Source organism: Mustela lutreola, chromosome 5 (assembly GCF_030435805.1).
Source record: "Mustela lutreola isolate mMusLut2 chromosome 5, mMusLut2.pri, whole genome shotgun sequence".
Classification (NCBI taxonomy): Eukaryota; Metazoa; Chordata; class Mammalia; order Carnivora; family Mustelidae; genus Mustela; species Mustela lutreola.
Window position 1 is genome coordinate 148,564,080 of NC_081294.1, and position 143,671 is coordinate 148,707,750.

The 143,671-nt window shown below is 42.1% G+C and overlaps 2 protein-coding genes and 1 long non-coding RNA gene across 7 annotated transcripts; all 3 read left to right on the plus strand.

Annotated features, from left to right (window-relative positions):
* Positions 1 to 4,622: 4,622 nt before the first annotated feature.
* LOC131831437 (uncharacterized) lies at positions 4,623 to 6,123 on the plus strand. 2 transcript variants are annotated; one of them, XR_009353654.1, is made up of 3 exons: positions 4,623 to 4,733; positions 5,431 to 5,541; positions 5,937 to 6,123. It is a non-coding gene; the product is annotated as an uncharacterized LOC131831437 (long non-coding RNA). The 2 variants fall into 2 exon arrangements; XR_009353653.1 differs by lacking the exon at positions 5,937 to 6,123 and having other exon boundaries at positions 5,431 to 5,721.
* A 28,444-nt stretch (positions 6,124 to 34,567) lies between these two features.
* Positions 34,568 to 63,043, plus strand: CCDC112 (coiled-coil domain containing 112). 3 transcript variants are annotated; one of them, XM_059175830.1, is made up of 10 exons: positions 34,569 to 34,842; positions 44,600 to 44,721; positions 48,250 to 48,371; positions 51,440 to 51,529; positions 53,940 to 54,009; positions 54,407 to 54,797; positions 58,717 to 59,130; positions 61,004 to 61,099; positions 61,859 to 61,977; positions 62,320 to 63,043. In XM_059175830.1, the coding sequence occupies exons 1-10, from the start codon at positions 34,726 to 34,728 to the stop codon at positions 62,360 to 62,362; spliced, it is 1,584 nt and encodes a 527-aa protein (XP_059031813.1). In that variant the 5' UTR covers positions 34,569 to 34,725; the 3' UTR covers positions 62,363 to 63,043. The 3 variants fall into 3 exon arrangements, with proteins under 3 accessions (XP_059031814.1, XP_059031813.1, XP_059031812.1); XM_059175829.1 differs by having other exon boundaries at positions 34,570 to 34,842; positions 53,940 to 54,015; XM_059175831.1 differs by lacking the exon at positions 61,004 to 61,099 and having other exon boundaries at positions 34,568 to 34,842; positions 53,940 to 54,015.
* Positions 63,044 to 65,799: 2,756 nt separating this feature from the next.
* Positions 65,800 to 118,818, plus strand: PGGT1B (protein geranylgeranyltransferase type I subunit beta). 2 transcript variants are annotated; one of them, XM_059175833.1, is made up of 9 exons: positions 65,964 to 66,133; positions 76,623 to 76,741; positions 86,462 to 86,529; positions 91,101 to 91,252; positions 92,602 to 92,734; positions 98,499 to 98,544; positions 107,159 to 107,343; positions 112,707 to 112,815; positions 117,048 to 118,818. In XM_059175833.1, the coding sequence occupies exons 1-9, from the start codon at positions 65,994 to 65,996 to the stop codon at positions 117,227 to 117,229; spliced, it is 1,134 nt and encodes a 377-aa protein (XP_059031816.1). In that variant the 5' UTR covers positions 65,964 to 65,993; the 3' UTR covers positions 117,230 to 118,818. The 2 variants fall into 2 exon arrangements, with proteins under 2 accessions (XP_059031815.1, XP_059031816.1); XM_059175832.1 differs by lacking the exon at positions 76,623 to 76,741 and having other exon boundaries at positions 65,800 to 66,133.
* The last annotated feature ends 24,853 nt before the right edge of the window (positions 118,819 to 143,671 follow it).

Consider the following 143,671-nt stretch of genomic DNA (forward strand, 5'->3'; position numbering starts at 1 on the left):
AAGCAGAAGGCTGTCAGCCAGGCATTTTCAATCTAAAACAACCTTGACTTTGCTTACATACTATTTTGCCCTCGTCCTTCCTTAGATCCAGCTGTCCAGCTGTCTGTCCATCTCCTCCCCGCCCTGCAACCCCCCCACCCGCTCAGCCTTGCTCTTCCGAGATCTCGCTCCCGGCCCTTTCCCCATGGTCACTAACAGATCTAGCTTCCTGTCCCCTCTGTCCAAACTTATCAAAGGAGAGTGATGAAGGTCAGGGAGCTTGTGGGCTTGTGGGCACCTACGACTCTATGTGTGTTTGTGAAATGCAGTGGTGTTGGGAAATGGAGCAATTATCACCAGCTGATAAGTTAGGAATGCTCGTCCTGTGCCCAGCCTTGTCTTAATGTATATTTAATCCATGCATCTGGCCTGTGTTTCTTTTTTTTTTTTTAAGTAAAGATTATTTATTTATTTATTTATTTGTCAGAGAGAGAGAGAGAGCCTGCGTGTGCAGAAGCACAGGGGTAGGGACAGAGGCAAAGGGAAAAGCAGGCTCCCCACTGAGCAGAGTATAATATAATATAATATTATATTATATTATATATTTATGTATAATTTATATTTATATAAATATATTTATATATATTTATATATATTTATTATTTATATATAACATATATAAAATACATAAACATATATATGATATATAGATATATATATATATATATTTTTTTTTAAATCCCAGGACCCTGGGCATTCAACGTGGGACTCGATCCCAGGACCCTGGGATCATGACCTGAGCCCAAGGTAGATGCTCAGCAGAGGAAGCCACTCAGGTGCCCCCAAATAGAGAACACTTTAAAAGGACTAAGTGGACTTCTCTTTCTAGGAAGCTGGAACAGACATGCTTTTCCCTATCCTTCCCAGTAAATACAACTAAAAACTCTAGACATTGTATATAAAAAAATAAAAGACTCTGAAGGACGGCAAGAGGAGGCTGGTGGTCTCTGAGCAGTAGGGATCTCCAGAACAACTTGGCATTTGATTTCCTGGGTTTTCTTTCTGCCCTCCTGTATCCCCGCCTTGGCGCTGAAGATGCCATCTGGCCAGGAAAAGCCAGCAGGGACAGACACACAGAGGTCCAGGCAAAGCCTACACTCTGTAGCCAAAGGACGGGGAAAAGGGCAGCCTAGTAAGGCAGAGAATTTTGACATAACTTTGCCATTCTATCCCAGCCACACACCATGGAGAAAACTGGGGTCCCAGCCCAGCGAAGGTCGAGTGGGGTGTCTGCCCTCCCCGTGCTATAAGAGGGTGGTGGAGACTCCCCTCCATGGTGTTTGTAAGCATAGTGCTTCCAGAAATTTCCAAACGGAAATGGTGAGTTTTATTTCTTTTTTATGGCTGAGAAATATTCCATTGCAGATCTGTACTGTCTCCTCTTTACCCATTCATCAGTCAGTGGACACGAGGGCTGCTTCCATTATTTGGCTATTGTACATAATCCTGCAATAAGCATGGGGGAGTGGTGACATGTGTCCCTTTGAATCAGTGTTCTTGTATTTTGGGGACAAATACCAAGTAGTGCAGTTACTGGATTGTTGGGTAGTTCCATTTTTAACTTTCTGAGGAAACTCTATATTATTAAAAACTTTAATTTAAAAAAAAGTGTGAAAAAAAAGTGTGCACAATACACGAGTGAATTCTAATCTGTTTTAAAAGTTCAAACTCTAGGAGCACCTGCTTCCTCCTCTCTTTCTGCCTGCCTCTCTGCCTACTTGTGATCTGCCTGTCAAATAAATAAATAAAATCTTTAAAAAAATTTTCAAACTCTATAAATATCTGGAGAAGAAGGCAGTCGTGGCCAACACCTCTTAGTTTGATGTACACCCTTCCAGACAACTTCATGTCCATTTATATACATACATACATATTTACAGATCTACATTTAGAAATCTAGTCATTGAAATTTTTAAAAATGTAAGTGGCATAGTTCTAGTACCTTTTTAAAAAAAAAAAGGTTTTGTTTATTTATTTATTTGAGAGAGAGGGCACACAACCAGGCAGAGGGGCAGAGGAAGAGGGAGAAACAGGCTCCCCACTGAGCAGAGAGCCTGCTCTCTGTGGGGCTCGATCCCAGGACCCTGAGATCATGACCTGAGCTGAAGGCAGAGGCTTAATCCACTAAGCCACCCAGGTGCCCCTTAAAGTCTTTTAAAAAAGACATTATCATGATACCACATGCTCATACATGATATTTACAGTCAGTACAGGTTTTCCCCCCCCCCCACTGTTACAGACATAGCACACAATTATTCATAAACCAATCACTCTCTTAGGGGACATATTGTTCATACTCTTTATACACGTGTACATGTATTTTTCTGGGGTCAACAAATTATAATCGGAATTTCCTAACTGAAAATCATGCACATGTAAAGTGTCGATCCTGGGGGGACCTGGGTGGCTCAGTCGGTTAAGTGTCTGCCCCACATCTGGAACCTACCATCTCCGAGCTGAGAGCCTCGGGCAGAACAGCTCCCCATCTATGCGGCAACCTTCTCCAGCAGTGTCTTCTATCAATCCAATCCTGTCTTCTTTCTGCCTCCCGGGGAGTCTGCAACACATCCTCCATGCAATGGCAGCTCTTGTCTTCTAGCGTTGCTGTGGTACTTTTTTTTTTCTTTTTAAAAATATTTTATTTTTTAGAGAGAGAGAGAGAGAGCGTGAGGGGGTGGTGCAGAGGGAGAAGCAGACTCCCAGCTGAGCGGGGAGCCCGATGCGGGACTCGATGCCGGGACTCCAGGATCATGACCTGAGCCCAAAGGCAGCTGCTCAACCAACTGAGCCACCCAGGTGCCCCAAGCATTACTTATTTTTAAAAATATATATCCTGTTAATTGAAAGGATTTGGGGAGGTGGACCTCTGGGCTCAGGCTGACATCACGTTCTCAGAACCGTCAAAAGAGAAACACTGGCTCCGAATCTTTACATAGAAACTCTCTAGGAAATTTTCCTCTTTTGGAAATCTCTGACCCTGAAACCCGCCCATGGGCTCTGTGAAACATCTTGTGTACTGTTAGTTTTTCCGGTGAATGTCTCTAGCTGTGGGTCATGGAGCAGAGGATGGACATTTTTATATCACCCTAATGATGAATGGCTCGAAATCAAATCCTGGCAGAGTATCAAAGACTCACATCCCAATGCAAGGGTAAAAGTTCTCTCTTTTGAAAAGGTAGAACGTTGAGCTTGTGTTGTTGTTGTTTTTTTTTTTAATGGTGAGTATATTTATCATAGACTTTTAATCTAAGAGGCTGAAAGAAAACCCATGGTGCCAGAGAAAGAAAGCCTCCAAAGAATAAAGAATAATTTTTTGGAAGCAATAGAATCTCCTTTAAAAGCTTTGCTTGTTTTCAAGAGCAGCAAAATGACCTCGTGTCCCATACGAAACTCTTAAATCTGGACCCAGGCATTTTGTTTTCTGTTTCAAGTCCTGTACAAGAGTCCAAGCAAACGTTTTGTCCCACTAGTGCCCTACCTTGAGCTACCGCAGAATTTCACCTGCTCAGATCAGCAGAAAGGGTTCTGGCCACAAAGCCCGGCCTCAAGGCTGGATCTCAGCAATGCCGCAAAGCAGAGTTGTTGTGGTTTTTTTGTTTGTTTTTTGTTTTGGGGTTTTGTTTTGGGGGTTTTTTCTGGCCTTTTTAAAAAAATATTTTATTTATTTGACAGAGAGAAATCACAAGTAGGCAGAGAGGCAGGCAGAGAGAGAGGAGGAAGCAGGCTCCCCGTGGAGCAGAGAGCCCAATGTGGGGCTTGATCCCAGGACCTCGGATCCCAGGACCTCAGGTCATGACCTGAGCCGAAGGCAGAGGCTTTAACCCACTGAGCCACCCAGGCACCCCTTTTTTGGTCTTTTTAAAGCACCCTGGTTCCCCATTTTGGGCAGTCTTTTTCTTCTTGTGTTTTCTTCTGTCTCCCAGCCCTTAATAATGTTCAGATTCTTTATTAAATTTAGGAGCAAATGAATGGCTTTAGCTTCAGCTTTCTACTGCTTGGAAAATGCCTGCTTGTTAACATATGTGCTGGAATTACGGAAGCCTGGGGTGAGTGGGCAGGTGTGGAGCAGGTGCAAGGGACCATGTGGGCGCCCGGACATTCCAGCATGTAAGGTGGTTAAAAAGTACCCCTGTCAGCTGCACACCTGGGTGCCACTTCCAGTGTCTCCCTGGGGCTTTCATCCAGTTGTGGCCAAAACAGGGTGTTGCTTTTGTTCAGAGATGAGGTGGATAGGAGTCAGCCAGGCCGTGGGCAGTTAACCGCTCAGAGATGAGCCTCTCAGAAGCCTCCAGGGGAGGAAAGTTGTGAGAATGGGTGGGACCTGGGGCCCCACTGCACCTTCCTTTTTAAAAAATTTTATTTATTTATCTGAGAGAGAGAGAGAGCACGAGCAGGAGAAGGAGAGGAGGGAGAGGGAGAAGCAGAGAGCCCGATGCGGAACTCGATCCCAGGACCCTGATCAGGATCATGACCTGAGCCGAAGGCAGAGGATTAACCAGCTGAGTCACCCCAAGCGCCCCCTTCCTCTACCTTCTTCTTCAACCAAAACAATCCCTTGTTTGTCCCCCCCCCTTTTTTTCCCCAGTGTAACGTGTTGAAAAAGGGAGTTCTGTGTCCCAATAAAGATGGAAAGTGAAGGTGATCATGTTTTCTGGAATGGAAAAGGGCTCTGCTTCCTTCTTCTCCGAGCTCAGGTGAGTTCAGTATGCAGACGCTACGATGAAATAAGTCTGGGTCAAAGAAGGCTTTGGCCAAAAGTCACATCAGGTCAAGGGCAATTGTGGTGGAACTACATGAGGGGGCATGTACCTTCTACTCTTGGCACAGGACAGGTAACGTAGATGAGAGACATTTTCAGTGACCATGGAAAATCAGGCTGTGGCAAAGGACATGTTGTATTTTAACCAACTCTCCAAACCTCAGTGTCCTCATCTGTCAAATGGGAATGATGGCAGGTGCTCCACAGGGCAGTGGGGACAACTGAACAAGTAATATATGCTAAGCTCTCTGTCCAGCATTTGGCCCGTGGTCAACACACATGTGGGCCATTGTCACTAAGCATATGCTGGCCTGAGTCCCTCTCCTGTCCCTCATGGGGGAACCACATGGCACCCAGCTGGACAAGAGGTGCTGGATACCATTGTTCTTCTCAGCCCGTGTCCTGTGCCCTCCCATCTCTCCCCCCGGCACCGTGTCGGGCGTACAGTGAGTTCTGAACGGGTTCTTGTCCGTTGCCTCCTAAGTTCTGCAGCTAAGCTCAGACACCCCCTTTTCTCCTGCAGCCCCCGAGATCCTGTGGCTCTACCTGCCCTTGTTTCTGTTTGCTCTTTTATAGAGAATGACACCTGTGTCTAAGCACATTCTGACTTCTTTTTTTTATTATTTTTTTAGAAAAAGAAATTTCTATAGTTTGATCTTTTGGTCTACCTACATGAGATCAAGGAAAAGAAAGAAGAAAAAAATCAAGTTTTTTTTTAAAAGTGTACCTTTTGAGTCAACCTAGTAAGAACTTGTTTTTTTCTGCTCTTAAACTATAGGATATTGGGAGAAAAAAAAATGTGGTTTCACTTTGCTTTATATTCTCCACTTGGAAAAAGAGGAGAAAAATGGGTTTTTGAATGCAGTGGTGATTGTTGTGTTTTTATAAGATGATATCAATAAAGAGACATCCCATAAAGTGTATTCAATAGTAGGGACGTGAAGAGGATTGCATTTTTCTCCACCACTGAGTGAATTTTAAGTTAAAAGTAGATTTGATATATGATGAATTTTGTACTTTATCAGATAGCCAAAGAAATCAGTGAGTTAAATCTTCAAATATGCATGATAGGTATTATAGTTAATGTTGAACTCACAAAGGAGTTTTTATGTTTAGCATATACTTTTTTTTTTTTTAGATTTATTTATTTATTTGAGCTGGGACCAGCAGAGGGAAAGGGAGAGAAAGAAGCTTAAACAAACTCCCCTTTGTGCGTGGAGCCCGACATGGGGCTCGGTCTCACGACCCTGAGATCATGACCTGAGCTGAAACCAACAGTTGGATGCTTAACTGACTGAGCCACCCAGGAGCCCCAGTTTAACTTTAAAGGCAAATAAAAATGAAATAGTCCAGTCACTTGGGAATACACTGTGTCCGTTTCCTAAAAATGAAACATGTACTTGGTATCATCCAGCAGCTGTACTTATGGGTGTTTATTCTAGAAAAAATGAAAATTTACATTGACACAAAAACTTGCCCATGTGTACTCATTGTAGCTTTATTTACAATATATTGTCCCATACTGGAAATGACCCCAGTGTCCTTCCCTGGGCATGGTTGAACAAATCATGCTATGTCCATACTGTGGACCACTAGTCAGCCATAAAAAGGATGAATTCCAGATATATGCAGCAGGAATTCTGTGAAGGAAAGAAGCCAGTCTCAAAAAGTTATATACCCTCTGGCTGTATTTATGTAACTCTCTTGAAGTGTAACAAAATTACAGAGATGGAGAACAAATCACTGGCTGAAAAAACTGTGAAGGAGAGAGGTCTTAGCTATAAAAGGGTAGCACAAGGGAAGAAGCTTGGATTGATGAAGCCATTCTGCATTCTGATTCTGGTGATAAAATTGCATAGAAGTGTACACACACACACACACACACACACACCAGCATATAACACTGGTGATGCCTGGTGAAGCTCTGGGTCCTCTGCCAATATCAGTGTCCTGGTTTTGATGTAGAACTCCAGCTCTGCAAGGTGGTACCATTGGAGCAAGCTGGGAGAAAGGCATGTGGGACCTCCCTGCATAGATATTTTGCAACTGCTGGTAATTCTCTAATTCTTCTCAAGATAAAAACTTAAAGCAAAAATACGAAAAAGAAATACAGGAGTCCTGTGCAAGATCAATTTCCACTGCAGACGTTAGCTTTTCCTCGATAGACCTATCTAGAAAGGGAGCCTTATGGTATTAGAAATGATATACAGAACATGACCCTTGGGGGTGCCTGGGTGGCTCAGTCAGGTAAGCTTCTGACTTTTGATTTTGGCTCAGGTCATGATCTCAGGGTCGTGAGATGGAGCCTCAGGGCCGGCTCTACACTCAGCACAGAGTCTGCTCGACAGTTTCTCTCTCGCCCTCTGCCCCTCCCCCAACTCATGTGCTCACTCTCTCTCACAAATAAATAAATACAAAATTTAAAAAAAAAAAAAGAAGGTAAGCTTTGGGGCTCAAAAATGTAACCGAACAAACTTTCTCTTTGACTTGTCTTTCTCTCCATCTGCATTTAGTACTTAACACAGATGGAGTTGATTTGACCATAAAAACTTTGCTCTCCAGAGGGGAACCCTCCTACACTGTTGGTGGGAATGCAAGCTGGTGCAGCCACTCTGGAAAACAGTGTGGAGGCTCCTCAAAAAACTGAAAATAGAGCTACCCTATGACCCAGCAATTGCGCTACTAGGTATAGCTAAAGATACAAACGTGGTGCTCCGAAGGGGCACGTGCACCCAAATGTTTATAGCAGCAATGGCCACAATAGCCAAACTATGGAAAGAACCTAGATGTCCATCAACAGATGAATGGATAAAGAAGATGTGGTATATATACACAATGGAATACTATGCAGCCATCAAAAAGAAATGAAATCTTGCCATTTGCGATGACGTGGTTGGAACTAGAGGGTATTATGCTTAGCGAAATAAGTCAATCAGAGAAAAACAACTATCATATGATCTTCCTGATATGAGGAAGCGGAGATGCAATGTGGGGGGTTGAGGGAGTAAGAAAAGAAAAAATGAAAGAAGATGGGATTGGGAGGGAGACAAACCATTAAAGACTCAATCTCAAAAAACAGACTGAGGGTTGCTGGGGGGAGGGGGGACGGGAGTGGGTGGTGGGGATATGGACACTGGGGAGGGTATGTGCTATGATGAGTGCTGTGAAATGTGTAAACCTGGCAATTCACACACCTTTAGCCCTGGGGATAAAAATACATTATATGTTTATTTAAAAAATTAAAAATTAAATAAAAAAATTAAAAACAAAACAAAACAAACAAAAAAACTTTGTTCTCCAAAATAACGATTACATTTGAACTCCCAAGGATTTTGATTAATCTCTTAAAATCCAAGAGAGGGGCACCTGGGTGGCTCAGTGTGTTAAGCCCTGCCTTCAGCTTAGGTCATGATCTTAGGGTCCTGGGATCAAGCCCCGAATTGGGCTTTCTGCTCAGCAGGGAGCCTGCTTCCTCCTCTCTCTCTCTCTCTCTCTCTCTCTCTGCCTACTTGTGATCTCTCTCTGTCAAATAAATAAATAAAATCTTAAAAAAAAAAAAATCCAAAAGAGCTCTCAGCATAGCTGTTAGAGAACACACACACTTGTTCCTATTTTCAGAGAAAGAAAATGAAGCGTCAAGTTTCTCCCTGCATGCCTGCTGCATACTACAGATTTAAAATTCCTTATTCTCCACAGTTGTCTGTATTTCTTTCTCTTCTGTTTGATCCTTTTAATAATTGCATGAGGTGGGTAGAGGAAAGAACAGAAGCAGAAAAATCCCAGGCTGCTAATTTGACCATTCTTTGATGAACTGCCAAGACGAACACGCGTAGCCAGACACAGGTGTCCCCAGGAATTCAGAGACCGCCCCCCTTCCCCCCCCGTTATTGCTCACATATTACACTAAAAGAACACAAAAATGTGAAATGACTTGACAGCTCCCCCAAAGCACTATGCCGATATAAACATTGTACTGTTTGGTCCATTCCATTCTGCAGCATTTCATTCTGCTCGTTATCCTGTGAGGTAGGCATCTTATAGATAAAGAAAGCACATCACTCATAAATTTGCAAAGGAAGCCTAGAGGTGACTGAGTCTGGGGCTCGTCCTGGCCCAGCCACACTCATGGTGACTCGGCTGTCAGCTTCTGGAGCCATGCTGTGTGGTGTGAATCTCAGCTCCACCACCTGTGAGCTGTGCCTTTCGGGCTGGTTACATGACTTCTCTGTGCCACAGGCCCCTCATCTGTAAATTAAGGGCAGTAGTAACAACCAGCAGATTCTGAGGATCAAAGAACTTCAGGGATATAAACCCCTTAGTCAGGAGCCACGATTAAGCAACAGCCCACTGCCTGTTTTGGGAAATTAAGTTTTATTGGAACAGACCAACACTTGCTCTGTACGTGTTATCTGTAGCTCCTTTCTCACTCTAACAACGACATTGAGCAGGTGCAACCGAGATCATGGCCCACAGAGCCCCGAACATTTGCCAGTTGGTCCTTTCAGAAAAGTTTGCCATCACCTGATTTGGCTCAGTACGTGGCGGAAGCTAAGTGCCATTGACCCTGTTGCTGTTAATGTTCACACCGAAGGCTTGGAGAACAGACTCCCCCATCACTGAGGGTCCAACACCATTTGTACCTCAAGTGTTCCGATCATAATTCACTTAAAAATCCCGTACACTCGGCCATGCCTTAGGCCTGTGTTGGGGGGAATCCTCCTGGTCGAACAGGTCTCTCCTTACTGAGAAAACTGCAGAGTCACTTTAGGTTAATCTTTGGGGGGTATTTTTTGTCAAAAATCTTGGTTTGGGGCAAAGTTGCAGCATGACTTTCCTGGGACACATCAACCAATGCATTTGCAAGAGAGCGTGAGACAGTGGACTGCTTCTCCCCCACCAACCTTCTGGCCACCTGCTGGGTCCCCATGGTCATGTTCTCTGCAGAAGGGAAGCATCATTACCTAAAAGGCTCTGCTCTTTCCAGGGGACAGGTCTAAAGCTGAGGAAGAACAAGGGAGAGAGATCACAAACTCATCTGGATTTGCAACAGGTAGGAAATGAAATTCAGAATCCTGTCACTGGCCCAGGAAGATCTGGCTGAGTTTGTGTTAGCCTCATTCACAAGGCCGAAACAGATCTACTGCCTACTACCCACGGCCTGCAGGGTGAGCTATGAAACCACAGGTCAGATTATTTTCCTCCCTCGAGTAAACCTCTAGAGTCACCCACCAACTTCTCATTTTAGCACGCCATCCAAATTCCTTGACCCTGCTCCATCTTTTCTGACCTTAGTCTGCCCTGCCTCTCTCCCCCTCGCTCCTCTGAGCTGACCGTGGAGGCCTTCTTTGGTTGCCAACCCTTGTCCCTGGTTCCTGCTCACGTTTTCGGTCTCAGCCCCAGCCTACTTTCTCTGGAGACCACCCCCTCACATCTTCCAGCCCTCCTTCCATTTGAGGTCATTCATCACCCTCATCACCAGCTGAAAGGATCTTGTTGATTTGCTCACTGACTCGGTGACAGTCTGTCTTCCTGCGCTAACTAGCACGTAAGCTCTGGGAGAGCCTGGAATTTCTCTTACAAAATCGGTACTTGATAAATAGTTGTTCCGTGAATGAATGAGCTGGCGAGGTTTTTAACCCCACAACTTAAAAAAAAAAAAAAAAAAGAAAAAAGAAAAGAAAAGAAAAGAAAGAAAAAGAAAAGAAAAAGAAAAAGAAACAAAACGAAACAAAAAAACTGGCCGAGGTAGAAGATAAGAATGCTTCAGGGAACATTCATTTAGTTGAAGGAGCAGTATGTGGTTGGAGTGCAGTCAATGGACAGAAGAATGTGTCTGCAGAACTATTTGGAATGTGCTTTCAAAATGCCTTCTTCTGATACATGCATCCTCTCTCCTGCCAGTTAGGCAAAGGACTGGGAAGGTCTGTGGAAATGTGTTTTAACCAGCAATGATACTCCTCCTTGTTAATCTTCCTCAGACTGCTGGGAAACCGAGCAAACGGTTGTAATTGCCCTGAGCACTGAGTTCCCCTTAATTCTGCCTTTCACTTGTGAAGTTCATCTAGAGCTTTCCATATGTATGGACCTGTGGATTTTTTGTTTTACGTTAATTGAAATATTTTCAATGTGATATCTGTGTACAGTTGTCCAGTGCACAGGACATGCTTGGTCCTCAGAGTGGATCTGGAAAGGCCCCATGCTTATTTTCACTGCAGCCTTCTTTTGCCATCCTCTTCTGTGTCTCTGGGATCACTCATGCTCCACAAGTCAAGCCCCCCCTTCAGAAGAAAGCGCAAATGACGCAGGAACATTCTTTCAGCTTTTTGTCTATGGCTCCATATCCTGTATTTAAAATATATATATATGTAAAGTTGGGGCACTTGGGTGGCTCAGTTGGTTGAGCGTCTGCCTTTAGCACAGGTCCTAATCCCAGGGTCCTGGGATCGAGTCCCGCATCAGGCTCTGTGCTCAGCGGGGAGTCTGCTTCTTCCTCTCCCTCTGCCCCTGCTTGTGTGCTATCTACCTCTCTCCCTCTCTCTCTTGCTGTCAAGTAAATAAATAAGTAAAATCTTTTAAAAATATATGTAAAGTTATTAACATAGAGAAAAGACCATTAAGGAAAATACCCTTGCACCTGACAGTAGTTCTTCAATATTTTCGCAAAAACTAAAAGTAGAATTATTGTAGGGAAGAAATGATGTCCTTAGCCCTTGGACAGCCCCTCTAAGAGAGTTCTGCTTCTTTTTTAAGTTTTATTTAAGTTCTCTGTACACCCAGTGTGGGACTTGAACTCACAGTCGAGACCCTGAAATCAAGAGTAGCAGACAGAGCCAGCCAGGTGCCCCCAGAGTTCTTTTTCAGTAGTACTAAAATTAAATAAACAGGGGCGCCTAGGTGGCTCAGTGGATTAAAGCCTCTGCCTTCGGCTCAGGTCATGATCCCAGGGTCCTGGGACCAAGCCCCGCATCGGGCTCTCTGCTCAGTGGGGAGCCTGCTTCCCTCTCTCTCTCTCTGCCTGCCTCTCCATCTACTTGTGATCTCTCTCTGTCAAATAAGTAAATAAAATCTTTTTTAAAAAATTAAATAAACATTCCACACAGAATGAGAGATGGAAACAGCCCCTTCAATTACCTACACCAGGGCAAAGGAAGGCTGCGGTGAAAACAAGCATGGGGCCCTTCCGGATCCCCTCTGAGGACCAAGCATGTCCAGTTCACTGGACAACTGTACACAGATATCACGTTGAAAATATTTAAATTAATGTACAACATAAAATGCACAGGTCCATACATGTGGAAAGCTCTAGATGAACTTCACAAGTGAAAGGCAGAATTTAAGGGAATTCATTGAAAGAAAAAATGCATTTTGATGTAACAAGCTCCTAAGTAGAGCCCTTCCTTTCTACTTCATACATTGTTTTTTTTCGGTTGTGCAGTAAAAGCCTTGCTGCTTTATTCACTTGTTCATTCACTCATTTGTTCAACAATGACTTTTTTTAAAAGATTTTATTTATTTGAGAGAGAAAGAGTAGCAGAGGGAGAGGGAGAGGCAAGCACAATCCCTCGGTGTGGGGGTTGACCCCAGGACCCTGGGATCATGGCCCAAGAGAAAGAAGACACCTAACTGACTGAGCCACCCAGGCACCCTTAACAGTGACTTCTTAACTACCGATTACATCCCAGGTGAAATTCTAGGCTCTCACAGAACTTACATACTGGTGAAGTGAGACAGGCAGTTATCAAATAGGAAAAAAAAAATTAATTCCAGATTTTATAATGGAAGTTCTGAATGTCAAGCAAAATATCCAAAAGAATTATAGTCTTGACTAATCTTCAATATTCTTCAGGTGAATTATTTAACATCTGTCTGAAACAGACCTAGAGAATATTAAATATGGCGAGAATTCTGAATTTCACACAGACGCAGACTTGAGGGAGAATTTCAAAGTGGAGGATCACATTTTTACTGCACCGAAAGGATTGGGCTCGGATTTTTATGGAAGCAAAATAAGGGCATTTGTCCTCATCGCGGAGCAAAACGTATTTTCCAAATGGCTTTTATACCATAAAATGGCTTTTTATGTATTCGGTGCATTAGAAAGATTCCTGTTCCGTGGAGTGGCACATTTTGCATTCTCCACAGGGCACACACTGAAGGAGAGCCCACCTGTACCCTAGAAAACGTGGGGCCTTGTTTGCAGGTTGCTTGGTCTCTGCTAGGTGTGGGGACCTTATGTACACCCTGACCTCACTCAAACCATGGATATGGGAATCAAGGGGCTGGTTACCCCATGGAGAGGGCTTGGGGAGCAGGCAGAATAAGGGAAAGGGATGATGAGGTTCAAACCTTCCAGTTATATAATAAACAAGGCTTGGGAATGAAAAGTACAGCCTAGGGAGTATAGTCAATAATATTGTAATAACTCTGTAAGGTGACAGGTGGTGACCACACTTATCAGAGGGATCGTGTTGTAATGTGTGAAAATATTGAATCACTGTGGTGGACACCTGAAACTAATAGGATATTGTACGTTGATTATACTTCAATTTTAAAAATTTGTTTACGTATTTTTAAAAAATTAACATCTAATGTATTTTTTGCTTCAGGAGTACAGGTCTTACACACTTCACAGCACTCATCGTAGCACATACCCTCCCCAATGTCCATAACACAACCACCCTACCCCTCCTATCCACCCCCCAGCAACCCTCAGTTTGTTTCATGAGATTGAGAGTCTCTTATGGTTTATCTCCCTTCCCGGTCTCATCTGGTTTCATTTTTCCCCTCCCAGCCCCCTACAACCTCCCACCCTGCCTCTCAAATTTCTCATATCAGGGAGATCATATGATAATTGTATTTCTCTGATTGATTTACTTTGCTCAGCGTAATATCCTCTAGTTCCATCCACGTCATTGCAAATGGCAAGATTTCATTTCTTTTGATGGCTGCATAGTATTCCTTTGTATGTATATACCACATCTTTATCCATTCATCTGTTGATGGACATCTAAGTTCTTTCCATAGTTTGGCTATTGTGGACATTGCTGCTATAAACATTCGGGTGCATGTGCCCCTTCAGATCACTACATTTGTATCTTTAGGGTAAATACCCAGTAGTGCAATTGCTGGGTCATAGGGTAGCTCCATTTTCAACATTTTAAGGAACCTCCACACTGTTTTCCAGAGTGGCTGCACCAGCTTGCATTCCCACCAACAGTGTAGGAGGGTTCCCCTTTCTCCGCATCCTCTCCAACACCTGTCATTTCCTGACTTATTAATTTTAGCCATTCTGACTGGTGTGAGGTGGTATATCACTTTGGTTTTGATTTGTATTTCCCTGATGCCGAGTGATGTGGAGCACTTTTTCATGTGTCTGTTGGTCATCTGGATGTCTTCTTTGCAGAAATGTCTGTTCAAGTCCTCTGCCCATTTCTTGATTGGATTATTTGTTCTTTGGGTGTTGAGTTTGCTAAGTTCTTTACAGATTTTTGGACACTAGCCCTTTATCTGATACGTCATTTGCAAATATCTTCTCCCATTCTGTCAGTTGTCTTTTGGTTTTGTTAACTGTTTCCTTTGCTGTGCAGAAGCATTTCATTTGATGAACTCCCAACATTTCATTTTTGCCCTTGCTTCCCTTGCCTTTGGCAATGTTTCTAGGAAGAAGTTGTTGTGGGTGAAGTTGAAGAGGTTACTGAATTTTTTAGAAGATTTATTTATTTGAAAGAGAGTGCAGACATACACAAAAGGGGAAGGGACAGAGGGAGAGGGAGAGAGAATGTCGAGCAGACTCCCCGCTGAGCGCGTGCAGGGCTTCATCCTATGACCCTGGAATCGTGACCTGAGTTGAAATCAAGAGTCAGATGCTTAAGTGATTGAGACGTCCAGGCGCCCCAATAAAAAATTTTTTTAATACGTAAATAAACCTGACACACAATCTGATGAGGCAGATAGGGAAACAAAAGGCAACAGAGGTAAGCAATTTTCCCACTATTGTCACAGCTAGTAGGTCAGCAAGTTTATGGAGCCCACTCTGGGGACCATAAGCAGTCAGCCACTTTCCTGGGGTCTCTCTCTTAGCTGAGAAATGTCCGTTAAACTTGAATCTGAATCAAGACAATGTTATGGGTCATTTGGCTGTTTCTCAAAAGTGAAGTGGTCAGACCTACTAGATGAAACTCTAGAGCCTTTGAAGGGCTCTTTTTTGCAATGCCAGCAAAGGGGTTTGGTCTTCTTTGTGCCTTAGTCCCTCATTGTGGGTCATCACGCAAATGAAGCATTGTCGTTGAAGAATGCTCGGCATCAGAGGAGGGCTTCTGGGCAGAGGTATGAGGCATTGACACTAAGCATTCTTCTTTTTTTAAAAGATTTTATTCCCTTACTAGAGAGAGTGAGAGAGCACAAGTGGGGGTGTGGTACAGAGAGAGAGGGAAAAGCAGGCTCCCCGCTGAGTAGGGAGCCCAATGTGGGACTCAATCCCAGGACCCTGAAATCATGACCTGAGCCGAAGGCAGATGCTTAACCAACTGAGCCACCCAGGTGCCCCCACACGAAGGGTTCTTCTAACTTAAAATTTAATTATGAAACATTTCAAATACACAGACGACTCTAGAAAATAATCTAACAGATGCCTGTGTAACCACCTCTGGGATTTTAAGGAGATGCTAAGTGCTGGGGAGAAAGTGGGTGCATTCTTCTGCCATCCTAAGATCTCCTTCTCTGTGAAGGATGCCGAGTGACTGACACAGTCCTGGTCTCTTTGTCATGGGAGGTAGAGTGTCTGCCTTCCCTGGCAGGTGTACGAACCAGAATTACTCATGGCGACGGTTGTCCAGTGCTCCCTCCTTCCTCTTGAGAGCATGTTTGCTACCCGAGACCGTAATCTCTCCATGGCTTTGTGCCACGTAACAAGCCAAATTTCAAAGATGCCCATGTAGGGGTCCCTTTGGGGACACAGCCCTGTTGGTGACTGGATCAGCACTTCTGTTGGGGGGGGGGGGGAGCTCAGTATTTAGAATTCCAGAATTCCACATTTCCATCATCTGTTTAACTTAGTCGTAAATATGATGTTTTGTTGTTGAACATTCCGACTCTTCACCTTTCTTTTATTTGATTCAGAACTTCTGCAGGAAGAAGGGGGCTGTTTTGAGGGACCCCTCAAACCTCAGCATTATAATCTAACCATGCTAAGGACCCATCTTCTTAAAATGAGTAACAGTTACAGGGGCACCTGGGTGGCTCCGTTGGTTGAGCGTCCGACCCGTGATGTCGGCTCGGGTCTTGGTCTCAGGGTCCTGGGATGGAGCCCGGCGTCGGGCTCTGCACTCAGTGGGGAGCCTGCTGGAGAGTCTCTTTCTCCCTCTGCCCCTACCGTGCCCCCCATAAATAAGTAAATCTTTAAAAAAAAAAAAAAAGAATAACAATTACAGTTACAGCTAAAGCTCCCCGCCCACCCCATTTGCCTTTCCCTATGCTGACCCCAACCCAAATGCTCCCTTTCCATACGTGTTTTTGGTATTTTTACTTTATCGGCATATGAGTGTGAACAATATTATGTTGCTTCATTGGCTTAACAATTTTGTCAGATGGTATCATCCTCTGCACACTCCTTTGTAGCTTGCCTCTTCCGATCATTATTGGTTTTGAGATCTTTTCCCCTCTCAGTGGACCTGGATACTCTTCTTTCTGACCCCTCTGCCGTGTTTCATCGTATGAGCCAACTGGAGTTGTGTTTCCCCACTTATTTCCCTCTGAGCGAGCAGTGCTACAGTTTGTTTTAATTTGTAGATCTAATTGGCTGTATTGATCGATTCAGGAGTCAGGCAGCGGCAGGGAGCCCCCCGAACGGTGCTGTCATTGATACTCACATTATCTGTTCCCAAGCGCAAGAGTTTTTCTAAGGCCGGTAGCTCTGTGAGTTACTACATGCTGGATAATATAATAGACACACCCTGAAATCTCAGTGATGCAACATCAGGGGAGTTTATTTCTTGCTTATGTGAAGTCCCGCGTACAAGGGGGGGTGAGGGAAGGAGGAGACTCTGTTCCAACAGAACCATCCCAAGACCAGGCCGAAGGACATTCCAGCTCAGTTGGAGATCAGCCCGTTTGTCGGCATCCAGCCAGAAGATGGAGAAAGGGAAAGAGTGGGGGAAGGTACATAGCTCTTCGGCTGCTTTGGTCCAGAGAGTACACACCTGGCGTCTACGTACCACCGTCTGCTGGTGAGAGCCAGTGCCCCTGCCTGTGAGCTAGCCAGAAAATACTCACCCCTGCCTACCGAGCATAGTGTTTCAGATGATGAATTAGAATCTCACGCACACAAACTTAGTAATTGCCACTTGAAATCAAGGGAAAAGGGAGGACACCTATGACAAGACCTAGCCTCTATTTTTCCTAAGTTAATTCTGCTCAGTCTGGTTTTGGCCCAACACACGGAGGGTAGGATCCACGCCAGTGAAGAACAGCCAGTCCTCCTGAAAGTGGTTCTCAGTGGGGATACACATCCCTCAGGGCCAGGACAAGTAACCTCCAACTTGTTCAAGGGGCCCCGGGGAAAGAGGAACGGAGCGGCAGAATACTCCCAGAAATGCGATCACAGAACGGTTTCCTTTAGAGAAGCACGTCTTTATGAATATATTAGACATACTTCTGCAAGAATGATTCACTTGTATCCCTCCTGTACCAGTTTAGTTTATTTTTTAAAAAAATATGTCTATGTGAGGGGCGCCTGGGTGGCTCAGTGGGTTAAAGCCTCTGCCTTTGACTCAGGTCATGATCTCGGGGTCCTGGGATCGAGCCCCACATCGGGCTCTCTGCTCAGCAGGGAGCCTGCTTCTCCCTCTCCCTTTTCCTCTCTGCCTACTTGTCATCTCTGTCTCTGTCAAATAAATAAATAATCTTTTAAAAATATGTCTGTGTGTTCTGTATGTGTTCTCTGGCATAGGACCGTCTGACCAGCTAATGCATTTAAATGTTTCTGGGCAGGGGCACCTGGGTGGCTCAGTCAGGTGAGCACTGGACTCTTTGTTTACACCCCCCACCCCAGGTTGTTGTTTTTTTTTTTTTTTGTGGGTCGTTTTTGTTTTTTGTGTTTTTGTTTTGTTTTGTTTTAGTTTGGTTTGGTTTGGTTTTTTGCTTCAAACACTGAAAAAGTCTTCTGGGCTCTCAGGACTCTTCATTTCAGCTCAGGTCACGATCTCAGGGTCATGAGATCGAGGCCTGAGGGAGGTTTTAGTCTACATGAGATTCTTTCCCTCTCCCTCCCCTTCTATCCTTACCCTCTCCCCATACCTGCTCATGTGCACACCCTTGCTCTCAAAATAAAATAAAATAATAAGATAATAATAAAATAAAATAAATGTTTCTGGGTAGCCTGTCCTCAGCCTAGTAGAGTACTCTGTTCCTTTGCCATCCTAACCTAAAGGGTAGTGTAGGAGAACCGCAGGGAAAGAGAGTCTGGTGATTCTGAAACACACCCCAAACTAACACCCACACTCACTCCCTCAGCCACCCTGGGGGAATCCAATAGCTCTAAAGCAGAGATGGCTGGCGGCCATTGGCCATGAAAACCTTCCCCTCAAGAGCGAAGTTAAACCACATCAAAAGTAAATTCCACCATCTTCTTAATGGGAAAGAAGGGAAACCATTACCACCGCTCTTTTAATCATTTGTGATCCTAGTATCACACAATTGGGACATAAGTGGTTACTTTAAGGAGTCCCACTCTCCAAAGATTCTGGTGAGTTTTACCTTACATTTTTGTTTTCCTTACAACTTACGAATCAACCTTATCAAAAGGAAATTCGTGGCAGAGCTCAACACTAAGAGACCAGGGAACAAACTCGGGGCTGGAAATAGTGACCTGGTTTCGCTAAATACTGCAGGAAAATTACAGATTTATAGGTCACTGTTTTTTTTTTTTTTTTTCCTACCAGAAGTGTCTTACTAAATTAGATTCTGGCCTGCAGGTCCTTCACCTGTCTCTCACGCAAATAAAATTTCCCAAGAGTGCCCTTTCGGCCCTCCACGTTGGATGACTGGCACAAAGACATTTTGCCAGAATAAATTACCTTGTTTGTCTGTTTCAGCAGAAACTCCATTCTCTCGAGTGAGAGATGTGGCGATATGAAAAATTTGCTCAGAGGCAAAGGTGAGGGATCAAATCCAGTAGTTTCCAAAAGGATCCTTCTGCGTCTAAGGCCCCAGAATCCTATGATTACAACATGTGGAATGGAAATCAATGAGACCCACTCGCTGTAAACTTGAGCAGATCGTGGGTGAGAGGTCTGCCAGAACTTCAAGACAACTTCAGATTTATTTTTAGGTTCTGCGAATCTTTCAGGGTTCTCGATTTCGGAAGCAAGACCCACCGTAGCTAGTTGAAGCAGAAAAAGAAGTTTGTTACAGGTTTCAGGTAAGCTGTCAGGGCTTCAGTGAGGGCCATAGCATCAGCCTCGGATGCTTTGAGACCCGGAGCCACGGGCACGTTACACAGCAGGATGGTTCCTAGTGACACCTCACTGTCCCAGGGCGGGGACAGCCCAGCTCTCACCCTCCAGTGGAGGGCACTAGAGGCTACAGCCAGCACCTCTGGCCGTGGTCCCCGGAGGGGGCTGCCTCTCCCTCCCCCTGCCCAATGGCTTCTGCTAGAGGTCCCCAGGAGGTGGGTCTGATTTGGCAGAACCTGGATCCTCCATCCTCAGATCGAAGATGTCACGGGGAGGTTCTCACTGCTTTGGAGAGCAAGCGCTCTGAAATCAGGACATTCTCCAAATATAAAATGGGCTGAAAAGCAATGGGTGGCCAAAAAAAAAAACAAAACCCCATGTCAAATGCTCACCTGGGTAATGTAGCATCACTCGGGCTTCTGCTAGGTGCCCAGAAAGGCTAAGACACTCCTTACCAGAGGACTTAATGACCCACTGGGTCAGGGTCTCGCCCCGTGGGACATAGGCAGTGGAAAAGAGCCAGTAGAGAAATTCCTTTCCCTTCCTCTCTCCTGCCTTGAGATGCTGCTGTTTTTTGGTCTTGTTGAAGGCATCCCAGAAGATGAAGTATTAACCTCACACAACCAGTAAGAGGCTGACTGCAGCCTCTTTCGCATTTGCCCGGGACTCACTCCCTTCTCCCTCACTCTCACGTCCCTGGGCTTGCAGCTTCCTACAAAGAGACAGCTCGTCCGCTTTTGCCTTGGGCTCCGGTTTCTCAGGGAACCCATGCTTGGAAGAGCAGCTTGTGGCAGATGCAACGCATTCTCCCTGCTCCTAGCTGGGTCTCCTTGACCAGCCTCAGTTATTTTCCCTGGAAGACTAATAAGAGATGCTCGCCATAGCTATTGCTCATGCTGGAGGCTTCTGTCCTACTGTCTGTCATTTAGTGTTGCCCTCTGTGCAAAAGGAGAGTTTCTCATTGGGAGATTGGGGTTGAGGGAGTGGGGATGGAGGAATTCGCTTGCCAACTCACTCAGGATCTTGGGGAGTCTCCTAGCTTGTGGTTGAAACAGGCTCATGGTTAGAGACGCACTGACTTTCTTCAGGTTCCCTAAACCAACCACTGTGCCCTTCCTCAAGCTGTTTTCTCAAAAGCTCTGCTTCCTCTTTTCTTATTGCTACAATTCAATGCTTCTCATCCTTGAAAACTAAGCTAGGGGTGTGTTTCCTCCTTAAGGAAATTCTCCTGAAGACCCGCAACCATGACTCTAATTTCTGTGGAGCTGTGTATTCCTGTAACACACTGTGCAGCATACACAGTGGACTTCAGTGATGGCTCTACTGGCTCATCTTCCCTCGAAGATGGCCAGCTTCTTGGGGGCCAGGACCGTGTCTCATTTCGCTTTGTAGCCCTAGCTTTAACCAGTGTAACAGGCACATCATGGTTTTTTCAGGAAAAAGCTGTTGAATGAATGCACACAAGTTTGCAGGATGACTGAGTAGTCCCAGTCAGAGTCCCTGTGTGATGTCATGGCAGTGCCAGGAGAAATCCCCTTTCTGAGCCCTCCTCCCGGTGGGAGAGCTGCTCCGCCCTTCCAGCCAGCTGTGAAAGAGTCCCACTGAGCTGTCAGATAGGCATGCATTGATTCATGGATCCATTTAGCAACATAGATGCTAACAGTGCGTCTCTATCAGGACTAGAGTTGCAATAGGACACAGATTGGAAAGATGAGCCTTCCTGGAGCTTGCATTCTAGTGGGGGAGGCACACAAACATGGTAATCTGTATTCAGTGATTCTTTCTTTCAGCAAATATGTATTAAGGGCTGTTGGTTAATGGCAGAGACACAAGGGTGCCCAGTGGGGGAGGATCCCCTCCAGCTCACATCGTCACACGAATAGATCATAACCAATGGTGGCATCTGTTGTGAAGGAAAAGCAGAATGGAGGGACTCCAAATTTAAATGGCGCTGGAGGTGGTCAAGGAAGGCTTCCTTGGCAGCTGACATTCAGACTGTGTCCTGAAGGTTCGTGACTAATAAGATGAAGGGAGGTTGGGAGGCTCATTCCTGACCAAGCCCCTAACATATGCAAAGGGATGCTGGCTTCTGGGATCTGGGATCTGAACGAGACCCAAGGCAGCTGGAGAGCCAGGAGGGAAATAGAGGGAAGCAGGAAAGGTGGCCCGCGCCAGATCATGCAGGGTTTTACAGGTCGTGGAAGGAATCTGGTCACACATAGAAGAAAATAATAGATTACAGAAGAGGGGCTGAGGTTGTTGGTAAAAAATTAGTTCACAAACTTCAGAGTTACTCGTCTCTATTCTTTTGTTTTACCTTCCGCTGTAAAGGTGAGTTTGGTCTTTTTAGATCACATGGAAATTGATAACATTAAAAACTATTCCAGGGGCGCCTGGGTGGCTCAGTGGGTTAAGCCTCTGCCTTCAGCTCAGGTCGTGATCCCGGGGTCCTGGAATCGAGCCCTGCATTGGGCTCTCTGCTCAGCAGGGAGCCTGCTTCTTCCTCTCTCTCTCTGCCTGCCTCTCTGCCTACTTGTGATCTATCTGTCAAATAAATAAATAAAATCTTTAAAAAAAAAAACAAACTATTCCAATGACTTCCACTAAAAAGAACTCCTAGATTTTTGTGTATCGTTTGGAAAACTGACATCAATTTAAGAAATGAAACGTCAGTTTGTATTTGAAAATCTGAATACGTGTAAATGTTTTTATTTATCTGTTTCATAAACCTTCCTACCCCTATGGCTGATATGTCCTAATAAGGATATTCTAATTTTGATGCCTAAAAAGTGAAAATTATTTTTCTTTTGCAAATAATCAAGTGTAGGCTCTTGCTTACTGTTTCTCAGGTGACACCTGGTGGTTAAAAAGTGAAATGCGGGTTTATGTAGTAAAGAATTCAGTGAGGTTCTCAAATTCTTTGCATAGGAAATCATTAAAGAATTTGAGTTGAATTGGTTGGCGATGAGTTTTGCTTGGATTTTTGGCGTGTATGATCCACAGCGAGTAGGCGTTATGGAATGAGATGTGATGGAGAGAACGGTAGTTCTCCCCTGGATTTGGCAGGCTTTCAGCCCTGCTCAAACCTGACAATTAATAGCTAGATTTGCTTTTGTGTTTGCTTTTCAAAAGGACTCAAAAGAGAAGCTGAATGAGCCAATCAGCTGCACCCAACCACTTCCAACATGGTAAATTATGTGGAATCATTCTTGCAACCCTAAGGGGGGAAAATCTATTTTTCTCTTATTTCTTCTAAGGTACCTTTGAATTCTGTCTGCTCGAACTTCGCTCAACATTTTTTGCATCAATGCTCATAATTGACTTTTACCAGCAGTTTTCTTTGTGCTGTTGCTGTCCATTGTTGGTAATAAGCATATGTACTTTTACTACTAGAATTTGGAAGCTTTTCTCTTTTATCTCTGCTCTGGAACATTTTTTTTTTTTTAAGATTTTATTTATTTATTTGACAGAGAGAGATCACAAGTAGACAGAGAGGCAGGCAGAGAGAGAGAGAGGGAAGCAGGCTCCCTGCTGAGCAGAGAGCCTGATGCAGGACTCGATCCCAGGACTCTGAGATCATGACCTGAGCCGAAGGCAGAGGCCCAACCCACTGAGCCACCCAGGCGCCCCTGGAACAATTTTTAAAAAGCATCAGAACCTATTTGTTTCCTAAGATTTTGGTTAAGATTAGTCTGTGAAGTTTTCTGGGCCCAGTGTTCTTTGGGAGTCTACCAATTAAACTTTTTTTTCCCTTTTTCTTAGGTTTTTCATACTGTTTAGACGTTTCTCTTACCAATTTTAGCAGATTGTATTTTCTTAGAAAAAGTTTTCATTTCATCTGGATTTTAAAATTTATTTGCAGGGGCACCTGGGTGACTCAATGGGTTAAGCCTCTGCCTTTGACTCAGGTCTTGATCTCAGGGTCCTGGGATCGAGCCCCGCATCGGGCTCTCTGCTCAGCGGGGAGCCTGCTTCCCTCTGTCTCTCTCTGCCTGCCTCTCCACCTACTTGTGATCTCTCTCTCTCTGTCAAATAAATAAATAAAATCTTTTTAAAAATTTATTTGCAGACAATTGAATAAGATTGTGTATTGAGATTCTTTCACTTTCCTTTGCATTGTATATTTTATATATTTGTGCCTTCTTAATTCATAATCAGGTTAGCTAAGTAGTTTACTTATTTTAATTACATTTTTTAAAATTTTTATTTATTTATTTGAGACAGGGAGATGTGGGACTCACTCCCAGGACCGTGGGATCATGATCTGAGCCAAAGGCAGCCATTTAACCATCTGAGTCACCCAGGCATCCCTTAATTGGTTAAATTTATTCATTGAGGTAATTTCTGCATTTTAAATTTTACTATTTTCTGTTTTCACGTTTCTCAATTCCTTTTTTCCTTCTGTCCTTTTTTGGCTGTTGATTTAACGCACCCCCCCACCCCAGTTTTCTTGAGTTGGGTGGCTAATTAATTTATTTTGATCCTTTCTTATTTATTAATATAACATTTGGCCTCGCAAAATTGCTTCTGAGGATTGCTTTAGCTGTGTTCCACAGAGACAAATATGCAGCGTTACCAGAATTTTAGTTTTGGTAACTTCTTTGACTCTAGACCTTTATGAGAGTTTTAAAGTATCAAGTAACAGGGGTTTTTTGCCTTCTCAATCCATTTGCTTAGCGATCAGAGAGTTATATCTTCATTATTTCAGCTTTTTTTTTTTTTTTGGCATTTATTGAAGTTTCTGTGAATGTTTCATGAATATGAAAAAAGAGTATTGTCAGGGGCACTTAGGTGGCTCAGTTGTTAAGCATCTGCCTTTGGCTCAGGTCATGATCCTGGAGTCCTCGGATGAAGTCCCACATCAGGCTCCTTGCCCAGTGGGGACTTCTCCCCCCCGCCTCTCCCCCTGCCTCTCCCCCTGCCCCTCTCCCTGCTTGTGTTCTGTCTCTCTCTCTAATAAATAAATAAAAATCTTTTTTAAAAAAGTTACTACCTCTCTATTCAGTGAACAGAGTTCAATATATGTCAGATTTGGGTGATAAAATATATCATTTAATCCACTCTATATTGAAAGCCTCTTCTCTATGTCCTCCAGTTTGCCTCCCCATGGCTTGGCAGCCTTAAATGAGGACAGTGGTTTTGCTCCAGGTGTTTGACAGCTTCAATCCTAAGATCCTAAGATCCTTGCCTCCCAAGCCAAAAACCAGTCCTTAGCAGAGGTATTGATAGGCAAAGGAAACAAACCTGTAAGACCCAGTCATTCATTTCTACTGACCAGCAGCCAGCTCAAGTGCACACTTGGATTTACGTATTTACACAAACCCAAAACACTGGGGTGCCTGGGTGGCTCTGTCGGTTAATCGTTCGACTATTGGTTTCTTCTCAGGTCAGGATCTCAGGATGGTGGGATCAAGCCCCCCGCTGGGCTCTGTGCTTGGGGTGGAGTCTGCTTGAGATTTTCCCACTCCCTCCCCCCTCCCCACTTGCAGGTGCATGCACTGTCTCTCTCTCTCCAAAATAAGTAAACAAACAAAATATCTTTTTTAAAAAGAGATTGCTTTTCTTCTTGCCTTTCTTCTTTCTTTTTCTTTCGCTTCTGCCAGAGTTTCCGCCAGCTGCTTCTCACGGACTGATCTGTATAACACCCTCTGAGCAGTCTCTCAATACAACCTATTTTCTTGCCCAAGTCGGGGTGGGATACCCATTTCCATGGATTTCCCTGTCCTTGGCACTGTGGCGTGGTGTCTGCAGTCTCACCTTGGTAATGGCCAAGGTGTTCAGGCGTTGAGCAAGCTGTAAAATGCTTCTGTGAATCAAATTAGGCACATCACTAGACGTTTACTTTTTGTTATATTTTATAGGCACTAGTTAATGTTAAATTTTCAGCATCAGGATTATCTCAGCCTATGCATAATAAAAACTCAAAAAAAGTGGTAGTATTTAAAAAAAAAAAAACAACCCAGTGGTTTTTAAAATAGAGGATTGTTTTTCTCACTTAAAAAGAAGTCCAGAGCCACAAAAAAAAAAAAAAAAAAAAAAAAAAAAGAAGAAGTCCAGAGGGGCCCAGTTAATTAATACATGATATTTTTACATTATTAAATTAATAATGTATTGATTAATAAATGATAATTATTACATTAATACATGATGTTCAAATTAATACATGATAATTATAAAACATTTCCAGTGTTACAGAAACCCCAACAATTACCTGATGCTTTATTATTTTCTCGAAGTCCAATTTCTAAACTTCCACACTTATGTGTAAGGGAGATGCTTTTTCTTGAAAATTTTCAAGCAAGAGTAAATACGTGGTTGAAAAGTGATTTCATTCCTATGAGTTAGAAGTTTCTGAAAATTTTCCTATACATCCAAGGAAATAGAGAGATGACACATGAGTTTCATTTTCCAGTGACCTGTAAAAGAATGACCCTGTGATAACATTTTCCGAAATTCATTTCTTTTCGGAAATGACAAATTTATGATCATCCCATGGGTTGAAATTCTCAGGAAACAGTGTTCTTTGGGGAGTAAGTGTTGCTGCTATCCAACGATCTATCAACCGCACTGAAGATTTTTCCTTTCCCTGGGGCTGGTGTGAGGGATCCCCACTTAAGACCCCCTCCGAACCTGACTGATGATCTTCTTTATTGTCTCCTTGGCTGCCCGAGAAAACTAATCTTCAAAAGAAGAAAAAGAGACTTGGAGGTTATTTTGGTTTAGGAAATTAAGAATTAATTGTCAAATCAGATGCAGGCTTCGGATCCAGTCTATATATTCAAGCCATATTATCTTTAAGTTTGTTAATGGGTGGCTCTGTCAGTTAAGTTTCTGCCTTCAGCTCAGGTCATGATCTCGGGGTCCTGGGATCGAGTTGCACAGTGGGCTCCCTGCTAAACAGAGAATCTGCTTCTCCCTCTCCCTCTCCCTCCCCTCCCCCCCTGCTCATGCTCTCTCTCTCTCTCAAAAATAAATAAACCTTTTTTATTTTTTTAATTTAATTTTTTTCAGTGTTCCATAATTCATTGTTTATGCACCACACCCAGTGCCCCATGCAATACATGCCCTCCATGATACCCACCACCAGCCTCACCTATCCCCCCACCCCATCTCCCCTCCAAAACCTTTAGTTGGTTTCTCAGAGTCCATAGTCTCTCATGGTTTGTCTCCCCCTCTGATTTCCCCCAACTCACTTCTCCTCTCCATCTCCCAATGTCCTCCGTGTTATTCCTTATGTTCCACAAATAAGTGAAACCATATGATAATTAACTCTCTCTGCTTGACTTTTTTCACTCAGCATCATCTCTTCCAGTCCCGTCCATGTTGATACAAAAGTTGGGTATTCATCCTTTCTGATGGAGACATAATACTCCATTGTATATATGGACCACATCTTCCTTATCCATTCCTTCATTAAAGGGCATCTTGGTTCTTTCCACAGTTTGGCGACTGTGGCCATTGCTGCTATGAACATTGGGGTACAGACGGCCCTTCTTTTAACTGCACCTGTATCTTTGGGGTAAATACCCAGTAGTGCAATTGCAGGGTCATAGGGAAGCTCTATTTTTCATTTCTTAAGGAATCTTCACCCTGTTTTCGGAAAAAAAGTTTGTTCACTGAGGTTCCCCACCTTAATTTATTTATGTACACCAAGGTGGGTAGTGATGGGGTTAATGAGAGTGTTTGGCACACAGCAGGCAATCAAAAAAATGATTATTTTTTGGATACATAGTTACATTTCCATCGGAACCTGCCCTCAGCTGCCTTCACAGCCACAGATGAAGCAAAGTTTCGCTGACTTTTCAGCTCTTGTTGCTGTGATTGTTCCACAGTAAATCGCTTGGGGCCATCCTGAACTAAGATCCTGCTGTCAGAGTGTCAGGGAGCCCTAACCTTACCCAGGAATGAAGGAAGAGCTGGAAGACAGAGGACTCTCGATATCACCATTTCTTTTTAGATTCCAGAAACCCAGGCATGATTAAATGATTGAATGTCTTATATGGGGATAGTCATTTAATGGTCAGCTGTTTCCATTACAAATGAAAACAGTGGAGGGTGTTATCTCCCCATGTAAATAGTATCAGCTAGCTCTTATTCCTATTTCAGAAGTCAATATGAAACAACTTTCTTACAGCCCCACAATTCACGCTGGGGGAGTCTGTAGGGTACCCTAAAACTGTCCCTTTTTAGTGTGTCTATGACAGTAATACAAATATTTTGTAAATAATGATGCCTTTTTGGGGGACCGCTGGGTGGCTCAGTGGGTTAAATGTCTGCCTTCAGCTCAGGTCGTGGTCCCGGGGGTCTTGAGATCAAGTCCTACGTTGGGCTCCCTGCTCAGTTTGAAGCCTGCTTCTCCGTCTCTCTCTGTCTCTCCCCCCTACTCATGCACTCTCTCTCTCTTTCTCAAATAAATAAATAAAATCTTTCAAAAAATAAAAATAAAATGTTGGAAATAGTGTGTCGACAAAGGCGTACAGGGAAAAAATACCAGTAAAAATGAACCATCAGATAATGCTCTTAAGAGAAGACAAGATTGAATGCAGGGCTAAAATCTTTAAACAAGAAGGTGCTTTACGACAATAACTGGGGAAATCCACAGTGAAGATCTAAGAGTTATAAATGTCTGTACACTAACGCAGCCTTGACATTTACGGGAAGGACCACAGGAGAGAAAAGAAGAAAACACAGAGAAACATTAGCATCAGGAGACTTTATTTTCCTCTCTCAGCCTAAGATCAAGAATCCAAAAACTTAAGTAGAGATTAGTATATTGGTAAGGAATATAACGATGTGGGGCAAAATTAACTATAAAATAAATGATTCTCTTTACTGTTTATTAATGTTATTATTACTGAAATAATTTTTTTAGTAAAAAATAGATTTAGAGGAAAAATATGTTTGCATTTAAAGACTGAACCAGGAAATATAACAACAGTTTAAAAAGCCTGTCAAGGGTTGCCTGGGTGGCTCAGTGAGTTGGGCCTCTGCCTTCGGCTCAGGTCATGATCTCGGGGTCCTGGGATTGAGCCCCGCATCGGGCTCTCTGCTCAGCGGGGAGCCTGCTTCTTCCTCTCTCTCTGCCTGCCTCTTTGCCTACTTGTGATTTCTGTCTGTTAAATAATAAATAAGTAAAATCTTTTAAAAAGCCTGTCAAGCTGGTGGGACAGGCAGTGCTAGCAACTTGCAGCTCATAACAACCCAGATAAATACTTTTTTCAGAATGCTCTACAGGTAGGGGTGGCTCTATGTGACTCAGTTATAATGATACAAAAATGGAAGGCACTCTGTAGGGCTCTTAGGAGAGCTTCTTAAAGAGGAATGGATTGGGCCCCTGGGTGACTCAGTAGGTTAAATGTCTGCTTTCAGCTCAGGTCATGATTCCAGGGTCCTGGGATTGGGTCCCACATCGGGCTCTCTGCTCAGCAGGGAGCCTGCTTCTCCCTCTGTCCCACCCCCACCCCAGCTCGGGCATGACCCTCTCTCTCCCAAATAAATAAATAAAAATCTTTTCCTTAAGAAAGACTTAAAAATAAAGGGGAACAATTCACTGTCACGCTGCTTTGTTCTTTGCGTCTGTAGCAGATCTTGTAGGTGTACCTCTGAGTTAACCCATCTACACTGAGAGCTTCCCACTTCTGCCCACGCCACTCTGCTTCTTGGCTTACTGGCTCTCTCTGGGAGCTTATTTAGTCCTTGTGTGTGGCAGCCTGTGTACGCTGGAGTTTAGCGCCCCCAGAGAAGTCTTCAACCAGGGAATCTGAGGATTTGTTAGATAAATATCTCATCTTCCCCATCCCTTGGTGGAGCAATTGTGAGAAACCTTCTGTGAGCTTCCTTAGGAGGTCTCTAGGTAGAATGAGTCCATGTGTCCACACCAATAACCACCAAAGCCTCTTTGTAGGTTTTTCTTCCTTCCCTCACTGTCTCTACTCCCTCAGTTGGCTTCTTAGGACCACCTCCCAGATAAGCTCCTTCTGCTACCCAAGTCTTTGACTCATGATCTGATTTCAGGGAAACCTAAACCTGCAGTCTTCTTCCTTCTTCCTAGTTGGAATATAGGCATGAGAATTACAAGGGAAGATACACCATAATCTCTATTTGCAGGTTACATAATAGCATAAGTGGAAACTCTAAAAGAATCACTCTAAAAATAGTAGCAAAATTCAGAGAATTGATTAAAGTCGCAATATAAGAAACTAATGAAAATCTATTATCTTCCTAGATTCAAAGAATAACTAGTGAGATGTTATGAAGGGAGGGGACTCACACTTCTAGTTGCGATAGAAAACTTAGGAATACTCTTGAAGAAAAATATTTACTCTTCAAAGGCATGAAAGTACACATGAACAAATGTAGAGGCATACCTTGTTCGTGGATAGGATAGCTTTATATCATATATATGTTAATTCTTCCCAAGTTAATAAATAAATTTAATGTAATTGCAACAAATACCTGGACTTATTTTTTCCCCCAAAGTAGACTATTAATTCTAAATGAGAGAAACTAGACCTATAAGATACCAAAACATTTTATAAAGATGCTACAATTTTTTAAAAAATATTTTATTTATTTATTTGACACAGAGAGAGGGATCACAAGTAGGCCGAGCAGCACAGAGAGAGAGCGAGAGGGAAGCAGGCTCCCTACTGAGCAGAGATCCCGATGTGGGCCTCGATCCCAGGACTCTGGGATCATGACCTGAGCTGAAGGCAGAGGCTTAACCCATGGAGCTACCCAGGCACCCCGACGCTACAATTTTTAAAGTGTATATTCATCAGTACATAAATAGACACGGAATGATAGAATAGAAAACTCAGTGTAGGAGCGCCTGGGCAGCTGAGTCAGTTAAAGGTCCAGCTCTTTGATTTGGTCTCAGGTACTGATCCTCGGGTTGTGAGCTGGGCCCTGCATCAGGGACTGCACTCAGGAGGTGGGGGTTTGGGGGAGAAGAGTCTGCTTGAGATTCTCTCCATCTCCCTCTGCCCCTCTCTCCACTTGTGCGTGCTCTCTCTCTCAAATAAATAAATAAATCTTAAAAAAAAAAAAAGAAAATTCAGAATCAGACAATTATGTGTGCAAAGTTAGGTGACACCTAAAATCAATGGTGAGAATATACTGTTTTTAATAAATGTTGTTGGCATAACTAGAGAGCCATTTGGGAAAAGGCAAAATTGGATCCATATCTCAGAAGGGATATCGAAATGAAGTCCAAGTAACCCAGATATCTACATGTAAAAAGTGAAACCACACAAGAAAACAAGAAATCATTTCTTTACAAACTTGGAGTGAGGAAAGTCTTCCCAACTATGATTATAAATCCAGAAACATCAAATACAATTCTAAAATGTTGACAAATTTGACTACATAAAGATAAAAAGAACTTTTTCGAAGCAAAAAAAAAAAAAAAAAGTCACAAAACAAATTAAAAACCTAGAAGGAAATCTTTGCAATTTAAATCACAAAATTATATCAGAATCATCTAATTGATAAAGAGCTCTTTTAAGGTCTTTATCAATGGAAAGAGGGATCACAATGGAAAAAAGCCCAAATACCAATGGAAAGAAAAGCCCAAATACCAATGGGGAGAGAATGTGAATAGAGAATTCAAAGAAAAGGAAAGTCGATGTCCTTCCACTTGTAAAAAAGGCTGATCTTCACTCCTCAGGGAAAGCCATATTAAAATTACAGAAAGATATCATTTTCTGCCTATTCAGATAGTCAAAAACCCAAAAAGTTGAAGAAACACAGCGATAGCAAGTGATAAAGAAATGGGCATCCTTAGGCTTCGCTAGTGGGAGTGCAAAATAATACAACTCCTATGGAAAGGAATTTATCAATACCTGTGCTGTGTCTACATTCAAATAAACCCTTCCCTGATATGAAATACTAATGAATTATTACTTTTAGTTGCAAAAGATTCAAAATAACCCATCAGTTGATGGCTGGCTGAATGAAACTATGGAGTATGACGCCTCCATTAAAAACAAAAAACAAAAAACAAAAAAAAAAAACGGGCAAGATTTCTGTGAACTGATACCAAGTGAGTTCCAGGAGATGTCATTAGGTGAAAAATGTAAGGTGTAAAGGATTATATGTAATATGTGTTATGAGTTGAATTGCATCTTCCAAAGAGATGCTGAGGTCCTAATGCTGAGTATCTGTGAATGTGAACTTCTTCGGAAATAAGATCTTTGCAATTGTAGTTGAGGTAAAGTCCAGTACTGGATTAGGATGAACCCTAATCCAAGGGCTGCTTATAAGAAGCGGACAATTTGGGAGGCGCCTGGGTGGCTCAATGGGTTAAGCCTCTGCCTTCGGCTCAGGTCATGGTCTCAGGGTCCTGGGATCAAGGCTGTCTAGTGCAGGATGTCATCTAAGAGCAAAAAGAACACCAAATGGCTTTAAAACTTCACTCAGTAGGTTTACTGTTAATGGACATATTATGAAGTAATTTGGAAGTTCCCATTTGTTGCAAGAAAACGCAAAGAAGTACTCTGTTGGTAGTGTAAGGAGCCAAGATTTTCAGTGCAAGAGAGAAGAAATGTAAATACAAAAGAGGTTAAGGAAAGACAAACCTATGATATTAAACTAGAGTTGATACAAAATGTAAGAAATGAAACCATATTTTGTAGCTCTGATCTCTGAAAGGGGTCTGAACGTGAGGACCCAGGCAGCTGCCTGATCTCATTGCAGAGTTCTGCTCTGGTTTTCTGTTTGTGAGATTCTTAATCACTTCTCGGAATTTTCCATCGTAATAAACCATTGAAAGCCTTAAACAGCAGGCATCTCACTCGTGCCTGCCTTTCCTTAGAGGATCCATTTTGGTTTTGACCCATGCAGAGACCACTGAACTGAAGTTGTTGATTGATTTCCCCTGAGGCTGCCAGATTTTTCTAGACTCACAGTTACAGGAGCTCAGGCGGTGCTATAGCAACAGACCTCATTTTGGACAAAATGCAAATATAAATTAGAAAGGTTTTACCTTCGCAATACACTCAAGCTGCCTACTTCCTCCTACTTAATGGGGAGAGGAGAGCAAGCCTTCTTCTCTCTCCACATCTACCGATGACCTTGTGCTGCAACTCTCCAGTCAGGAATAGCCCACGCTCCTATCAAAGACTGACCTTTTCCCTTGTGTCCCGGACCCCAGGGCATGGACGCCCTCCGCTGTTCCTCCCCTTGGAACATGACCCAGCAAAGATTCCACATCTTCTAGCAACCAGCTCCTTTGTCTGATCACCTGTATCGCAAAATCATGGAAATCCCTATCATTTCTGTTCTTCACCTTCAGTATCTCCTTCCTCAGCTCTCTCCTGAGGCTTTGGTCCTCCTCACCAAACAGGGACGCACTTCCCTGTTACCAAACCCAAGCAGCACTTCTGTTTTCACCTGACTGAGCCTCCCAATGGCAAACCCTACCAGGTCTGTGATCATTCTCTCCTCAAAATACTTTTTGTAAGTGGAAACACTTTCCCATGGACTTCTGGTTTTCCTCCCTTCTCTGGGACCCCTCCTTCTGAGTCTCCCTCCTCCTCCTCCTGTTCTTAGACTTCAGTTTATCCCGCCTGTGTGAGCGCATTCAGAGTTATGTAAAATATTTTCTACATGCAGGGGCACCTGTGTGATTCAGTTGGTAAATCATCCGATTTGATTTGGGCTGGGGTCATGATCTCAGCATTATGAGATGCAGCCCCAGGTAGGGTGGGGAGTCTGCTTTACCCTCTGCCCCTCCCTGCACTTGCAAATAAAATATTTTCTACAAGCAGATGAAGACCAGAATCACATCTTTATCTCTAGTATCTCTCTCTGAGCTCCAGAAGCACGTATCCAGCGGCCTGTTGAACGTCTCTACCCAGATGGTCTCTGCAGTCAGACGCCTAGGGTTGTATCCTTCTCTGTGAAAAGAGATAATAGCAGGACCTGCTTCACTGGGTTCCTGAGAAGAGTAAGAGCACAAAGGAAGTGCTCAGTAAATACCCCGCGTGTTTACTTGTTTAAATTCCCTAACCGTAGAAGGAACCTCGTGTGTGTGTGTGTGTGTGTGTGTGTGTGTGTGTGTGTGTCCGCGCGTGCGCACTCGTGTCTAACTCTACAGTGACTTCTAAAGACCTAGAACAGTGCCTGGTATCTAGTAGGAGCTGGATATTGATTGAATGAGTGAAGGGATGAATGAATGAATCTATTTCTTTATACGGGAGGAAAAGACGGTGCGTCCGGGAACCAGGCGAATTGCCGCTGGTTGCCTGTGCTTTAATTGCAGGGGTAATCTATGGCTTTTTTCCAACCACCCCCGCCCCCACCCCCGTCACTGTATCTTTGACATAGCTCTTCTTATTGACCAAGTGTGGCATTTCTGCCCCTGGTATCTGACAGTATGGGCCATGCCCTCTTTCGAGTCTTTGAAAGTGTTAGTTAATAGTTACTCGTTCAAGCCCATAAATAAATCCTTTTTTCATTTACACCCAGTTTCGCCAGCGCTTAGTAGAAACCTAGAAAGAAGTTCTGTTACGTAAAGTATCTTTAGGCATCTATAGATAGAGCTGTATGCATATATGAGACAAGGAAGTTTGACAGTAAGAGGTGGGTAGGGGACCGGAGCTCAGTGAGGGGATTAGAAAGATTTTGCTGCATAAGAGTAGACAAGTGCACGGAAAAAGTTGACACAAACCTGCAACAGCGCAGGGAGGCTCGGCGGATCGCCGCCCCCCTGCACGCAGTCCCCGCCTAGCCTCGAATCCGCCAAGCCCCGCCCCCGGGGCCCGCGCCCCGCCCCCGCTCCGGCAGGCTCGGACTTCAGTCCGGCACCGCCCCGCATCCCGCCTTGACGCCGTCCCACACTGCTCCCAGGCGTGGCTCTGGCAGGCGCTCCGCCCCGCCCCACCTCCTGGCCCCGCCCCTCGGCCCACCCTGCTCTCAGGCCCTGCTCCACGTCTGGACCCCGCCTGCGCCCCCGCCCCGCTCTGAACCGCGGACTGGCTCCTTGCTCCAGCCCCGCCCGGCACTCTGGCCCCGCCTAGCATCCCCGCTGAGCCCCGCCTTGTCGCCCGACCCCGCCCCATACTCCGCCCCGGCCCCGCCCCACAACTTGGCCCTGCCCCTCTCTGACCCACCCTGCGCAAAGACCCTGGCCCACATCTCTTCCCCGCCTGCGCTCCCGCTCCGCCCTGAGCCCCGGCCCCGCCCCCGCTCCTGCCCCGCCCAGCATCCGACCCCGCCCTGCATCCCGGCAGAGCCCCGCCCCGTATTCCGGCAGAGCCCCGCCCTACCCGCCCTCAACTCCGGCTGGGCGGCGCCCGGCAACCTGTCAGAGCCCCGCCCCGCGCCCCGCCCCCGCCCTACGCTTTGGCTCCGCTGTGCTCTGCGTCCCGCGGAGCCCCACGGTGCCCGGAACGGTCTGCAGGACCAGGAGCTCCCGAGGCCGGAACCCCCTGGCCCCGGGTGGCCGCTGCGGCCCGAGCGGCTGGGCGAGGAAAGATGGCCGCCCTGACGACGGTCGTGGTGGCGGCGGCGGCCACCGCGGTAGCCGGGGCTGTGGCGGGGGCGGGCGCGGCCACCGGGAGCGGAGTGGGAGCCGCGCAGGTGCCGCAACAGGTAAATCCGGGAGGGCCCGAAGCCGCTGGAGGCGGGCGGAGGCCCGAGGGGGAGGTGGGTGCCGGGTGCAGGACGGGGTCCCGGCCCTCGCCGAACAGGTGTCCTCTGCAGCGCGGTTCCGGAGGCGGGAGGCGCGGCGTTAGCCTCCCTTTGCTCGCGGCCTGGCCCACGCCGGGCGCTGTGCTTTGTTGGCTTGTGCTTTCCGCTGCCTTTGCAAAGCCACCTCCATGTGGTTTTGGAATCGAGGGAAGATCTGGGTGGAAGCCCTGGCTCTGCCGCTTCCTAGCCTCGCGATGCGAGCATACCCTCTCCGCGACTCAGTGCCTTCTCCAAAAACTGGGTCTGGTAACGGCACCTTACCGAGCTGTGGTCCTCACGTCTGGGAAGGCCCTGGCACAGAGCGTGGTTGGAGACACTTTCGGTGCCCGGCAATGGGTGGCTGCTTTGTTATTGCCCCTGCGCTGGGGAACACAAGGAGGAATAAATACGGGGTGGTCCGAGGCAGATGTGTTTCCAAAGATCTGCCTCGACCCCTTTCTCTGGCACCGTGGACCACAGGATCCTCAGGAATGGCCGGATCCTGTTGTTTAAGCCGAAGACCTTCCCTGTTCCCATTGTCTCACAGCCCACACCCAAAGCATGGGGAATTCCTTCGTGTTCTATGTAGAACCCAGAATAAGCCGGGAATCCCACTCTTAACATCCCCAGTGCCCCTGTTTTGTCCACATCATCATACCTTCCTGCCTGAAATACTTTCCTAGTTGGTTTCTGTTCCAACACTTTTGCCTTCCGAAAGGATTCCCAACAGCCAGGGCGATTCAGTCCAGCAATGACACTCTTTCTGCTCTGAACCCTCATAGTCAAAGCCAGTGTCCTTACCATGGTCTGCGGGGCCTGTGTGCTACCCCCACCCTCTCCCTGTTGGCTCTTCTCCAGGCCCTGGCTCTAAGTCTGCTGCAGTTATACCCCCCTCCTGGTTGACCCTCAGACATGCCTGGTTCTCTCCTACCCTATAAGCTTTGTAATTGCTGTTCCCTCTGCTTGAAATGCTCTTCCCTCTTGGTTCTACAGCTTACTCCGTTTCTTTCATTTATCTTTGTTCCAATGCCATCAGCTCAGTGATTCTTCTCATGACCTCCCTAAACTGAATCCCCTTACTCAGCCCACTGTATCCCCTTTTCTGGTTTTATTTTGCTCCATAGCACTTACTACTGTATGCTGTATTACATATTTTCATCTTTCCCCACACCTCCACCCCCCTCATAGGAACGTAAGTTGTATGAAGGCAGAAACTTTGGAAGTCTTATTCACTATTGTATTCCCAGTTCCACTTTTGAGTTTAGTCCTGGAACATAGTAGGCACTCACTAAATATTTAAGCATCAATCCAAACCTGAAGGAAGGCCATTGGGAGCTGAGGATAGCCTCCATCTTTTTCTTCCTCTAAAGGAATATAGCAATTTTCTGTCTTTACTTATATGAGCTCAGGAAATTCCATCTCAGGCAAACGTTTTCACACATCCTCTGTAATTCTTTTTATTATTCTAACTCTGGCCCAAATGTCTCAGGGGGAGAAAAAAGAAAGTAAAATATATAAAAATAGATAATGCATAAAATATTTTAAAAATAATTTTTTACATTTTGTTTGATGTATGATCCTAGTGGTTTAGCCATCTTTCTGGCTTTCTCCCTGAAACCTTTCTGGCTTACTCTAGTTCAAATCGATTTGTTCTCTAAATTCTTATAACCATGTTTTGCCTCCTGGTTTGCATTTCTCACAGGTTGCATAATATTGTTATTAATGAACCTTTTTATCACTCCCTTCGGGTGGTCCTCAGAGGTTTATTACCCTTCCAGGGCTTGGGTCAAAATAACCTTTGGAGCCATTTCAGATGTTTTATCTGTTCCCAACATTTAGCAATGTCTGGAGATGTTTTTGGTTGTTGGGACTGGGGTGGAGATGGGTTGCATATGCTACTAGCATCTAGTGGGTAGAAGCTGAAAGACAGCCACCCAACAACAACAACAACAAAGATTATCCAGTCCAGAATGTTGGGAGTGTTGAGCTTGAAACGCCCTTTCTGTGTTTCATCATTTTAGGGAAGGCAAAGCCTCGTAGTTGATGATGATGACAATAACAGAGTAGACTCTCTCGAGGGTGTTTGGACTTTAAAAAAGAAATTAGAATCACAGCTGTGCCATATTGTGAGGTTTTTGAGGATTTTAACTAGGTGTTATCCATCTTTGGACTTCCCTCAGTATACAACACATACACCTACACACTCAAATCCTCAGCCTACCACTGAACTTGAGTGTTTGTTGTATGATTAAGTGAATGAGTATTCCCACTGACTCTAATAGTGAAACCAATGAATGTTTTCTTGAGGAGAGATTTTCCTGATGACAACCTCATAATGTAAGAGGTGTTCCCCAAAATATCTAAAAGCCCTGTATTAGTCTGTTAAGGCATCTATAACAAAATACCACAGACTGGGTGGCTAACACAATAGAAGTTAATTTTTGCACAGTTCTGGAGGCTAGATGTCCAAGATCAAGGTGCCTACCAGGATTGTTCTGTGGTATGAGGTCTCTTCTTGTCAGGTAGATAGCTGCCTTCTCAGGTGTCCTCACATGGCCTTTTGTCTGTGCACACACAGAGAAAGAGAGAGAGATCACCGTTGTCCCTTCCTTTTCTTATAAGGAAGCAGTAGTCCTATTGGAATAGGACCTCACCCTTCTGACCTCATTTAACTTTAATTATCTCCTTAAAAGCCCTATCTCCAAATATAGTCACAATGCGGGGGGGTGGGGTGGGGGGTGGGGGGGGTAAGGCCTCAATATATGAATAGAGGTGGACATAAATCAGTCTAGAATAGCTTCTTTAAATTATTTTGGAGAAACTGTCTTTGAAGTTTTAGAAACATTGTATATTTTATTTTATTCTCCAACCTCCTTAGGGTGTGGAACCCTATAAAGTTCTTACCCATAAAGAAAAGTAATAACGTGCTCAGTCTGTCCTTTGTAAAATTTGTGTGTTACTTGTTGATAATCCCCCTCACCAGTACCTTTCAGGACTGGAGACTACAAATCTCTCTACCTTCCTTCCCAATGCCGTTTCCCTCTTCATCATTTTAATAGTTGAATTATGAGTTTTTAAAGGTATCTCTAACAGTAACACACTAGTGCATGGCCCTGCTTTAAACCAGGATAGGGCTGGGTCTTCTGTTTTGTTTTGTTCCTTAAGTGAACTTCCTTCCCTCTGATCACCTAAATGCTACAGCCCTTGGCTGCTTGGAGTAGTCCTTCAATAATAACTACATTTCTTCTCTAACTTGACATGGTTCCTCACAAGGGATTTCTTCTAGAAGATCTCCCACATGCATAGGGCTATGCCCATGTTCAGGTGTGGTAGGCTGAATAAAGGCCCCCCAAGCATATTCATATTCTAATCCCCACTACCTGTGACCCTATGACCTTGCATGGTCAAAGGGACTTTGCAGATGTGATTGAATTAGGGATCTTAAAATGGAAATTATCCTGGCGTATCTGTGTGAGCCTAGTGTATTCACAAAGGTGCTTATCAGAGGAAGGCAGAAGGATCAGAGCCAGTCGTAGGAGATGTGACGATGGAAGCAAGAGGATGCAGTGATGTGAGGAAGGGGCATGAGGCAAGGATGAAGGGGGCTTCTGAGAGCTGAAAAAAAAAGCACAGAACTAGATTCTCCTCTGAAGTCTCCAGAAAGAACATGAACTTGTCAACACTGTAATTATAAGGCCCCCAGAGCTGTAAGAGAATAAATTTGTGTGGTTTAAGCCAAAAACGTTGTGTTAAACTAATTTGTAGTAAGTTGTTGCAGTCGCAGTAGGAAACCAGTACACCAGAGAAGACCTGAGAAAGCTCTGAGCCTTCATCTTTGTCTGGCCTTGAGGCTCTGTGCAAGAGACAACAAAGGCTAAGAAGGTTGACGTGTAAACTGCCTGCCTATGTGCTGAGGTTATGTCCTGGTATGCACACAGACCCCTTCAGTAAGGGCTGGGAGATGTACTGGTCACAGCATCTAGGAAGACTTCTGACCAGTCAACCATTAGGTGATAACTGAGCTAACCAAGCAGTGCCATACAAACAAAGAATATAGACTTCGCAGAATTAGTTCAGGAAATTGACTAAACAGATGGTAACGACAGCAAAGCTTGGGGTTGGAAGAGAATCTCACTTTCAGAGTTAAATTATATTTTCTTAATAAAATTGTTATGTTTGTAATATATTTGTAATATAATAATAATTGTATATTGATATGATTTTCGACTATATTAACCAAATTATAGTTTTTAAATGTCAAGCTTTTAACAAAAAACTATGAGACATGCAAAAAACCAAGGACTTATGATTCACACACAAGATAATTTTTTTTCTTAAGCAGTAAAAAGAAGCTATCTTAGGGGAAGACTAGATGTTGGAAATAATAGACAAAAACTTTAAATAAGCTGTTTTAAATTCATTCAAAAAACTAAAGGAAACCATGGCTACAGAACTAAAAGAAAGCAGAAAGATGATTTCTCACCAAATTAAAAATACCTATAAGGAGATTAAAATTGTTTTTAAAAAATCAAATAGAAGGTCACCTGGGTGGCTCAGTGGGTTAAGCCTCTGCCTTCAGCTCAGGTCGTGATCCCAGGGTCCTGGGATTGAGGCCTGCATCGGGCTCTCTGCTCAGCGGGGAGCTTGCTTCCCCCTCTCACTCTGCTTCCCTCTCTGCCTACTTGTGATCTCTTTCAATCAAATAAATAAATTAAAAGTCTTTAAAAAATCAAATAGAAATTCTGGAGTCAAAAGGTACAATAACTCAAATGAAAAGTTCATTAGAGGGGCTCAGCATCCGATTTGAGCTGGCAAAAGAAACAGTCAGGAAACTTGATGATAGGCCAATTCAGAGTATCCAGACTGAGAACAGAAAGAAAAAGAGAAAAATGAACAGAGCCTGTGAGACACCATGAAGGTCATATATACTGAGAGTCTCAGGAGAGGAGAGAGAAAAGGGGAGGGGCAGAATATTGGAAGAAATAATGGCTAAAAACTTCCCCAATTTTTTTTAAGCAGGCTCTACAACCAGTGTGGAGCCGGATGCAGGGCTTGAACTCACAACCCTGAGATTGAGACCAAAGCTGATACTGACAGTCAGAGGCTTAACCAACTGAGCCACCCAGGTGCCCTGAAAACTTACCAAATTTGATGAAAAATATTAATCTACATATCAACAGAGTTTGATGAACTCCAAGTAGAGTAAACTCAGAGATCATAGCTGGACACATCATAATCAAACTGTTGAAAGACAGAGACAAAAATTTTAAAAATCTTTAAATTTTAAAAATCTTGAAATCACTAGAAGGAAAACAACTCAACACATACAAGGATCTTCAATAAGATTGACAGTAGACCTCTTATGAGAAACCTTGGATTCCAGAAGGCAGTGGGATGACAGTCAAATTGCTGAAAGAAAAGGAGTGTCAATGAAGAATTCTATGTCCACCAAAACTATTCTCTAAAAATGGGGAAATTAAGACATTTCCAGACAAACGAATAGTAACATATATGCCCTACAAGAAATATTAAAGGAAGTCCTTTGAACTGAAATAAGACTACATAGAAATTCAAATCCAAATGAAGAAGAATATGAGTGAAGAGTACTGGTAAAAAGTAAATGGGGAAATAAAAATAGAAGTCAGTCCTAAATGTACTTTTTTTGGTAATAAACTTTTTCAGAAGATAGAGGAGGGAACATTTTTCAACTCATTCAGCATTTTTCAACTCGTTATTATTACCGATACTACAATCAGACAAAGAAATCACAAGAAAGAAAATAACAGACTAGTATTTCTTATGAATACAGATACAAATTCTCCAACAAAACACTAGCAACCCAAATCTAACAACATATGAAAAGGATTACATACCATGATCAGTTGGGATTTGTTCCAGACATGCAAGGTTGGTTCAGCATATGAAAATCAATCAATATAGTAGAACTTATTTATTAATAGAATGAAGGACAGACCTCATAATCATCTCAATAGATTTAGAAAGAGCAATTTACAAGAGCCAACACCTTTTCATGATAAAAAGAACATTCAACAAACTAGCAATATATAGAAACTCCTCAATCTGATACAGACATCTATAAAATGCCTGCAGGTGACATAATAGTTAATGACAAAGGATAAAAAGCTTTTCACAGGGGTGCCTGGGTGGCTCAGTTGGTTAAGCATCCACGTTGGGCTCAGGTCATGATTTGGGTCCTAGGATCAAGCCCTGCATCAGGCTCCCTGCTCAGTGGAGACTCTGCTTCTCCCTCCTCCTCTGACCTTCATCCTTACTCTTTCTCTATAAAAATGAAAAAAAATTAGAAATTTAAAAAAATTTTTAAAGTCTTCCCATATAAGATAAGGACTAAGACGAGAATGTCCATTCTCACTACTTATCCACTGGGGAGTCTAGCCAGGACAATTAGGCAAGAGGAACAAATTAGAAAAGAAGTAAAATTATCCTTATTTGTAGGTGGCATGATTTGTATAAAAAAAACTTAGAGGATCCAAGTAAAAACTGTCTAGAGCAAATAAATTCAGCAAGATTGAAGGATTAAAAAAGCAATCAATAAAAATTGGGTTTAATGCCATATACTAGCAATGGACAAATCAAAAGTGGAATTAAGAAAATAATTCTGTTTATAGTAGTATCACAAGACTAAAATGCATTAGACTGAATTTAACAACAACAACAAAAAAGCAAAGCTTATACTCTAAAACTTCCAGAACATCACTGAAAGAAAAGAAGGAAGACCTACATCATTGGATATTTTAGGCTTATGAATATGAAGAGTTAAGATGACCATAATCCCCAAATTGATTTACAGAGTTGAAGTCCCTCTGAAGATCTCAGTTGCCATCTTGTGCGTAAATTGATAAACCGATCCTAAAATTCACATGTGAAAGGCCAGGGGCCCAAAATAGCTAAAACAACCTTGAAGAGCAAAGTTGGAGGACTTCTCTTCCCGATTTCAAAACTTACTACAAAGCTACAGTAATCAGCTGTGCGGTACTGGCATAAGGATAGACATACAGGTCAATGACAGTTAATAGGCAAACCCTATGTATGGACAGTTGATTTTCAACAAGGGTGCCAAGATAAGTCAATAAGGAAAAAAGATTCTTTTCAACAAGTGGCATTGGGATAGCTGGATATGTACACACAGAATAGCCCAGTTAGACTCCTGCCACACGATATATAAACACAAACCTTAAATCGATGGAGACCTAAATGTAAGACATAAAACTATAAAACTCTTAGGAAAAAAATATAGATGTGAGTCTTCATGACCTTTGAATGTTTTCTGTAGGCTGTCTAATGCACAAGCAGCCAAAGATAAAATGGATAAATGGGGCTTTATCAAAATTGAGAATATTTGTGCTTTAAAGAGTGTTATCAAGAAAATGGGGAGATGGCTCAGGGAAATTGGGAAAATATTTGCAGCTCTTTTACCTGAGAAGGGAGTTATATCCTGAATACATAAAGAATGCCCCCAACTCAACAATAAAAAGAAAACCCAATTTTTATTTTTTTATTTTTAAAAGATTTTATTTATTTGAGAGAGAGTGAGAGTGCATGAGCTGGGGGGAGGGACAGAGGGAGAGGGAAAAGCAGACTCCCTGCTGAGCAGAGAGCCTAACATGGGGCTCAATCCCATGACTCTGGGATCATGACCTGAGCCAAAGGCAGATGCTTAATCAACTGAGCCAACAACCCAATTTTTAAAATGAGAACGTAAAATGTTGGAGTTAACCCTAGGATCCAAAATTTCTGCTGTGAGTTGTGTGCTCAAGGGAAAGCATATTCATACTGAAACCTGTACACAAATATTCACAGTAGCGTTATTCATATTGGCCAAATATTGGAAAATAGCCCACTGTCCATCAGCTGATGTATGGATACACAAAAGATGGTAGATCCATACAATAGAATATTACTCAGCCATAAAAAGAAATGAAGTCCAGATTTATCACACAATGTAGATGAATATTGAAAACGTTATGCTAAGTGAAAGAAGCCAGACACAAACAGTTAACATGTTGTGTGGTCCCAATTATATTAATTGTCCAGAACAGGCAAATCCATGGAGTCAAAAATAGATTAGACGGTTGTCAGAGGCATGTAGGGAAGAGGAGTGGGGAGCGAACTGCTGACGGGTATGGGATTTCTTTTTGGTATGACAAAAATTTTGTGGAATTAGTAGGATATTTGCACACATTTTTTAATATCTTAAAAACCACTGAATTGTACGTTTTAGATGGAGATGTGTATATATATATGTATATATATGTACGTATATATATGGAGAGAGAGAGAGAGAGTAATGTGAATTATATCTCAGTGGAAAAAATATATCCTAAATTCAATACTTTTTTTTAGCTTGTTTCTAGAAATGTAAAAGAAATGTAAAGCCTTGTTTCCCTTCTCTCTCATATAAATCGGTCTGTCAGCAATTCCTCTTTGTTATAGATCCAAGATGGATTTAGTCTGACTTTCATTTTTTTTTTAAAGATTTTATTTACTTGAGAGAGCGAGAACAGGGGGAGAGCAGAAGGGGAGGCAGAGGGACAAGTTGACTCTGCAATGAGCATGGAGCCCAATGTGGGACTCAGTCCAGGACCCAGAGATCATGACCTGAGCCAAAACCAAGAGTCGATTATTCAGCCAACTGAGTCACCCAGGCGCCCCTCCTTTTTCTATGCACCGCCACCCCAGTGGTCCTAGACACCGTCATTCTAGTGCTGCTGAACCAGCTGCTTCCTCCATCCTTCTGCTTCCAGGCTTGCTTTACCTCTTCTCCTTCCTCCCACTAATTTATTCTCCGAAAATGGCCAGAAAGAGTTTCTTAAAAGATTACATGTATCGTGGTATTCTCCTAGCTCAAAACCCTTGAGTAAAATCCAGACCCCCAAGTGACTTAAAGAGCCAAAATGACAGGCCACATACCTGCCCATCTACCTTCATCTCCTACCAAACTCCCCACCTTTACTAACATCATGTCACCTCTGCTCTTTCTCTGTTGAACCAGCCAAGGTCTTTCCTGCCCTGCCACTTTTGCACACACTGGGCCCTCTGCCTAGGACTCCTGTCCCTGCTGCTCTGACATGGCTGGCTCCAAGGCTTCCTTATTACGTGTCATCCTCTCAATAGAACTTCTGTGGCCATTGTAACTGAAAAACAGTGTGTTAATTCATTATCTCTAACTCAGTCCTGTTTATTTCTTAAGTAGCACTTATTGCAATTGGTATTTTTTAAACTTTATTGTTCGTTTACCCTTTTCTGTGTAACTCTGTTTCCCCTACCAGACTTTAAGCCCGGGGCCCTGTTAACGGGGTCATCATTGTTTCCCTGGCATCCAGCGTACCACATGTCACATCATAAGTGTTCAGAACATATTGTTCAGTGACTGAAAGAATTAGATCTTTTTGTAAAAATCCCCAGAGACTTAATATTTAATTTAGATTTTAAGGTAGATATTCCTTCCACAAAATGTATTTTTAATTTTTAATTAAAATAATTTAACAAAAATAATTTTTAATATATTAAATAAGATGGGCCCCCACATTTTCCCCCAAGAGACTTCATTACTGATGCTTTTTCTCTGAAAAAAAAATCCTGTCTTTATCTCATGCCATTTCTATTATCGATGGTAAATTTGTTTTTATTCTCTGTGTAGAACGACAGCTGTTTCGGTACTTCGGGTGGGATTCGTCCTTTTCAGCTTCAAAACTGGAAGCAGAAAGTTAGTCGGACAAAGAAAGCAGAGTTCATACGCACAGCAGAAAAATTAAAAAATCAGTAAGTATAAGAGCATTATCTTCAGTTAACACTGCTCGCCATGTTATTGTGGACACCATGAAGTTCATTCTAACTCGTTCTAATCCTACTCTACGCCTTCTCCAACCTCACATTAAGTTACAAAATTCTAGTCACTGGCATTCCAGAGATGAACAAGAAAGGCAGGAGTATGAAAAAGACAAATAACAGACTATGTCACACGCAGTTTTAAGTAGAGTTACCTCAGTTTCGTGTGTTATTTTGAGTCCGCGTATTTCAAGGGAAACAAAACGGTTATTTCTTTAGATCGTATACATCCGTACATTTTCACTGACCAATGTAAGCACTTGGTAAATATTTTTGAGAGTCAGTAGTTTTAATGAAGAGTCTGTACCCTCGAGTTATTTTTATTGAAATGGCCTTTTCATTGATCTCCCTCCCTCGGTCTCTCTCCTTTCAGATCCGTCCAGCCCATCAAGACTAGAGTAATTGAGAAGTTGCCATTTGTTTTAACTGTTAGCGTGTGCGTACTTTTTTCTTTTAACAGCCAGTGGTGTCTGTTGCATGTTCAGCCTTGTCAGCAGCGCCATGATGTGAGAAATATTGTGAAGGAGGAGCAAAAGCCTTAGAGCTCACAGCATCCAACCCTACCCTGCAGCTGCTTTGAATTTGTACAAGATCAATTTGCTAAAGAAGTCAGGAGAACTGGAACCTATTGTAGGGAGTGGTCTCTGGCCCAGGATTAGTGGCAGTTCTGTTTAGAAATTTCTGCCAGCAAAAAAAGTATACTCCTGCGTTGTGTAACGTTAGACCATATTGGAGCTTTGGGGGATTGAATGCTCTCCGCAGGGATGTACTACTTACATTTTTTAAAACTCGGGATTTCGGAAAATACAATTTTATTGCATGATTTGAGGTAGGACTGGACTGTAGGTTGGGGGTCTGGCTTCTGCTTGTCCTTAGATGGGTAACCAGCCAAGTGGTTAATGGCCATGTCTACAGCAAACCAAACCAGTAGAGACTTTCTTTGCCAGTATGTGCTGGTTTTACAGTTCTGATTAGGCTTTCTTCATCTTGTTCTAAGATTTTGCAAAAACTCATGGAAAGAGTATTAGAAAAATCCATCAGTAGAGTGTCTCTGGCCAAAAATTTTCATTGAATACAGAAAAAACAAACAGTTCAGAATATAATTCTGTTTAGTTTTCTGCATAGGTAACAATACAGTCACACAATACAGTCACACAATTCAAAACTCAACACACACTGAGGGGTACACAGTGGAAAGTCTCTGTTTCACCCCTGGCCTCAGCCACCCACTTCCTTCCCTTCAGACAGCTGCTATTTTTAGTTTCTTATGTATCCTTCCACAGGATTTTTATGCACTTAGGAGGAAATAAAAATACATATTCAGATTTTTCCTTTTTTATATAAATGGGAGCATACTGTACACACTACTGTGCATTTTGCTTTGTTTTGTTTTATTTTTAACCTACGAGTGTATCGTAGATACCAAGGACTTGCTGATTTTGTCAGACAGGATCGTGGCCTTCTAGTTTAGCGTCCGTAGTCCCCAGAGACACACACTCAGGTGTCCTGGGGTGGAATTATATCATGTATAATTGATTTAGAGAATTAATTAATTGTATGATTTAGAATGCCTTCGTAAAACACAGAGAGATATGAAAACGGAAAAGAGCTAGGTGAAAAAGAGAGGTCACGTTGTCAAATCAGAGTGGCATGAGGGTATGCGAGGGGAGTCATTCGGTCAGTCTCTACTTTTGGGTGTGTCTAACATTTTCATATAAAACCTTTGTTAGAAGAAGAGTGTATCTTAGGAGCTCTTTCCCCGTCAGCACATGGAACACGGTACTGCTGGGCTGTGTCCCAGGGTGTGAATGTACCATGATTTATGTAACCTGCCCCCATAGTGGTGGGCACTTAGGTTCTAGTCGATCTTTGGCCACAACGAATCACAGTATCTGCGTAGGTCTGTGTCATTTTGTGTATGTCTAAGTGCATCTTTAGGAAAAATTCCTAGGGGGAGAAATGCTCAGTCCAAGGCATGTGGGTTTGCAGGTGTAATAAATATTGCCAGAGCACTATAGGCAATTTGCAGTGCCACCAATAAGGTGTGAGAGAATCCGTTCCCCCACAGTTTCATCCACAGAAGATATACTTACACTTGGTATGTTCGCCAGTCTGAGAGGTGTATGAGGTTACTGTGGTCTAGTTTTACTTTGCATTTCTCCTCTTATAAGTGAGGTTAAGCATCTTTCCCTGTGTTTAGCTGTTTGTCTCAGTCCATTTTGAGTGTCTTTACAGGGGTATATTTCTAAATCAGGAATCACAGAACTTAACTTATTTATTGTCCTAGCATATCCCCTGTCCATGTAGACATTTCTGTCTGACCCTGTAATTTCCCCCACCAGCAACCAGAGCCTAGCTGGGCTTCCCAGTCTCAGCACAGGACTCTGGGAGCCATGCTTAGTCCTTAAGAGTTGACATGCAAACTGCTTGACAGCTCTGTTCTACCCTTCACGTCCTCTCCCAAGCCCATACACTACTTACTGTATGATCTTCTCGGCCTTTGAGATAGCCAGGTAGGGCCCAGAACGGTCCCATCTGTTTTCCCCACTGAACTTTATAAATATTAACTTTTTTTTAATGAATGGCGAAGTGGAAAATATTGGGGAACACTCCCTTAGATAGTTACCCTTCAGGTTGTATGAAATTAAGTCAATGGCCTGAGACATTCCACCGTTCATTAAATACAAGATTACTGGAGAATTTGTGTTGATTTCTGGAAGAAGAAAATAAATTTCATTGTCCAACCAGAAACTCTTCTTGCCAGTATATGTTTTGTCTTACCCCAGGGTTCAAACTAACATTAGATTTCCTTACTGGAATATGGACTAAGTCCAAGGAGCAAAGATGGTACAGAAGAAGCTTTGTAGTCCTTGTAGAAGATATCCCTAAATACACCCAAATTCCTGTCTATGCGGATTGTTTGCCTCTCGAAATTTTAGTTTTAGTCATTATATTAATAATGCACTTGTGTAGTACATTTTTATTGTATGGAGATGTGCCCTTATATAATTTAATCACAGCTCTGTTTAGGGCTCGCATTTTAGTGAGAAGGAAGTTCATCCCAGCAGAGGCTAAAGGGCTTGGGTCCATTTACAAAGCTAACTGCATCTCCTGAAAGCAACCATCAGCAACTGTGGCCATTTTCAGGCCACAGGAAGACGGACCTGGAATCAAGAGCCAGACCGCTATTGTATTTTCAAAGCAAGTGCATGAGTGCCTTTTCTGAAACTCATGTTTTGTCATTTAAACAGCGATTCAAATTACTCACGATTATAGTTGAACTTGACTTTTTTCTAACTACTACTCTGACTCCTTAGCCTTAATTAATTCTCGTAATTATATTTGGGCTCCTCAGGTGCATTAAGCTGTCCATAAGTACTGATTATAATGAGTGTCTCTGTATTTTAAACAATGAAAAATATACTCAACTCACATTTATGCCATTTGTTTCTTTTCCTAAAGAGTTATTAACATAGAAAAAGATAAACATAGTCATTTCTACAACCAAAAAAGTGACTTCAGAAGTGAGCACAGTATGCTGGAAGAACTGGAAAATAAATTGATCAACAGCAGGAAAACAGAAAGTAAGTTGAGTTCACGATGAGCTATAAACTGTTGAGTGACATCAAGTTGTGTTGTGTTGCTCTGTCTTTGTGGATTGACTCTGTTATATTCTCTGTCAAAATACTTTCTACTTGGTAATATGTCTGTCTGGTAGGGATTTAGGTCTGTTCCTTCCGGTCCCCAGTTTGGTCATCCAAACTGGATTGTTTTCTATGTACATTTCTCTCTCTTTAAGAAGAAAAAGAAGGTGGTTTGTTGTTGTTGTTGTTTTTTGTTTTTCCATTGCCAAACCCGTTCATGTCATTAAAATTTCTTAAAATGAAGGGAAATTGGTTCCTGGGCTCTCAGTTCTTAGCTCCTCACCCTGGTATTAGTGACTGAATAAGTCAACATCAGCGGATGCAGGAATTAGACTTAGTAATGGTACAGAGTGGGGTAGGCACACAGCTGCTTAAACCTGAGTTTGCTTGTCTGTGGTAGAAAACCCACCATTTCTGCCTCAGGGGAACTGTCTGGGCATCCTGTGAGGTAATACATGAGAAAGTACCATATAGTGCACGATGAATTATGTTCTGTTGTTTGTTATGAATATTAATCATTGTTAATGGTGTACTAATGTTGCCCTTCAGAAAAGAATTCTATACAAATATCTGGTTTTGTTGTAGATTTTATGTGTTGCAAAATGAAAAAAAAAAAAACTGCTTCGTGTTGCATAAAGGAAAAATAATGGTTATCAACTAAGCCTTGTGAACCATTAAGACTTGTATAAAAATCACACTGCCTCTACTCCTTTATAATCAGTTAAAAGAAATTCTTAATAAATGTTCTCTTGCAGAGTCTCAGATTGTAGTATCGTAAAAAGTCATCTTGTCTCAGGTAGTGGCAAGAACCATTCTTCGTCTTCTGTTGGGAAGACAGCAGGACCTAATATAATTACCAAATGCCCAGTTCTCCTCTTTGATTTATGGAGAAACTGAAACATCCCTAGTTTAATATTTCTTCCTTTCTCTCAGTTCTTTTATAGATGACTAAGAAACTTATCTTTTTTTAAAAAGATTTTATTTGTTTGTTTATTTTAGAGAGAGAGAGAGCAAGAGTATGAGCAGGGGGAGGCGAGGAGGGAGAGAGAGAATCTCAAGCCAAAATCAAGAGTCAGATGAGTAACTGACTGAGCCACCCAGGCACCCCAAGGCTAATCTTTCTACCTCTTGATCATGTCATTCCTGGAGGGTCTCCCTTCTGTGCATTCCCTTTTGTAGGACAACTTCATTTCTGTCTTTTCGTTTCCCATTGTTGCACAGTTTCACCTCTCTTTATTCACACTTTGTGTTCGTTTTCTCTGGGAGAGCATTGTCTCAGTATAAGTTTATAGAAGTTTCTCTTTGCCATGTTACAGCTGAGAAGAAGTAAATACCTTTTCCTTGCCTCAAACATCATGCCACAATTTTGGCCTGTGTTTATGTAATGCTGTCCTTAATGGTCGGCCTGAACATACTGTCAGTTCCAAATGAATAACTAAGGGATCATTTGCCCTGTGGCATTATCACTGTAGTTGATCAAACTGTGGCAAAAATGAAATAACAAAACTTTTACTTCTCTAGTTACTACACTTCACTAGAGAATTTGCCTGACCTAGAGTTCCAACAGTGAATGAATGAAAACCCCATAAAATACATTGGATATATTTCTGCTTTTATGGAACTCTGGATTTTTAACAGAAATTAGAACAAACCCTGGGGCGCCTGGCTGGCTCAGTCAGAAGAACACGTGACTCCTGATCTCAGGGCTGTGAGTTCAAGCCCCACGTTGGGTGTACAGGTTACTGAAATAAAGAAACAGATTACTTTAAAAAAATATATAGAACAAACCGAAGTCACATATACATGTGTGATGTTTGTTTTGAATATTAACACTGGCTCTGAGCCTGTAGGTAAATTAAAAAAAAAAAATTGTTTTTTTTTTAAACAATTGGCTCAGTCGGTTGAGCATCTGCCTTTGGCTCAGGCTCTGATCTCAGGATCCTGGGATGGAGTCCTGCATTGCTCTCCCTGCTCAGCGGGGAGTCTACTTCTCCCTCTCCCCCTGTCTGCCCCTCCCCCTGCTTGTGCACTCTCTTTCTCTGAGAAATAAATAAATAAATAAATCTTTTAAAAATTGGTTTTAAGGACTTTTAGGCAGCTATCGGGAGCCTCATGCTTATTTGTGGAAAAGTTGCAAAAAAGGAAGAGGGGGCACATAAAGTACCCCAATGATGATAAAATAATATTATTGTGTGAGTATGTATATAAATATGTGATACTAGCTTAATAATTTAACTAAACATTTGAAGTAAGATGATTACTTCAGAAAAAAATATCGAAGAATCCAGTCTTTTCTGCTGCTGATATAGAACATCTGAAAATGTCTTTGTGAGACCTTCATCTGGCTTTTACAGTGGGCCTAGGCTGTTCCTTCAGGCTTGCCCCTTGGTCAAACTTGGTAACCTGTAGCACAAGTACCACTATACAGCAGCTGGGCACCTCCCCAAGGCCATGACCGTGACACTAGTGGGTCTCCCCGACCCCAGTCATGGAGGCTGTGGTTAGATGACATTAATTCTCATCAGGAAGTTTGACAGTATGCATAGAATTAATATTGGGTAGACAATTTTAATATTCCAACAGTAGATATCAAATTGTATTTCCATAAATTATAACAAAAAGCAAAAAAAAAATCCTTTCTAAGAGCAAAATACGATTATATCTGAGCTTCTGTTCCCTGTGTTTAGAACAGTGTCCAATCACTCAATCTCCTAAGAGCTAAAAAAAAAAAAAAGAGAGAAAGAGAGAGAGAGTGAATATTTCCTTTCATAGTAAAACAACCCATTGTGCTTTTAAGTATTGGAGGAAACTAAGAGATGCTTTAATTAGAGCAAGGGTACTTCAAAATGTTCGGGCTGTTTTGACACAAATAACCATCTTTCTTCCTTTATTTAATTGCTCTTGGCTGTCTTTTACTGAGTGATGGTGGTCAGTCTTATGTGAAGAACCCTGAGTTGTAACCACCTTTGTCTTAGAGTTATTTGAAAGTACATACTTCTTCCTTGTAGGAGCAAAACTCCAGCAGCAATTGGCCAAAATACACAACAATGTAAAGAAGCTTCAACACCAGTTAAAAGATGTGAAGCCTACTCCTGATGGTGAGTGAATTTAGATTTCATCTTCTGACTTACATATTCATATTTGCTGTTATCACTAGAAATATTTATATACTTGGGTCACCTGGGTGTCTCAGTGGGTTAAGCCTCTGCCTTTGGCTCAGGTCAAGATCTCAAGGTCCTGGTATCAAGCCCCACATTGGGTTCTGCTCAGTGGGGAGCCTGCTTCCCCCTCTCTCTCTCTGCCTGATGCTTTGCCTTCTTGTGATCTCTGTCAAATAAATAAATAAAATCTTTTTTTAAAAAAAAAGAAATATTTATATAATCTCCTAATAAGCTCCATTTTTCCCCTTTGGCCTTAATGGAGCTAGGTCATATTGGTTAGGGATTGGGAAAGATAGACTGGATAATTAACTGTGACAGGTGGTATTTATATAGTTCTTTACTTTTAAAATGCTGTTGCATCCCCCAAGTTAGGAAGTGGATAGAACAGATCATAGTGTCACGTGCAAGATAGAAACTCTGGTGTGGAGGCATTCAGGTTCAGCTACTGAAGAGAAAAAGGACCAATTTCCTGATTCCTAGCCTAATGTTTTTCCCACCATTTGCTTTTTGAAATAATCACCTTTCAAATAATTGTATTTCAAATACAGAAGAAAAAGCTTAATAGTGTTGGGACAAATGCTAGCCATTTGGAAACAAATAGCATCCTTACCTGCCTGAGTACGCCAACATTCATTCCCTTTTTTTTTTTTTAAGATTTTATTTATTTATTTGACAGGGAAAGGCACAGTGAGAGAGGGAACACAAGCAGGGGTAGAGTGAGAGGGAGAAGCAGGCTTCCCTCACTGAGCAAGGAACCCGATGTGGTACCCGATCCCAGGACCCTGGCCAGGATCATGGCCTGAGCCAAAGGCAGATTCTTTTTTTTTTTTTTTTTTTTTAAGATTTTATTTATTTATTTGACAGAAAGAGATCACAGATAGGCAGAAAGGAAGGCAGAGAGAGAGAAGCAGACTCCCCGCCAAGCAGAGAGCCCGATGTGGGGCTCGATCCCAGGACCCTGAGATCATGACCTGAGCCGAACGCAGAGGCTTAACCCACTGAGCCATCCAGGTGCCCCCAAAGGCAGATTCTTGACTGACTGAGCCACCCAGGCACCGCCCAGCATTCATTCCTGAAGGACCAAATCACTTATTACTTACATGCTTTTAGGCAAATGACTTGAACTCTCTGAGCTTTTATTTCCTTAGCTGTAAAATGGAGATAATTATAGGACCTACCTCAGGATTCTTGGGGAGACGAAATGAGACAAGAATATGAGGCACTTATCCAGTGTTTATAACGTAGCACTAAAAAATGGTAACTATGACTGTGCTAATTATTACTTACTAAAGTAATACACAAAACCATAAAAATTGTAGAAAACAACAAGTATTCATAATTTTACAGTTGTATTCTAGTTTATAAGAGTGATGATCAGAAGCCATAGAGCCAAAAGTAGACATAACTGACTACTTCATACACACACAAAAAATCCCAGAACCATAAAGTTGACAAACAAATTAGGAAAGTATCAACAATACGTATGTAACTTAAAAAACCAATATCCATATCATACAAAGAGTGTTGACAGATTGGAGCAACAAAGGTAAATAACCTAATGGGAAAATGGGTAAAGATTGTCAGGGGCTTGTTTATAGCAAAAGAAATACAAAACACACATGAAGAAACTGCTCAGGCTCATTAATGATCACAGAAATGTCAGTGAAATCAGTCCTGACCCATTTCTCATCTCCTTAGAGAGGAAATGGAAATGGTCCACAGTGCACAGGAAGGGAGCGCTCAGGAGCCATAAGTGGTGTAGAGCCCCCCCCAGCAGGACAGTGGGCCGTCCTTGACCCTACCGTAAAGCATGCATACTTTTTGATGTGGCATTCACATTTTTCAGTTGTTGTCTAGGAACACTTGAGCATACAAGATAACTACACAAAAGTATTCACCCCAGCATTATACCTACCGAAAGGTTCATCACTTGGAGAATTAATGAAAAGACTTAGGGTAAATGTAGACAGCGAGATACCATGAAAAAAGAATGAGGGGGGACATATGTATATTGACATGAGAACTTAACCACATGTATTTAACCACATTTTGTTAAATGAAGACTGCTTGTCACAAGGCAGTATGTATAGTAGTAGACATTTCTGTGGGGAAAATAATGATAGTACATTTTAATAATATGTGTGCACAGGAATAAATCTATAATTGGGAAAAACACTGCCGGCATAAACATTAGCTTTATAAAAGCACAATTATCTTATCCTTTGGTTAAGAAATGTTTTGAAATTAAGGCAACATTCCCTTTTCTCCTAACATTTTATTCTTAGTCCTACTAAAATATGACATAAAGTCTTTCCATGTTTGTTTGTTTGTTTGTTTGTTTTTACAGTTGTTGAAAAGCTCAGAGAAATGATGGAAGAAATTGAAAATGCGATTAACACTTTTAAGGAAGAACAGAGGTTAATGTATGTTTTAAATTCATTTTGATATAAAATTATAGACCTTTATCTTTTATTACCTCTCCAGTAGGTTATTGTACACAAGACATTTTTTTTTGTTCTGTATTTAATATTATTAGTCTTACACAAGAGCAATATAACATTTCTCTTCCTTTGTTTTGGGTTTTAGATTGCTTTTCATGTTTCAAGACAGAAAACCCAAATAAGGATTTGAAAGATTTTTTTTTCCCCTCTGAGGAAACTCTTTTAAGGCTTAGATTTATAATGTAAATAATTTTAATTCGAGAAGATGACATGAGAAGAGTTGGGAATAATGAAATTTGGCGGGGGGGGGCAGGCAAGGTCCGTTTGGATCGGTTTGTAGCTTATTAGTCAAAATTTACCTTTAAAATTTTAGATATGAAGAGCTTCTGAAAGAAGAGAAAACCACCAGTAATGAGTTGAGCGCCATATCCAGAAAAATCGACATGTGGGCTTTGGGGAACTCAGGAGCTGAGGCGGCCTTCAGAGCCACGCCAGGCAAGCTTCCTGTAGACAGAGAAATGCCAAGCACTCTTCCAGAGGAAGTGGTAGATTTTGAAAAATTCCTTCAGCAAACAGGCGGGCGACAGGGGGGCTGGGATGACTATGACCACCAGAACTTTGTGAAGGTGAGAAACAAACATAAAGGGAAGCCAGCGTTCATGGGAGAAGTTCTAGAAAACCTTCCTGGAAGAACACAGGAGGAAGTTCAGCAGCACGAGAAATGGTATCAGAAATTTCTGGCCCTGGAAGAAAGGAAAAAAGAGGTAAAAATCATAACAATAGCTATTACTTGTTTTATGTTTCTGTCTTCCAGGCACTGTGTTAGACTCTTTAACATGGATCATTACCTTTACACCCACTTGGGAAGTGTGTTTATAGTCCCCCAACCCACTGTCCAATAAAAGAGAAACTGAGGCAATGAGAAGTTAAGTAATTTTACTGAACTGGTAGAGCTCCAGCTGAACGTCTCAAGACCCTGAGAAATACAACAGCGGGCCACAGGCCTTCTGAGGGTGGGCAGAACCCTCCATGTCCTCTTGAAATGTGGGAAATCCAGAGCTACTTAGGCCTTTGGTAAAAGTCATCTTCCCAATGAGGCCCGGCTGTTTTCAACAGAAAATAAAGAGACAGTAGGGAAAAGACTCTTTGACTCTTAACAGTTTCTTGGAGTTTTGGCGCCTAAGCCTCATTGTTTATTTTAAAAGACTCAAGATGTTGGCTACCCCAGGGGAAAGAGTAACTATTACTGGTAGCAGATACCTTACAGGTTCCATTTTCACAGTGATATTATTCTGGCTTTGGTTTAAATCAGGACTTCTCAGCCTTGGCACCGTGGACTATTTGGGTTGGAGACTTTGCTGTCCTGTGCACTGTAGATGGTTAGCAGTGTCCCTAGCCTTGACCTTCAAGGTGTAGTAACACCCCCTTTGTGGTGATCATCAACAATGTCTCCAGACATGGCTCGTGCCCCCTGAAGGGCAAGAATTGCCCCTGGTGGGGTGCTGTGGGTTTAGATAGTCTGAGTCTGAGTCCCTCTTGTAGACTTGTGCTGTAATAAACATCAGCTGGTAGGGGCGCCTGGATGGCTCAGTGGGTTAAGCCGCTGCCTTCGTATCAGGTCATGATCCCAGGGTCCTGGGATCGAGGCCTGCATCGGGCTCTCTGCTCAGCAGGGAGCCTGCTTCCTCCCCTCTCTCTGCCTGCCTCTCTGCCTGCTTGTCATCTCTCTCTGTCAAATAAATAAATAAATAATCTTTAAAAAATAAAAAATAAATAAACATCAGCTGGTTTGGTTTGACAGCAAAAGTATGATTGTTCAACAAATGATATACCTAAGGAGTATTGAAGAAATGTGGATTCCAGGTTTAATTTAAAATGTTAGAGAAAATAACTAGGGTTTGTGCGTTACTTTTTTCCCTGTGAAGTAAGTTGAAGATATAGGAAAATTGGCATTTGGGACTTTAAGAAAATTCTCTTAAATAAGTCTTCTTTTTGAGAGAGAGATTGCGAGTGTGCACATGCAAGATCATGCCAGGGGGATGGTGAGGGGAGGAGGGGCAGAGGGAAAGGAAGAGAGCGAATCTTAAGCAGGCTCCCCATCCAGCACGGAGCCTATCACTGGGTTCAATCTCATGACCTTGAGACCATGAACTGCACTGAAATCACAAGTCAGATGCTTAACCAACTGAGCCACCCAAGCTCCTGGAAATAAGTCATTTTTAAAAACTCGAAATAATGAGCTGTTAAGAATTATTTGGCCTGGGGCGCCTGGGTGGCTCAGTGGGTTAAGCCGCTGCCTCCGGCTCAGGTCATGATCTCAGGGTCCTGGGATTGAGTCCCACATCGGGCTCTTTGCTCAGCAGGGAGCCTGCTTCCTCCTCTCTCTCTCTCTCTCTGCCTGCCTCTCTGTCTACTTGTGATCTCTCTCTGTCAAATAAATAAATAAAATCTTTAAAAAAAGAAAAAAAAGAATTATTTGGCCTTTTTTTCCAGGATGCTGAAAACATGGGGTCCCTGGACCAGCAAAGTCAGCATCACCTGGGGACTTACTAGGACTTTCCGGCCCCAACCCCAGACCTAATCTGAGCTCCGGGTGTGGGGAGCAGGCTGTGTTCTCACGACGCCACTGGGTTATTCCATTAAGAGCTCAAGCTTGAGAGCCACCTCCCTGGGGAAAAAGGGCAGGAACAGTGCTTCTTGTAATAAAGATGAACCACCTGGATTCTAGCTCCCTCTTCTCCGCAGTCTGTTTCCTGATGTTTGACTCTTGATTGAATGTAGGGGTGTGATTGAGTCAAGTTGAGAGTCGTTCCCTGAAGTGGGACATGTTGGAGGAGAAGAGGGAAGTTTGGGGCAAAGCATCGGGAATGTAGTTTTAACTCTACAGAGTTTAAGGTGATGAGTAGGAGGGACACCTGGCTGTCTTGGTGCATGGAGCGTTCAACTCAGCATCTCAGGGTTGGGAGTTCGAGCCCGACGTTGGGTTTAGAGATTACTTAAAAATAAAGTCTTCTAAAAAAAAAAAAAAGATGATGGGTAGGAAATTTTCCACTTTTACCTTGCACTTCATTTAATATGCCGTTTTGCCCAACGGAAGATAATGACTTTCAGACGTGCTCTGAACTTTCTGGCCTGAGCATCCTTGCTTGTCTTGTTCTGTCTTTCTAGAGCCTCCATTCTTTCTTTCCCCTCCAATACCAGCCCATCAAAATCTGCCCAGATCAGAAGCTACTTCCTGTTTGCCCACTCAGACACAGAAGTTCCCTCAGAATTCACAGATGCCTTGTGTATACTTTTTTTTTTTTTTTTGGAGAGAATGAGTGTGAGCAAGGGTTGGGGGGAGGGCAGAGGGAGAGGGAGAGAGAAAATCTCAAGCAGGCACCATACCCAGCGCTGAGTCCTACCCGGGCCTCAGATCATGACCCGAACTGAAATTAAGAGTCAGACGCTTAACCGACTGAGCTACCCAGGCGTCCCTTGTTTATACCTCTTTAGTGACGTGCTAGGGTGCATTCTATATGCTAGTGTTTAGGCATGTATCTTATCTCACCCCGAGTCTCGCTACTCAAACGTGGCCCATGGACTGGATGTCAGTTTGTGTACTGTTGCTGGTTTCCAGTACAATAAATTGTGCCCGAATCAGCTACTCAGTAAGCACCCTGTGTAGTTCAGTTCCCTTTTTTTTTCCATGGAAAACGTCCTCACTGAAGGAAGCAGTGCGTTGATTTACATTCTGGAGTACATTCAGTATTTTTGAGGACCCGCACTCTGAGAGACTCTTGTAGAAGGCGCTTGGTGGTGTTTTAATTATCCGTGGCTCCTCTCCCACTGCCGTGCATGCAGTGCACGTGCCATGGGGATGTCTTTCTTGAGTGTACGCTACACCATGAGAAAAGATGAAGAAACTGTTTCCTGACTAGCGGGGAGAGTGTTTCAGGAGATGTCTCCTTTATGGCTGCTAGCAGGCTGCTAGAATTTTAAATAATATTTATATACCCACAAGTGCAGTACAGCAATTTTACTTTTCTTTTTTTCACACTCGTGAATCGTGAAGTGCCAGGCACTGACTCACTGAATCTTCACAGGAACCCTGTTTGAGAGGTACGCCTCCACCTCTTTTACTGATAAGCAGAGTGAGGTCAGAGAGGTTCCGCGACTCATCCAAGTGCACACCTACTAAATGGTGGGGCCAGGATTTGGTCCCAGACAGCTGGTTTCAGACCCCATGCTCCCAAGCTGCCCACTTTTAATTCCTTTTTTGATATTTGACCAGAGGTAAAGGTCACCATTCTAAGTCTAGACAGACGGTTTGGAAGCAGAGTGAGATAATCAGAAGAAAGAGATGTTCCCCATGAACGCAAACGAAGAGGGTAAAGGAGAGGAAGCTACTTGACAAGGTGCCCTCCTTGTGAACCTGAGAATTAAGAGAGGAAGGGGAAGGCCAAAAGAACAAACCACTGTTCAGTGTTTAAAAGATACATGATTTTTTTTTTTTTAATGAAGTAGAAAAAAGTTGCTTTGGTTCAGGAAAAAAAAAATGTTTTAAAACCTAAGCAACCAGCCTCCTGCAAGCAATGTTCTTTCTAGAAAGATGGATTTGGGGTTGCCTTTTCAAGTGCTCTTGGTTATTAAAAATGTTTTTCTCTTCCTGTCTCTCTCTCTCTCTCTCTTTTTTTAAATCAGTCTATTCAGAACTGGAAAACCAAAAAGCAGCAAAAGAAGGAGGAAATTCTCAAGTTAAAGGAAAAGGCGGAGAACATATCTCTGCTCTTCCACAGTAAAAACGAAGATAATCAAAAGCGAAAAGAGGAGCAAAGAAAGAAGCAGAAACTGGCCGTGGAAGCATGGAAGAAGCAGAAAAGTCTAGAAAGGTCCATGAGACGCGCCTCCCAGGTGAGAGAAGAGGAAGAGAAAGAGAAGAAGCAGCAGAAAGCACGGCAACGCCAGTTTAAACTAAAATTGCTCCTGGAGAGTTATGCCCAGCAGAAGAAAGAGCAGGAAGAATTTATGAGGCTTGAGAAGGAGATGAAGGAAAAGGCAGAAAAGGCAGAAAAGAGGAAAACGGCTGCCGAGGAGATCTCCAAGTTTCAAGAACGAGTGAGTCGGTAATGGTTCCTGGGTCCGCCTTCAGGGCCCCACATAGGGGTGTCCCGCTCCAGACTGAGGTCCGCAAAAACAGGCCCGTACCCGGCATTCATGTGGTGAAAGTGAGGAAGCCGTGCTCTCTGAATCCTAGTGGGTTGTATAGCCCCCAGGGAAAGACAGACGTGAGACTGCGCAGAAGTAGAGTGATGGAGGGGGTTCGCCGGGGACTTTGGGAGGCAGGCAGGCAGCGAGAGAAGTGTTCCAGAGCTGTGGGGGTCAGACAGAAGGTGATGTTGGGGTGCAGTCTTGAAGGAGAAGAAAGGCAGGGATCCTTCCTGGCAGAGGGAACAGCATGAAGGGCAGAGGGAACAGCATGAAGGATAGCAGTGTGGTTTAGGGGGAAACCTGTAAGAACCACAGTGATCTCAGGGCACCAGACAGGAGCTGGGAAGCAGCCAGAGAGGACACACGTGGGCTATGTTCTCTGCCAGACCTGCTGGCCCTACGCCCACTGGTGATGCGCTCCCTAGTTCATTGTCCATCTCCCCACTGTTATGAAAGCTCCATGAGGGCAGAGGTCTTGTCCTTTTGGTTCATCCGTGTACCCTCAGGTCTGGTACGGTGTAGAAACTCAGTGTGTACTTAATGGAATCAAGGTAACTGCTGAGAGGTAGGGGGAAATAAAAAACATACACAAGAAAAATGCTAATTGAAGAAAGAGTACAGTTTTACTATTAAGTGGAAATCAGTCCAAAAAATATTTAAAAAGATAAGGAAGATTCTTTATTTTTTCAAGATTTATTTATTAGAGAGAGAGAGAGAGAGGGCAAGTGCAGCATGCAGGACAGGCAGGGAGGGTCTGGCTGAGGGAGAAGCCCCAGCAGACTCCTTGCTGGGCCTGGAGCCCAGGGTGGGGCTCAATCTCATGACCCTGAGATCGTGGCCTGAAACCAGGAGTCAGGCACTTAACCACTATAACCCCAAATTAACTTGGGATGCTTAACCCAGGTACCCAAGAAGGATACTTAAAATGAAAAAGGGTTCAAATGAGATATAACTGGGGGAGACTGAATAGCTCAGTGGGTTTAGCGTCTGCTTTCGGCTCAGGTCATGATTCCAGGGTCCTGGGATCCAGCCCCATGTTGGGCTCCAGCCCCAGCGGTTGGCTGCCTGCTCAGCGGGGAGTCTGCTGGTCCCCCTGCTGTGCTCACTCACTCTCTCTCTCTCTGCCAAATAAATACTCTTTTAAAAAATGAGATATAACTGTTACGAAATAATTCTTATAAATTGTTATGAAATAACTGTTATGAAATAATTCTTATGAGTTGTTATGTGCATCAAAAGACATAGCTGTAGCTGTCATGAAGCAAAAAACAAGGGAAATGCAAAGAAAAATCATAGACAAAACCACACTAATGGAATTTCCCTTAGTCCATATGTGAAAATCTTCCTAAATAACAAAAGATCCCATGTGTTCTCCCCACCGCCCACCAAAAAAGGCGAGCAGGCCACACAATAAAAGACCAAGAAAAAAAAACAAGAAATTCTGTAAAATAGAACATATGTGAGAGATCTAAAACCAGATATATCTGTGTTGAAAAGTGAAAATGGGCTTAGCTCAACTATCAAAGAAAAGGAGTTTTAGATTGAACTATACTATAAGATAAAACAGCTAAAGAAAGCGATTCAGAAAGGATGGGCATGTGTTACATTTATATTCAGGATAAAGACAGCTCTTAGCCTTTGTTGGAAAAGGTTGATATTGAAGTATTGATATTTAGGGTAATTTAATTTTTCTTGCAAGCTACTGACATTTCAAGGAAATTCTAATGAATTTTATTTTCTTAATGTTACCCTCCTATTGTTGGTGTATTTTGTTTTTTAGGATTTACATAAACTTGAATTGAAAATTCTAGATCGACAGTTAAAGGAAGATGAAAAGGCAGAAAAACAAAGAAAACTGGCAAAATTAAAAGAAAAGGTGCTGTGTGCTGAGATTTATTTTTATTTTTATTATCCTAACTCCTTGATTGGTAAGGAGGCAAGCATGAAATCCATTTTATTTATATCCAGAACTCTATTTCTGTATCGCTTCCTCTAGATTTCCTACTTAACAGATTTACATATTACAAAGCACAGCTTAGCACAGCTTAGCACAACTTAAGCAACTATTGGAATTCTGCCATTTCACATTCTAAGCACCTTATTTTCTTTTACCCTGAATTAATTTTCTCTTCTTACTCTTAATTCTGTTTTTCATTTTCTTCCGTACGTGCCTCTGTTTTAGACCTTTTAGTAGCTAGGAGCATTGCTTAATCTCCCTGGGAGTACACGGACTACAGATGTTGGTGACTCTCCTGGGAACGAAGGACTTTCCTGGTAGTTATTTACCCTAAATTCATTGTCTGGCTATCCCACGGTCACTCTTGGAGGCATTACATTTCCCTCAGAATAGAAACAAAAAATAGAACAGTGGAAGCAGAATACAATAATTAAATTAGAAAAAAAGAAACTAAATTAAACAGTTTATTAATAGATTAATGGAGTCCAGATTTTCTGTTAGCTCTAGGAGCACAATCGGAAGTTTGCTAAAAAGGTTATTAACAGTTTTATTTCTGTTTAGCGAATCTCAAGGGTGTTTCTTATAACTGCTTGCTGTTGTTACTGAAGATCTCACTCACTAGCCCAAACTTAACAGCACATATAAAGTAACTGGCACTCATTTTCTTTCTGATTACAGGTTGAAAACAACGTTGGTAGGGATCCCTCTAGGCTTTACAGACCTACCAAAGGTTGGGAGGAACGGACCAAGAAGACGGGACCCACAGGCTCTGGGCCACTTCTGCATATCCCACACAGGTAAAAAGGAGTTAAAGTGGGTGTCCACTTTACAATAACTTCATAACTATGTGTTTATATTTTATATAGTTTCTATTTGTATGCTCTATTTTACAGTTAAAAAGTTGATAAAAGTTGCTAAATAATGTTCAGTTATATAGATGTTCTATGCGTTGAAAACTTGAGCTATTTACGCTTCTTAACTAATAACAGAGTGGCATTTAAGTCACCCATGAAAAGCATTTTACTTATCCAGGAGGCATAGTATATTACCTCTCAGCAAGTCCAACGTAGAATTTAATTAATTAGGATTTCTAAAAAAATTTCTTTTGTATTTATAATTGCCCTTCTTCTTCTCCCTAGGGCTATTCCGACCTGGAGACAAGGACTTGAGAAAAGAATATGAGATAATGAAGTTGGTATTCAGTTGATGAAAGTGTCAGCATGTTCAGACCAGGAGAGAGTCAGTACCCATGTTCTTTAAGTAGTACTAGCCCCAATCAGATTGGTAACCGTGTTGTTTGTGAACGCACAGGTACTGAGTTCCCTGCAGCGCTGTTGGAGCTCGTCTATACTCAGTGGGTATTTAATGTGTATGTTGGCCTATTACTGATGTAAACGTTATTTGAATAAGTGTATGTTACACACATGATTTCATTTAAATCCTGAGAACATTTCAAAGGTATTTTGTTTTTGTCATGGCATAGCAAAATAAATTGGGCCAGTCATAGAGTATCTTTTTTTTTTTTTAAACAAAAATTTTGTAACATTTATAACTTGGAGGCGAATGAACTCAAGGAACAGAAATGTAAAGATTTTCCTTTCTGGGGGGAAATAAGTCAGTACTTTTCTAAGTTTAACAAATTGGTAGTTTGTCAGTTGCTACATTTTTGTGTAATAAATATTTTGTATTTGTTGGAAGCATGCTTTGTTTTATATAGAGAATATTTATTTTAAAAATATGCTTCACCTCGAAATATCCTATTATTTATATTATCGACATATTTTTGGTTTCCTTTGGCTATGCCAGATTTCCCATTAGCCTTTCTGGATGTCACACATTTATAAAGCCTTTGAGTCTTTCACATCTTCTGGCTGGTGCAGTTTTCTTTACTGCTTCTGTTTGGCTCAGAATATTTGGTCAAAAGAGGCAACTTTAAAATTTCCAAACTTTTATATGTGAAAACACAATTTAACTTAATTTGACTCAACTTTTCATATTATAAAATCTTAGCTCCTAACTTTAATCAGTCCCCATCTTATAGGAGATGGTATAATATACATAATAAATATGAAAGAACTTGTGTTTTTTATATTTTATCTTAGAATATCTTTAATTTATAGCTTGAAACATCTAGGTCAAATGACTCAGAAGTTTACTGTTAGTAAACTGTTAGTAGTAACCTTTACTTATTTCACAGTTAATTGTCAAAGTTGATGGCTTCCACATTTTGGAAACTGAATTTGATTACACAATTATTGGTGCAAAATGAGAGAAAGAACATAAAACATCCTTAATCAGGGATGCCTGTTTTATTTGTAGCTCTCGTTCTCTTTAACTTTGTTTTTAAATGGTCGGAGGCCATTTAGAGACACAATATTGGACAACAGATTTTAAACACACAATGGAATTACTATACAAAAGATACACAAAAGAAAGCTTTCTTATACATGGCTTTTGAACACAGCTTTTTGTTGCACACAAAGGTAACTTCCATTTCCTGCATCAAAGGTAAGCATACTGGGTAGTGTGAGTTTGGGCTTTTTGTCTGTTTTTTTGTTTGTTTGTTTCTTAATAAAACTATGGAATTTTCTTTGACAAAACCAGTCCTTCTAACTGAATCTAAAACAAATGAGGGATGTATAAAAGGTATAGAATAAGCATAATTAATAGTATCTTCAGTTGTAGGCTCAGAGAAGAGATAAATAAACATTTCATTTACTGGTTTAAAAAGGATCTGAGGGGCACCTGGGTGGCTAAGGGGGTTAAAGCCTCTGCCTTCAGCTCAGGTCATGATCCCAGAGTCCTGGGAGCGAGCCCCGCATCAGGCTCTCTGCTCAATGGGGAGCCTGCTTCCCACCCCCTCCCCACCTGCCTCTCTGCCACTTGTGATCTCTCTCTGTCAAATAAATAAATAAAATCTTTAAAAAATAAAAAAATAAAAAATAAATAAAAACGATCTAAGAACTTTAGAAAAAAACCCTAAAGGAAAAATGTTAATAAAGCACCCTTAATTCCATCACTCCATGGTAACTTTTTGCAAAAACATACCTACATATTTTAAAATAGCTACAGTCATAGAGTATGTTTTATTTACTATACTAAGTTATATATACTTGCCTATGTTTCTATAGAATTCAAACATTATTGTTTAATGGCTAAATAATGTTCAATTATATAGATGTCTTATCATGCCTGTATGTTGAAAACCTGAGCTATTTACACTTCTTACTTAGTAACATAGAGTGGCACTTTGCATGGGGGTTGGCTTCTGTCATGCCTATGTCTGCAATCTTGTGTGGTCAAAGTCACCCATGAAAACCCTTTTACTTACCTAGGAAGCATGTTATATTATCTCTCAGTGAGTCCATCATGGAATTTGGATCAGATTGCTGGCTCCTGAGCTGAGAATCAGAGGAAAATTATCTGTGTTCTCTTTAGGTGGCCCAGTTGAACAGGATTGTCTTTCTGAGCATGTATAGACTGCATTGTCCATAGTAAATTAAATTCCTGTGATATGACCACACTTTCAACATTCTGAAACATTTGGTGGTGTGTGTTTGTAAGGGAGGGAGAAAGATCTTAACTGTAATGACAATGAAAACTCCTTTAGACCAGGCATACCTGAAAAACAAGGAATGTGGCCTCCCTATTTGTAAAGAAGCCCAAGAACAGCCCTTTGGTCATGCCGTATTTGTTTCAGACATACAGGAATCCCTGTGAATAAGTAGTAACTGGTACCTAAAAGTAGGCGCTTTGGGTTATTGAATAAGGAGAAGATAACTGCAGCCCACACAGCATGTATTTTAAATAGATTTTTCTAAAAAGGTAACAATTAAAATTATACTCAAACTTAGCTTAGCCGACTATAGAGAACCTAGGTTAGAGAACCTAGGTTTGAGCCTGATCTTTCGGTGGATTTTTTCCCCCTAGACTGCCTCGTGACCTTTTAAAGGGAATAATATATGGTTGAAGCAAATTAAGTTCCAACTTAAAAAAAAAATTGCTAAAAGCATGCTATTTCATTTTAATATAGGGGTAGTTGGAGAACATTTGAGCTTGTTTGCCATGGCAAATATATGCGACAACGATGCTAGATGAACACAGACTTAACATTAAGAGTAAAATCTTGCAAAAGAAAATGATGCAGTCACACATAGAAATATAAATGTAAGTTGTGTATATATGTGTTTATATATTTATATTTGTTATTATTCATATGTGTATATGTTTATATATTTATATTTGTTATTATTCATACGTGTGTGTGTGTGTGAGATTGCTGGTATCCTAGAGAGGACTAAGAACGTCTCTGAGCTCAGGAAGCGTCCGTAATTTTTAATAAACATTTATCTTCACAGCTTGATTTGAAGATCTAGCCTCCCTATCCATTCAGCTGAAAGCCAGGGACTTGCAGAAAGGATTTATTCTGATCCATCCATTTTCAAATAGATCATCCTTTAGGGCCGCGATCGTCTCAAAGCGAACTAGAAGTTTTTGATCTTGCACTTCCAAATACCTAACGAGGATCACAGTTCTGGAGGGATTGGGGGATTTGTGGGCTGAATTTTACAAGGCTTGAGGGGGGTCTCCAAGCCTGCGGGGCTCAGAATAGAAAAGGTGGGCTGTAGAGAGAAATGCGAAGGCACCAAGCGCTGCGTTTAGACTCTGAACAGCGAGTCGCTTCAACCCCAGACGGGCGCGCAGCGGGCGCACTGCCTATGCCCACGCGCCATCCCTGTGTGGCCCCTCGGGCTTCCCTCACGCCGCGCGCCAAGTGCTTCCGGGTCGCGGCGGACGTCGCTTCCGCAGCAGCATGGCGGCCACGGAGGAAGAGCGGCCGGCGGGGAGCGGTGAGGGAGAGAGGCTGGATTTCCTGCGAGACCGGCACGTGCGGTTCTTCCAGCGCTGCCTCCAGGTCTTGCCCGAGCGTTATTCTTCGCTCGAGACCAGCAGGTAACTGGTGGCCACGGTCAGCGGGGTGGGCAATGGGGCTCCTCGCCCCAGCGGAAAGGCTCCGCGGAGCCGGCTGGCTGACCCGGCGCCTGCGGGCCCTGCGCCACCGCCCACCTGGCAGTGCGAGGTGCTTCTCCTCCCAGGCGGGTCTGCAGTCACCCTCATTCCACCCGGGCTGTGGCGGGAGGATTGGGGCAGCAGTAAGTCGAGGGCTTGTGGAACCTCCGGTGTCTGCCTTTATCACTTCCCAACCATTTTTCCTGTCGGCTCCGAGCTTCCTCTAAAATCCCACTACGAGGCTGTGAATCAACTTGGCCTCATTACTTCCGAGTACAGAAGGGAAAAGACGCATCACTTTGCCTTCGTATTTTAGATAAATAGCCTCTCCTGGGCTACCTACCCTTCCCTCCAAAACGTCATTCCCTCTTGATGGAATATCCGTATGGTGTTGGATGGATAGGAGCGGCGCAGAGCCTGTCAGGTTCGAGTAGAGATTAACTTTCCAGGAATTGTAAATCTAAGGGTAGGAGAAGGTTGGCGGATGAGGTGCGGTGTTCCGTGAAGCAGCCTGTTAAAAGTGTATCTGCTGTAGCCGTGTGAGTTGGAGTTGGCTGAGGAGTGTGATTTGGCTGCGGCGAAAAAACTGTGAATTAGTCATTCGGAGTAAAAGTCGGGATGAGAAAGAGAAGGAGGCGGTCCTTGCTCTGCAGTGCTGTGTTTTGAAGTGAGGCTCCAACGCTGCCTGGGACTGGGTATGAAGAGAGCCGATTGGGTTTGCTCTAATCTCTCCGTATTTTTTTGAACTCGGATTCTCTGGTGTCTTTTGAACATTGTGAGTTATTTAGATTACTTCTGCCTGGTGCTCCAGAAACTCAGTATGAGAGGTGCTAGAGTACAGCGGAACAAGGCAAGTGGTTTCCCTAGAGTTCTTTGCAGCATAGGGTTAGTGTATGTTAATCTCTGTTAGCATAGGGTTAGTGGGACCACATAGGAAGGGCGATACCTAATCCAGATTTCTTTAGAGAGGCCTTCCCAAAAGAGATTCGCCCCTTCCAGTCACCACGTGAAATTATATATTTATTGGTTTATTTGTTTAATATTTTTCTTTCACACGGGATTGTGAACTTCAGGAAAGATATTTTTCTAGCTCACTTGTATGCTTTAGAGTTGCTCTGTCCGGTGTAGTGGTCACTAGCCACATTTGGCTGTTTAAATTTGGATTAATTAAAATGAAATCACATTAAAAATTGAGTTTTTCGGGGGGCACCTGGGTGGCTCAGAGGGTTAAAGCCTCTGCCTTCCGCTCAGGTCATGATCCCGGGGTCCTGGGATCAAGCCCGGCATCGCATCCTGCTCTCTGCTCAGCAGGGAGCCTGCTTCCTCCTATCTCTCTGCCTGTCTCTCTGCCTACTTGTGGTCTCTGTCAAATAAATAAATAAAATCTTAAAAAAAAAAAAATTAAGTTTTTCGGTTTGCAGTAGCCACTGCATTTCAAGTGCTCAATCACCACATTGGCCAGTTGCTTTTGTGGCTGTTTCAATATTTCCATCATTCCAGAAAGTCTATTGGGCAATACTACGCAAAGGAGGCAAGAAGTAAATTTGTTGAGTAATGTGAGCTGAGCCCTGAATAATGGGCACATTCTTGCTGAAGAAAGAGTGAAGCATTATTTACATTCCTTTCTCTATCCATAGGTGTTGGCTAGCAGAGCACATCCCTAGATCTGAATTAAGGTTTCCAAAACTCCATTGATTGGAAGGATATGTGATGAAACAAAGATGTTAATAGATCACACATTTAATGGGGATTGACTTTATGTGTATTTGAAGCATTTGGATAAAAAGAACTCTTCCATCTTATGGTGCTTGTTAAACAGTTGAACTTTGCTCGTAGCTATCATTTTAGGTCTGTGGTTGTATTTCCAAAATGCCACTGTTTGATTGCTCTATTTAAAATTCCAGCATTGGGACGCCTGGGTGGCTCAGTTGGTTGGACGACTGCCTTCGGCTCAGGTCATGATCCTGGAGTCCCGGGATCGAGTCCCGCATCGGACTCCCAGCTCCATGGGGAGTCTGCTTCTATCTCTGACCTTCTCCTCGTTCATGCTCTCTCTCACTGTCTCTCTCTCAAGTAAATAAATAAAATCTTTAAAAAAAAAAAAATAAATAAATAAAATAAAATAAAATTCCAGCATAGGGGCGCCTGGTGGCTCAGTGGGTTAAAGCCTATGCTTTCAGCTCAGGTCATGATCTCGGGGTCCTGGGATCTAACCCCACATTGGACTCTGCTCAGCCAGGAGTCTGCTTCCCCCTTTCTCTTTGCCTCTCTGCCTACATGTGATCTCTGTCAAAGAAAAAATAAATATATTATCTTTAAAAATAAAATAAAATTCCAGCATGGACAAAACCATGTATACTGATGCATGTTGGTAAACTGTGTAATGGTGCCCAAAGTATAAGTAAAACTTCAAAAATTTTCCGATTGGACAACTGATTTAATAATTTCAGTGTAATCTTAGGATCTACACAAGGCATTATGTGGTAGATGATAGTGTATACGGTCATGGTGCATTAGTTAAGAAATTTAATTATATCCTTTGTACACCTAATGTTTATCACTTGAGTATTTTTTGTTTCTTGTTTTCTTATGGCATACGTAACCACATTTAAGCTAATGTGCACATAGCAGTTTTTGTAATGATTTTTTTAAAAAGTTTTTCGGTTTTTGTCTTCCTGAGTCAGGTTTACTTTCCTTAGTTTAGGGTTAAGTCCTTTTGTGGTGTCTGTGGTTTATAATTGTATGCTTACAAAGGAGCTCTGACCTTTTAAGCAAAGGTGACTGATCGTGAAATTTCTGCTGTTGCCACTTTGCAGATAAAACAATGTGTTTGCTAAGTCACAGTTCTTAACCTGGTATTGCTGTTTATTTAATTCCATAGACATTTGTTGAGTGCCTGCTGTTTGGGTATAGGGATGCAGTGCAAAACCAGTGATTTTTGGTGTGCCTTTCTTCTTACTGATAGATGTGACAAAGGAGATTCTTAGGAAGGCTGATAACAGACTAGACATTTAGACACTTATTTTCTGACCCACCATTTTGGCAAAATTACTTTCATTTCCCCTTTGTTTTTAGTTTGACAAATAGTACTAAATAATTTTTATTTTTCTAATAATGGCTTTATGAAAACAAAATACTTATTTCGCCTGTGACTTTTTTTCATATTAATTTCTGAAAGGTGGTAGTTATTAGTTACCTCATGTGAATATTAAACCTTGGATTGTGAGCTTTGTGCATTAACAAGTTTCTTTTTCGTGAGTGGTTTATTTTTATATATTTATTTATTTAAAGATTTTATTTGTCAGAGAGAGAGCACGGCAGGGGGAACAGCAGGCAGAGGGATAAGCAGGCTCCCTGCTGAGCAAGGGGCCTGATGTGGTATTTAATCCCAAGACCCCAGGATCAGGACCTGAGCTGAAGGCAGACGCTTAACTGACTGAGCCATTCAGGCCCCCCATTTGAGTGGTTCAGAGAGTTTTTGGTCATAAGTTGTTACTGCCATTTGTATTTGGGTAACGGGAGTTAGAGTAGGTTTTTTTTAACTGAAGAACAAAATACTGACCATTTTCTGTGTATGTTATTTTTACAGATCCAGGTGCTCTCAAAGAAGGGTTTAGATGTTTGGCTTTTATTTTACAGGACATCCCAGTCTACCTAGTCTTTCCATTCACATGTCCTTCCCCTGTGTAGCCTGTGTTGTAAGTGCTTAGCTCACTACCTTCTAGCCACTGCTCTGCTCTTTCATTCCCTCCCTTAGCAGAAATCTGTTGCAGTCCCATAGTATGTTTCTCAAAGTGTGATGGTCACGGCGGGAGGCTCTAAATCAATGGCGTCATCACACGCTTATAAGAATGCAAGTACCTGGGGCCTTCCCCGGTTCTCCTCAGACTCTGCACGGGCTGCCCGTGTGCATTGTGACCAGCATCCCAGAGGGTGCTTATGCACCCTAATGTTGGAGACTGCCTGATAGGAGAAACACATGTACAAACAGATTCTTAACACAGTGCCTCCCAACTCTAATGTGCGTATAAATCACCTGGGTATCCTGTTTAAACGCAAAATCTGATTGCATAGGTCTGGGAGGGGTTTAAGGTCTTGCAGGTCTAATAGGTTCCCAGGGGCTGCCAGTGTTGTTGATCCCCTGACCACACTTGAACTTGTTTGCAGAATGATTGTGATATTTACAGGATATTATTATGGAAGCACCTTAGCTCAACCTGAAGAGAGATATGTCTCAGAGTTGGCTTGTTGGAAGATGTAACCCTGAAGTTAAATATTAAAGAATGTGTTTAGTTTGGGGGGATGGATTATAGGCAAATAGACAAGCCGATAAAGGTAGATAAATGAGTGTTGAGCAGAGGAACTGCAATCATTTGTCCAGCAGTGGTAAGGCAGGTGTGGTAGGAATTTAGTCAGGAGGGCAGACATGGCCCATATTACAGAAGGCCTTGTGTGCCAGAAGTGAACAGAAGTGAAGGAAATTTGCCAAGCAGTGGATCTTCTGGTGGAAGTGGATCCTAGTAGATCTTCTGAAATATGCATTTCAGAGTGATGGTTGGATTTGAGATTGGTTGTTGTAGTAGTAAGTGAGACCAGATTGGAATCAGGAAGACCAGTTAGAGAGCAGTTATAGTATGCACTAATCTGGGAGCCAGATGCTGGGGCAGAGTGGGATAGAATGAAGGAGTTTAGGGAAAAGGAGGAGGAGTTCCAGGATTCTGGGATTGGAACTGCCATGGTCTAGAGAATAAGAGGCAAAAGGAGTAGATTTAGAAAGGAAGATTTTTGTTGTTGTTGTTGTTGTTTTGTTTTGTTTTTTGGGCAGAGCACTAGTGTCTTGGGGAGAGAGGATGGAAAGGTGGAGGGGAGAAGGGAGGGAGAGGATCTTAAGCAAGCTCCACACCCAACACCAAGTGAGGCCGGGCTCAGTCTCACCACCCTAAGATCAAAAGTCAGACACTTAACCAACTGAACCACCCAGGTGCCCTGAAGATGATTTCCTTAAGAGTGCTTATTATATAGCTACTTAGTTATTTTTTCCCCATAATTTAGCCTGCTAAGGCTAAGAGGCTTGTTTTAATCATTTTTGTCACGATCTAGTTTGTAGTAGATGTTTGGTAAACATTTCTTATTGAAAAATTATTTTCCATGTAAAATAATTCCAAAGAAGTGTGACTGTACTTAAAAATACTTTTATCAAGCCAGCTACTGAAAAATATTAAGGATAAAGAGTAAGGCGTAGGAGTGCCTGGGTGGCTCAGTGGGTTAAAGCCTTTGCCTTCAGCTCAGGTCATGATCCCAGGGTTCTGGGATTGAGCCCCGCATTGGGTTCTCTGCTCAGTGGGAGCCTGCTTCCTCTTCTCTCTCTGCCTGCCTCTCTGCCAAGTAGAGATCTGTCTGTCAAATAAATAAATAAATAAAATAAAATAAAATAAAATCTTTTAAAAAAGGGGGGTTGAGGCTTAAAATTCTAGCATTCCTGCAGCATTTCAAGTCATTCATTCCAGAGTGTTTACTGGGGCCTGTTTGTGCTGTGTATTTTAATTTCGTGATTAATTTCCGTCTGTCCTCTGAATCTCTCTTATCATTACCAGTGTTAGCAAATTTATTGAGCAACTGTGTTCCTATTTCTAAATATTTTCTCTTTCTAAATGCTTGTTCATAATTTTAGAATTCTTTGCATTATGATTTTATTATAGCCTCTCCTAAGATCTAGGCAGGAATGCAGTCACATGTTAAAGACACTTGGAGATGCTGGTAGAGACTACTGGCAGAAGGGAGCAGAGCAGGTGATCCAAAGTTTGGTAATCTAGTCAGTGCCTGTACATCAGTGTTCGCTGTGTACTCGCAGATGGTCACTTACCTGCTCTAGCCTAACGGCACACTACTCCTTTATTGGCACAGGAAATTTATTACTATTGCTCAATTCTTTTTCCACTGCCCAGACTGGTTGTCCCCCACCCCCTGCCCCATGTAATCCTTGGTTTTTTTGTTTTTGTTTTTTTGTGCTTTTTTTTAAGCCTGAAAATTTTATTCTTCAACCTGAAAAATTGGAGATCTTCTGGGGACATCATTTAATTGATGCCTCTTATCTGTGAATCGATTCGGTGGGGCAGCAACTTTATTTAGAGGAGACAAACTTTACTACCTCATCCATGTAAGTCGTAGTTTTCATATGTGTTGTACTGGAGTGAAAGAAGGGTCAGGAAGATGTAGCTGGTTTACTTTGCTTTTGCAGGCTATAGTTTTAGAGTTCAATTCTGGGTAAGAGAAGAAAGGAAGAGAACAAACAAATGCTCTCCAAAGTAACTAACGTAGAAATACCTGCACTGGCCTGATTTTAGGCATATGTCTTCACACGATTTCACCTCTAGACACCTACCCCCAGGTGGGTTGCCAGCAATCCATACTTCAAGTAGCACTTATGGGGGCACCATAAAACCATTATTTCTCTCAGAGGCCCACAGCCCAAAATTGCTTTTTCTTATGCCTTACTTGACCATTCCCTCTCAAGAGTTTTAGGACCGCTTGAGAACTCTGGTGTGGTGAGAAAGGAGTATTTTCCTGGCCTTAGAGGAAGGCAAGACATTAGCTCCAAATTGACTTCTTGGTTCTGCCCGCCGCTGCTGAGTACCTCACTTCATAAGCATAAGCTTTTCTTTCTTTTTTAATTTTTTTTTTAAAGATTTTATTTCTTATTTGACAGATGGAGATTACAAGTAGGCAGAGAGGCAGGGAGAGAGAGAGAGGAGGAAGCAGGTTCCCTGTTAAGCAGAGAGCCCAATTCCGGGCTTGATCCCAGGACCGGGAGACTATGACCTGAGCCGAAGGCAGAGGCTTTAACCCACTGAGCCTAGGTGCCCCCATAAGCATAAGCCTTTCAGTAGAGCTGTTAATCCTGTCAACTTCAGTGTCACCAGCTAGGAGTTGAAAATAGCGTAGGGGAGCCTTTAATAATTAAGTAGGCAAGATTTTTAAGTGGTTTATCAGCATCTGACTTGATTTCTGGTATTTTCATTCATACTTAGAAGCAAATAAAATAAAAAACAGATCATTCCTATGACACTTACATGGAACTAACACTGGACTTTGGAGCAGGGTTACTTAACCTTCGCACTGTTGACATTTTATTGAATGGCGCTGCCCTGTGCATTGTAGGTGGGACAGCGGCATCCCTGGCGTTTACCAGCTAGCTGGCATTGGCACCCTTCTCTTGGGACAATGAAAAATGTTTTTAGAATATATCCTGGGGTATCACTGCTCTAAAGCCTTTTTTTTTTTTTAATGGTTTTAAACAGGCTCTATGCCTAGCATGGAGCCCAAACACAGGTTTAAACTCACCACCCCGAGATTGAGACCTGAGCTGAGATTAAGAGTCATACACTTGGGGCACATGGGTGTTTCAGTCACTTAAGGGTCTTCCTTCAGCTCAGGTATGATCCCAGAGCCCCGGGGCCCAGCCCCGCATCTGACTCCTTGCTTAACGGGGAGCCAGCTTCTCCCTCTGCCTCTGTTGTTCCCCCTGCTTGTGGTCTGTCCCTCTCTCTCTCTCAAATAAATTTTTAAAAAGAAAAAAAAAGAAACAAAAACATACGCTTAACTGACTGAGCCTCTAGGAGCCCCTAGAGCAGTGCTTCTAAAGCCTGACTGCATATTACTTCACCTGGGAAGCACCCCCGCCCCATACCAGGTACCCAGACTCCACTTCCACCTAGAATTTCCATTTCATTATCATAGAGTAAGACCTAGGCCTCTCTGTGTTTTATTGGTGGTGTTTTAGGTGTGTGTTTTTAAGCCAATTCTAATGTGCAGCCAGGTTTGACAAACACCCCAGTGGAGCCCACCACCCTACGACTCAGAGCTCCTGAGTAGTTTCCATTGGTTATCTGGCCTTGCAAATTCAGGCAAATCACTTGGCGTTCTCTGGACTTCATGATCTTGAGCTAGAAAAATTTTAAAGAGTACTTAACTTAGAAAAGAATACCAGCTTCTTTTTGTAGCCCTTTAGATGTTTTCTGATCATATATTTTTTACTGACAGGAAGATCTTGGATTTATCCAGCCTCCGTAGATTGTCTTGTTGACAGCCTCTTGTTGTCCTCCACTTTTCTGTCTTCCTTTTGGGTTTTTCTTTAACAGTGCTTTAATAAACTAAATTACTGGATAATTTTAATTGATTATATCCAACTGTAACCATTTACAGCAAAACCGAGAACCCCAGTGAGAACTCCTTAGCAGGGTTACGTGAAGTAATGCAGGCACGTATCACGGTGAGATGGACTTAACCTCCTGAGACATACTGATCATGAAAAACAGCGATTCTCAGACATGGCTGCTGTCAGAGAGAAGTTCTTCGCATTTCTAAAGTATCATTTTGAGGGGTAGGGGAAGCGAGCAGTGTCGTCTGGGGGAAGAAGGTTGCCAACCAGTGACCTGGAGAAAAGGCCTATAGTGTAACAGCGTGTTGAGACGCTGGGGTCATCATTAACACCTGTCAAATTGATGAAGTTTTAGAGTATAGGTGAGGTTCAGTGGGGTGGAGTCCAGAGCCAACGACCAAGAAGGAATTCTTAAGATGTCATTGGTGCAGAATGGTGGTTTATTAAACTCTGGGGACAGGACCCGTGGGCAAAAAGAGCTGCTGCCCTGGGCTTGTGAGGGGTGGCTGGTCATATGCTGTGGGGTTGGGGGAGGTAAAGAGAAAGATTTCAAAAGAACTTTCACATGTTAAAGAGGACCTACAAGATACAGGAGGCCTTGAGGCCTTGCCATTTTCGAGTTAAGGTTGTTTTTCCCCTCTACAAGGTATTAACATAAGATGGGTGATTCCTGGAACACTGTCACACGTGTCCCATCCAGCAGTAGGGGATGGGGGGAGGTTGCAGGGTGTCAGCTTCTGCTTTGTCCTCAGCTTGCCTTCTGCTCCCTCATCAAAATCAGGGAAAATACCAGTCATGACAGTTTTCTGTTTGAGGAGTGATTGCTTGTGGCCAGGTAGTGCGCTAACTGTGAGGGGTAATCATCTATAGATAAGGAAGGGACTTAGAAAAGATTTAGCAAAGGGCCTGCCTGGGTTATAAATGGCTGTGAATCAGCCAGCCTAGGATTTCACTCTAGCTCATTTGATAATGGGATCTGAACTCTGAACTGTAGCCTTGCACATAAAGGGGTTTCACTGACCTTACTTTAATCCTGCTCAGATAAATCACTTTCCTAATTCTGGTGGCTCTCAGTAGTTTGTAGAATTAGATCGAGAGAGTATATAAGAAATTTTCTAGATCAGTGTCTAGTATACAGTAATAGTCTCTCAGCAATGTAAGTTTCCCCAAATCTATTGTTCTTAAGTATACCAGTATTGCATTAGTTTTGGTTTTTGCCCTTAAGCTTTGGTTAGAGTTATTCTCCTGATTTTTCCTCCTGTTACCTAATGTATGCCAGCCTTTTTCAACCAGGAATCAAAGAGAATTGCAACCTTAAAAAAGAAAAATAACTTTTCTCATTTTTCCTTAAGTTGGTAGTGTTTTTGATAAATGGGTGGGAAAGAATTTAATTTATTACACATAGTGGATGCCTTAGGGCATTAAGGCTTATTTCTCTTTTGGAATCTTAGTTGAAAAGGTTACAGAATGTGTCCAGTGGCTTTCTTTCCAGATTTTAGACCAAATGATTCAAAGTATTAATTTTGTATATTAGTCATCAGAATTGTTAGAATACGGAAATGAGATAACTATGCTCAGACAGCAGTACAGAATTCATCTCAGCCTGAAAAGAATTATATATAACAAACTCTTTATTTAAAAAGTAATCACTAAAGTACTAGCTTTTATGTGAAAACAAAGTTTACATTTCTCTTCAGTGTGTACTCTTGGAGGGGATTGTGTTGCCTTACAGTTTCTCATTCCATCAAAGAATGCTCTCTGGGAAAATGGAGTTGAAATGCATATGTATTTTTAAAGTATTATTTCCCAAAATTCATTTTAAGTTTTTTCCAGTCACACTACTTGTAAACAAATTTGAGTACAGATGGATTTATTCTAACATTCCTTAAGAATTAAACACCAACTATAAGCATAGTTGCTCTTGGCAAATAAGTGGAAATAGGGATTTTATGTGTTTTCCAGCCTTTTGAACTTATTTGTACTAACTGGGTGTAGGGAATTCTTTTTTAAATCTGCTTTAGCCTTCAGGTTGTTTTAGTGAATCCATGTATGCATCAGATGAATGGGACTGGTTTTTTAACCCCTAAATGAAACAAAGGTTTGATTGATATTAAACTATAAGTATAAATAGGGCTTTTTGGCTTTTGCAAAATGAGAGTACTGTTTGAAATTAAGTTTAAAATTAGAAAGACTTTATTATTTTTCTGAACCAGAAAGACTTCAGTGTTTTGACAGTTGAGATGGAATTTTACATTTTTGTTTTTTTTCTTTTAGGCTGACAATTGCATTTTTTGCGCTCTCCGGGCTGGATATGTTGGATTCCTTAGATCTGGTGAACAAAGATGATATAATAGAGTGGATTTACTCCCTGCAGGTCCTTCCCACAGAAGACAGTGAGTGAGTTTTTAGCATTTTATTTTCAGTGTGACTAGTTAGTTGTACTTGGCATAACATGTGTCAGACGAGCAAATCTCAGTATGAATTCATAAACTCTTAACCATATTTTATTCCGCCATGTTTTCCTTGCAATGCTGCACTTCTATCCTGTTCAGATCTGACACTTGAGAAGTCTAATCATTGGGGTGCCCAGCTGACTCAGGTTGTGGAGTGTGCTACTCTTGATCTTAGGGTCATAAGTTCAAGCCCCACGTTGAGGGTAGAGATAACTTAAAAAAATAAAAATAAATTAAAAATTAAAAAGTTTACTTGTTAATCTCTTGAGAAAACCACTGTACGGTTGTCTGGAATTGGAGATTTGCTGTTGTAGCTGCATGTTATGTTCTTCTCTTCCACGGGGAGTACTGCTTATCAGTTATTTGATATTTGTCATTTTTGCTTGTTTAGTTTCATAACATTTGCTGTATTTTTCACTCCCAGCCATTCATCTTGTCTTTTCAGTGAACTCTTTGGTGTTCTCTCCTGGTGGTTTCTCTCAGGTTTCGTTAGCCTTTCTCTGATGGTTTCTTAGAACCGTTACTAGCACTATAGTCCTTTTTATACTTTATGAATTTTGGTCAGTTAAATTCTTTTTCTTTTTTTAATTAATGTTTGAAATTTATATGTTACTTAATCAACTAAATGCACACAAGCTTTATACACCTTATTGCTCACACTGTTAAGTGTAACATACTTAACATTGATTTAACTTGTAGGTGTTAGAAATTCTCACCTTGAAAAGAGAAACAGATAAACTCCCATAAAATGACAGTTTTAATCATGGTCACCATTTACCTGGCTTTTAAGAGCCAATATTTATAAATCAACCATGCGTTTCGTTGGTTGAAGTAAACATTTATAAATGTCTCACCTAGATGAACTTTAGGGAAATAGTAAGCTAAAGCTTTGTTTAGAAAGAAAGAGGTTTGATTTATTCTAACTTAACTGCTCCTCTTCGCTGTATTTTCACATTTGGTCTATAGCATCATGATATTGTGATTTGTAAGAAATGTATATTTGGTCTTCACTCACAGTTCTGGCTTACAGTTCCCAAACCCTTGGCATTTCCTAAGCCTTGAGAGTGTTACAAGTTGTCTTTTGTTATGTTCATGAGGTAACTTTTGGAAAGTGCCTGAGGATAGAGGGCTCTTGGCTCTTAGAGCCAGTCAATGATTGGAGGGTTGGAACAAATCAGTGCCACCACCTGATCTCCGGGGAGGGGATGGTGGAGGGCCCAGAGGTTGAAGCAGTTGCCAGTGGTCAGTGATGTAATCATTCTTGCTTCTGTCATGGAGCCTAAGTTAAAACCCAGAGGGACAGGCTTCAGAGTGCTTCCTGGTTGGCAAAAATGTAGAGTTCCCAGGAGAGAGGGTCTCCGGGACAGAGTGGAAGCTCCCTGCCCATTCCCTATGCCTTGTCCTAAGCATCTGGCAGTTTCTTTCTTTCTTTCTTTCTTTTTTTTTAAAGATTTTATTTATTTATTTGACAGAGAGAGATTACATGTAGGCAGAGAGGCAGGCAGAGAGAGAGAGGAGGAAGCAGGCTCCCTGCTGAGCAGAGAGCCCGATGTGGGACTTGATCCCAGAACTCTGGAATCATGACCTGAGCTGAAGGCAGCGGCTTAACCCACTGAGCCACCCAGGCGCCCCCTGGCAGTTTCTTAATTACGTTCTTTTATTGTCAGGTAACAGGTTTCACTTGAGTTCTGTGAGTTGCTCTGGGAAGTTAATTGTACCCACGGAGAGAGACTCATGAGAACCTACGGTCCATAGCCAATGGGTCAGAAGAGCACAGCTAACCGGGCTGGCATCTGGTGCCTGAAGTTGGTGGGGTGGGGGTTTGGTGTCCTGACAGACCAAGCCCCTCAGCCTGTGTGGTCCGATGCTGTCTCTGCGTAGTGTCAGAAAGGAGTTGGTGGTATTGAGTTGTCTTCAGTTGAGTTGAATGAGTGGCTAGTGTTCCGAGAATTGCTTGCTGGAAATTGCATCTCAGAACACCTAATTTAAGGATCCTCTGGCTCTTCAGATATTTTCTCATTTAGAAGGCATTTGCAGACCAAGTAGAAGGTGCTTTCTGTAACTCATAGGTCTGTATTTGTCCTGCTTTGTGATATCACATAAAATCTTACGGAATTTGAAACTATAGAAATGTTAAAAGCCCAGGACCATAAAAGAAAAATATCGTTAAATTTGATTAAATAAACAGTATTAAATGTTGTGTAGTAAGAGGTAAGGTTGAATAAGTAGACAGACTTGAAAGTTGTGGCAATATATATAATAGAATATTAACGTCCAGACTGTGATGAATTCTTAACGACTGAGAGGAAAATGACTCATCACTGTTTAGAAAATGACAGAGTTTAAGAATACGAGGATCTCAAGTCAGTAACTACGTGAAAGTGGATTAACCTTGCTAGAAAAGTCAGAGAAATGAAGTAGAAACAATGGTGCATTATTTTTTTTAACATCCTAATTTTTTTTTCAGTGTTCCAAGAATTGGTGCATTGTTTTTTTTATCTAACTTGTAAATTTAGCTGGAAGTTTTGAAAGTTGGCAAAAACAGGGGAAAGAACACATTTTTAAAAAGCATTTTATTTATTTATTTGTCAGAGAGTGAGCAAAGCACGGGAGAGGCAAGCAGAAGCAGGTTGAGCAAGGAGCTCTATGTCGGACTCTATCCCAGGATCTGCTGGGATCATGACCTGAGCTGAAGGCAGCCGCTTAACTGACTGAGCCACCCAGGCGTCCCAAAAGAGCACCCTAATATCATTCTGGTGAAAGTGAAAATCATTGTAACCTTTGAGAGGCATTTTCAAGTATAATCTTTTATCTCATGTGACATACTCTCTTGCATGTTGTAGTGGGTTTAATAATGGCCTCAAAGGATCGGTCTGCGCAGAATCACAGAATATGATCTTTGGTTGGAAAAAAGGCCTTTGCAGGTGTAATTAAGGTCAGCATCTCCATATCGGCGAGTGGTGGTGTTCTAGGAGAAGGGAGGAGGAAGATGCCAGAGGGGAAGGGGAAGGCCCTGTGGGCATGGGTGGGGGAAAGTACTTACTGCATGGAGGAATGCCAGGATTCCCTGGAGCTGCCAGGAGCTGAGAGAGAGAAGCATGGAACGTGGAATGGTTTCTCCCTCAGAACCTCCAGAAGGAACCAGCCCTGCCAGCACCTTGATTTTGGACTTCTGGTTTCCAGAACTCCAAGAGAATAAATTTCCATTGTTGAAATCCTCCAGATTTGTGGGAATTTGATATCTCTAGAAACTAATAACATGTGTACAAAAATCTGTGTAGGATATGTTTTGGCATTGTTCATTACACTGACCAATTAAAAGGGGGAATAAATGTTCCCAAAAGAGAAACAATAAGCTGTGGTCCACAGAGAATACTAGGCAGTAGTAAAGTGATTGAGGTAGGTCTGTGTATATACTGACATGGAAATGTTCATATATGGTTAAATTATAAATACCAATGTCTGCAGAGATAATAATATTTAGCTGTCAATATTTGGGGAAAACTCTGAAAGGACATAGAAAATCTTTGTGGAGGGGGAAGTAGATGGGAACAGACGTGGGGAGATGGCTGGATAAGGTAGTACTTTAATTTTATTCTCTATACCTGCATTGTTTGTGTATTCATAGTATGTTTCCATACTTAAAAGTTCAAGTTAGAAAGAGCTTTAACCTCTCTTCCAAACACAACAAAAATTTAAAAAACTAAAGTTAACATTACAGGGCTGTACACAAATACTGATATTTTGCTGATGCAGGAATAATGCTGTACGTTAATTAAAATTTTATGATTTTTTAGGCACTGTCAAATAAATACATTGTCAAATTTGTGCTTCCCCTAATCTGCCTTCCCCAGAAGAGGAATGTGAGAGACCTGCCTGAGGGCACACATAGCTATAAAGGGATAGAGTCTGCTGAAATTGCAGGCTTCTGATTCCAGGCCCTAGTGCTGCAGTGCTGCTTTGCTGGTGAAGTATATAGGTCCCTGGGGGGAGACTTCCCTTGTGTGGCATTTAAGTACATTGTGAATATTTAATCAGAGTTAACCCTGGTTTTTCACTTAGCCTCAGGGTTGTAAAGATCCCAGTGGTATCTTACTTTAAGTGTGTGGTCAGACCATTGGAGGGTTTGGGGCCCTCCCCAGCAGCCTCCGGAAGTGTTTAGGAAACACACGGGATCAGGCTGGGAGTTGTGTTTTCCCTTCTCTCATCAAGGGCATAGCCAGAGAATATTGGAGCTAGAACAGAGGAAGGGATATTATAGTCTGTCATTTTACAAATGAGGCTATTAAGATCCAAAGGAATGAATAATTTGTCCATGATAATAAACCTCGTTAATGCCAGAGGCAAAATTAGAGAATAGTTTTCTGTTTTCTAGTCCTTTGAGATTCCCATTCCTGGAGATTTCCAATACTGATTCCATATAATAGATGCTCTGTTTATCGTGTGTGTTTTCCTGTGAGAGTTTTTTGGTTTTTTTTTTTTTTTTTTTTTTTAAGTAGATGAAAAATTTTAAGTCCTGTTGCTGCCTTTTGTAAATACGGTACTTACAGGTGTAGGTATAGTCGCATGTGCCTAACCGAGCATGTTCACATTTCAAAAATCATTGCATATCTGTTTTGGAAGAATTCTAGATGAAGGATTTTTTTTGCAGAGATAGACCCACAGTGATTATGTACTCAGCTGCCCCTCACCTGTATCTGGTGGGCCACACCACAGATCTTGTCACAGCCCCAACTGCAATTCTCAATTCTCCATTTACTGTTTTGTTGCATGAAACTATTAAGTCTCTAATGATCTGTCAAAGGAAGTCTCCCGCCTGCCTTTTCCTTAGTTGGCCTAGGTCTGCCTCTGAAACGAATCTGTGAAATTTAGAAAATAAGTATACAGACCCATTTTGTAGGCTCTAGACTGTTTCCCCCCACCCAAAATGTCTGGGTCTTTTGATAGTGTGAAACTAGGAGTTGTGATGTGTATCTAAGTGCTTATGATACATTGCTGTCCGAATGACTTCCCTATAACAAGGTAAACTAGTTTGAGGCTGGCTCTCATAGTAGGGGGTACATTCATTACATCAGTGGCTCTCGATTCTGACTTGTCTGTCAAACAGGGGTTGTTTTTCTTCTTACGTATGATCGTCCAGCCCCTAACTGAGGGTTTTGATGTGGGCCTGAGTTAGGACCCAAGAGGCCTGTATGCTTTTTCGGACTATGCAGTCCTCTTGGGACCCAGACCCACCCTTCCAGTTTACCACTAGATGGCGCCGTCTAACAGCCTCCAAGGGAACTCAGGCTATTGTGGACCTGCATCCAGTTGTAAATTTGGAACGAATTGTGCGTTTATGCTTACTAATTATCATGAATAGGGAAGCTTACTAGAATTATAAAGGAAAGCACAATAGCAGGCAAATCTTGAAAAGAACCAGAAAGGATTGCTTAATGAATATTTTTTTCAGTGACAGTATACACTCTTGAAAAGGGGCATAGAGGACATGGTTTTCATTTTAAATAAACTTTTCTGGGGGCCCCTGGGGGGCTTGGTCGGTAAAGCGTCTGCCTTCAGCTCAGGTCATGATCCCAGAGTCTGGTATCGAGTCCCGTGTCAGGCTCCCTGCTCAGCAGGGAGTCTGCTTCTCCCTCTGCCTCTGCCTCCTTTCCTCTCATGTTTGTGCACACTTGTTCTCTCAGTAAATAAATAAAATCTGCTTGTTTTGGGGCACGATAAACCATGCCCATATAAGATGGCGCAGTTCATTGATAAACGTTTGTGTGTTGTGACTGCTCCACTGACCTGCCATTCCCCTTCATCCCTCTCCTCAGGACTCCTTAATCCCTGAGATACAACAATATTGAAATTAGGCCAATTAATAATCCCATAATGGCATGTAAGTGTCCAAGTGAAAGGGAGAGTCGCACATCTGTCACACGAAATCATAAGCTAGAAATGATCAAGCTTGGTGAGGAAGGCATGTCAAAAGCCTAGACAGGCTGAAAGCTAGGCCTCTGGAGCCAGTTGGCCATGTTGTGCATGCAAAGGAAGAGTTCTTGCAGAAAATTAGAACTGCTACTCCAGGAGAGCCTGGCTGGCTCCGTTGGAAAAGCGTGCAATGCTTGATCTCGGGTATGTTAGTTTGAGCCCCACATGGCTTGAGCTAAGAGATTACTTAAGCAAAAATAAAACTTAAAAAACAGTGATACTCCAGTGAACACACGGTAAAGCAAAACGACTTGATTGCTGATGTGAAAGTCTTACTGGTGTTCAAGTTTTATTGGTCCTTCAGGCACCAGGCACTATAGACTTTGAAGATGAAGTTGAGGTTACTAATCAGCTGACATCAAAATAGGGAGATTGTTTGCAGGCATTGCATGTACAGGGAAGGGGGGTTTGCCTGGTACAACCATATGAGTCCTTTCAAAGAGAAGAAGGTCCAAGAGTCAGAGAGGTGCTGCAGAAGGGGAAGCCAGAGAGAACCTCAGCATGAGAAGGATTTCAGCCATGTTGCAGGCCCTCCTGTGCAGGGGCCCAGATGCCAGCAGTGGCAAGAGTGGCCTCAGGGAGCTCTGAGGCCCCAGCCGACAGTGGAGAGCAAACACGTGGAGCCCTCAGTCCCACGACTGCTGAACAAGCTGAAGGTGCTTGAGGGGGATTGTTCCCCCAGAGCCTCCAGTAGGGGGCGCAGTCCCTACCAGCGCTCCGCTCTGGTTTCATGGACCTGTCTCAGACGTCAGAGCTTACGGACCAGTGCGATAGTAGGTGGGTGTGGTATCAAGGTAGTAAGTTTGATAATTTGTGAAGGCAAAAATGACTCCTACAAAGAACACAATTCACGCTCCTGTCATACCGTCCGGTATTATTTTGTTTATTCCCTTCTGGGTTTGCTGCTAAGTGTCCTTTGCTTAACTATAAACATAATCACATAAATGTTTGTGTCCTACTTTTTCTCTTGATCATTTCTCCATGTTGGTCCATCCTTTTCCCTAAGTGTTTCAGGAGATACAGTGTTGCATTTAACCTATTGCACTTCTGTTTGCTTTGGGGTTTTGCCAGTGTGATACTGCCTTGGGTGTTTCTGTGCATGTGGCCTTTCTTACATTGGAAGTTACTGGAGTAAATTCTCAGATATATCATTACCCAGTCAGAGTCTGAGCCTTTTTAATACTCTTGTTATATATTGACAAGTCTTAAGTGGCTTACCCATTTAAAAGTCTTTAGCAAACATGGGAGAACTATTCATTATATTAGATAATACCGTTTTTCAAATAAGTTTTTTGTCAACAAGGAAAGGTAGTGGAAAGTTTTAAATTTAGTGGGTAAAGTTCCCTAAATTGTGCAAGAAATTAATGTTTAAGCTACTACTGTAAGTACTTTCAAGATATAAAGCTGGGTCTACTTGATTTTTTTTTTTTTTTTAAAGATTTATTTATTTTTAGAGAGAGTGAAAAAGTGCAGGGGGTAGGGCAGAGGCAGAGGGAGAAAGATACACAAGGAGACTCCATGCTGAGTCCGGACCCAGACGTGGGGCTTGAGCTCATAACCCTGAGATCACACTTGAGCTGAAACCAAGAGTCAGGCGCTCTTCCGACTGCACCACCCAGGCACCCCAAATCCACTTGACTTTTTATTAACAATGAATGCATGTACATTCTGTGGATAATACATTTCTGTCCTCCACATCTGTCATGCTGATTTCCTAATAGCTATCAAAACCTGAGTTACTTTCTTATTGTGGGTATAACTAATTGCTCATTTTTTAGTTTTCTTATTTTCCCCCCAGCTTTGTAGAGGTATTATTGACATATATAAGTGTAAAGGTATATAACATGATGATTTGATACATGAACATACTGCAAAATGATTACCACAGCCCCCTCACAGAATTTCTTCATGTGTGTGTGGTGACATTTGAGATTTCTCCGTATAACTTTCAAGGATATAGTCCAGTCCTGTGAATTAGAGTCATCATGGTATATATTAGATCCTCGTCTCTCAGGTAGACGTTTGTACTTTTGACCAGCATCTCCCCATTTCTCTCAGCTGCTGGCAACCACTACTCTGTTTCTGTGAGTTCATCCTTTTTAAACTCCACATATAAGGGAGAACATAAAGTATTATAGTATTCATCTCTTCCTCTGACCTATGTCATGTGGCATAATGCCTTCAAGTTCCATCTGTTATGTCATGTAAGGCAGAATTTCCTCTTTTATGGCTGAATAACATTCTGGTTGTGTGTGTGAGAGGGAGAGAAATTTTCTTTATCCATTCATCTGTCATTGGATGCTTAGGTTGTTCCCATGTCTTGGCTATTATAAATGATGTTGCAGTGATCACAGGGCAGCAAGACATCTCTTCGAGATGGTCATCTTGTTTCCTTTGGCTATATACCCAGTAGGAGGATTGCTGGATCATATGGTAGTTCTATTTATAGTATTTTGAAGAACCTCTATACTACTTCCCATAATGGATGTGCCAGTTTATATTCCCACCACCAGTGCTCAGGGCTCCCCTTTCATGGATGTGACTCACGTTTCCAGCCTGAGTCCTTTTCTAGCCAGGATGTCAAAGCAAAGTGGGTTATTAGACTCAGAATAAAAGTTTGTCCCATACTAAAATACAAAGTACATGTGTTTTTTGCAAGTAGAGGAGCTTATACCTTTAGTTTGCTCATATATAAAGAAGCGGTGAAGTAAAGTAAAAAGACACTGGATGGGAAATTAGAATTCCAGATTCTGATGCGTTACTTTGAACATGTCCCTTAACCTCTAAGCTTCTACTTTCTGTTCCTTTAGCATGGGGTTGAATATGTTGATCACATGAAAAATTATCATATAGAAAGGTATGGAAACATTTTGTATGCAGTGAAGGAGGCTGTAAACTAAAGGTGCATGGTAGGAAATCATTATTTTGTCTCTGGTTTGAAAAATAAACGAGAAGGGTATCTCGCTGGCTCAGTTGGAAGAGTGAGATTCTTGATTTCAGGGTTGTGAGTTTGAGCCCCATATTGGGGGTATAAATTGCTTTAAAATGAATAAGTAGGGGCACCTGAGTGGCTCTTTCAGTTAAGCGTCTGCCTTTGGCTCAGGTTATGATCTCAGGGTCTCAGTATCAAGTCCCGCATTGGGCTCCCTGCTCAGTGGGAAGCACACTTCTCCTTCTTCCTTTGCTGGTGCACGTGCACATTCTCTCTCTCTCTCTCTGTCTCTCAGATAAATAAATAAAATCTTTAAAAATAAATAAATAAGGGCGCCTGGGTGGCTCAGTGGGTTGGGCCCCTGCCTTCGGCTCGGGTCGTGGTCCCAGGGTCCTGGGATCGAGTCCCGCATCGGGCTCTCCGTGAGCCTGTTTCCTCCTCTCTCTCTCTGCCTGCTTCTCTGCCTACTTGTGGTCTCCCTCTGTCAAATAAATAAATAAAATCTTTTAAGTAAATAAATAAATAAATAAACAAATTTAAAAATCTTTTTGAAAATTAAATGAGGAAATTCTCATAAAGAGAGAACAGCCCTAGGACATGCTGAGCGTTAACCATTATCTAGAATGAAAATGGACACAGTGACAAAGCTTTGGTACTAAAATGCTCAGTTTCTGAAAGAAAGTTTAATTGACCTGCTTTAGAGTCTGTACAAAAATAAAGTACATTCTAAATAAGTACATGTTTTTATTTTCTAGGATCAAATCTTAATCGCTGTGGTTTCCGAGGCTCTTCATACCTGGGTATTCCATTCAATCCGTCAAAGGTGAGTTATTCTCTGGGTCAGGAGGAAGGAGAAGGGAGGTGGGTGGATTTTAGTGCAAAATAAAACTGAGAAATTATCCAGATAGACCCAAGCTTCCTTGTTTCGATAGAGCTAAATACTATCTACTAATGTACATTGTAGCTACAGTTCCCCGTTTTTTTCATGCAGTGTTTCAAAATTCTGGAGTAAATAGCAGTGATTTGGGAGAAGGCAACATGATATCACAGAGGCCCTACTTCAGCTTTCTTCATGTCATAGGCTGTAGGTCCAATGCCTGCATCAAGGTCATATGAATTTGCCATGATTTCTCTAATCATGTGTATCCATTGCTTTTAGCAGGGAATGAATCTAAAAACAGAGGATTTGTAAACTATGTTCCCTTTTTCCTATACATGTAATCTTTTCCAACAGATGCTGGTCCTGAGGAAGGTCACGTTCCCTTTACTCCTCATGGACAGGCTCTGGGTGCCATGACATGTGCTCATGGTGACCGCTCTGTAGTGCCATACCTTATGTATACCTGCCCTGGCTGAAATAAAACAGGGTTTTGAGAACATTACTTTTATTTTTTTTAAAGATTTTATTTATTTGACAGAGATCACAAGTAGGCAGAGAGGCAGGCAGAGAGAGAGGAGGAAGCAGGTTCTCTGCTGAGCAGAGAGCCCAATACGGGACTCGATCCCAGGACCCTGGGATCATGACTTCAGCCGAAGGCAGAGGCTTAACCCACTGAGCCACCCAGGCACCCCGAGAACATTACTTTTAAAACTCAGTCCCTTTCCTCTTGCCTCCTCCATCCCCAAGACATTTTTAAACTAACAGGAGTAAAATTGAAGAAGAAACCATTTTTGCTTGGTTTACAGAGTCTCCTAACATCCATTTTTTGGTCCTCACTCACCTAGACCACTGGCATCTTCTGGGGAGGCCAGGTCACACTCTATACCACATTGTGCTCATCTGAATTGGAGTAGTGGAAGGAGCAGGAGACTCCAGGGGACTGAAATTGGCCCCCCAGGAGTTATCACTGAAGGTGGTTGGCTGAGAGTTTGCAGGAATCTGAGGAGGCACATAAGATTGTCCGATAAAGTATATAAATACAGTAGTGTCAGGAGCTTTTCTTCCAAAACCACCAAACTCACCTGCAGGCCGTTGCCTTACTGGTAGATGCCCAGGACCTTCGGTGGCCATAGAGTACTTTTTGAGAAACACTTTTGGATCCTCTCAGCCCACTTTTCTCATTGTTTTCCTTCACAAATTCTGTATTCTCTGCTAAATTATGTGTTGTACCTAATATATACTGGATACCCAGAATTTTCTTCTTCCACTTTGCTTTTACTTTTAGCTCTTTTGCTTTTACTTTTTCTCTATGTACAAAGCCTCCTCTCCTTTCCACCCACCAAGTTCCTCTTCTGCTGTAGAAAAAAATTCCTTATTTAAATCTTTGTGTTACTGGGGTCTCTGGCTGGCTGAGTCAGTAGAGCATGCAAATCTTGATCTCAGAGTGTGAGTTCAAGCCCCAACTGGGCATGGAGCCTAAAAAAAAAAAATTGAAGCAGTCTTCAGATTTAACTAACAGAGGATTAGATGACAATTAAAAAGAATAAATCTTGGGACACCTGAGTTAAGCATCTGCCTTCAGCTCAGGTCATGATCTCAGGGTCCTGGGATGGAGCCCTGTATGGGGTTCTGCTCAGTGGGAAGCCTGCTTCTCCCTCTCCCTCTGCCTCCTGCTCCCCTGCTTGTGCACACTCTGTGTTAAATAAATAAAATCTTTCAAAAGAAAAAAAAAAGGTGAATCTTGGTGTTACTCCATCTCCCCATGACACTTACTACATTCTACTTTGTATTGTAGTTACTCGATCAGACCCTTTCTTCTGCCATTTGATTTCTGTTTGGATTCCCCACAGTGCTTTTAACATGGTAGATGTTTAGTTTAAGTACCAAAAACTGAAATATGCTGTAGGAGTTCTAGGCAGGCTATTATAAATGTGGAATGGAACAGCCGGGAGTGCCGGAGTGTGAGCTCTGGGGAGCAACACAGAATGAAAGGGTTAGCAAGATGAAAATTTTTTGATATGTTTGTGAGACCACATGAAGAATTGTATATGTAAGGCCAGGTGGGTGGGGTAGGTTCCGATTAGAGAAGGTATTGAACACCTTGCAAATCTTTTGCGTGAGGAACCACAGAGGGTGGGCGAGCAGGAGAACAATGTGATTCACTCCCTGGTGGTTCCAGAAACCTAGTTCATGACTCCTAAGAAGTAATGGCCTTTGGATATTTGCCTTGTAATTGCATCATCCTCAGGATAACTAGTATCTCTGTGATGGTAATTTTATTAAATTCTCACAGTAACCTTGTGAGGAAGGTGCTGATACCCATTTTCCAGAAGGAGGAAGTGAAGTGAGCCAATGAGTGGTAGAGACAGGATTTGATGCGTATCAGTGGTTGTAGAAGTTAACGTTTATTATAGTGGGTAGAGGAGTCTGCTTCAACCAAACGGTACAAGTTTCATTTTGGCTTTCTAGTATGATAAACAATTTTTCTAGAAGTTGAAGTAGTTATTGATGAACCCAGACTCAAATAGAAGGGAAACCTATGACACAGATGAATTTTAAAATATGCTTATATTCTGTCAAAATTAAAATGTTCTTCACTGTGTGTCAGCTGTACTTCAATTTAAAAAAAAAAAATTAAGGGCGCCTGGGTGGCTGAGTGGTTGGCCCTCTGCCTTCGGCTCAGGTCATGATCTCAGCATCCTGGGATCAAGCCCGGCATTGGGCCCTCTGCTCAGCAGGGAGCCTGCTTCCCCCTCTCCCTCTGCCTACTTGCGATCTCTCTCTCTGTCAAATAAATAGATAAAATCTTTAAAAAAAAAAAAAAAAAAACTTAAATTATTCTTTTTTTTTTTTTTTTTTTTTTTTTATTTGAGAGTGCCTGGGTGGCTTAGTCCATTAAGCGTCTGCCTTTGGCTCAGGTTGTGATCACCAGGGGTCTGGTATCAAGTCCTGCATCATGCTCCCTGCTCTGAGGGCAGCCTGCTTCTCTGCCTCTGCCCCTCTCTCTCTCTTTCTCTCTCTCAACATCTCTCAAATAAATAAATAAATTTTTTTAAAGATTTTATTTATTTATTTGACAGAGAGAGGGAACACAAGTGGGGAGGGAGCAGGAGAGGGAGAAGCAGGCTTCCTGTTGAACAGGGAGCTTGATGTGGGCCTCGATCCCAGGACCGTGGGATCATGACCTGAGCCGAAGGAAGCCACTTAATGACTGAGCCACCCAGCACCCTAAATAAAATTAAAAAAAAAAAAAAAAAAGATTTATTTATTTGAGAGAGAGGGAGAGAAAGGGGGAGGAGGGGCAGAGAAAGAGAGAGAATCCTGAAGTATACTCCCTGCTGAGTGTGTAGCCTGACGTGGAGCTCAGTCCTCCCACCCTAAGATCATGCTGCAAGCCAAATCAAGTCGGCCATTTAACCAACTAACCCACCCTAGTGCTCCAAAACTTAAAATATTCTTAAGCTGACAAATACGTTTATTTACAATGTGAAATTTTACAAGTGAAATCTTTTTTCTTTAAAATAATTGATTGGTAGGCTTGGCTGATTATTTGAAATTAATTATAAAACTCTAAATGCCTGGGGCACTTGGGTGGCTCAGTGGGTTGGGCCTCTGCCTTTGGCTCAGGTCGTGATCCCTGGGTCCTGGATCAAGTCCCAAGTTGGGCTCTCTGCTCCGCAGAGAACCTGCTTCCCCCTCTCTCTCTCTGCATGCCTCTCTGCCTGCTTGTGATCTCTGTGTGTCAAATAAATAAATAAACAAAATCTTTAAAAGGAAAAAAAAACTCTAAATGCTTTTTATACAGTGGAACGTCAAGTTACTTGGTGTAATAAACACTTTTTATGTCCAGTTTTATCATTGCCAGTGCCAGTACCTAGATTCTTTGCAGGATTTCCTACTTTGTCACGTATTTTGTAGCTAAGAGATCTTTTTTAACTGTTGTTATCTTTTATTAAAACAATCAGGTCGGTGAAACTAATCCAACATACTATGGGATAACAGTTATTCTAAGTGCTGATGTTTATTAGAAGCTCAAATAACTTAATTGTAAATGAGAGCTGAATAAGGTTTTTCAGTTATATTGTTTTATAATATTTTTATATGGTGATTACTGTGGTATTGGAATTGTGCAGTAAAAGAATTTTTAGTTTTTTTAAAAACCTTTTTTGATCGAAAGACTGTATGCTTTTCTAACTTCATGAGACTTAAGTTAAAAGTAATATGGTTGACTGCATATGGAGTTCAAATACTTTGGCTCATTTGTGTATCAGAACTGCTTCCAAGAAGCTTGAGGTTTGCAGGATAAATTTAAAAATTGTGTAGCCTGGAAAGCCTGCATTCGTACTTACTCTGAGACCTACAAAATGGAGGTTTGGTTTTTTTTCAGTCAGGTGTTGGTATAAGTCAGTACAAACATTTAATTTTACTAGTTCCTGAAACATAGTGTCAGATTACTTAATGAAAGAAGTTTTCAGTTTACTAGTTAATTAACATTATGTTAATTTTGAATTTAGAATCCTGGAACAGCTCATCCTTACGATAGTGGCCACATAGCAATGACCTACACGGGCCTTTCATGCTTAGTTATTCTTGGAGACGACTTAAGCCGAGTAAATAAGGAAGCTTGTTTAGCAGGCTTGAGAGCCCTTCAGCTAGAAGATGGCAGGTATGGGTCGGTCACTCTTCGTTTTTCCCTTTTTTTTTTTTTTGGAAAAATTTTATAGAACTGAAAAATGGGTATAATACTTTATGAGAACTTTAGAGTTTATCATAAACCCTTTTAGAATCCTTTCAAGTTCACTGTATGTTCCATCCCTAATCAAAAAATAATACAGGTTTTCCTATTTCAATAGAAAGAAATCACAGTAGCAGAGCTCCTTGTTTGTTCTGTTTTACCTGAGACAGTGAATACATTCATAAAGAAGTGGTTGAATGGTTTTAATATTAGGAAGGACTTCAATTTACCTTCTGGGTGAAAAACTTGGATATTACGAAGTGAGCATACGTTTAGTCTGAACTTCTGTCCCCCAGACACAGTGACTGGGGGGAGAAAGGAAGGAACATTGACTGCTATATTCTAGCGTAAGTAGTTCCAGTAACATTTGTAAAGAATAGAAAAAGAACTTAGTTCAGTAACAGTTGGTGGTTTATATGGTATGTCTAAGGAATCTTCCTGGAGTTCCAAGGAGTTAGGTGAAACTTTCTTTTCCTGGCAAATCTAGGAAGTGGCAAAGCAGTAATGATAATGTCTAGGGAAAAGATTTTGCAGATCAATTCTGCTGTATTATGTCAGTGCTCCATATCTCTGTTTTCCTTTGAGGGTTTTAGAAAACACTGCTCTTGATGAGGGGAAAACTAAGGTAGACTTGCAAGATAAATTGTCATTAGTTGGAAATACTGTAGAACTGAATCTTTACCTTAGCTAGTGCATGTGACTAGTATCTCAAAGTTCCCATATAGTCATTGATGACTGTAACCTTTTCCTTATTTGTAAATAAAGGAATAGTTAGCAGACTCAGACTGTTACCTTGCTAAACCTAATGAAATAGGTAAAAAAAAAATTACCATACAATATTGTCAAGTAGTGGTTATCTACATATACATTTAGAAGAAATTTCACATGTCAAAACTTGGGTTTGGAGATTTCTTACTACCCAATGGGTCCTAGGTGCTTTTCCCCTCATTAGTTCTTAAGCTAGTGTGCCACAACTGTCTGTGACAGGGAGCAAAGAAACTTTGAGTAGCTGGCAAGTGTGTAAAGCCACCCAGAAATCAGAACTTTGAAATGAAACAGTGATTTGGAAATCATTTACTACTATTCAAGTTAATAGTCCTGTTCTTTACTGACATATACAAGTAGTATATGGTTTTTAAATCCATCTTTAATCATGGGTTTTTCTGTGAGTAAAAACGTGGGAAGTAATAGGTGTTTCTCAACCCTCCCCCCTCCACAAAATAAATAAAAACTAAATTATAGTGTGATGTAATCGTAAATCATACTGTTACTCCTTTCAGCTTCTGTGCAGTCCCTGAAGGCAGTGAAAATGATATGCGATTTGTATACTGTGCCTCCTGTGTTTGTTATATGCTCAACAATTGGTCTGGCATGGATATGAAAAAAGCCATCAATTACATCAGAAGAAGTATGGTGAGTTATGTTGATAAATTGACTATTTTGGCTATTATTGTTGCTGTATGGGGACGGCAGTATAATGCGCGTCTCATCTCTCCTCCACCAAGAATCTGGAAAAAAGGTCAGTAAGGTTGCTTTCTGGATACCTTGTTTAATCAGAATGGCCATTTAATTGTAAAGAACAGATTGTTTCACTGGCCATTAAAATTCAAATGTCATTTGATTGTATCTAAGGAAACAGATGGCTTTACTAGAAAGAGATTGGTCAGCCTTAGAAGCAAAAAAAAAAAAAAAAAAAGTAAAATCTCACAGGCCCATGTTGATAGTCTTGGCTAGCAGGGGTCAGTGCAGAGCCCGGTCCAGGCAATGAAAAATGATGATACGTTGACGAGACTCTTTCTATATCTGGTGTGAGGTGGGAGTTCAGTAAGCCATTTGATGAGCAAGAACCAAATACAACAAGATTGACTGGGCTAACAATAGATTTTGGATCTTTTTTTTAATACTTGTATGTGTGCTTTTGTGTTTTTAACCTAAGGTTTATTTTAAGGCAAGTATCAAATAGAAGTGCTGTTCTTTCACGATACAACTTAATCTTTTCATTGGCAGTAGTTAGTCTCAGCTGGAATTATCCTTGCTCTACTTTTTCATCTCTTCCATGAAACTGAGACATAGAAATGTTACTTCCCAAGTTTATTACTTCCCAAATCTGAAGTTGTAGTTTTACAGATGAGACTATTTTAGGCTGTTAACTCAACTTTTACTAGTTAGTATTTCAAAATAAAAATTAAGTTCTTAGAAGAGTGACATTTTTTTAACTGAACGTGTGATTATGGGCTCAGTTCTTGTAGAAAAAAATTTTGGAGGGCCAGTGGAGCATACAGAACAGGCCCTTTGAGGAGCTTCAGAGGGAGAGGAGGTTTCTGTTCAGTAGAAGGATGGGTAATGTGTGTATTGGTGTGACTGCTGCAGTGGTGACAACTGGGTTCTTCTCAGTGTGTCGTATTTGGAAATGAAGCCTGTCGATTTGCCCCGCTACCAGAGATGGTGACTTTGGATCACCAGTTAAGGCAGTGTATGCCATGTCTTCCTTTCGAAAGTGAGCACTTCTCAGCTGTCATTTCTCATTATCCTCTGGCGACGGATTTGGAGACTGTTAAATAACCTGCCCCGAATCATACTTTTATCCGCTGGTGGTGGTCTGCAGTTGATGGTCTTCCAGCTCCGTCATTCCTTCTGTAATTTTCAGTTGAATTTCCACTTTTAGAGAAAGCTTTCTCTTTACATCTGTCTCCATCACTTAGAACTCTAGATTCTTATTTTATCCAGTGGGCTGTTACCTATTACTGTCATTACTTATTCTGATAGCCATGTTGTCCCACATTCGGCCAATGCAAGCCCCTTCAAGGAGACGCTTGTGCCTTTTTTTGTCTCACCCCGTTCATTCTTTGAGAAGCAATTTGCTTTCTGGCTCAAGATTTTCCAGGTTGATCTTGTACTTCCCTAGCTGTAGTCCTGGATTCAGTCATTTTGGCAAGGAGACCTGGTTCCTACTGGAGGATGGTGTGTAGAAATGAGGATTTGGGCACGATAGCTGTGCTCATGTGTGTTGGGATACCATGGCTCCTAGTCTCTCTCTCTCAGCAGGCCGAGTGAGGAAATGTATGTATGCCTGTGTCTATGCACAAAACCCCCCGATATGCAACTTCTCCCCTCTATCTATTTCCTTATCTCTATGTATGTTAAAAAACATATGAGTCCTATTGATAGCTCAAATTTCAGTCCAGCACCACAGTTCTTTTTTATCTTCCTCCTTTCTTTCTATAACTCCCTTCTCGGACAGTGAGCAGTCAGTCTGGTTCCCATTATCCAGGAGACATTGGCTCTTTTTGTTTTGAACCTGGTATCTGATATATCTATATATCAGGTTTATATAGATATATCAGATACCAGGTTCAAAACAAAAAGAGCCAATATATATATATTGGTTTATATACATATAAGCCTGATAGATTGTCAATATGATATATTGTCAAAATAGCATATTTAAGAAATACTTTAATGGGCTCCTGGCTGGCTCAGTGGGTAGAGACTGCCCTTCTTGACTCTTGGCTGTGTGTTCAAGCCCGGCATTGGGTGTAGAGATTACTTAAAAGGATTACTTAACTCTTAAAAAAAAGAAAAAACTTGAGTTACTTCTTTTATTCCCCCCCACTTTAGTATGGTTATGTTTTTATATTTAAAATACAGCTAAGTTTGTCTATGTTTGGGCTCCATTTTGGGGTTTTCTCCCAATTTTTGTTTTTTGTTTTTTGTTTTACTTGACAGACAGAGATCACAAGCAGGCAGAGAGGCAGGCAGAGAGAGAGGAGGAAGCAGGCTCCCTGCTGAGCAGAGAGCTTGATGCGGGGCTCCATCCCAGGACCCTGGGATCATGACCTGAGCCGAAGGCAGAGGCTTTACCCCAGTGAGCCACCCAGGTGCCCCAATGTTGTTGATTTTTAAAAATGTACTTAATATGTAAAATACTGAGTTGGTTCTGAAAGTCAGAACTACACAGAAAAGGATATTCCAAGATGGGTTACTCCGCGCCTCCTGTCCCTTCTCTCTTGCCCCCTTCCTCACTCCCGTATTTGCTACCTTGTTCTGTTCACTCTGTAGGGAACCAGTCTCTTTAGTATTTTCTTTGTCTTTCCTGTATTTGTTCTTGATGAGCAAGTATGTCCATTTTTTGTTTCTCTTCCCTTCTTCCTCACCAGGTAGCACACCGTAGATGCTTCATTTCATAGTACTCCATTGTGTGCATGTACCTAGTTTTTTGAACTACCCTGTACACGGAACATGTATTTTCCATAGACGGACAATGTTGAAGTTAATAACCATCTGCATATGCATTTATGTGTTTGTGGAGATCTTCAGAGTGAATTCCTAGTAGTGTACTTGCTGGACCAAAAGGTGAATGCATATGTAATTTTACTAGATGTTAACCATTTTCTCTCCAAAAAGGGTGGACAAGTTTCTGTTCCCACCAGTGCAGGAGAGTGCCTGTTTCCACACCACCTCACCAAAACAGTGTGTCATCATCCTTTTTAATTTTTACCAGTCTTGTGGGTGAAGAATGATCTTTCATTGTATTTAATTTTAATTTGTATTTCTTTTCTTAAGAGTGAGCTTGGCCATTGTCTTTACTCCAGGATGATACAGGACCAGGCAGAGGCACCTGTAGCCTACAGCCCACTTTGCTAACTCCAAGCTCCAGTCCATTAGTTTGCTTTTTCCTATAGGGACTCCAGTTCTGTGTGTACTCTTTCTTCTCTGCTTGTCTTTGATTTTAGTCACTTTCTCTCTGATCCTTTTTACTGCTATATCTTAGTTTTAGTCTCTTGGCTGTTTTCTGCCTTGTCGTAAGTGTCCCTTACTGTTTTTTCTTTTGAGACTGTTATTCCTTTGTCTTCTTCTTCCTTATTTTCTTCCATTTCTCTCCTGAAGTCATTGAACTCCATTTATTTCTTCATACTGTTTGTCCTTTATGTTTTTAACTTTTAGTTTCCTTTTCATATTCCCAGGTGCTTGCTTGATAACATGCAGCCGAATCTGGGCTAATGTATTACAGTGCTTTATGGCCATTTTGGGGAGGCGAGGGCAGATTTTCATACACCAAGATGTTTTCATTCCATTTGCTGTGTTTTCGTTTCAGAGTTACTTTATATAGATTTGTCTCTTTGTTTAGTCATTTTGTGGATGTTCTTTTTTATCTTAGAAAAATTTCTGTTTAAGAGTATACTCTTTCCAGTCAACAAAGCATGATGTTTTAAATTTAGAGTTTGTGTGGGGTTTGATTTTTTTTTTTTCATGTTGGGGAAAATGTGTGTTTCATGATTTTCTGGTAGGAGAGAGGTTCTCTTGTTTCTCATGTCTCTAAGTGTTGCTCCTTTGGTGTCCTTTATTACCTGATCTTTGGAGGGCCCGTCTGTCTTCTCTGTTGACTTGATTCATCAAAGTCACGCAGTCTGACCAGCGCACCCTCTGAAGTCCCTTCCCTGTGGTCTGCGCTCTGTTGTTCCAGAGCTCATGCAGTCACGGCCGCGCTTGCTTGGCATGGTGGGGCTGGCTGGTGACAGGGACCATGACCCTGCCGGCTGACATGCAGCCCAGGATCTGAGTCACTGGGGAGATCACCAGTGCACTGGGGCCTGTGCTGCTTTTTGCCATCACATCACACTCTGGGAGTCGTAAGTTTGTGTACAGAGAAGTGTGAAGCGGTACCACCAGTCTTTAGCATGTTTTACTATGAAAATATTAAAAATATTGAGAGTTAAAAGTGTTTTCTTTGTTTAAAAAAAAAGTACATATATATATGTATATATATGTGTGTGTATATGTATATGTATCTATGAAGTAGTTTGGGCAGTGTTTGCCTTGTTTCCTTACGTAACTTAGGACAGGGAGGGAGCATCTTTTCTGTCTGGGTAAATGATCAGACTCCTTGCTAAGTTTATAGCAGCTGCCAACACTTTCTCCTTTGTGTTTTCGTCGTTGTGAAACATCTCTAAGGATTCCTTTTCCGTGAAGTTCTTTGGCAGCGTCTTCACCCTTTGCATCACAGCTGCGGTCCTCACTCGTGCAGGTGCCTGCCTTCACGGAGTTCTTCCGACGGCGGCTCTAGGGGCCTTCCCAGGAACAGCCGTTTTTTTCTGTAACTCTGTGTTTGAGCTCAGTTTCACTTCTAGCGCTGCTGCTTCTCGATTCTTGATTTGGTGGCCAGTCTTCTTTCAGTTCTGCCTTTTCCTGTGGGTTTATTACTAAGACAAAGGAGGAGACAGCACAGCCATAAGGTTGCTGGCTGTGCATGAACTGAGTGAATGATGTGTGCAGTGACCAGTTACTAAGACTCTGAAGAAGGCGGGACTGGTGACATGCACCTGCCGTTTCCGTGGTGATCTGTGAACTGAGGGCTCGCCTCAGGTTGGTACTCTGTGCAATTGCTCATAGTTAATATGGCGTACTTACGGAACTAGAACCATATTGTGGTGTTCGGCTAAGGAATGCTACCTGAATTTGTGCGCATCTGAACTGCACAAAGACTGCTGGCGTTTCGCTCTTAGGGTGGACCTTCTCCCTCTGGTGGGAACTTTACATCCATCTCATGCCTACCATTGGCTTCCTCCTCATTTTCCACAGACTTCCCTTGCTCTCTGCAAAGGGGTGTCAGGAATGGGAGAGGCAGCTTGTTGGGGTTGGAGGTTTCTTACTCTGTAGACAGGTAATTTAAAACTCGTACATGTCTTCCAGCTTTGCTGAGGTTTCAGTTTTATATAGTTGTATTGTTCTTCTGTTTTTATTTTGTAGGGTATGTGGGGAGATCCACATTTAGGCAGGTGCTATTATCTTCTGCTACCCACAAACCTCAAAATAGACCTGTTCCATGTTTATAATTTATTAGTATAGCATCTTTACATTTTCCTTAAATTGTATAGTCTGGCAAGGAGGAAAAGAATAAAGGTTGGGGTTTTTATTGGGTAGAGATTGAATATCTAGATGCCATCTTTGAACAGTCTGTCTCAGAATGTGCTTATTGTATGCATTTAGTGCTTTGACTTGATGAATAAGCCAAGACCAAGTACTTGAAAATGCCTACAACTACTCCTTTGTGGGAAACTGAATATTTTAGGAGATATGAGGGAGAAACCAAAATCAATCCAGAGACCAAATATTAGCATAGTGAGGACTTACTTATTATCATTTCCGTATTAAAATGAACAATGTTTTTCTTTTTCAGTCCTATGACAATGGGCTGGCACAGGGAGCTGGACTTGAATCTCATGGTAAGACATCTTAAAGTAAATGAACGTGTAGTTTCTTTTGTTCCTTTAAATATCATAATGGTGTCTACGACATCGAGGACCCTAGAAGTTTGCCTCAGCCCATGGTTGTTCTTTCCTACTTCTCTCTTTTGACACTTTATGCCACTTGGAACGTCTTCTAGGTCAGTAATCGGTCTGAGAATGTTCAGACTAGGATATTTATACTTTTCTAGTATTTTCAGGTTATGTATTTGACTGTCAGCTGCATGATAATGTCCTAGGGTGATTTCTTAAAATAGCACTAGAAGACAGCAAGTTTTCTTTTTTGGCATAACACCAAAAAGCTAGATGCAGAATTTTAAGCGTGAATCAATGAATTTGTGAAGTTTACTTTTCTTAATATAATAATCCTTAGTCATTGCTGTAAAACATTTTGCTATATAGCAAAATGTTCCGTACATAAATTAAAGCAATTTCTCCTTTCACCCTTTTCCCCACTTGGGGTGGAACTAGAATAGGGAGATGATATACTTAGTCTCTCAGTACATCAGTGGCCTGAGGTTTTTCAAGTTGAGTATGTCCATGTAGGAGTAAGCTGCATGCTCCTTTTTATTTTATTTTATTTTTTGCATGCTCCAATTCAATTTTTTTTTTCATTTCTTTCTTTCCTTTTCTTTTCTTTTTTTTTTTTTTTTTTTAAGATTTTATTTTTAGGTAATCTCTACAACTAGCATAGGGTTTGAACTCACAGTCAGCACTTGCATGCACTACTAACTGAGCCAGCCATGCTCCCCATCTGTGTTCCTTTCTTTAAAAGGAAAGAGCCTAGATCAAGGAGGCACCCTGAGTGAACACCTCAAGTTTCCTCTTTATTATGGCCGTCTCTTTGTGCTCGCCTTTTGTGTCCCTCCCTCCGGCAGCATGTAAGTGGCAAGAACAGATCTCAGAAAGAACAGGTCTCAGCCCTGATAACCTGCTTGGGACCTGGCCCCTTGCTTATTCTCTCTGAGGGTTTCCTCATTGACAGATGAGAAATAATTGGACCTTCCTTTAATTTTAAAATTGTTGCTAGGATTCTGAGATAAGGGGGAATGTGGTTTGGAAACTATAAAATGTGTATAAAACGATATTTTTAACATACACTACCTGACCCATATCTTTGTACTTCCCTGAGACCTTGTCCTATCTGATCTTCTCCCTCTCACACATCTTCACTCCCTCCTTCAGTGTTGATATTTGCAGAGTGCTTATTGCGAAGGGCCATGTAGAAGACAGTCTTGATGTTTCCTCTGAAGCTGTGCTATAATCAGGACACCACAATTCCCATGTGTGCCTACACGCGGATGAGACTGGGCTTGGGGCAAGCTGTAGTAGCAGTTCTGTCACTGGTCCTCAGCACTTGGTGAGGAGGACATGTACTTGTAGGTGCGCAGAGAGGAAATCTGGCGTCTGTGAATTTCCGAGAAGCCAGGGTCTTGTGCTCAGTATTGGAGAGGGTGTTAACGCGCACTCTGGCCGAGGACAAATGTCACCAGTATTGGAGACCTGTGGAATAGATGCCACGGGTCCCAGGAAATGGGAATTGCATTTCCTGGGACGTGAAGCAGAGGGCTGCTCAAACATGATTCTCACTGACAGATCCTGTCAGGAAAACGTGTCTCGCTGAGTCACACTAGTAGTGATTTTAAGTCTGTACGACTTGAGTAGGATTACACCCATTGAGATCAGCAGCTGTGGACTGTGGTTGGTGCCAAAACCTTCTATCTGTCTTCCTTTTCTCTTTGATTTGTTTGGTGGGCTTGAGACCCACAGCTCCAGAGGAGGGCGTCCTACTCAGGGTGCCACAGTGGGCTGGCGTCCTGCAAATGGGCTCCAGGAACACCCAGTACCGCTCCCTCCACCTTGCCTGTCTGGAGCCCCCTCACAGGACACCGGTGTGCACACGCAGGTCAGGTGTCATGTTCTCTGGGTGCTGTGAGGTTTAATAGGCCTGGGAGCCTGCTCTGGAAGCCCTTGGTGTGCCTTCCTTCCCCGCCTTCTCTCCTCTCAGCACTGGCCAGCAAGACCTCCTCCTCAGAAGTCAGCCTGCAGGTTGGCTTGCCCCTGCAAGCCTTTGTCGTCTTCCTTCTTCTTCTTTGTCTTGTTAGTCTTTTCAGAGAAACAAGCCAAATACACTCTTTGCCCTTCTCCACGAGTGGCTTTTCTTAAGCTTTCTGTATAAGCCCCAGCAGCTTATGGAGTTTCTTTTGTAAAGTCCCTGGTGATTGAGAGATTTCAAGCCCATTGTCACTGTCTCACTCCTCGCCTTGTGTTTCCTGAAGCCTGGGAAGCTCTTAGCCTCTCCCCTGCTTTCTGGAAGTGTCAGGTTCTTCTTGCCCGCTTCCTCACTCCCTGTTTGTGGCTCCTTCACCACTCTGGTGTCTTCTTCCCACTCACTTACCTGGACCCACCTTTCTTCTTGCCTTGAAGGTGGTTCCTCTTTCTGAATCTCAAGGCTCTTCCTGGACTTGTGGTTCTTTGTACACAGAACCCTCCGCCCTCACCTCTAGTTTACACTCAGCTCTGTTTCATATCCCTCAGGTCCTGGCTCCAGTGATTGCTTTTAATTGTCATTTTTGAGATTGCAAACCGCCCACACACACTTTGTTGCCCATCCCCCTCTGCCCTTGTTTTTCTCTATATTCTGTTTTATCGTGTGTGTATTATCTGTGTGCGCAAGAGGACAGAGATCTTTGCCTGTTTCAGTCACTGTTGTGTTCCCCTCACCTAGAACATGCGGTATGCGCTGGGATGAAATATGGTGGTTTTATTGGTCCCCTCTGTGCGGGTAGCACCAGAACGCTTTTCCGAATCTGTCCTTTTGCTTTGATGCTGCAGAGCGCCCTCCCCACCTGCCGGCGAGGTACATGCCCTTCTGTAGTTCTTCAGTGTCAAAAGCTGCAGTTTTAAAGCCTTCGTTTTTTCTTCCTTTCTCTGGTGCCTGCATTTGCCCCTCAGGAATGTGGAACAACTACTTCCAGATCTACTAGTTTTTCAGTTCATAGAAGCCAAAAGTCCCGAACTCGGGGTGTTTGATCTCGCGTCTGTTTTGTTTTGTTGTTTTGTTTGCCCGCTTGCAGTTATGCCAGTGTTCTCCCGTAGGTCACCTGTTTATAATCCTTGATCTACAGACTGAAAGGACTGGAATTTACAATGAAGCAGTTGCTCTGTGCCAGCTACCAGTTAGTCTCATTTAGTCCTCGCACCAGCCCTCTGGGAGTGTGAATGGGAGTCACATCTTTGTGTGACTCAGATTCCACCAGGGACGCGAAACCCCCATGAATAGTAAAGAACCTGGATTTATCCTGGGAATAAGATTGTACATGACTGTGGAGGAGTCTAGAGAAAGAAGGGCCGAAAGGGGAAGTTGGTGGAGGGGAAGTCACTGACGAGCCATTCTGCAGCCCTGGCCCGGGTGGACAGCAAGACCTGGCAGGAGAATCTGGAAGGTCAGGGACAACCAGCGGCCAGAGCAGGGTTGTGGTAGAGGAGTTTGGCGGGGGCTGTTGCTCCGGCATCTGACTGTGGGTGTTGGGTCACCAGGGCAAGAAGTAAAGCAGACTTGCATTCCAAGTATGTGGGAGAATCAGGACAAGGTGCAGTCTCCTGGCACCTCTGTCTGTCTTTGTCTCTTGGCTCCTTGAACCACAGCCAGGATAGTGTCTGCTGCTTCTCTCTCTTTCCACGGATCCCACCCAGACTTGGACTGTAGACCCCATAGGGAAGCACTTCTGGCCGAGCTGGGTGGACACGGTGGCAAACCACCACAGTAACCGTTGCCATTTTTCTCAGAGTTGGGACTTCCCCAGTAGGCTCATCTATCATCGGGTATGTGGTGTAGCCCACTTGAAGCCCTGTGCATGCTCAGCAGGGCCTTTCTGCCTGCGTTTGCACCCCTCATTTAGTTCTCCGTGTCCGCTTCCAGCCTCGCTTTGTAGTCGCACACGTGAGCCACCCTTCTGTGCATCCCAGGCTGCAGGGAACATGTGTTCCCCGAATGTTCTCATGTGCCTTTTCACCTTGGGACGTGGCTGACATTCTTCCCTTGCCTGAAATCATCCCCTTCCACTTGCTTCTCCTCTTTTCCCTTTTTCTCACCTTCTGAGTTTTGCCAATCTGCTTTTGGCTGATTCCATTCTCTCTGAAGCACTTCATCATCTCTCATCCCCTGGCCTGGAGCAATGCCTCCCTTTTCTGTATTCCATCAAACTTGGTTCATACCATCTTCACGGCACTCCGTTTGCCTTAGTGGCTCTCCTCTCTCGCACTCGGCATCCCAAAGCTTGGGAGGCTGGGTGGGTTGCGTCCTTCTGCTGCAGGCTGTTCTCCCACGACTGCTTAGCTGAGACAGCCCGTTTGTCCTGCACACCAGACAGGCACACAATACCCTTCTAGGCCGTGATCATCAGATGTGAGGATTCCTTCTTAGCCTAGTGAGACTCTTAAGTGTTAGCACAGTTGTACGCTAAAGTGGTCGTGTGTTTGGATTTGCTTTGCTAGGATTAAAGCTGTTGTCTCCTCTCAGGATTCATGATATAAAAGGATTAAAGCTGTTGTCTCCTCTCAGGATTCATGATATAAAAGTAATAGTTCAGATAAATAAACTTGATTCCATGGTTCTTCAAAACTGTCTCTACTACTTAATCCAGAAGAGAAATACTCAGCTCTTTGCCCTAATTTCATGTAAGCATTTGGCTCCTTGAATTTTCCTCACTTTACCTTTCCATGGGGTGTTTAAGTATGAAGTGGTATAATTTTATTTGTATACCTATTTTTAGTTTCTACTTCATCTCTAGCTATATGATTGTAACCTTCTTACGTTATATATTTCAGAGCATATGGACCCCTTCATATAATTTGGTACATGCAAATAAAGACAGTGCTTAAAATTGGGCCTTAAATCCTTATGGGAGCAGTAAGTTAGCTTACACCTGTTAAACACTGTTAAAATGTAAGTAAGTCCTAGCATCCATGATTAGAGGCAGGAACACCTCCTTCGCCCTGCCCCCAGCACCCCCACTGCCCCGGGAGCAGTGACGTCTGTTGTTTGAGAGAACCAGCCTTGAGGGTTTCTTCTGTCTATGTGTGGTGTCCTTGGCTGTGGTATTCTGCACACAGGAAAGATCCGTATGACTGGAGCATCTGACCTCAGGTGACAGACTCAGCAGGGCAGTCTTTCTCTTGCTGGCATATGTCTTAGTGTGCCTTGCTGGAAGAGCCTTCAGGACAGAAGGTTCTTTTCATACCGTCTCCAGCCAAGGCATAATGAACACAACTTAACCTTCTCTTGATGAATTCAGAAACTTAGGAGAAGCGGTTTTGTATTGTACTTTAATGTAATGATGTGATACTCTTTTTTTTTTTAAGATTTTATTTATTTGACCCAAGAATAAAGAAAAGCATGTATTTCAGTGATGAGGAAGAACTGAGTGATTAAAATTATATTATGTAAATATCGTTAAAAAATTTTGTTAAATCTTGGGGTACCCAGTTCAGTTGAAATTAAAGATTACTTTTAGAATTTGAGCATAAAAAACACTTAGTACCAAATAATTTTTTAACTATAAAATAGGTTCATAGAGAATGGAAAGTAATTTTAAAGTATCATGTTTCTGTCTTGCCTTAGCAGAGTAATAAAAATCAAGATTTGCTATTAACAATTAATCTTGAAAACAATTCATTTGAATTAAAAACAAATCTTTTTTTTTTTTAAGATTTTATTTATTTATTTGACAGACAGATCACAAGTAGGCAGAGAGGCTGGCTGAGAGGGGAGGAAGCAGGCTCCTCGTGGAGCAGAGAGCCCAATGCGGGGCTCTATCCCAGGATCCTGGGATCATGACCTGAGCCGAAGGCAGAGGCTTTAAGCCACTGAGCCACCCAGGCGCCCCTGAATTAAAATAAAAACAAATCTTAATACTATCATAGTACTGCCAAGAAAAAAAAACAGTATTAAAAAGATGTGTTTGAGAAGCTCATTATAAAAGTTTATTCATGTTTGATTGGTTTACATGAAGACATTTGAAGTAAATTTCATCTTTAAGACAAGAACTTCATGAGGACTGTGGAAAATGCTGACTGGTTTATCATTGTTAAATGTTAATAAAATTTTTAAGAGAATTTTGTTTGAAAAAGAAAAGGATTTTGATTACTTGAGAGAGAGCTTGTGCAAGTGGGGGGATGAACAGAGGGAGAGGGACAAGCAGACTCCCCCCACCCTGAGCAAGAAAGCCGAAGGTGGGGCTTGACTTCCTGACCCTGAGATCCTAACCTAAGCCTAGTCAGACATTCAACAGACTGAGCCACCTGGGTGACCCTGTGATTATGTGATATTCTTGAAATTTTTTGAAGCTTGTAGGAATCACTGACATAGCCTTATTTAGCCCCTTTTGGTGCTAAATAGAATATGAGTTCCTGTGCCCACTATTTTATATTTCTTAATTGACTTATTAAATTGTTACCTATCTTTTCTTGCTCTTTGTATCTGTGTCTAACACTCTCCTAAGTTCATACTCTTAGCCCAGGTTTTTCGAGTTGGTTTTTAAGAATTCTGTGTGAAATGAGAACCTCTTAGGGATAAATGTTGGTAAATGAATTTTAGCTTAAAGCATAGACTTTGCAGTAAGTATTCTTAGCTATTCAGACTTCAGTCTTACTTCGAAAGTTATCATTGTGCAAAGCTGGTGATTTGGGCAAAGTAGAGAGTATTTTTACTTTGAATTGTGCCAGTGTGCTTTAAAGAATCCTAACAAGTAATTTGGAGAGTAACAATTAAATGCCTCTTTTTACCTTTTGGTAGGTTTCTGTTGTTGTTGTTGTTGTTGTTGTTGTTGTTGTTGTTGTTTACGTTTGATTTATTTAAGTAATCTCCACACCCAACGTGGGGCTTGAACTCACAACCCTGAGATCAAGAGTTGTATACTCTTCCAACTGAGCCAGCCAGGCACCCTTACTCTTTGGTAGTTAGTGAGTACATATTATCTGTTGGAGATTTTATATTTAATGATATAATAATACCTAAAGTCCTGGCCAGGTTGTCATGAAATAGAAATTGAAATTGGTGGGTCACTCAAGAGGAAGTAAGATTGGTAGTTGAATAATAGAAATTATTCTAGAAGGTTATTATAAGTATGTTTTATTTTTCTGTTTTTATTAACTTATGGCTGATGTAGAACTTCCTAGTCACTGGGAAAATTCTGAAGTTTAAGTAGTTCTTACTGACATTGACCTTTTCAATGTGATGGCTGCCTTGAGTTTCCTAGAGGGAATGCTCACTTGTCTTTTGCCAGAGAATGCATGAGGACTTTCACAGTAAAAGGGAAGTTGTAGGATGAAGCGTATTATAAACCCTCCATTTCCGTAGCAGAAATTTATCAGTAGGCAAAGTCATGATAAATTGGAATAAGTATTTTCATATTGTTTAGACTTGACCAAATAGTGCCAGTGAACATTGTTATTTCTTGTTCCTTTGTGGACAGATACAGACTTTTCAGTTCCTGAGGAAAGGAATCACTGTTGTGAGTGTATTGGTTTCCTGCTGCTATTGTATCATTTTGCTGTGGACTTAGGGTATAAAACAGCGCAAGTCTATTCTCTTCCAGTTCTGGAAGACAGAAGTCTGAACTGCACTTCACAGGGCTGATTCCTTCTAGAGGCTCCAAGGAAGAGTCTGTTCCTTTGCCTCTGCCAACTTCTGGTGGCTGCCGACATTCCTGATGTGTTGCCAAGTCACCCCAGTCTCTACTTCATACTCATTTATCGCTGCCTCTTTCTGTAATCCCCTTCTACCCCCTTTTTAAGGACACTTGTGGTTGCATTTAGGGGCCAGCCAGATAATCTAAGAAAACCTCCCCCATCTCAAAATCTGTAATCACATTCATGCAAAGTCCCTTCTGCTCTAGGAGGGAACATTGACGTGTTCCAGGTATTAGGACATGGACATTTGAACCTTTGCAGGCCGTTATTCAATCTCCCACAGGAAATGGTTTCTCCTCACATGTCTCTTTCCTGACAGGCTCTTCTCCCCCGCCCCAACACCATCTCTCCCTCATCCCTTGCTTTCCTTAAGTTTTTTAAGCTGAGTAGTATCTTATCTTACAAGCCTCTAGCTTGTCTCTGTCATTTGTGAAAACTGGTCTTGTCTCAGGCAGATGGAACCTTAGTTCATGAGCACTGTACGGTCTTTAAGGGAATGAAATCAGACTGGATGGTGAGAGAGTCCTGGATAGGGAGAGTACTAGGTTTCAGTGTCAACTCTTCCATTAAACCATGTAATTTTGAACATGATCCTTAAGCTCCAAAGTCTCTTTTTTCCCATAAGTGAAATATTTCTTAAAGCTTTAAATTATTTTAAATTCTTGTCTTTTTTCTTTTAAATTCTTGTCTTTAAATTCTTTCAAGTTAATATTGAAGGCTAAACACTGAAGACTTTAGTGCCTTCTGGTTATTTTAAAGGTATAATTAATTGTCTTCTAAATTTATTTTGACTGATTTCTGGAATTATATAACCATGGCTTTTTTTTTTCTCCAGCCATTTATGCTATTTTCCTAGGCATCTGATTTGATGTGTAAAGTATTGTGTGGTTTCGATTAACAGGAGGATCGACTTTTTGTGGCATCGCATCACTGTGTCTGATGGGTAAACTAGAAGAAGTTTTCTCAGAAAAAGAATTGAACCGGATAAAGAGATGGTGTATAATGAGGCAACAAAATGGTTATCATGGAAGACCTAATAAGCCCGTAGACACCTGTTACTCTTTTTGGGTGGGAGCAACTCTAAAGGTAAGAGAAAGAATAAAACTGAGAAACCTATACTCTATTGATACAAACTGTGCTTCAAAAGGTTTGGTCTTTGTAATGTTCATTGAGTGAACTTAGGCTGCTGAGTGTTTTCTGTTGCGCTGGCAAGGCTAATCTCTGTATGGTTTTTCCATAGATTTCACGTATCCGTTGTGCTACTTGAAAATTGCCATTCTTATAAAACTTAAGTGGCCCAGAGCATACATAAGAAAAGATAAGGTTGTAAAAAATCTGACCGGTAGTCAATCCAGAGCAGGGATCTGTCTGAACTTAACAGTAAATACTTTATAGGAAGTTAATATTCTTAAAAGATAAACCATGGGTATTTCTTTGAAAATAGTTTGTGGTTTTTAATTTTTTAGTGATTTGTTTGCCTAACCCTTCTGAATGACTCAGATGATTGGAACATTTGCACATTTCTCTTCATCTCTTACCTTGTGATATGCCCAATTTCATAAGCTTATTAACCACTAAATACCCTCAAATTTGCTCTGTTTTTTTTTTTTTTTTAAGATTTTATTTATTTATTTGACAGAGAGAGATCACAAGTAGGCAGAGAGAGAGAGGCGGAAGCAGGCTCCCCACCGAGCAGAGAGCTCGATACGGGCCTTGATTCCAGGACCCTGAGATCATGACCTGAGCCGAAGGCAGAGGCTTACCACTGAGCCACCCAGGCACCCCTAGTTTGCTCTGTCTTAAAATTGCTTTTCCCTTGGGCGCCTGGGTCACTCCTTTATCACGTCTGAAAAATCAGCCATAATTCCTTGATAACTAAGTATCTAATCAGTGGTTATGTGTATTTCCTTTTGCATCACATCAAGGGGCACATAATCTCCAGTTACCTCTTTTTGTTCAAAGGGCTCCAGAGCTGTAAAACCTGATTTATCCACTATAAAGCCCCCCATCAGCTTTTTATTTTATGATGGCAAAATATACATAATGTATTATTTATCAGTTTAACTCTTTGTAAGTATATAATTCAGTGGTATTAATTACATTCACAATGTTATGTAACCCTCACCACTATGCATACCCCAAATTTCATTGTCCTCAATATAAATTCTCTACTCTTTACTGTTCTCATCTCCCTCTGGCCCCTGGTCATCCCTATTCTGCTTTCTGCCTTTATGGATTTGCTTGTTCTTGCTACATCATATAGGTGGAATCACAATATGTGTCCTTCTACGTCTGGCTTATTTTGCTTTGCATAATGCTTTCAAGGTCCATCCGTGTTGTAGCATATATCAAAATTGTATTCCTTTTTATGGCTGAGTAATATGCTTTTGTATGTTTATACCACATTTTGTTTATCCATTTATCTGCTGATGGACACTTGGGTTATTTCCATGTTTTTGCTGTTGTGAGTAAGTCAGCTCTGAACATAGGTGTACAAATAACTGAGCTGATATTTTCATTTCTTCTGTATATTTACCTAGAAGTGGAATTCCTGGATGATATGGTAGTTCTTTGTGGAACTTTGTGAAGTACCACTGTGCTTTCTACAATGAGGGTGTGTGCCATTCTACAGTCCTATGGGTGTACCAGGGTTCCAGTTTCTCTATACCCTCAACAACACTCAACTTTTCTGTCTGGTTTTAGTTTTTATAATAGCCATCCTAGTGCTATCTCATTGTGATTTTGATTTGCATTTCCCTAATGATTAGTGATACTGAACATCTTCTGATGTGCTTATTGGCCATTTCTGTATCTTTGGAGAAGTGTCAATTCGGGTCCTTCACCCAATTTTTTTTTTTTTTTTTTTTTTTTTTTTTTTTTAAAGATTTTTATTTATTTATTTGACAGAGAGAAATCACAAGTACACTGAGAGGCAGGCAGAGAGAGAGAGAGAAGGAAGCAGGCTCCCTGCTGAGCAGAGAGCCCGATGCGGGACTCGATCCCAGGACCCTGAGATCATGACCTGAGCCGAAGGCAGCGGCTTAACCCACTGAGCCACCCAGGCGCCCCCCTTCACCCAATTTTTTATTGTGTTTTTTGTTCTTCAAGTGTTCTGGATATTAATTCCTTATCAAGATCTATGGTATGCAAATAAATTTTCCTATTCTGTGGTTGTCTCTCTGTTGGTAATGTCCTTTGATATACAAAAGTTTTTAATTGTGATCAAGTCTAGTTTATCTGTTTTTTCTTGTTTGCCTGTGCTTTTGATTGTCACAGCTATGAAATCATTGCCAAAGCCAAAAGATTTTCTCTGCTATTTTCTTCCAACAGTTTTATAGTTTTAGCTCTTGAGTTTAGGTCTTTGATTCATTTTGAGTTAATTTTTATATATGGTATAAATTAAGGGTTCAGCTTCATCATTTTACATGTGGATATCCTGGTTTCCTAGGATCATTTGTTGAGAAGACTGTTCTTTGACCTATTAAATGGTATTGGCACCCTTGTGGAAAATCAACTGAACACATACGCATGGGGTATTTTTTTTTTTTTTAGATTTTATTTATTTATTTGACAGAGAGAGATCACAGGCAGGCAGAGAGGGAGGAAGGGAAGCAAGCTCCCCGCTGAGCAGGGAGCCCGATGTGGGACTTGATCCCAGGACCCTGAGATCATGACCCGAGCCAAAGGCAGCGGCTTAACCCACTGAGCCACCCAGGCGCCCAGACATGGGGTATTTTTTATGGGCTCTCTCTTCTATTCCGTTAGCGCATGTGTCTGCCCCCATGCTAGTACCACCCTGTTTTAATTCTTGGCAGCTTTTATAGTAAGTTTCAAAGCCAGGAAGTGTGAGTCCTTCAACTTTGTTCTTTTTCATCATTGTTTGGGCTGCTCAGGCCGCTTGCATTTCATAGGAATTTGAGAATTGGTTTTTCCATTTTTTACAAAAAAGGCTATTACATCGAATCCGAAGATCACTTTGGGTAGTATTGACTTTTAACAGTGTAAGTTCTCCTACAGTGAGCATGGGATGTCTTTCCATTTATTTCAGCATACAAGTCTCTCATGTCCTTGATCAGGTTTATTACTAAATACTTAATTCTTTTATACTCTGTTTTAAATGGAATTGCTTTTTTAATTTCTTTTTTGATTGTTTGTTGCTGTCGTATAAAAAACTTGAGGTTTTTTTACAGAATCATTCTAGTAGTGGCCATTGAGGTTAACATATGTTTTAATCCATTATATTGTTCTTTTTGATGCTCAGAATATCCCATTTTAAGCCAGTCAAAGCCCCTTCAAGTAGGCTCTTGAGTCTTCTCTTTTCTTTTCTTTTAAAAGATTTTATTTATTTATTTATTTATTTATTTATTTATTTGACAGAGAAAGAGATCACTAGTAGGCAGAGAGACAGGCAGAGAGAGAGGGAGAAGAGGCTCCCCGCCAAGCAGAGAGCCTGGTATCGGTCTCAATCCCAGGACTCTGAGATCATGACCTGAGCCGAAGGCAGAGGCTTAGCCCACTGAGCCACCCATGTGCCCCTCTTGAGTCTTTTCAATATGACCTTGGTAGTCTTTGAGAACTTTCTGAAAACAACCATTTTTACACATTTTAAAAATTCTTAATTCACTATCACCGTACGTTTAACTGATTTTTTTGTTGTTGTTTTTAGAAATATTTTCTATTTTATTTTTTTAACTAAGTCCTTCACCCATCGTGGGGCATGAACTCATGACCTTGAGATCAAGAGTCACATGCTCTACTGACTGAGCCAGCCAGGGACCCCATCTTTCAGTGATTTCTTAACTTCTCTTTAGACATATCTTTGATTCCCAACTACGGAGAATGAAGATTTAACCTCCCTTTTTTCAAGCAGATTGTTACTGGTTATATAGTTTTTAGTTCTGAACTTTTTCTCTTCCTCTTCCACCTTCTAATTCTGTCATATTACCTTTACTTTTATAATGTCAAGTAGCATTTATATTTTATTTAGTAATAATGTTCACATATTTTATGCTTTGCCTGTAAGTTGATTCTAAAATTTAAAAACCAAGAATCAGCACTTACTATGATCATGTAAATACTGTTTATTGCTGAACCAAGTACAGTCTTAAGATTATAGTTTCTTCTTACGTAATGACCCATATGCCACTTGATGGAACATGTTTCTAGCTGATGGATTCTAAAGGGTCTCTCTCCTTTTTATTGTATTGCCAAATTAAAATGAATTAATAAGTTTGTTTCTTATTTGTATTGTAATTCTTTTAGGCTTTGTTTTTCTTTTTGAGAAATAATGCTGCTTTTTTTTTTTTTTTTAAGATTTTATTTAATTTGACAGAGATCACAAGTAGGCAGAGAGGCAGGCCGAGAGAGAGAGGGAAGCAGGATCCCTGCTGAGCAGAGAGCCTGATGTGGGGCCTGATCTCAGGACCCTGGAATCATGACCTGAGCTGAAAGCAGAGGCTTAAACCACTGAGTCACCCAGACGCCTGAAAAATAGTGCTTCTTTAATCATTCGTATCTTCTGTGGCTCTTTGATTCATTAACATACTTTTAACTGCTCTGTGTCTTTTTTTTTTTTTTTTAAGATTTTATTTTATTTATTTGACAGCAGAGATCACAAGTGGGCAGAGAAAGAGAGAGGGGGGAAGCAGGCTCCCTGCTGATCAGAGAGCCCGATGCGGGGCTCAATCCCAGGACTGTAGGATCATGACCTGAGCCGAAGGCAGAGGCCTCAGCCCACCCCTTGACTACTCTCTGTCTTAACAGAAATTTTTTGAACTCTCTTGTCTACTTGTCTTGTTTCACACTCTTCCTTACCCCTTTTCATAGTGTGGTTTATCCTTTATTTTTTCCTATTTAATGGGCTCTTGAGAGAGAGAATAAATATATATCCTAAATTTTAAAGCTACATAGTTTTTTTATGCTTAAATTGTATTTGTCTCACCTTTTACCTTTCCTGATTAAAAAGCTACAATTTTTTTTAACTGTTCTCAAATAGAACTGTCTCTAATCATCTTGTTAACAATTTTTGTTGCTCTTTTTTTAAATATTTTTGGTCCAGGTTACTACCGGTCTGTAAGTAATAGTTCAAAGGCCTATCATAAGAATTAAAATATGGGTAGATAAAATTGTCCTTTTTTAAAATGACTGATTAAGTTGAACAGTTGACAGAGTTGTGTTTTGAACCAAGCTAAATGTGGTGCAATAAGATTAGTTGGGCGTGGTTCAGAAGAAGGAAATAGTGAGTAGGTTAGGTAAAGTAGAGTAGCTGTGATATGGCAAAAATAATAATAATGTGGTTGATTGATTCTTATTGCTGAGGTTTGCCAGAGCTTGCTTTGAGAGCTTTAGCTAAAGAAAAGCATATTTAATTGATGTATTACTGAAAATTGAGCCAAAGGTCAATATGAAAGTTTGATGTCAGTAAATTTATATTTGTTCTGTCATTTTAGCTTCTGAAAATTTTTCAGTACACCAACTTTGAGAAAAATAGAAATTACATCTTATCAACTCAAGATCGCCTGGTAGGTGGATTTGCCAAGTGGCCAGATAGTCATCCAGGTAATTTATTTTTTGTATGTATCTAGAACAACTTTATATTGTTTCTTTCTTGAGTAGACTCTCAGGCATCTTTGCAGTAAGGGCATTAGATAGAAAATTTAACTACAGTTGTAAACTTAAAGGATATGTTTTTTGAAAAGGTAAAATTTTTTAAGTTTAGGGGAAGTTTAGCATGTTGAGGGAAGGGTTGGATTATCAAGATGTATTTCTATGGTACGCCTTTTTTTCCGTATATTTCGCTTACCCATGTTTTATTTCATTTGAGGCAATGAGGCAGGTGGTTTCAATGGGCCCTTTCCAAAATAGAGAATCATTTGGTCCAGCCAGAATCTTTAGGATTATTACCTGTCACTAGAGCTAAGTAGAATGAACTACTAAGTCCAGAAGGGAACCTGTTCGTAATTTGTTCAGAAGCCATTAAATAAATTTCTCTAATTCTGAAGGTAGCTATCTGTCACTGTCCATACCCTTGTTCTCTGAATTTCAGCAGATTCGGGTTGTTGTTTTTTTAGAAGGATACTTTGCCAATCTGAACTCTTATTCACTGTCTACAACTCAGGAGCCAGATAGGTTCAGACAATGTGATATTCATTGTTTTCCAAACTCAGGAATTCCAGAGAAGTAAAGAACAAAAGATTCTTAGATTTAATAAGTATGGTTGATCCTTGAACCACACAGGTTTGAATTGTGCCTATCCACTTATAAATGGATTTTTTCTGATAAATATTATATTATACTATAAATGGATTTTCTCTTCAGTGCTTTTCATTTCTAAAGCCAAAGAATGTTTTCTCCAGTTTTATTAAGGAATCCTTGACATACATCACCGTGTAAGGTAAAAGCACACAGCATGATGGTTTGATGTACATCTGTTGTGAAATGACTACCAGAGTAGGCTCAGCTAGCAACTGTCTCCTCACAGCTATACTGAAGGAAAGAAGGCAGTAGTAAAAGGCAAACAGTTTATTTTTGTGATAAGTCTTAGGATTAACTATCCTAACATGTTTCCTGTATATCGTACAGCAGGGTGAGCGGTGTCTCACGTTGGATATTACACCTCCAGTACTTACTTATTAGTGGAAGTTTGTTCCTTTTAACCCCCTTCCTCCAGTTCCCCCTCCCCCGAACCTCACCCCCTGCTAAGCACAAGTCCAGGCTCTTTTTTTCTATGAGTTTGGTTTTTTGGTTTTGGTTTTTAGATTCCACATGTAGGTGAGATCACACAGTATTTGTCTTTGCCTGACTTACTTCACTTAGCATCACAACTTCAAGGTCCATCCATGTTGTTGCAAATAGTTGGATTTCCTCATTTTTATGGCCAAATCACGTTCCATTGTGGATGTATCTACCACAAATTCTTTATCTGTGCATTAGTCAGACACTCAGGTTGTTTCTGTATCTTGGCTATTGTACATAATTCCGCTATGAACATGGGGGTATCGATACCAAGTTAGTGTTTTCATTTCCTTTGGGTACATTACTGGATCATATGGTAGTTCTGTTTTTAACTTTTGAGGCTTCTCCAGGCATTTTTCCGTAGGGGCTCTGCCAGTTTACATTCCCGCCAACAGTGCATGAGGGTTTCCTTTCTCCACATACATGCTAGCATTTGTTATCGCTTGTCCTTTTGAAGATGGCCATTCTAGCCAGAGTGACGTAGTATCTCCCTGTGGGTTTTTTTTTTTTTTTTAAGATTTTATTTATTTATTTGACAGAGAGATCACAAGTAGGCAGAGAGGCAGGCAGAGGGGGAAGCAGGCTCCCCAGTGAGCAGAGAGAGCCCGATGCAGGGCTTGATTCCAGGACCCCAAGATCATGACCTGAGCCAAAGGCAGTGGCTTAATCCAGTGAGCCACCCAGAGATGCCCTTTCCCTGTGGTTTTAATTTGCATTTCCCTCATAGTTATTGATGTCCGGCATCTCATCATGGACTGGTTGGCCTTTTGTATATCTTCTTTGGGTTACTTGGGTTTCTTTTTTTCTGTTGAGTTATGGGAGTTCTTTCTAGGTTTTTTTTGTTTGTTTGTTATGTTCTAATTTCTAAAGCAAAATAAAATTTTTAAATTTTACTGTGTGTTACCACAGCTAGAAAAATGTTAGAGCAGTACCTTAAGAAAACTGAGAATTGTCTTGATGACATTGTTTTTCATCAGCGCTTGTACTATTTTAACAAATACTGTACTATTTTAACAGATGGGAATAGGGAAATTACAATATCTTGGAAAACTTGTCTGGTATAAACATACTGAAATACATTTTCAGTATTTACAATAGATATTTTTTAAGATTTCTTTATCTTAGCAAGTGTGAGGGGGGGGAGAGGGAAAGAATCTTCAAGCAGACTCCGTGCTGAGTGCAGGGACCACAAGGGGCTCGATCTCACGACCCCCTAGACTTACGACCTGAGCCAAAAATCAAGACAGATGCTTAACCGACTGAGCCACCCAGGCGTCCCAGAATAAATTTTTTTTTTTTTTAATTCTTGAAGGTTTTTTCTGGCACTTAGTTGCTAACTTTAACATATATGTAAGTACTTGGATGTAATGCTTTTTACAGATATAGTAAAATGTCTTCAGAACCTGTAAACTGCAAAGCATAGAAAGTCATAAGTTGAATGTATGTGGAAAGGCCTTTTTAATAGGACCTTTGGGGAAATCATTTTTTAAGAGTTTCTAAAATTAGCGTATTCTTGGTTCTGGTTAGTTTAGTAGCAGATTTGACACAAAGTAATTCTTATGTATTTACAGAAGAAACTTAGGAAAATAATGCACTTCTATTATGAAGAAACTATATATTTCAGCATTTGATATGTTTGAATACACCTACAGATAAGGAAGCTTAAAAGAAAAGCTTTGAGCTTTGAAACAATTAAGTCTGGTTCATTGGCTTTTACAAAAAGCTTTTTGAGGAAAAAAAATGCTTTATTTTTACATTATGTGGAAAGTAGAAGATCCTATTTATGTTATCCTGGATGGATTTGATTTCTCTTTTAGTTGCATTTTTTCCTAGAAAAGTATCCTCATTTCTAGTCAATAAAATACTTTGCTTTGTACCTTCTGTAATTTTAGAATAACTACAAGGAAAATTTCATAGTACAGAGGAAATCAGATTTATTTTTTGTGGCCTGAAAATGAGAGAAAAGTAAGCCAGAGGAAACCTAAGCATTCTCTTGAGAGGCCATGAAGGAGGATTGACATGGGCCTCCACTAGTGAGCTAAATTTTTCAGAAATAATCTTCACTAAGCACAACTGTCTGTCCCTCTGTTTTGAAAAGTAGATGATGGTCATGTAAGTAAAACTTTCTAATTTTCCTGACAAAGTTTAAGTCAGTAATGTGTTCTGAACTTCAGTAGCTCTTGAGGTCATAAATGATGGCCAGCACAAAAAAAAAAAAATGCTTGATGGCTACAAAATATATTTTTTTGTAGTATACCCATAATGGCAGAGCTCTGAGCTCTTCAGAGTCCATATAGGGCTGTCCAGCAGGCAGCAGCCATGTGATTCTTGTGGCCACTTGAGTGGAAGAGAGTCACTGCCCCCTGAAAGATGGGGAACAGTAGTGAGGCCAGTATAGAAGAAAGGTTATGGTATTTATAACCACAGAGAATGTGAGTTTGTTTTTACTGTCAGGTCAGACATTTTTTGGATGACTGACATTCCCCTAAATAGGAAAACTAAATTTGGTACAGCATTCCATAACAGATTATTCTGTTTAGGCATCTTTCACCGAATACAGTAGTGAGGTAGTATTGGTCATGGAAATGTCAGAGGTAAAATTTAGTGGGAAGGAGTATTGTTACTTAGAGTCAGAGGTTTATTTTCATTTTTCAGGAAAATTTTTCCTTTTAAGATACAGAGCTAAAGCCTCTTGTTTCTGTATTGTGTAGTAAGCAAAGGGGAAACACCCTAAGTGAGAAGTCTTGTATTACTGCTACTCTACTTTGTTTTTTAATCACAGAGGATGTTGAGAATGTCACCTTTTCATTTGAGAACTGTTTTCCTTTGTTAATGATATTTGCCTGGATAAAATATCTGATTTTGATCACCTGTTGTTGTTGTTGTTGTTTTTAATTGGTGTTTTGAGACTTTGAGAAAGCACGTGTTTCAAAACCTGTATTTAACATTTTTCTAAATTTAATTTTAATGTGGTGAATAGATATGTAGCTTGGTACTTTGCAGCATGTACAAATAAGAATGTGTATTATGATTAAAAAAAAATACCTCATTTTCAGATGCTTTGCATGCATACTTTGGGATCTGTGGCCTGTCACTAATGGAGGAAAGTGGAATTTGTAAAGTTCATCCTGCCCTGAATGTAAGCACACGGACTTCTGAACGCCTTCGAGATCTCCATCAGAGCTGGAAAACCAAGGACTCTAAACAGTCCCCAGAGAATGTGCACATCTCCACATGACTAACTTCATTTAGCTTGGGAGGGTGGGGGGATTTGTAGCATAACTGTAGCTCAAGGTTAAAAGCCATGTATAACCAAGTGTGCTCTTTTTTTTAAGAGGTAGTCTCACAATCAAATCTTGTGCTGATGTCACTTTGGAATATGGTCTTGAGCCAGTAGCCTTTGTACTGGGTTTCAAGAAAATCTTTGTTGAAGTTGGAACCACAGTAGACTCTGTTGTGGTTCTTAAATGTTTATACTGTATTTCTAAGAAGTTCTTTGAGGCAAATTAACTATATGTATGTAGGTTATCTTTTTTAAAAACTCTTCAGTACAAATTGTATCATACTATAAAATGGACACAAATCTTCAAAACAAGTTTACACTTAGGGATCATTTAAAAAGCTTAATAGCTGATGGTAGAAAATTGCTTTAATGAATTAAGTATCTAGGATTCTTCTTTGAAAACAGATGGTTCCATAATTTTTAAAAAGAAGAATGACTTATTTTGGCTTATTAAGTGTGCCAGTTAAACTTATGTGGCCTATATAAGTGAAATTAACTTCATAGCAAGGATGAATAGGCTTAACTAATACAGTATTTTCTAAAAGGACAGTGATTTAAGAAGACTATTATGTGATTGAGGAAAAAATAATTTAACTGTATATGATTGTGAATGAGAAAGTTTTGTGCTTTGTGGGTCACTTATTTAGATGTTGTGAGGGTGAATAACAGCTGTGTCTGATTTTTTAATTTCATTAGTTGCTTTTTCTTCTTTCTGGGGAGAAAATAATCACCTAGAAGGAAAGAGACATTGAGTGGTTTGGTTTATTTTTCTGAAATACGTGATATTGTAAATTATACTTGTACTTTTATAAGGGAGTTATTTTTAGCCATTTGGTTTTTTTTAGTTTGTTGTGTCCAATGTGTTAGTGGTTCTGATTTCAAAATGACAATTTTCTAATTTTTTCAAAATAAGTAAAACTCTCAGTAAAAAAAAAAAACAAAACCACTAAAGTAAATTTAATGGTGCAGCTCCATACATGGTCATTTATATTTTTATATTTTCAGGTAAATGGAAGGGAAGCGTTCTGTTAGGTGTTAAAGGGTGTCACTTTTGTTCTTTTTGTTTTGTTCGGTCTGTGAACTAGCTAATTATAAAGGAAATAGTGTAAAAACTCATCTTCATTAGTAACCAATTTATCAGTAAATCACATCCATCACTGCTGTTGAATGTCGTTCAGAGATGTGAGACAAGTACTGAAATGGAGAAGAAAACCTCTTCACTGCTGGAGCTGGGTTAAAGTTAAAAGGCTTGGTGATAATAAATGTGGAACTATTCTACAACTATGAGTGTAAAAACTAAATTACTAGTATAACTGTTTAGGAATTATAATATATAAATTTTAATTTCTTTCCTAAATTTTAGGGGGAAATGCCCTTAAATAATGATCCTTCCAAAGGAAAATCTGGTATGTGCTTGGGAAAAGATTCATTTGTTGTTGGATCCTTAGTTTTAAAACTCCTCTTGTCAGAGTCAACTTTATTATTTTTTTGATTAGAAATAAAATCCGTTTTCTGATTGTGGGGAAAATATAAGCTTAACAGCAGATGTTATCTTTCAGCCAGTTATTTCAGTTGCTTCTATTTAAATCCTGGAAAATTAAGACATCCCTGTCTCAAACTAAGTCACTTCCTAGACTTTGGGAGTTAAAATAGCCTGTATGGAATGGCTTTAGAGCTATTATAAAAAACCCAGTTTGTTTTTCTTGAATTGCCACTAGCAGTTAGAAGAAAGTTAGTAATAATAGTAACCATATCCGCAAACGGAAGAGAATTCCAAGTTTATTTTTTTTTTTTTTTTTTAAAGATTTTATTTATTTATTTGTCATAGAGAGAGAAGCGAGAGAAAGCACAGGCAGACAGAGTGGCAGGCAGAGGCAGAGGGAGAAGCAGGCTCCCCGCCAAGCAAGGAGCCCGATGCGGGACTCGATCCCAGGACGCCGGGATCATGACCCGAGCCGAAGGCAGCCGCTCAACCAACTGAGCCACCCAGGTGTCCCGAGAATTCCAAGTTTAAAAGTACTTCATAGAACTATTTCTTTTTAAGATTTTATTTATTTTATTGACACAGAGAGAGAGATCACAAGTAGGCAGAGAGGCAGGCAGAGAGAGGGGGGAAGCAGGTCCCCTGCTGAGCAGAGAGCCGGAGGCCAGGCTCCATCCCAGGACCCTGAGATCATGACCTGAGCCGAAGGCAGAAGCTTATCCTACTGAGCCACCCAGGCGCCCCATTTCATAGAACTATTAAGAAATATTTCCTAACTCCTATAATTTAATAGTATAAGACTATAAATTACAGTATGATTCAAATTGGTACACATGTAAGGGGCCTTTTTATGAAATCTTGTGGCCTAGTTGAGTGTTTAGCTTCATTCATGGTGTGCCAACCAAAACACACAGGCCAGAGAACTGCAGAGAAATGACTCTTATTTCTAAACAGTTATTTACAAGAGCAGTATTTATTAATAGACTAAATATAAGTAATATTTCGCATACTTATTCTTTGGCAGTGGTATCATAACAAGCAGGGAAATAGGAAGTCCAGAATCTCAAATAACTCTATGTTCTGCCTCCACCCTCATTATGGTATTTTTCAGAAGTTAGTAGGAGAAGCTTTGTTTTGATCATTTGCATGAAAATAAGATTAATCAAGTCATACAACACAGTTCAAGTATTCATCATCTACAGTGTTTTTAGATTTGACCTGTAATATGTATACATTTTTGTTAGATCTTTTTTTTTTTTTTAAGATTTTATTTATTTATTTGACAGAGAGAGAGATCACAAATAGGCAGAGAGACAGACAGAGAGAGAGATGAGGAGAAGCAGGCTCCCTGCTGAGCAGAGAGCCCAATGTGGGACTCGATCCCAGGCCCCTGGGATCATGACCTGAGCTGAAGGCAGAGGCTTAACCCACTGAGCCACCCCGGCCCCCCCAATTTTTGTTAGATCTTTAAATAGTTAATACTTAATTTCAGTTCACATAGAGGTTTTGCTTACAGTGGTCCCTAGTTTGGAAATGGTCGGATCTGATGATACTTGAGAGTCTCTTATGTAAGGAGGTGCTCTGGGGTCTGATGACTTAGGTTTAAATCCCAGATCTGCAAGTTGCGCAGTGTGATCTTGGGCCCTAACTTTCCCATCCATAAAGTCAGGGAGAGGGGCCCAACTCCTGAGGTTATTCAAGGATGAAATACAAAGCACTTGGCATAGGACCAGTAAATTCCTAATTAAAATTTCTATCCTAACCATCATAAAATGATTGTTACTAAAATCTCTCTTCAGTAATAGAGATCCCACAGGGGTTAAGCTTGGGGACGATGATGGCAATAGTGTACTTCTGAACCTTCTAGCCAGAATACAGAGTGACCAGTGTAGCCCCAGAACCAGTTCTACAAAACTAGGTGACCGTTATCCCCATGAACTTCAAAGCACAAGTAAGGAAGGACAGACCACTGGCTGACACAGTTTCATCATCTGTGTGTGGGGATGGGGAGCGTAGGCAGCTGGCAGGGGCCAGTCAACAGAAGCTGGAACTGGGCAGGCTTCGACAAGTTCCATTTGCAGGGGAGTGTCATGGCAATGTAGCCGAATCTGACGAGTGTGCCCAGTGCTGTACATGTTTCACAGCTGATGAGACAAAGCCTAGCACTGAGGAGAAACTTCTAGAATTAGGATTTCAGCCTGACAGGACAGGTACGATAGGGCAAGAAAAGAGAAGTCCTGGTAAACGTTGGGAAGGAAGGTCAGTAGCAATGTCCTGTCACTTTGTGGAAATGAAAAGGGAGCTTCAGGGCAGTGGAGCTAAGAAAAGTCCTCGTAGAGCACACCCCTCCCAAAAAGTACAGGAAAATTCTCTTACAAAGAAAAAACCAAAACAAAACTGTGAGGATTATAATCAAATCTCATCCAGAAGTTAGAAAAAATAAGAGAATAAGCAAGGCAGCATCCCCGAAGATGGGGAGAGCACACCAGAAAGATATGTATGACCATGAGACTGATGCAGGCCTCAATCTTTTTTAAAAAAGCATTTATGACAGAACATGTATATTGTTTAGAACTGTATCATTAAAAATGGGAGAAGCTGAAAATTATACAACCAAGCCTTAAAAACTGGAGGAATAAAGCAAACCAGAAGGAAACAGAAGGAGGAAATTGTAAAATGGCAGAGAGGGAGTGAATTTAAATAGACAAACCACCAGCTAACCCATTCAAGAAAAAAGGGAGAACGCAGAAAAACACATTAAAATGACAATGGGAGAAATAAAACAGGAAATTTTTCAAAGTTACAAGACTAATTTTATATAATAAATTAGAAAAATAACTGGCCTAGAAAAATGCAGATTGCTGGGGTTTTTACCCTCATAGACAATTTAAACCAATTACCATAGAAGAAACTAATAAAGGACTCCTTACCAAAAAATTGTAAGGCCTTGATTATTTCAAGGGATTTCTGCTAAACCTTTAATACAATGTTGTTGATAGAATTCCAGAAGCTCGAAAAAGAATCTTGAACTTAAAAATGCCAAAAAAAATTTTTTTAAGACTTCTGAATTGAGGGGCGCCTGGGTGGCTCAGTGGGTTAAGCCGCTGCCTTCGGCTCAGGTCATGATCTCAGGGTCCTGGGATCGAGTCCCACATCGGGCTCTCTGCTCAGCAGGGAGCCTGCTTCCCTCTCTCTCTCTCTCTGCCTGCCTCTCCATCTACTTGTGATTTCTCTCTGTCAAATAAATAAATAAAATCTTTAAAAAAAAAAAAAAAAAAGACTTCTGAATTGATTTTATAAAATGAGTACAATATCGTTTCTAAAACTTGACAAAAGATTGTACCAAAGAGAAAGTTATAGACCACTCAAAATATGTATTGTGTGTTTGCATTAGCAAACACTCCAACAGCACTTTAAAGAAGTAGTAAATCATGACAATGTTGGTTTTGTTATAGGAATGCAAGGATACTTTGGTAGTAGACAATCCACTAATAACCATCATACTAAAAGAGTTAAGGAGAAACTCATTCTCCATTTTTCAGAAGAGGTATTTGGCAGAATTGAGACTTCAGTCCATGCTGAATGTACTAAAAAAACAAAAACCGATGAGTAAGTCATTCACATTTGTACCTCTGCCCAAATGCCGGCATCCCAACATCGAAACGAAAGAGGCTTTCTACGAAGTGAAACAAGACGAACCCTTATCTCTGTCTACCACTTAACATTGTATTGGTTTTAGCCAGTGCTGTTTGACAAAACAAAGCCATGTGAATTTCATGGAAAGGAGGAAGTATTTGCAGATACAATATCTGGAAGACCTGAAGAAATTTGTTGCATAACTGTAAGAGAACTTGATTAAAGTAGCAATTACAAATAAACATTCACATATCATAATTGCATTTAAGCGTCAGCACTCACCAGACACAAAAGAGCGTATGTAACTCTGACTCCATTTCAATGAAGTTCAAAACAGGCAAAACATATCTATAGATGGCAAAAATCAGCATCGTCTTTCAGTCACTACCCCGCTCGCTCAAGGTAAGCACTATCATGACCAAGTCACCATCGGTTTTGTCTGTTTTTAAACTTTATATAAGTGGAATCATATACAGTATTTTTCATCTGGCTTCTTTATTCAGCAGGGCTGGGAAGAGTAGAGGCAGCTTCTATGGTGCTGGTTACATAGGTGCATTCATTTTATGACTACTTCTCAAGCTGTATACTTAGGATATGTGCACTTTTCTGTATGTATAGTTACAGTTCAATAAAGATGTTTACTAAAAAGGATGAAAGACTTTATATATATACAAACCTAGTTAGAAGATGCTGTTGAAGAAAGAAGACCCCTTTTGCGATTACAAAAAGAAACGTATGTGTAAACCTTTTTTCAAGTTCATTTTTTCAATTTCTATGCCCAATGTGGGGCTCAAACTCATGAACCTGGGGTCAAGAGTCACATGTTCTCCCGACTGAGCCAGCCAGGTGCCCTTATGAGGAAAACTTTTTTTTTTTTTAATATTTTATTTATTTATTTGAACAGAGAGAGATCACAAGTAGGCAGAGAGGCAGGCAGAGTGAGAGGGGGAAGCAGGCTCCCTGCTGAGCAGAGAGCCCGATGCGGGACTCGATCCCAGGACCCTGAGATCATGACCTGAGCTGAAGGCAGCAGCTTAACCCACTGAGCCACCCAGGTGCCCATGAGGAAAACTTTTAAAAAATAAACTCTTGCTCGAAAATTAGACTTTAACAATAAAAATATGTATCCTATTCTTAAGAAGACTCAACATGAAATCCCAGTAAAAATGATCATGTTTGCTTCTATTTGAAAGAACATGCAAGAAAAGCTATGGAAACTGAAAAGAATGAGAGGGACTAGCCCTACCAGACATTAAAACATAAAAACACTCTTATTAAATCCTCCATAATTAAAAGTTTGGTATCGGCACATGAATAGGCAGGACAGAGGAGAAATTCCAGGAATAGACCCAATAATGGTAGCCATACTGTAAAGGCAGAGTCTCAGAAGATGAACTTTTTTTCTTAATTTTTAAAAAAAAAAATTTATTTTTAAGTAATCTCTACACCCAGTGTGGGGCTCGAACTCAAAACCCCAAGATCAAGAGTTGCATGCTCTACTCACTAAGCCTGAGAAAATGAACTTACTTTAAAATAAATCAGATGGGAATGATCAGTGATTGATTACTCAGATATCTGCATACATTGTTAAAGAATTTATAGCTTCCTTCATTTTGAACATTTTTTTTACAATGAACATTTTTTATTCTCTTAAAATACAAAAAAGTGGTAGTCCTCACTCCATCCTACCCCCATCCTATCATTCTAGAAGTTAATAATCACCACTGTTGTATGAATCCTCAATCTTTTCATCTTGTTCCGTACACATGTGTTTATACAACTGTATTTAGCAGTAGTCATTCCAGCACTACATGTGTACATAAAGAATTACATGAGTTGCCATACAAACATGAGATACTGTGTATTAAGTATTGCAGATTGTTTCCATTCAGTGATATATTAAGAATGTCTCAATATCCTCACTTTGTTTTCAAAGGTTGTGTAATAGTAGTTGTATTACTAGCATTATGTTGCATAAATGTATCATGATTAGTATCGTTTCTCACAATTACAAAAACGTCGTAGGATCCTTAAAAATGTATCATCACCTACTTGGGTGACTCTTTGAGCTAAGTTTATGGATGTGGAATGGCCAGGCAAAGAGTACGCACATTTTAAATTCTGATAGCTTTTCCGAAAAGACATTGTTTTCAAAGATTGTACTGGGACATGCTTCTACCTTGACACTGAGATTTTAAATAACAGAGAATAATCTTCCAATAATAAAACACCATCATGTGATTCAGACTTGTGCCATTGGAAAAGACCTTAGTGGCTTCATTCCTCACTCTGATTTTACAAACTATAAATCTGAGGCCCAAAGACGAAAGCTCTCATGCAAGATCATATAGGTGCCATATTCTTAGATAAGAACGTCTCTATCTCCAGAACATACATATCTGTGTATAAATAGAGACATGCAAGACAGATGTTTTCTAACATATGTATAGTTAGTGGCGGCGCTTTCCATCTAAAGAACAGACATTCTCTCCCACAGTGACATTCCTTTGACTGAGGTATGTGTCCCTTGCCTACTGTCAGGTTTTTCACTGAGGCTCCCAAGGCTTTGACTAAAACCGCACATGGGATTCCCTGAACTGACATGAGGCCCTGCCGTTCTACACCACTGATGTGCTGGGGTCGTCCTCATAGTTCACTCACAACCTACTGTGAGTTCTAAACATTTCAAAAAGTTTTTTAAAGTATCTTCGGGAACACAAAAGGCATGTAAAATTCAGTAGAGGAACTCCAAGCCCCTTTTGTTTTCCTGTAATCCTAGATGTGCAAGCCAGGGAGTTTGGTAGGGCCTTATGAACTCTCTGAGGAGCAAAAGAAAATCACTAAAAGAATCAGTTTGATAAAGGACAGAAGTCACTTGCTCGAATGTTAATGGATTTTCATCTTGCATTTGAATTTCAGCAGTTGACTTCCACTCGAGAATATCCACAAGCGATATTCTGCTACAGAGTATCTTCTTTTCTGCTACAGAACATGCTATAGAAAATTACTCAGTGGTTAAGTTATAGAGGCATGCATAGAAGAAGCATCATTCAGGTAATACCTTTTACTTTTATGACTCTTGGTATTGATGTTAATACTTCTCATTCAGGGACATTTGATGATTTCCAACTTCAAGTGTTGCTGTGAACATCATATATATATATTTTCCTGTGGGATTTCTACCAGGCAATTTCTGGATTAGAGGATGTGTACTTAAAAAGTATTGGTAGTTGCTAACCAAAAAAAAAAAAAGTATTGGTAGTTATTTTTTTTTAAGTTTTTTTTTTTTTTTTTTTTTTTTGACAGACAGAGATGACAAGTAGGCAGAGAGGCAGGCAGAGAGAGAGAGGAGAAAGCAGGCTCCCTGCTGAGCAGAGAGCCCGATGCGGGGCTCAATTCCAGGACCCTGGGATCATGACCTGAGCCATAGGCAGAGGCTTTAACCCACTGAGCCACCCAGGTGCCCCGGTAGTTATTGTTTAATTGGATCCAAAAAGAGGCTAGCCATTCAGAAGTTCATTAACAGGAGATTGGAATACCTCTTCCTCATATCCTCTGTAACACTGGATGTTATCAGTTCTTAAAGTTTTCCCATTCTTCCTGCTGAGAAAATTGACATTCCCTTGTTGATAAAAACCACGAGTAGCAAACAAGCCCTGCTAAGTCTGGGTGAGGTTGATTTGTGCTGTAGGAGTCAAGGCTAATTGTTTCATGTCTGTAAGAGTGAAATCAGAATAATGTTTCTCCATTAGCGTAGGCTTTTAGCAATAGCTTTTGAAGTATCTGGCCGGCAGTCAGGAGCATTGGCATCCATCATCTAGGAGCTTTTAGAAATGCCAATCCTCTGGTCCTACTTTCAGCCTATTGCCTCAGGAGTGCGGGGAGTGGGATGGGGAGAGCAGCCATCTGTGTTTTGGCAAGCCCTCCGAGTGGTTCTGCTCTACTGTCAAGTTTGAGAACCAGCCACTGATGTGGAAAAAGCAGCTTGGGCAGGAGAAGCAAATGAGAACCCCATAAGTTACTGCAAATATCATTTTTAAAAGACAGTTTTGTTTTTTTGTTTGATTTATTTAAGTAATCTGTACAGCCAACGTGGGGCTCCAACTCACGACCCCGAGATCAAGAGTTGCATGCTCCTCTGACTGAGCCAGCCAAGCTCCCCAAAAAAGATACAGGTTTGAGTCAACAGTCAGCTCAGTGTGTGCTCAACAATATGGTCTTTACTCCCAGCCCAGAAAGTTGATGCCGTCTTTGCGTGTGGTAGCAAGGCTGCAAAGGCAGTTAAGGCTCAGATGTGCAAAGAAAACATTTTCTCAAATGGACCCAGTCTTCATTTGTGGATAACTTTGGCTCTCAGGGTGGGGCAGGCCCAGGAGTGGAGCCATTTAAATTCATCAGCCAACAGTTTCCCGTCTCGGCTGACATCAGGGGCTGCTTCCCCTCCTTGCTGTCCGGATGTATGTGCCTCCTGGAGGTTGATGGCATCTCTCATGTGGGTTGCCATTCTGATCCCGTCTCTCACCTGGTGCCCACTGAATGTCTGTTGGTCTAGTGTGTCCATTCCAGGTAGGTCACTGCCATTTGCCTCTGATAACACTGGCCCAGCACTGTGGCCTCTGCTCTCAGGCCAGTCTGTATGCCCAAATCTCTGTCCCCATTTCCTGTCATCTAGCTACCTCCCCTCTCACTTTGGTGCTGGATGTAGAAGGAAGGAAAGTATGGTTCTTCTAGGACTCAGCATCCTGGAGGCTGTGCCTGGAGAGAAGCAGGTCCCAAGGTCACCCCATTACCCCACGTGTAAGTATCTAAGAGTTACACATCAACCTAGAAAACTACGATGTTCTTCCTGGTTGACAAATACGCCTTATGACAGATTTGGAAAAACAGCAGGTCATACAAATAACTGTAAATAACACAAATCCATGATTAACTTCATTTTCCATCCTAGGCCACGATCTGGCAGTGGTGGTCTGGTTGGCCAGTCTTGGCTTCCTGCAGTCCCTGGGGAGATCCAGAGACTAAGCATCGGCTTTCTCCTCTTTTTTTTCTGTTTATTTTTTAAGCAAACTCTGCCCAACGTGGAGCTTGAACTCAACCATCTCGAGATCAAGAATTGCATGCCCTACCCACTAAACCGGCCAGGTGCCCAGCTTTCTCCTCTATGAGGGGGTGTAGGAGCACACACTCGTTGTCGTAGGGTGTAGGGGCACACACTCTATCTGAGACACCACACGGTCTGAGTCAGGCCATCTTTGCTTACCTGTCCCCAGCCTCCCGTTTCACGTCATCACCCTTTCAGGGCAAGCAGCCGGGAAGTGGGTTCAGTCAGGAGCACCAAGATCTAGAAAGGGGCCCCACCAGTTCCTCATCTTACGGAGGGCTGGGATGGGGTCCCCTAAAGTGTTTGGGGGGTTTGATCTCAGGGTGGGACTGGCAGACCACCGGCCCCCCCGTTCATGCATGTCGGGTCCTTGGGCATCCTGACACCTCCCCTCCCCTCCTCTGCCCCTGCCTTCAACACCATCCCAGGGTCCGGGGTCCCGGAACTACCCCCTCCCGGGTCCTCTCTGCGGCTGACCTGATGTGTTTGTTCATTGGACTTGTAGGAAATCTGGGAAATCCTCTCCTACCTGACAAAAGCCTGGCTTTAGGAATCTCATTTTTGCTATAACCTCAAAAGCTGCGCCTTTCTTCCCCTTTCTCCATGCGGAAATACTCTAAACCTTTCAAGGCAAATGAGCGCCTCTGGGGGAACGGGAAATGCCGAGGCAAATGCATTAAAATTTTTTGGCGTTGGCTAGAATGCAGAGAAGAGGCGACATCAGTGTGCTCTATACTTTCAGGACACCGCCGTCCGTCCAAGCCACCCCACATTCAAAAGGTCAGAGGTGGGAAGATCAGGCTTTGGGGGAGGGGAGAGGGGCAGGGGGAAAAATAGCTATTTTTCATTTCAGGGGGCTTGAACTCACAATCTTGAGGCAAGGCCGTGAGTAAGCAGGTGAGGCCTGGAGGACTCGCCTGGAAGGAGATTTGCATGTCGTTTGCTTTCTGTATTTATGAGGCGTTTATGTCAGGTGGCTTTAGAGGGAACAGGGGAGGATTTAGGTCAGTCTTAACCACACACCCCTGCTTAGCCGCACTCCCGCTCCACCAGCAAGCACACACACCCCAGAACACCTGTGCAATGATGGGGTTCACCCGTGAATAGCTGTGTGAGAAACCTACAGAACCTGGACACAGGGAGCGGCAGGAAGGGAGGCTGGGGAAGCCCCAGTAAGTCTCCTGGTGCTGGAGAAGGGGAGGCTCGGCGGGAAAGCAGAGATGGAGCGCAGGTCCACAGGCTGAGGGGGGCACATCGAGACCCACTGACAGAGGGCATTTTGGCGGAACAGGGCAGTGTTTCATGCGGAAACAAGCACACGCTTGTCTTTATTAACCCATGTCCCTAAAAAGCAAGCATTGAGACTGCATTTTCAGAGCAGACATATTATCCTAAGGGGTGAGGGGAAGTTCCCTTTATCAGAAAAATGCTCAGCTCATAGTGGAAGAAGAACGGTGGAGATAGAAAAGAACCGTTCTGCCAAGGCTAACGCGGTCTAGGCAGCAAGCGTCAAAGCCGTTGGGAAAGAAGTTGGTGGAGAACCTGACAGTGGAAGGGCCGGTGCCAGAGCCCCGAGTCCTCGGCCTCGGAGAGGACAAGCTGACATCGCCTGCCTCCCGATGAAATGCTCTGAGAAGTAAGACTCTTATCTGTGAAGTATCACTAATCCCAGAAGGTGAGACAATCTTCACCAGTCTACTAGATCTAACCTCTCCCAAGGGGAAAGTAAAATGGCCCCACACAGAAGCCACCAACCACACCCAGAAGACAGGCCATCCTCAAGACAAGCCTGGTTTCTTCAGGTCACCGCCGTCCGGTCAGTAGCATAAAAATAGGGGGTCAGGGATGAGGTCGGCAGCTGCAGAGTAAGAGAAATACAAGAGACAGAGCAAGCAAAGGCGATATGTGGGGTTTGTTTGGGTCTTAATTTGTACAAACTTTTTTTTTTTTTTTAAGATTTATTTATTTGAGAGAGAGAGGGGAAAAAAAAAAAAACCAAGAGCAAGGAGAGAGGGAGAGAGAGAGAACCTCCAGCAGATTCCATGCTTAGCCTAGAGCCTGACTCAGGGCTCTATTCTCACGACCCTGAGATCATGACCTGAGCTGAAATCAAGAGTCAGGCACCTACCTGGTTGAGCCCTCCAGGCACCCCTGTAAAGATAAATTTTAAAAGACATTTCTTAGATGGTTAGGGAAATTTGGTTGTGAACTAAATCTTAGAGAATATTAAAGAATTTTTAAATTTCATTTATTGTGACAACGGCTTCTTACATAAAAATTTTCTCTTATGTTAGAGATATATACTGAATTTGGGTTGACAAATTACAAACTTTGCTTTATTTTTTTTTTTAAACATTTTATTTACTTATTAGAGAGCACACACAAGTCGGGGGAAGGGCAGAGGGAGAAGCAGACTCCCCACTGAGCCGGGAGCCTGATGCAGGGCTCCATCCCAGGACCCTGAGATCATAACCTGAGCTGAAGGCAGACACTTAACCTACTGAGCCACCCAGGCATTTCCAGAACTTTTCTTTAAAAAGACTGTGGGGTGCGGGGGAAGGTACCTGGGTGGTGCAGTTAGTTGGGTATCTGCCTCTTCGTGCCTGCTCTGGTCTCGACCTCAGGTCTGGGATCAGGTTCTGCCTTGGGCCCCGTGCTCAGAGGGAAGTCCATTTGGGACTCTCACTCCCTCTCCTTCTGCCCTTCCCTCCCTCATGTGCTCCTACATGCTGTCTCTCTCTTAAATAAGTAAATCTTTTAAAAAAGAAAGATTGGGGGTGGTGCCTACGTGGCTCATTCAGTTAAGCCTCTGCCTTCACCTTGGGATGATCTCAGGGTCCTAGGATCAAGCCCCACATTGGGCTCTCTGCTCAGTGGGGCGCCTGCTTCTCCTTCTGCCTTTACGCCTCCGTGGCTTGTTCTCTCTCTTTCTCAAATAAATAAAATCTTTTTTAAAAAGAAGAAAACTAGGGGCGCCTGGGTGGCTCAGTGGGTTAAGTCTCTGCCTTCGGCTCAGGTCATGATCTCGGGGTCCTGGGATCGAGCCCCATACCGGGCTCTCTGCTCAGTGGGGAGCCTGCCTCTCTGCCTACTTGTGATCTCTCTCTCTCTCTCTCTCTCTCTGTTGAATAAATAAATAAAATCTTAAAAAAGAAAAGAAAAGAAAAGAAAAATAGACTATAGTGGGGTATGCCTGTCTGGTTCCGTTGGTGGAGCATGAAACTCTTGATCTTGGGGTTGTGAGTTTGAGCCCCATGTTGGGTGTGGAGACTACTTAAAAATTAAATCTAAAAAAAAAAATTAAAAATAAAAAAACTAGTGGGACTTACCTCCAAAGCTTTTTATTCAGAAAACTACAGGAGAGACAAGAATCTTTTTGTTTTTTTTTTTAAGCTCTGTGGGGGACACCTGGGTGGCTCAGTGGGTTGGGCCTCTGCCTTTGGCTCGGGTCATGATCTCAGGGTCCTGGGATCGAGCCCCGCATCAGACTCTCTGCTCAGCGGGGAGCCTTCTTTCCCCTTTCTCTCTGCCTGCCTCTCTGCCTACTTGTGATCTCTGTCAGATAAATTTAAAAAAAAAATCTTTAAGCTCTGTGGGCAATTTTGATGAGAAGCCAGGTTTAGGATCACTATATTAAATAATTCAAAAGGTTCCCTCTAACAAGGAGAGTGTATGGCCTTAAGATGACCTCAAGCTCATAAATGCACTGTCTCTTAAAATATTGGCCAGGAACTGTTAAATTTCTAGCAAAAGGATCCCTTTTCTGGAAGGCGCATCAATAGTAGGAAGCCTGGAGATTTGAAAAAAGAAAGAGAAAGAAAGAAAAAGAGAGAGAGGGAGGGAGGGAGGAAGAAAAAAAAAGAAAGCTCAGCTTTCCATTTTCCACTTCAGGCCTCATTGGTCTAGGCTGTATCCACCACTGGAAAAGGAAGAAGCTGTTATTGAAAACATTTCACGCTGGAGGTTGACTCTAGGTTATTTGTCAACAGAAAACACTTCTCTCTCTCTTTTTTTTAAAGATTCTATTTATTAATTTATTTGACAGAGAGAGTGAGAGAGCACAAGCAGGGGGAGCAGCAGAGGGAGAGGGAGAAGCAGGCTCCCTGCCCAGCAGGCAACCCAATGCAGAGCTTTATCTGAATACCCTGGGATCATGACCTGAACTGAAGGCAGACACTTAACTGACTCAGCCACCCAGGCACTTCTCTTTTATCTCTGAATATCTCAAGGATGAAACTGGCAAGGATAGGAAGCATGTCTAAATGGAAGGTGTACTTAATATGTGAACAGACAAATAGAGTTTCAGGAAACAGGGCTCTTAAGTGTCTTACCCACCAGGAGTCGAGGAGCTAGGGGACAGCATGACAGAGCTCTAAACCAAATGATTTCGGCTCCTGTTCCTTCAAGGGGAACAGACTCGCATTACTTTAGAGTCTAGAGGAACCCATGAAACTCATTCCAGTTTATTAAAACAAGGTTGCATTTAAGTCCTAGAAGATTACAAAGTGGGTTCTAGCTGTTGAATGTTTAATTGTCGTATTTATGAGACACGAATATGCCTCTTCCCTGCTCATAAATATATAATAACATAAAGCAGGTTATCTATTCAATGTTGAGAGCAAAGATGACTTATCTCTGGGCCGTGCTTTCTCCCCACAGTTTTGCAACAGTGTATTTGGGGACAGAGGGGGTGGGAGGGGCATCAAGGAAGAGGCTTGCTTGTGTTTAAAACCAACGTTTTCCCTCCCGTTCCTTCTTATTTTGTAATATCGAATCTCCTTTCACTTACGGTTCACTGCGGTTGGAAGAGAGCACAGAAATCATCAGCTGGAGACACGGCTAAGAACACTATGACTTAAGGGGAATTTGTCATTTCAAAGGCTTGTTTCCTCACTAGCAGACTCCCAATAATGTAGCAGTGTGGGTGCAAACACAGGAGACGGAAGGACTTTGATCTCTTCCCCTGAAACGCACAGAACAGGAGGAGTCTGGACACGAGATACACTTCGAGGAAAGTGAGTGTTTTCTACCCAAACCAGCACAGCCAGTGGCTGCTTCAAATGTTCCCATGCTTTCTACACAGCAACACACCTCTGTCTTCTCTGTTTTTTGTTTGTTTGTTTGTTTTAAGAAAAGGTAAACAATCATGTCAGAAAAGTTGTAAGCAGGACAGAAGTCAGTTTGGACAAGAAGGCCCCTAGGACCCCTGGCTGGTTCAGTCAGAAGAGCTTGCAACTCTTGATCTTGGGTTGTGAGTTCAGAGCCCCACATTGGGTATTGAGATTACTTAAAAAGAAAATCTTTTTTAAGAAAGTCGGGGAGGATGGGGCGCCTGGGTGGCTCCGTGGGTTAAAGCCTCTGCCTTCAGCTCAGGTCATGATCTCAGGGTCCTGGGATCGAGCCCCACATTGGGCTCTTTGCTCAGCAGGGAGCCGGCTTCCCCCTCTCTCTCTGCCTGCTGCTCTGCCTACTTGTGATCTCTGTCAAGTAGATAAATGGAATCTTTTTTTTTTTTTTTTTTTAAAGATTTTATTTATTTATTTGACAGAGAGAAATTACAAGTACACTGAGAGGCAGGCAGAGAGAGAGAGAGAAGGAAGCAGGCTCCCTGCTGAGCAGAGAGCCCGATGCGGGACTCGATCCCAGGACCCTGAGATCATGACCTGAGCCGAAGGCAGCGGCTTAACCCACTGAGCCACCCAGGCGCCCCAGATAAATGGAATCTTAAAAAAAAAAAAAAAAAAAAAGGAAAGAAAGTCGGGGAGGTGCCTCAGTAGGTTAAGCATCTGACTCTTTTTTTTTTTTTTTAAAGATTTTATTTATTTATCAGAGAGAGGGGGGGTAGAGAGCAAGCACAGGCAGACAGAATGGTAGGCAGTGGCAGAGGAGAAGCAGGCTCCCTGCTGAGCAAGGAGCCCGATGCGGGACTCGATCCCAGGACGCTGGGATCATGATCTGAGCCGAAGGCAGCTGCCCAACCAACTGAGTCACCCAGGCGTCCCAGCATCTGACTCTTGATTTCAACTCAGGTCATGATCTCGGGGTGGTATGATGGAGCCCCCAGGTTGGGCCCTGCACTCAGTGCAGAGTCTGGTTGGGATTTTCTCTCTCCCTCTCCCCCTGCTCTCTGTCTCTCTCTAATAAATACCATCTTTAAAGGAAAAAAAAAAAAAAAAAAAGACCTCCCTCCATTTCTTTTCTAGAAATAGACCTGCAGACATAACCAACTATGTGTGATTATGTTCATACTCACACACTTTCTCACAACAGTGACCCAAAAACCAACGGCCTCAGCAAAAATTCAAATTGGCATTCATTTGACATAGACTGGCATTTTCTTATGCCAGAGGGATATCTACTACTTCATTAGGAGAAATGGCCAACCTAATCATCTTGGTTCTGTTTTGAGAATGGACAAAGAAATGACTTAAGGGATGCTGGGGTGGCTCAGTCAGTTAAGCATCTGCCTGCAGCTCAGGTCAAGATCTCAAGAGACCTGGGATTGAGTCCCTCATCAGGCTCTCTGGTCGGCAGGGAGCCTGCTTCTCCCTCTCCCTCTTCCCTGCCTGTGCGCTCACTCTCTCTCTCAAATAAACTCTTAAAAAAAAAGAAAAAAAAGAAATGACTTAAAATGACATATAAAGCTGTAACTATAATAATGAAGCACTAAGAACTGGGAGGTTCCAGAATGAGATTCTGTGTTTACCATCCATCATTCCTTGGCTGCCACCACATGACAGAGTCTTGCCACTTTGAGTGGCAACAGGGGCCGCTGCAAAAGCCACCACAGGCCGGGATGAACTTCGTGCCACCGGCAGAGACGATTAGGAGTTGGGATTTCAGTCTCCAAACACTGAATGCTTAAGGAGAGGAGGCTGTGGGCCACACATGCCAACAGCCCCTGTCAGCGGCTTTGGACAACAGGAGGTGTTGCAACACTGGGGGTTCTTAGCCAAAAGCCAGGTCATGGCTCCGATAGTGTGCACCTGCTTATTCGAACCGGCACTCTTTCCCTCTTTCCTGCCCATCGCAGAATGCATGGAAAATATTACTTACAGCGCATCTGCTGCAAACCCAGGACGCAGCTTGTGGGCACAGCCCAGAGGATGTGGTGGCCCAGGTCCCACTGCACACCCCTCCTCTCAAGGGCAGAAGGTATCGGAGCTTAGCGCACACAAGGAGTCCATTCCTGGTGCCGGAGTCCGTAATGATTTGCTCCCTCAGGCCTGCAGGCCGCGTGATTGCAGAGCACCTGGGGCTCGTTAAGAGACGGGACACTCAGACCCATCAAATGTCATTATATTTATCTTTATTTTTTTCTTTAAATCATGTATTCATTTGAGAGAGAGCGAGAGAGAGCAAGCAGGGGGAGAGGGAGAGAGATTTTAAAGGAGCTCCTTAAAGGAAAATTGTGGACACTGAAGTTGGAGAAGTGTTGGTCTACAGCGTAATGTCTAATATCTGCCTGAGTGCTCTGTCAGGCCCTACATAAGGAGAGCTAGGCCCTACAGACCTTCCCAACCTCACCTTTGGTTATTCCTCCTCCCCAGCCGGATCACAGTGAAGTTTCGGTATCTCCGGAAGGCACTCTGCCCTCTGCTCTTTGCATGGTGGGTTCTCTGCCTAGAACGGGCTTCCCTGCCCTTCTGAACACTTGCTCACGCTTCAGCTGTCAGTTTATGTATTTATTTATTTTTTTTTAAAGATTTTATTTATTTATTTGACAGAGAGAGAGAGAGGTCACAAGGAGGTGGAGAGGCAGGCAGAGAGAGAGGAAGGGAAGCAGGCTTCCCGCTGAGCAGAGAGCCTGATGCAGGACTCAATCCCAGGACCCTGAGATCATGACCTGAGCTGAAGGCAGAGGCTTAACCCACTGAGCCACCCAAATGCCCCTCAGCTGACAATTTAAAAGTCAGGTGTCACCAGCCCCAGCTGAATTAGGCAGAGCAGGACACTGGTCCCTTATAAAGTCTTCCTTCCACCTGCTGTTCCCACAGTCTCTGTGACTGTTACAGAACGCATCATATTAGACAACAATCATCTGTTTGCTGTCTATTTTCTCAAGCAGACCACGAGCTCTTGGTGTCAGCAGCTCGGATTTACTCATCTCTAAATTTCTGGGAGGTACCACAGCACATGGTAGGTGGAAAAGTCATGCTTATTGGATCCATCAATCAGGGAATCTTGCTGCCTGTGTCTTCCAGAAAACCATTTCCTCTAAAGGCCATAGCCTCATGTATAATACATATAAATCAGTTAAAGATAATTGTTTGTGCCCCTCTGATTTGTAGCCAGTTTCACAAAATGCAAAATAACATGTAAACCCACTTCTTATCCCTCAAGCCAGGTGTAAAATTGTGGCCTCACTTTTCCAAGACTGAATATATTTTAACTGTAATAAAGGCATTGCAAGGAGAAGTTACATCTCATCTAAATAAGTTGCAGAACAAAAACATCTTCTGGTAGGACCCCTACCAATCACTATTCAGTGCTTATTTAAAACAAAACAAAACAAAACAAACAAACAAAAAACACCTAAGCCTAAATATTGATCCTGGTTTTCTTTCTGTAAAGATACTAAGAAGTCCTTATAATAGTCTATCTATATCCACCTTAAAAAATCACATTCTCAAAAAATCATGTTCTCCTGCTAAGTCCTTTTTCATCCTCAGTAATTGTAAACTTAACCTCCACACCCATCCTCAGCTGGGCTTTTCCACACACCACTTTCTAAATCTTCATCTGGATACCTCAGCTGGAAACACCATTCCCTGCATTAGGGAGATCCATAAAAGGAAGTTGTCACAGAAGACCAGTTTCCCCCCATAGCTGGACAATTATTGGCATAATTTACCAAGGAATTCCAGAATGGGAGACCACACCATGTGCTGAATAAAGCCAGGCAGAGAGAGTTTCTTTCCTCTCCTGAGTTTAGGAAAGTGGGCGGGAAGAGGAAGGATGTGGACTCTGTCAGGAGATGATGTGGGCAGCCATCTTTGAGAGGGAGAAATCCGAGACATGAGAAGGGCACGGGGTGGTGACGGCAAGGACTCCAAGCAGAGAGAGAAGAGGACCCAACAGGGGGCCGCCCACCAACCCTCAGAAAACATGGAAAGGGAGGAAGTAATTTCAAAATGAGCAGAATAAAACTTGGCACAGATGACTGATGAAGAATCCCCAGTTTAGAAAATTGCTTATTTTAATGCAGAGACTTACTATTAAAAAGAAAAAGAAAAATCTCTCACATGTGCAGAATGGGCTTATACGGAGCTCTGAGCTGAGGTGGAGAGGCCCAATGAGTAAAGGTGGCTCCTTTTACCTCCCATAGGGACCTAGGGGTGCCAGAAAGTGTCTTCCAGACCTGGTTCACAGTGTAAAGGAGAAAGGGCTATGCTTTACTATCACAGGGTATAAGAAAACAGCACTCATCTCCCTTGTTCCGTCTAGCTAATCTTTCCCCAAAAGCATACACAGAAAATTCCGGGCTGTCCTATCCCAGGAGCACCAACATATTTCACAGACAGACCAGGAACCCCTGTGAAAAATCTCCCTTCTCCCTTCGCACCTCAGAGACACAGGAGTAAACTGTTACACAGACCAACCGTGATTTGGCTCTGTGTGAATACCAAAGCCTTCTCACCTTCTCACAGGAACTGGGCCACTGAATGTCAGACTTAATGTTATGTTAAGCAAAATAACTCAAGCAGAGAAAGACAATTATCCTGTGATTTCACTCATATGGGGAACGTAAGGAGCAGCACGGAGGACCGCAGGAGAAGGGAGGGAAAACTGAAGGGGAAGAAATCAGAGAGGGAGACAAACCATGAGAGACTCTGGACTCCAGGAAGCAAACTGAGGGTTGCAGAGTTGGGGGGGGGGGGGAGGGTGGGGTAACCGGGTGTTGAGTATTAAGGAGGGCACCCGATGTGATGAGCACTGGGTGTTGTAAGCAACTAATGAATCACTGAACACTACATCAAAAGCCAATGATGGACTGTGTGTTGGCTAATTGAACATTATTTTTAAAAAAGGGTCTGGAAGGGCAAAAAAAAAAAGAAAAAAAGAGAAAGAACATGGGCGTTAGTGCCCAGCCCGTGCCACCGCCAAGTGAAAGTATAAGAAATCAGATGCAGCAGAGCCCCTACAGAACCAAGAAACAACTTTTCCTCTAAAGGGGATTCACCTACTCCTCAGGCTGAGGTGTCTGCCCCCGCAGCCCCCCCCGCCCCCCCGCCAAGGTGAGGGGCCCCTGTCTGCAGGGACCTTTTCTCCCCTCTCCCTCCAGGCTTATTCATGTGTGGGCCAAGGCGCTTCCCCTCTCGTGTTGAAATTACTTTTTACTTTTTTAATTTTAAACGACTTTATTTATTTATTTGGGGCGCCTGGGTGGCTCAGTGGGTTAAGCCTCTGCCTCCGGCTCAGACCATGATCTCAGGGTCCTGAAATCGAGCCCCTGCATCGGGCTCTCTGCTCAGCAGGGAGCCTGCTTCCTCCTCTCTCTCTCTCTCTCTCTCTCTGCCTGCTGCTTTGCCTACTTGTGATCCCTCTCTCTGTCAAATAAATAAATAAAATCTTTTTAGAAAACGTACAAAACAAAAGATTTTATTTTTTTATTTGACAGAGAGATTGTGAGTGCAAACAGGAGGAACAGCAGGCCAAGGGAGGGGGAGAAGCAGGCTCCCTGCTGCGCAAGGAGCCCTGATTCGGAATCATGACCTGAGTCAAAGGCAGTGGCTCAACCAACTGAGTCACCCAGGTGCCCCTGAAATTACCTATTGCTACTATTATTTTGCTCCCCAGCTGCAGCACAAGGCCCTCCAGCGGGCATCTGAATCTTGCTCAGTTTCAGATTTTCATGCTTCCAGTACAGAAAAGGGGCGAGTTCACTTTTGTTGAATTGAATAGAATTGCATTCCTACCAGTGTCCGGGCACAGCCTGCAGTGGTCCTGGGAAAGGTAAACAAACAGGGCTCCCCACCCACCTCTGCCCTCACCCTGGCAGCTTTGAGCCGGCCCTTCCCTGTGTTGGACTGTGTTGGATCTCGTTACCGTATAACGCAGGAATCATAAAAGGTGACACCTGGTTCAGCAGAATCAATAAAAACTGGTGTGTCCTTGTCTGGAAAGTGCCCAAAGCTCTTTAGAGTTGAGAGAGTGTTTGGTTCAGGGTTTTCCTAATAAGAGGACAGCACGTCAGCCAGCCCAGGCAAATCTCAGAGAGGACGGGACTTTCGTCTTCTTTTTTTTCAATAAACTTTTTATTTGGGGAGTTTTAGATTTTAGAAAGAGTTTTAGTAATTTTAGAAAAATTACAAAGATAGTACCAAGGTCCCAAATACTCTGCATCCAGTTTCCCCTACTTTTTAAAAAAGATTTTATTTATTTATTTATTTGACAGAAAGAGATCGCAAGTAGACAGAGAGGCAGGCAGAGAGTGGGAGAAGCAGGCTCCCTGCCCAGGACCCTGAGATCATGACCAGAGCCGAAGGCAGAGGCTTAACCCACTGAGCCACCCAGGTGCCCCTCCCCTATTTTTTTTTTTTTAAGATTTTATTTTTAAGTAATCTCTACACCCACTGTGGGACTTGAACTCACAACCGCAAGATGGAAAGTCACATACTCTACCAATGGAGCCAGCCAGGCACCTCAGTTTCCCTATTATTAATATCTGACATTAGTGTAGTAATTTGCTACAATTAGTTAGCCAGTCTCAGTACATTATTACTATTCTTCTTTTTAAGATTTTATGTATTTGTTTGACAGAGACAGCAAGAGAGGGAATACAGGCAGGGGGAGTGGGAGAGGGAGAAACAGGCTCCCTGCTGAGCAGGGAGCCCAATGTGGGACTTGATCCCAGAACCCCGGGATCATGACCTGAGCTGAAGGTAGACACTTAACGGACTAAGCCACCCAGGCGCCCCTCAGTGCATTATTATTAACTGTATTCTGATCTCCTTGGGTTTTACCCAGTGTCCTTTTATCTGTACCAGGGTCCCACAAAGGACAGCATCTTACACTTAGTTAATCATGTCTCCTCTTGGTTGGGACAGTTTCCAGACTTGCCTTGCTCCTGGCGACTTCGACGGTTTTTAGGAGCGCTGGTCAGGTATTTCGTAGAATGCCTGTGTCTGACGTTTTTCTCCGTATTAGATGGATTATGGGTTTGGGGAGGCAGATCACAGAAGTCCATTTTTTATCCCTTTCTCCTTCTTAAAAATCCCGTGTCAGTCCCCACTCCCCACCACCCCCCATATTTCCTCCTCCTTCCCCACCCCCACAAAAAGCTGTTATTGCCTTGAGAGTGTCTGATACGGAAATGAGGTTTGATTCTAGTAGGTATCCTGGGGGGGTCGTTCTCACCTAGCTGGATATCCCTAGCAGGAGTGGCTCCCTCTGAATATGATTTCTCATTAGAGCCACAGACCAAAGGCCCTTGTGGGCTTTGGACATTGAGCTTAGCTGAAGGACCAAGCAAAGGCAGGAGGCCTCTGACATAGAGAACAGACCTGTTCCTGTGGTTGCCTGGCCTGGTGGAAGACACTAAGCCTGAAGGATTTTTATCATCTCCTGTGAGCAGTAAGACCCTGGAACACAGAGCGAGCAACAAGTGATGAAAGCATGGCCCCCGTCAGAGACGCACCTGGTCCAAGAACCATCCCTACTTCCTCGGCAGTTCCTGAGGCCTGAAGAAGAAAGGTAGGACGTGGGGAGATTATGAATATGACAGCTCCCACAAGGTGATGAAGAGCCCAGGCCCTCTTCTGGCTCGGATGCCACCTCTCCCGGGGGACTTTGGGCCGAGTCATCCCACCATTAGCGTCTCTGCAGGGGGCACGTAACAGGACAGACACGCCTCAGCGAATTCCGCAGAGACCCAGTTGATGGCATGTGGGGGCCGGGAGCAGGGGGTCCGGAAAGGATTTTCCATGCCAAAAGGTGGTTTTATTAAAGCACGGGTATAGGACCCGTGAAAGAGCTGTGCTTCATTTGTAAGGAGCGACTGATGCTATGCTTTTAAACTTGGGGGGCAGGGTAGAGATAAAGGAAGTTTCCAACGGGATTTTCATAGGTGAAAGAAAACTTCTGCAGGACCCTGGAGGTTGGGCTACTGTCCAGCTAAGGTTGCCTTTTGCCTCCGGCAGAGCATCAGCAAGAAGGCAATTTTGAACTCCTCGAGGAATGTCCTGTTCTGCCCGTCTCAACTGTTTGTCCATGGGCTGGCTGCAAATGTGTAAGGAAACTTAATTTTTATCTACATTTCTTTGGCCTTTGTTCTCCCCATCCATAACTTCTTAAAATAGTGCATGACCCATAGTGAGCGCTCATTACATAGTAACCATTATCATTATTATAACCTGATGATTGGACTGGAAATAATTTGGCAGTCATCCTAAAGTTCAAACTCTAAGGCCCAGAAGTCTTCTAAATAAACTAGCTGAAAAAACAAAATTCAGATTTCTGGAAAAAGGGAAGCTGCTCTCTTTAAAAAAAAAAAAAAAAAAAAAAGTCTCTGCTTACACCCACCTGCACACCTGCTGGCAGATGAAAGAGACAGAGGAGGGTTGGGTTTCTCCAGAGCATGGTTGGGTTAGACTTCCTCATGTCTCCTCCCACGTGCTTTAAACTTGGAATTATGTTCAGAGGGCAGTTAACCAGGGCTGAGTGCTCTGCACTGTGTAGGGCCGTGAAATGGAACCAAGCCACCTGGTTCTTACTGGAACAGTGAACTTGGACGTCAGCCCCTGAGCCACCAGCCAACCGTCCTGCCAATGCAAACAATCTCCAGTCTTCACTCCATCCTAGAGCTCTGGTAAGGAGAGGAGCTGTGGTTTCTGAAAGTCGCTCCGTATCATCTGTGCCTCTATTTACTTGTTTGTTTGGGTATATAATTTCTTAATTAATCCTTTAATTCCCAGTGTAATTAATGTGATGAATTAGTTCACCTTGTTAATTAACAGCATGACACAGTTTCAGGTGTACAGTACAGCGAAGTGGCAGTTCTGTCCCTGACTCAGGGCTCATCGTGGTACGTGTGCTCTTAATCCCCTGCACCGTCTTCCCCAATCTCCTATCCCTTCCCTTTCCCCATCCCCTCTGGTAACCACCAGTTTGTTCTCGATGGTTAAGAGTCAAGTTTTTTGGTCTCTTTTTTGCTTTGGTCATTCGTTTTGTTTCTTAAACTCCATGTATGAGGGAAATCGTATGGTGTCTTTCTCTGACTTATTTTACTCAGCATCATACTCCCTAGATCCATCCATGTTGTTGCAAATGGCAACATTTCATTCTTTTTACAGATGAGTAATATTCCATTGTGTATATCCCTAGATCTGTATCTCTCTGTATGTAGATACCACCTCTTCTCCATCCATTCTTCTATCGATGGACTCCCAGGTGGCTTCCATATTTTGGTTATCATAAATGATGCTGCAATAAACACAGGGGGTCCATACATCCTTTAAATTAAGTGTTTTCTTATTCTTTGGACAAACCCAGGAGTGGAATTACTGGATCATGTGATAGTTCTAGTTTCTGTTTTTTTGAGGATCCTCCATACTGTTTTCCCAGAGTGGCTACCCCGGTCTGTGTTCCCACCAGCGGTGTAGAAGGGTTCCCTCTTCTCCATGTTCTTGCCAATGCTTGTTTATTGGGTTTTCAATTTTAGCCATTCTGACAGGTGTGAGGTGGTGGCTCTCTGTGGTTTTGATACGCATTTCCCTGATGATGATTGCTGTTGAGTTCTTTTCATGTCTGTTGGCCATCTGGATGTTTCCTTTGGAGAAATGTCTGTTCATGTCTTCTGCCTGTTTTTTGATCGGATTATTTGCGTTTTTTTGGTGTTGCATTGTGTAAGGTATTTATATATTCTGGATACTAACCCCTTATCAGATCTATCATTCGCAGATATCTTCTCCCATCTGATAGGTTGTCTTTTTTGTCTTGTTGCTTGTTTCTTTTGCTGTGCAGAAGCCTTTTGTTTTGCAGTCCCAGTAGGTTTTTGTTTTTTGGGGGTTTTTGAGTTTTGTTTTTTTTTAACAAGTCACTACCCTGACGCAAACAAATTTTGATGTCTACTTTCTTATTTTTTTTTAAAGATTTTATTTATTTATTTGACAGAGATCACAAGTAGGCAGAGAGGCAGGCAGAGAGGGGGGGAAGCAGGCTCCCCACTGAGCAGAGAGCCCGATGCGGGGCTCGATCCCAGGACCCCGGGATCGTGACCCAAGCCGAAGGCAGAGGCTTTAACCCATTGAGCTACCCAGGCGCCCCTTGAGATTATTTTTAAATAATCTCTACATCAAGCACAGGGCTCAAACTTATAACCCCGAGATCAAGAGTTGCATGCTCCATGCACTGAGCCAGCCAGGCCCCCTTCAGTAGTTTATTTTTCATTTGGTTTCCCTTGCTTCAGGAGACATATCTAGAAAAACGTTGCTACCACCAATATCAGAAACATTACTCTCTCTCCTCTCTTCTAGAATTTTTATGGTTTCAAGTCTCACATTTAGGTCTTCAATCCATTTTGAGTTTATTTTTGTGTTTGGTATAAGAAAGTGATCTACTTCCTTCTTTTCCATGTAGCTGTCCAGTTTTCTCAGGATCATTTATCAAAAAGACCATCTTTTCCCCATGGTACATTCTTGCCTCCTTTATCATACATCAATTGTCCATACAATCGTGAGTTTGTTTCTGGGCTCTCTATTCCGCCCCATCGGTTTGTGTGTCCGTTTTTGTGCCCATCCCATATTGTCTTGATGACTGCAGCTTTGCAGTGTAACTTGAAACCTGGCAATGCAATACCTTCAGTTTTGTTCTTCTTCTTCAGGATTGCTGTGGCTCTTTGGGGTCTTTGTGGTTTCATACAAATTTTGGGGTGTAAAGCACTTTTTTAAAAAAATATTTTGTTTATTTTATTTGACAGACAGAGATCACAAGTAGACAGAGAAGCAGGCAGAGAGAGAGGAGGAAGCAGGCTTCCCGCCAAGCAGAGAGCCCAATGTGAGGCTCGATCCCAGGACCTTGAGATCATGACCTGAGCTGAAGGCAGAGGTTTTAACCCACTGAGCCACCCAGGCGCCCCTCTGAGCCCCGTTCTATTATAAGACACCCATTTGCACAGAGGAGTAAGCCAAGCCACGGAGAAGTTAAATGAATTGCCGAAGGTCAAAGACCTACCTGG

Bases quoted from the DNA above. Each gene is read 5' to 3' on its own strand.
- PGGT1B (XM_059175832.1), top strand. From the start codon at position 65,815: ATGCGAAGGCACCAAGCGCTGCGTTTAGACTCTGAACAGCGAGTCGCT. The intron at 98,545-107,158 runs GTAAGACATCTT...TTCGATTAACAG, and splicing joins AGCTGGACTTGAATCTCATG to GAGGATCGACTTTTTGTGGC. The intron at 107,344-112,706 runs GTAAGAGAAAGA...CTGTCATTTTAG, and splicing joins GGGTGGGAGCAACTCTAAAG to CTTCTGAAAATTTTTCAGTA.
- CCDC112 (XM_059175829.1), top strand. From the start codon at position 34,726: ATGGCCGCCCTGACGACGGTCGTGGTGGCGGCGGCGGCCACCGCGGTA. The intron at 51,530-53,939 runs GTGAGTGAATTT...TTGTTTTTACAG, and splicing joins TGTGAAGCCTACTCCTGATG to TTGTTGAAAAGCTCAGAGAA. The intron at 59,131-61,003 runs GTGAGTCGGTAA...TTTGTTTTTTAG, and splicing joins TCTCCAAGTTTCAAGAACGA to GATTTACATAAACTTGAATT.